This window comes from Pinus tabuliformis, chromosome 9 (genome assembly GCF_031772625.1).
Source record: "Pinus tabuliformis cultivar Carrire ecotype Pingquan chromosome 9, CPIR1, whole genome shotgun sequence".
Lineage (NCBI taxonomy): Eukaryota > Viridiplantae > Streptophyta > Pinopsida > Pinales > Pinaceae > Pinus > Pinus tabuliformis.
Genome location: NC_142307.1, coordinates 836298161 through 836442339, shown reverse-complemented (window position 1 = coordinate 836442339; position 144179 = coordinate 836298161). Strand labels below are relative to the sequence as shown.

At 39.1% G+C, this 144179-nt stretch overlaps 1 protein-coding gene across 1 annotated transcript; it reads left to right on the top strand.

Annotated features, from left to right (window-relative positions):
- The first annotated feature begins 32158 nt into the window (after positions 1-32158).
- SR (serine racemase) lies at positions 32159-118386 on the top strand. Its single transcript, XM_089440330.1, has 7 exons — positions 32159-32397; positions 116045-116241; positions 116545-116631; positions 116836-117066; positions 117412-117485; positions 117571-117757; positions 117844-118386. The coding sequence occupies exons 2-7, from the start codon at positions 116045-116047 to the stop codon at positions 118094-118096; spliced, it is 1029 nt and encodes a 342-aa protein (XP_089296456.1). The 5' UTR covers positions 32159-32397; the 3' UTR covers positions 118097-118386.
- The last annotated feature ends 25793 nt before the right edge of the window (positions 118387-144179 follow it).

Here is a 144179-nt window from a genome sequence, read left to right as displayed (position 1 = left end):
AGAGTTCTGTTGTCTGCTCTGTGTTCTGGTGACTGTGTTGTTGACAGGGTTTCAGTGTTTCAGAGATTCAGAGATTGATGATGCTAGTATTGATTGTTTTGTGCTTCAATGATATTTATGGGTCCAGTATGAAAATTTGATGAAACGTGGCCTTCAGATTATAGTGTTGTGCTTCAGGAGTATCCAGTCTGAAAATGTATGAAATGTGGTCCCTGGAGGGTGAAAGGAGATTGTAGGTCGGCGCCTACGTACTAGTACATCAGCTAGTACAAGAGCTAAGGGGGTTGTATCTCCCATCCAGGAGAGTCTGGAAAACGAGAGAGGGTTGTAGCCCTCTGCAGGTAGAAGCCTGCGTACTGGTAAAGGACTGCACCAGTACAAAATATTGTAAAATGAAGTATCTTATTGAAAGAAGATAGAGATGACTTGCAGCAGGTGGTTTTCACCCACATTAGGTTTCCACCTTATATCATGGTGTTCATATGTGCTTCTTGTGTGTGATGATATGTTCTGTTTTACTGCACCTGCTTACTGTTCATATGGTTAATGAAGTTCTGAATTTAATGGATTAACTGAATCATAAGTATTTTGGATATACGCTAGTTGCTTTAGACACAGTTGCGTATACACGCGGGTTCCTTTGAATGAAGTAGCGTATACATATCTAAGTATGGAAATGAAAAAGTTTTATTGATCTGATAATACTGATTCACCCCCCCCTCTCTTAGTGTTATTCCCAACAATTGGTATCAGAGCAGGTCCTTTGGTAGAAGCTTGATCGCTTGAAGGAGATCCGTGGAACTATGGGAAAGAAGCTTAAGAAGAAAGCACCTAAGAAGAAGAAGACATCTCAGAAGAACTATTACAGTGGGAGAATCGATTGGGGATTAGGTGTAAGAAGCTCTTCAGATTCAAAATCATTTCAGAATGAAGATGAACTATCAGGTATGAATTTGCTATCCTCTGATGTTCCAGCTATCTATCCATTTGGAAAATATGAAAGTGATAGCGAAGCAACTGAATTTGCTCTTATGGGTGAACAAGAAAGATATCAAATAGAGGTAGAATTTAAAGGCTTTCAGATAAAATTAGAGATCAACAAGATCTATTGAACAAAAGGGAATGTGACTTCAAAGAAGAAGTTACCAAACTAAAGGCCCAACTGGAGGAAGGAAACAAGGTAAGGAAGTTATTCAAGGACAAATGTCAAAAGTTGCAGGATGAAGTAACATCACTAAGAGATGAAGTCAATGAAAGAAGCACAACCATCAAGAAACTCAGAGATAGATCTAGTTACTATGAAAGTCTTGAAGCCACGATCCGCTCGCTAAAGGAAGATCTTGAAGAATCAAAGAAGCAGAATAAAGATCTACTCCAAGCTATTGAAAAACAGGTAAACGAAGTTATCAGCTTAAAATCTCAGCTGGAATGTGCCTTCAGAATTCGTCAAATGCAGCAGGATCTGAATGAAGAACAAGAAAAGGAGATTCTCAAACTAAGGCATCAGTTGGAAGAAGGAAGGAAAGCTGAAGAAGACATGAAGAAGCAATGTCTAGAAAAGGAAGAACAACTTCAAGTTGAGGTAAATATCTTGAAAGGTAAATTAGAAGAAAAGGATAAACTGTTACGATTTCAAGATAGTACTAAAGCCTTGGATGATATTCTTAGTAGTCAAAGGTCTCCTGCTATCAAGACTGGTCTTGGTTTTCATGAATCTGTTGAAGGTGAATCTAGTTCACAAGGTGAGGCAAGGAACTCTAAAGAGAAATCTAAAATGATCAACAAGGAGATAAGAGAGATGAGAGGTCAACCCCATCAACAATCAAGGAAAGAGATTCTTCAAAGAAAATCTTTTACTCCTAACTATGGAAGTAATAGTCGGCCATTTACTCAGATGAATAATATTGAATGTTATGAATGTCATAATCTTGGACATGTTGCAGCTAGATGTAGAAGAAGAATGGTTCAAGATCATCACACAGAAAGATCATCACATTCCAGGTACTTTAATGGATATTGCTTTTCTTGCAATATGTTTGGTCACAAAGCTGCTGACTGCTACAGGAGGAATATGAAACATGTAAGATGTTATGCATGTAACAAGCTTGGACATATAGCAAAGGAATGCAGGAACAAACGACGAACATCACACCAAAAGGAGAAAACATCATCACACTTGAAGATATGGAAGAAGAAGGAAGTACAGTCAGAAAGATGTGGCACAACACAATGTACTGAGACACAACACAGCACAGACATAACGAACTCAGGGGGAGATGAAAGTGTAAAACTTCAGTGTCCTGAATCTCATATGCAAGTTTCTTAAAGGGAAGTCGCGTATATACGCGAGTTAGACACTGCAAAGTCGCGTATATGTCAGTCTGAGGAAAAGCAGTGAGGACAGGTTCAGAAAAAGGATCTGATATGATTCAGTCCATTATTCGCTCTATTGGTTAATAGTTACAGTCTGTTGAGGACGTGTGGAAATGTCTTGATACTTGTAAGATGTTTAGAAGTGTTTTGACCCTAACTTAATGATGATGATGTCTTGATGCTTATTGCTTATATATGCATGATCAGATCTAACAGATGGCACAGGTTGAGGGGGAGCATATGCTTTTAATTCATTGTTGGCATTATGGTTAATAGTCCTTGGTAATGATGCTTATCTGGCTAAATGATTCATCTTGCTATGATATGGTTATGAGTTGTTCAGATGATTCTTGGATTTTTAGATAAGATCTGTGGTTGATTCTCTAATGGTGCTTACATGGTGATCTTCATAAGGATAAGGAGAAGTACATAGCTTGAATTCACATCTTCTTTACTTGATGATGAGTCACTCATATGTTGTTGTCGTCATATGCATAAGGATCATATTATTCTTGGCACATATATGGATGAGGATTGTTGGCTGGATACATGGATGATTATTCAAAGTTGCATTGTTGGAGACATGATGAGGATGAGTTCTTACCTATATGTTGATAGGTTGATACTTACATATGTTGATTGATGCAGATGATACATGGATGATCGTGTTGATAAGATGGCTAGGGTGTTTTACACATATGATATAATGTGAATGATTTTATGGTGATGGGTTGATATCTCTATGCAGACATACCTTGTCATAGGACATTTACAGGTTGCTGATCTGGAAATGGTTGTACGCGAGTTTCGTAAGGAGTATCCGCGTATATACGCTTGTTTCTGTGGATACAGTCGCGTATATGTTAATTTGAAGGAAATTAGTGGGCCAAATTCAGAATGAGAAGAGTCTGACAGAGACCATCTGGCACAGATGGAACAAGTGCAGAAGGAAATCTTGGTTGCTGATTTGAATGGTGATTGACAGATGCTGCTGCTATCAATTATTGGTGACTTTCATAAGTCTTGCTCTAGATATTTCGTCTCTATGTCATGCATCTCTTTTATGGTGTCAAGGTCATGTAACGACCTATCTTGGTTTCCCCACTATGCTTGGGATGAAGATGTAATGTTCTTGTTTTATCATATGATGTATCCCCACTTCGTTGGGTGGATGAGTCAATTCTAGTATATCCCCACTTGGTTGGGAAATGGATGTACGTATGAGTCCTTGGTGATAGGAAGGTCATTGATGATAGAGTCATGTTCTTTCTTGTAGAACATCTTTTGCAAACCTTGCTTATAGTCAGGGAGAGCATGAACAGCAAGAGTAGAGCTTTAGCATGTACTCAGAGGGAGCATGGTCAGATTGATACACCTTGGCATATACAAAGGGGGAGCTCATTCGATTTCAGCAGGCACTCAGGGGGAGTATGGTCAGCGGGATGTCTATCACAGAAAGTGAATATCTTGGTCCGCCCTTTGCCCTTGATGTCAAAGGGGGAGAGTGATTTGGTGTTGTTGCCATCAAGTCCAAAGGGGGAGATTGTTGGCATTATGATGCATGAGTTGTACTTGATGGCAACCCACTCATAGAAGAACATCTCACTTAGTTATAACTAGATGAATCTTCAGGAGAGATATCAGATGTGACTGAATGCATGGGATGCAGGACAACTCAAAGGAATCAGATGATAGTTCTAAGTGTGACAAGTTAGCTTTGCCATCAAGTCCAAAGGGGGAGATTGTTGGCATTATGAGACAAGTGTTGTCCTTGATGGCAAATCAAGGAGATGACAGATCATAGTGCAGCAGGTCAGCAGCAAGGATTTGATGATCAGACTACAAGAATGAAGAGAAAATATATATACGCAGGTTCAGTGAAGCGAAGCCGCGTATACATATACGTTTCAAAGGTGCGTTATACGTTTCAAAGGAAAAGCGCGTATATGTTGGAGAACTTACCTTTGGTCTGTGGTAGTTAGTCCTTGGTATTTGAACCTATGGTTTTGGACCATGGTACCTCGTCAGACGTGTTGATCCCAAGTATTGGGTCCGTGGTATTGGTTTGTTATGGTTTTGGACCATGGTATTGAGCAAGGCCTAAGACTATAAAAGGAGAAGAAGATCATTAGGCAAGTGCATCCGAAAAGTCTTGAATATCTGAGGAAGTATGAGATCCAGTATGCAGGTTATGGGTTGATGATGCATTGCTTGATCTGAGCTAAGGAGGGATCTCACCGGTGGATGGAGAACAAGATCTAAGGATAGATCAGGATCAAATGGTTTGAAATGAACTATCTCTATATGATTGATTATGTTTATTCTAGATCTGTATACTGACGCATGTAATGATCTGAACTGGGTATAACTTAAGTTTGAAATCGCTGCAAGTCATGATTGAATATTTATAGATCTGTACGCGGGTTGGCTTTGGTGTAAGCACGTATGTACGCAGGTTGAGTTCATTGTAGTAGCGTATACCTTTTGAGCTATGATATTTGAAGTTACAGGTGGTTCTGGTTGTTGAAGGGTTCTGATGACAGTTTAAAGGTGTCAGTATTCTGCATATCTTGTTTGGTTGATTGTGTTTAGCTTCAGTATTGATGGATGAGAACTAATATTGGATCAGGATCATAATGACTCATATTTATGAGATCTGATGGACTAGATTTGGGTGCTAACACATATATTATCCTTGTATATGTAATGATCTGGTTATGTCTGAAGTCAGGAAGTGCAGCGAAGTTATGAAGAAGTAATTAATGACATATACGCTGGTTCACCTTGATGAAGTTGTGTATACACGCAGGTTCAACACTTCTAAGTAGCGTATGCACTCTAATGCATAATTTTGATGGTACAGTTGGTTATGATTGTTGTTGCAGAGTTTTGTTGTATGCTCTGTGTTCTAGTCACTGTGTTGTTGATAGGGTTTCAGTGTTTTAGAGATTCAGAGATTGATGATGCTAGCATTGATTGTTTTGTGCTTCAATGATATTTATGGGTCCAGTATGAAAATTTGATGAAACGTGGCCTTCAGATTATAGTGTTGTGCTTCAGGAGTATCCAGTCTGAAAATGTATGAAATGTGGTCCCTGGAGGGTGAAAGGAGATTGTAGGTCGGCGCCTACGTACTAGTACATCAACTAGTACAAGAGCTAAGGGGGTTGTAGCTCCCATCCAGGAGAGTCTGGAAAAAGAGAGAGGGTTGTAGTCCTCTGCAGGTAGAAGCCTGCGTACTGGTAAAGGACTGCACCAGTACAAAATATTGTAAAATGAAGTATCTTATTGAAAGAAGATAGAGATGACTTGCAGCAGGTGGTTTTCACCCACATTGGGTTTCCACCTTATATCATGGTGTTCATGTGTGCTTCTTGTGTGTGATGATCTATTCTGTTTTACTGCACCTGCTTACTGTTCATATGGTTAATGAAGTTCTAAATTTAATTGATTAATTGAATCATAAGTATTTTGGATATACGCTAGTTTCTTTAGACACAGTTGAGTATACACGCGGGTTCCTTTGAATGAAGTAGCGTATACATATCTAAGTATGGAAATGAAAAAGTTTTATTGATCTGATAATACTGATTCACCCCCCCCCCCCTCTCAGTATTATTCCCAACAAATACATTGAGGAGTTTGAGGGCGGAGACCAGAAGTTGTAAAACAGACAATGGTAGGTTGGTTGAGGCTTGGGAAAGACTTGTAAGAGCTCAGTGAAGGTAGGTAGAAGTTAATGCAGTGACTCTTCAGAGCTTGTAAATTTTGTAGAAACCGGGAAAATTGAGGATCAGTCAAGAGAAGGAGGAGAAAACTAATGGAGCCTATGGTAGCATGTCTCAGTCCATATGCAGGTTGGATAGAGGGGATATAGTTAGAGGCGACAGATCACTAGATACACCTGACGAGCGGACTGGTATGTATGGGCATCATTCTAGTTCCTCATCTAGGAGACATTATCACCATCGTCACTGTCATCATCGTTATAAGAGGAGTGAGTACTTGCCTGAGGAGTTTAAGAAAGGAGAAAGTCAAGCCTCCTACATTCGATGGAGAGTTGAAGAAGTTAGAAGATGCAGAGGCATGGTTGCTTGGGATGAAGAAATTGTTCAAATTGCATAACTATTCAAAGAAAATGAAAGCCAAAATAGGCACCTTCAGTCTTAAAGGGAAAGTAGATATCTGGTGGGAAGATGTGAAGAATGTCAAGGGAATTTGAGAAGAAGAGTTGATTTGGGATGAATTCGAGATACTCTTCAAGAAGAAGTACCTATCAGAGATGTACTATTATGATAGAGCTAAGGAATTTTATGAGTTGTAAATGGCTTCTATGATAGATGATGAGTATACTAGCAGGTTCTTGGAGCTGTTGGGGTATGTGCCTTACCTCAATGATGAGAAGGCTAAGATTTTGAGATTCATTAGTGGGTTTCCAGTAGCATATAGAGACTGGATTGAGTTGAGTTTGATGAGCCTATATCATTGGAAGAGTCCATCTAGAAGTTGAAGGATTCTTATGAGCAGTCAAAGCGCAAAGCTGAGCCTAAGCGTGATTTGAAGGGAAATGGGAAAGCTAAAGGGAAATGGCCACCGAAGCAGGGAAGACCTTAGGATGCAGGTGAGAAAGAAAATGTTGCACCCTAAAAGAAGTTCAATGCATTTGAGAAGGGATATGGGTCACATTTTGGAGAGCAACAAAACAAAGGTAATGGTGGGGGACCATTGTAGTGTTGGATATGTGCAAAGATCATCGAAGAAGGATTGTCCATTGTACCAAAGTGGTAACCCTCAGATATATAATGCTCAGGAGGCACACATAGTTGGGGATGTTGGTCATAACATTCCTCAAATTTATGTAGTTGTGGACAACAAGCAGGCATATCACCGTGTATCCATTATTGAGATGGAAGGTAAGCTCTTTGGTCGAGTTGTTTCTATTTTGATTGATCTTGTATCTAATTATAATTATGTTAATCCTGACTTGGTGGATAAGTGTGGCTTGAGCAAATAAGTGCATGCAAAGTCTTAATTGGTGCAGTTGGCTACAGGTACTAAGAAGAGAGTTCATCACTGGATAAGATCTTGTGCATTTGAGTTGAATGGTATGCCTATAACAACACATCTGAATGTATAGCCATTGGGATCATATAGTATGATTTTGGGTATGGATTGGTTGTATCTTCACAGAACCAAGGTAGATTTTTATGACAAGGCTATTGACTATCTGGATGATAATGGAGAAAAGAGAATCTTGTAGAGAAAGAAGAAGCCTACATCAGTTAGGATGGTCACAACCATGCAGGCTAAGCGCAATTGTAGGAAAGGATGTGTGATGTTTGTAGTTCATATTTCCAGTGACAAGGGCAAGGATTTTGAGGATGCAGAAATCTTCAATAGGTACCATGTATTACAACAGTTTCAGGATATGTTTCCAGTAGAGATTCCATATTTGTATCCCCATAAGGAAGTGGACTTCTCTATTGAGTTAGTACTAGGAGCAACATCAGCATCAAAGGCACCTTACAGGATGAGCACGCCAAAGTTAGTAGAGTTGAAATTGTAGTGGAAATGCTTGATAAGGGATATATTAGGCCAAGTGTATCACCTTGGGGTGCACCAGTGTTGTTCGTGAAGAATAAGGATGGTACTCTTAGATTGTGCATTGATTATAGGTAGCTGAACAAGGTGACGATTAAGAGCTGGCACCCATTGCTAAGGATTGATGACTTGTTTGATCAGTGGGAGGGAGAAATAATGTTGTCGGAGATTGATCTGAGATTAGGATACCATCAAGTACGCATCAAAGATTAGGATATCTACAAGAGTGCTTTCAGGACCAAGTATGGGCATTATGAGTTTGTTATGGTTCCTTTTGGTTTGACTAATTCCCCAACTAATTTTATGTGCTTGATGAATAGTGTATAGTGTCCTTATCTGGACAGGTTTGATATTGTATTAATTGATGATATATTGATATATTCTAAGAATGAGCAAGAGTATGCCGAAAATTTAGCAACAATGTTGAGATTTCTAAGAGAGCATTAGTTGTATGCCAAGCTTACTAGTGCAGTTTCTTTCAGATAGAGGTACATTACTCAGGACATGTTGTTTCCAAGGAAGGCATAGCACTGGATCCAAAAAATACAAGGGCTATCATGGAGTGGGCAACTCCTAAGAATGTGGATGAGGTCAGATCATTCATGGGGTTAGCAACTTACTATGGGAGGTTCATTAGGAAATTCTCACGCATTACCTATCCCATCACGTGATTGTAAAGAAAAGGTAAGAAATTTGAATGGACAAAGGAATGTGCAACCATTTTTGAGCAATTGAAGCAGTTGTTTACAAGTGCTCTAGTTCTTAAGATTACAGGTCTGGATTAAGAGTTCGTGGTGTGTACAAATGCTTGCAAAAGAGGACTTGGTGGAGTCTTTATGCAGGAGGGATAGGTGGTGTGTTATGAGTCCAGGAAACTAAATGAGCATGAGCATAACTATATGACTCGTGATCTTGAGTTGGCGTCTATAGTTCGTGTCTTGAAGATGTGGAGGCATTATCTTCTTGGCAAGAGGTTTGTATTGATGAGCAATCACAGTGGGTTGAGATATTATTTTGACCAACCTAATCTGAATTTCAGTCTAGCTAGGTGTCTGGCCACAATTAGTGAGTTTGACTTCGAAATATGATACATTAAAGGGAAGGAGAACAAGGTTGCAGGTGATCTTAATAGGATAGTATAGATGAACCACATTGCAGTTGTGAGCTCGTATGGGATAGATTTACAAGATCAAATCTTACATGCAAGATAATAGGATGACAAGTATAAGGAACTTAGGCACAGGTTACAACATGGTACAGGTGATCAGGATGTGGACTATCATCTCACGACAAATTGTTTGGTGAGATTTAGGGACAATATATGTGCCAGATGACAGTGGGCTCAAGAAGCTCATCTTAAGGGAGTTTCATGTCAAGCCATATTCTGGTCACCCAGGATATCAGAAGACATTAAAAGCAATGAAGAAGTTCTACTATTGGCCGAATATGAAAAAGGAAGTGACAGAGTTTGTGGCTAGACGTTTAGACTGTCAGTAGGTGAAAGTAGAGTATAAGCATCCAAGTGGGTTGCTTCAACCTATTCAGATTCTAGAATGGAAATGGGAGGTAATTTCTATGGATTTCATTACAGGTCTTCCAAGGACTTCGAGGCAACATGATTTTATCATGGTTGTAGTCGATAGGTTAATCAAGGTAGCTCACTTCATTAAAGTGAAGACTACTTATTCAACCAATGAGGTGGCACAAGTCTTCATTAGGGAGATAGTGAGGTTGAATGGTGTTCCAAAGAAGATTGCGTCGGACAGGGATGCTAGGTTCACTTTTAAGTTTTAGAAGGAGTTGTTTGCAGGTTTGGGGACATAGTTAGCCTTCAATACAACTTATCATCCACAAACAAATGGACAAACAGAGAGGGCCAACAAGATTTTGGAGGATATGCTGAGGATGTATGTCATGCACTAGCAGAGGAGATGGGAGGAGTACCTTCCATTGGTCGAGTTTGTTTACAACAATGGTTACCAAGCATCACTAAGGATGAGTTCGTTTGAGGCACTGTATGGGCGGAGTTGTAATACTCCCATCAGCTGGAGTGATCTAGTGAACAGGGTACTTATTGGACCTAATATGTTGGCAGACTTGGAACAAGAAATGTAGGCTATAAAGAAGAATCTAAAGGCAACACAGGATAGACATAAGAGTTATGCGGACCAACACGTGGCATTTAAGGAGTTTCAGGTTGGGGAGCATGTGTATTTGCGCATCAAGCCCAAGAAGAGCTCCTGGAGGATTAAATCATGTGCCAAGTTGGCACCACGATATTGTAGGCCTTTCGAGATCCTTGAGAGGATTGGACTAGTGTCCTAACAACTTGCACTGCCTATGACAGTGAAATTCCATGATGTTTTCCATGTTTCATTACTTAAGAGATATGTAAAGGATGTTGATCATGTTATTGATTGGTCTATATTGTAGGTGGAACCAGAAGGAAAATTCCAACTAGAACCTTAGTGCATATTGCAGCGGAAACAACTCATGCTTTGGAACAGAGCAATCGAGCAGGTTAAAGTGCAGTGGAAGCACTTTGGGCCCGATGAAGCTACATGGGAGATGGCTGATCAGATGCGGGCTATGTATCCTTCATTGTTTGTTGGTGGAGGCAAATGAGTTTTTGGTATTTGTACATATTTATGTATGGTTGTTATTGTAAATACTGCAATGAGTTGTGTTATAAAGCTCTAATAAGTGGTATGGTTGTCATGTTTGTCATGATGGTTTTGCTTTTGAGCAGCTTGTGCATTGTCAATACTGTAACGACTTGGGTTATAAAGCTCCATGGTCAATATGTTTTGGTTTTCAGCGGTTTTGTTGGTTGTAGGTGTCATAGAACACCAAGGATGGTGTTCCCCTAAGGGGGGGGGGTCTGTAACAACCCCAAGTTAAAATTTCATGTAATAAAGTTAATAAAGGAAAAATAAAGCCAAGGTCATGGGACACTTATTCCAAGTTGAATATTGGGTGAAATATCCTAGTGGGCATCACTTAAATTGACAAAAGAAATGGCAAAGGCTTTGAAAGGGCAAAAAGGCATTATTGGTATTTTATTTACGAAAATGATGGAAAATAGGAGAAAAGGGAGGTGAAAGATCACGGGTTGCATGTGAGGAGGAAATTGAAGGAAAATGAAGAAATTAGAGGCATCAATAATAAAAAGACATCATAACATCAATTCTGAGCCTTTTGTCAGTTCAGTATTAGAATTAGTCTTAGAGAGGAGAAGAGCACCAAGAGGAGAAGGAAAGAAAACACGCAAAATGAAGGACAAGGAAAGTAAAGGAAGGACAAGAAAAGAAAAGGAAAGTAAGGATCAAGCAAGGAAAGGTTGGATCAAGTAGCTTCAACAAGAATACTTGCAAGTAACAAGTTACATGTATGATTTTCTAGCTGATTTTGGCATGCATGGTATATGCATGTGTGTATTTGGTTTCTTTGTTGTAATTGGCATGGATTGTGTCGAGTTTCGCCAGTGGTTTTAGCCTTGCCTTGCCATTTCTGGATAGCCATGGTGTGATGGGATTCTTTCTTGGTTGAGCCTTGGATTTTCAAAAGGTTTTGGATCAAGGTGAGGTGGTCTCAGGAAAAATTCCCGAGGGCCTAAGAATCCCTTGATCAGTAATGGCAAGGTACATGGTAAAGCCTAAGGGTGGAGATGAGAAAATTCCTGAAGGTATTGGTGAATAAATACTGACGCATCCAAGATCGGTTTGGTTTTGTGATCTCGAGACTGGTTTAGGTGAAATCACGATATGGTGACGGTGGAGGTGGCTTAACCTATGGATTCCCTTGGTTGTTTATGGATTGGCTAATCCCATGAGATCCCACATTCATGCTTGGAATATGGCACGAGGGTGATTAGATGAAAGAAATATTTGGTTCAACCCAATCTATGGTCGAGTGGTACGTGGAAGTTCCTCTTGTCTTTAATGAGTAATGATACTTGTTATTATGTGGCTTTAATGGTTGTTCAATCTGATTATATGCTAGTTATATGCATGGTTATATGACAGATCTAAGTATGGATCTTATTACATTTTATTTAATGAATGTATGGTTAATGAATGCATGACCTAATTGGTGTTATGACAACTATTGTGAGAAGGCATTGGTCCTTCTTGTTAAACCTCATATAAGTTTCAGATCCCTATGTTCATATATGCATTCATGACCTGTAGGTTGCATGTTTACCATGTGTTTGATGAAATGCCTATCCTGGTTGGGAGGGGTCAGGTCAAGCCCTTGTACAAGTTTTTGGTTTATCATTTTTGGAAGTTTTACTGAGTTCTGGGCAAAGGCCTGAGTCCTATCGCTGAAAAAGTGGCCGAGAATTCAGAGTCACTGGCACATAACTAACTGGAAAAGTCCATAGTCATTGGGAAGTAGGCTTATGGAAACAACTAGAGGCTTACAATCACTTAGAGGCCTTGTCAAGGGAGTGAATGAGGCTCTAGGTCAGTGAAAAAGAAAGTTAGCTCTGGGGTTGGACACCTGGAGGGGTTGGGTAGCTCCTGGAGGTATTGTAACACCTGAGGGAAGTTAGTAAGGTATTAAGTTGTCGACTCCATTTCCTTAAGGCCATATAGGAGGTTGAGTCTTATCATAGTTACCCTTAGTTCATATTTACCTCGGGAAACCGCTGGAAGTGGGTAAATGTGGGAGGAGGCGGTTACATTTTTCACTATGGATTATGGAATTTCATCATGGGATGCTATGTAAAAACCACATGAAGAGGAATTACTTGAGGAAGAAAACCATAGCCCACAATTGCAACTATTGATTAAGGAGGCAATAAGACTTCCAAGATAACACTCCAAGATGCCACAAAATCTCGTTTACAGAGAATTTCCACTCACTCGAGACTTCTTCCCTACACCAATACGATTTGTTGGGTGGTTGAGAATGTGGATATTACATAGAGGCAATTTGTCACCTCCCGCGATATGATAATTGGCCCTTTCAATGTAGAATATATTCAGGGTATGTATAAACTGTCTAAGCCACGACTTGTGTACAAAACTCAATTTATTAAAGGTTTTGTATAAGAAGAATGCAATAATACTAAAAAAGAGCTTCCAAGTTTAATTAAAGAGTGGAGGAGATACCCCAACAAACACAAAGAAGAATCATTACGTAAAGACTCCATACAATCCTTGTCTTTCCCTTTTTGCTACTTTGCCTCCATGTTATGTAGACTCTTTTCTTATCAAAATGTCTTGCAATTTCCATTTGACCGGGTCCCTCTCATCCATAGGGCTTCTGATGGGTATCCTTTCAATTGGGCCGAAATGTTGTCTAGCAATATTGCCAAACATATTCTCTCTTTTCGTATCGAACGAATGAAGACCCGTAATCCTCCCTTTTATATGTCATTTTTCATAATGGATATGATCTGTTACACTTTGGAATTTCTAGCAATGGGTTTGAAATGGACACTTGTCGATCCTCTGCCCATCCACAATTATCACAGTAAACTATGGGAAGATAATTACTTGGACCATTTTTACCAAATCTTCCATCTTTTTATGATCCCTATTTATCAAGTCATTTTCTAAACATCTATGAATGGCTTTAGCTGCTATGGATTGTTTATCAAGAATCAGTGATTGGTTCTCTAAAGAAAATTTTACTTATATCAGGGTTTTGGGCTGCTATGGTAGTCCACATGCCTTGCCTCTACTTATCCCGAATAAATTCATGTGCAGAGAGGTTGCTCATCAAACAATAGGAATAGGGGCAACCCTTGAATTAAAGAAAGCTTCGAAGAAAATTTGGCCCGAGTTCCTGATCTGAATGGGAAAATGTGTTTTTGCTGTGCTAGATTTCTCTTCAGAATATGTCAAAGTGCTTAAGGATTCATGAGGTTAATTGCAAGTTTTAACATGAATTTTTGAGTGTTTTTATGTAAATTTCATGTATAAATTAAAATAAAAAAATGTCTGAACAAAAACATATAACAGACATGAACATCACCAAAACAGTATCATAACAACACATGATGAAGGAGTTCACCTCGCCTGGGCTACATCTCCTTGGTCCAGCTTCCATTGGCTTAACCCTCTCTATTATGCTCAAAAGTGTGAGTACATCAGTTTACAATACTCAGGTAGCTTTGAAACCTATTCTAATGGTTGTAGAGTGCCTAAAAATGCCTGTCTAGCCTCTTTCTGCTCCTACTTTGGTTAAAAAATCATCAAGTTATGATTTTCTCAAGTTTCGCTGCTATTCGCACTACAAACTCGCCAAATTTTGGCACCTAACCCATAATTTTGCCCGGATTTCCACTAACCAAGCGCCATTTCCGTTGATTTCAAGGAAAATTTGTCGAATGCCTTAAATGGCCTATAAGGCCTAAAGTATGAAAATTATGGACATGTGGGGGGCCACATGCCCGGGGCTAAGGCCAACGGCCCACCCCTACCGACCAAGCCCCCACTTCGCTTTGATGGTGGTCCAAGGGTTGGCCCTCATGGTTGGCTCTTTCCCTAGAGTGCACATGATGTCAATACATGCCACAACCATAGTTTGTTAAGAACTATTTGTGTGGCACTTGGACTTGTGCTTGGAGGTCACGGGTTCGACCCTTGTTACTGCTGCTTGGGCCTTAAGCGAATTTTTGGTGGCCCCCGGGTTGCCACGTGGTGGCTTCTGGCTGGGCCACGTGTCAGCCTGTGGTTGGCCACCTTCGAACGAATTAAAAACGCCCAAATCTAAACCAATAACATCGTTCCACTTAGCACCACACCATTCGCCAGAGTTGCGCAGTCACCCTATCACATAGGCATGCTCAGTCAACGCCACGTTAGCAGTACAGACTGCTGACTGGGTTGTCTGCATTTTTTTTTAATTCACCTATTTACGAAAATGAACAGAACATGTTTCTGGGAGCATATGGTGCTTGTTTCACGCCAAATAAGTTGCGCCAAATTCCGGATGACGAGTGCTATGTGGTTGTTCAGGTTCCACACTTATCCAAAAACTTTGAATTTTGAACTATTTTTTTGAGCACCTAATCATTCCTCCCCACTGGAAGCCTTTTGGACCCCAAAAGATCACTTTCATTTGTCCAGCAGATGAGGATATAGTTCCCTCACCTTTCCAATCTCAATCCATTTGGACTTGGAAGGATTTGTTCCTTTGAGCCCCACACGAAGGTAATCCACATTCCCTCATTTTGAAGATCTTGTTCTTCTGTTAAGAATGGTGTCTTGTTGTAGTTCATTAAGGTATTCAGGAGAAAAATACTCAATGGAAGGAATTTGGACATTTTCTCCTTGATCTTAAATCAAAGGAGGCTCATACAACCTTAAGTTCTCAACATTAACAACAACATAAATTTTCATATATGAAGGCAAATCCAACCTGAAGACATTGTCACCAATCTTTTCTAGAATTCTGAATGGACCATATCTAATTGGTTTCAACTTTTTACCTTCTCCTTGGAGCCTCATTTTTCTAATGTGAAGCCAAACTTCATCACCGACTTTGAACTTGCGATCTACTTGATGCTTGTCGTGCCTTACTTTGTACTTGCCTTGGCTCTTTTCCAGCTGTTCTTTAACTCTTTGGTGTACCAGTTGGATTTGTTCAATGAACCTTTTTTCTTTGTCTATGTCACTATGACCATCAATAGCAACATCCTTTCCAAAAATGAAATCCAAAGGAGACTTCGGCAAGTATCCAAAACATGCTTCAAATGGCGATGTTTGAGTTGAAGAGTTCTTGGCTTGGTTGTAAGCATGTTGAATGTAGTGTAAATGTTCATCCCACAACTTAGGATGCTTGCTGCAATACCCACGAAGAAGATGTATCATTGTCCTGTTCACCACCTCGGTTTGACCATTTGTTTGCGGATGAAATGTTCTACTCTTTTTCAATTTGGTGTCCATGAATCCCCACAAGCTTGACCAAAAAATGCCAACAAAGCGAGAATCTTGATCACTAAAAGTGGATGTGGGCAATCCAAAATGCACCCATACATTCTGAAAGAATAATTGAGCAGTTTATTAGCTGTAATTTTCTTTTTACATGGCATCAAAATACACATTTTGTTGAACCTATCCATAACTACATACAAATAATCATGACCTCTTTTTGACAATGGAATACCTCCTACAAAATCCATAGAAACACTCTCCCATGGTCGTGAAGGTAACATAAGTGGTGTGTACAATCCTAACTTCCTATTGCTAAGCTTACTGACTCCACATAATGAATATCCTTTAATAAAGCGTGACACACTTTCAAGTATATGAGGCCAATAACAATACCTCTGTAGATGTGCCACCGTCTTACTTACACCGAAATGACCAAATATAGGAGAAGTATGTGCCTCTCTTATTGATCTGAAATGAGGGTTTAACATCTTGTTATACTTACAAGAACCTCCCACTCCAAATCTTAACAATTATATGATCTAGCTTATGTTGACAATTGCAGAATTAAGTACTTGAAACAGGTGTATGTCTTTGTTTGTTTTTAACTGTTTAAGTGCTTTAAGTTGATTTGTTTCTGCTGATATTAAACACACATAATAGCCATATAATGCAGCAAATAAACATCAACACATAACCACAAATTTAATCTAGGAGTTCACCCGAATATCGTGGGCTACGTCTCCTTAAGCTTTTGTCATCTTGACTTGGCTCTTTGGGATTATGGAAAAGTTTCTTTTACAAGTTCCACACTCAACTCCAATGTTACTGAACTGAACCAATGGGCTTAGAAAACCATCTATATCCCTATCATGGTTGTCGTCATTATGCAAACAAATCTAAGATCCCTTAGACTTGATTCCTTCAATCGGTGCATTGAGCTTCCCTGGGCTTCTTGATGGCACTAACTCCTTCAGAATTCTTCAAATGTCTCTGAAACCTCTTCTACTGTCTCCTAAACATATAAGACATCAACAATAGACTATTCATTTGCTCAAAATGAACACTACATCCCCAATCTAGGCCTTCCTCCACGGTTGGCACTGGGTTGCTTGAAACTTCCCTGTAGCATCTCTACCTTTAAAAGTCTTCAGATAATTTTGTAAACACTTTCAATGGATTCAAAAGGCTCATTACAGTCAGGAATGACTATTGGTTCGCTGAAAACGAATACTGGTAGCTCCTGCAACTACCTCCAACCCCTGGTGGCCCTTAGCTCCAAAATCTCCCTGGATGAAAATCTCCTTGAAGATGGCTTCTTTAGATTCTCTGGACTATTCCATTAGCTTCAGAAGGCTTCAATTAGCCTAGCTAGCCTCTTGTTTCACTCTCTTAGGTCGAAAACTGCTCCTGGAGTGCCTTTAGGCAATTTCCCCTAGAGATCCTCCTCCAAATTTGGAAGAACTCTAGTTAGGCCCGACAAATATGGCAATAGGCCCGAAAATAGTAGAATCCGCCAATTTTACCGCCAACTGCTAACCGTTGGAACTAACCGTAACTATCGGCATTGGGCGCAGACGTGATAGGTTACTCCTGGCGGTTAGGGATAAGGCCGTTAAGGCTGGCGGTTTTGTTGGCAATGGTTAACTTTGCGGTAATGTGACCGGGTTTTATGGGACCGCTGGCGATCCTAACCCCCAAACCACAACCCGTTACACTTCAAATAAAACATTTAACCGTTATGTGTTAAGAAACACGGTAGTGGAGTTGGTAGCGTGTGATCTTGTCTTGCCGAAGGTCATGGGTTCGATTCCATCGGACCCCCAACAAATTTTACCATACCATTACAGGGCCATGTGGCGGCCTCTGGGCTTGCCACATGTCAGCTCCTGATTGGTCAGCCAAAATGAATATTCTAGAGAATATTCCAAGGCATATTCCTTGGAATATATATATTTTTTAATATTTCCCAAAAGTCAAATTTTTCTTGGAAATTGCAGTTTACTGGACTTTTTCAAATTGCGATAACTCTTTCATACGGTGTCAGTTTTTCGAACTGTTCATGGTGCCGAAATTAGGAAGATGAGATCTATCCGGTCGTTCAGGTTCGACACTCTTTTGAACACTTTGAATTTTGAGCTATCATTAAAGTCTTGGATCAAAATCTAATCACTCCTCCCCATTGGGAATCTCTTGGACCCCAAAAGGCTGATATACTGATCTGAATAGTAGATGAGAGTACAACCCCTCTTCTTTCAGCCTCCATACACTTGCCTGCATGGCTAGTGCCTTTGAACCAAAACTTGAAGGTAGTCGACACTTTCCTTCCTGGATGCGCTTGTCCTCTGGTTAAGAACTGTCTTCCTTGATCATCGATCCAAGGTGGCTCAACAAACATGATGTAATCTCATGTTTTCAACAAAAATTTTTCCTGCAGCAACAAATCTTCTTCAGCAGACGATGTCAAAAGAAGAAAATAACTTGATGACATAAATTCTTTCTCCATCAAAAGAACAAATTTCACATCATGTGAATCATCATCATGTCTTTACATCTTGTGTACAAATGTTTGACTAAATCCCAAGCTGACAAAAACATCCTCTTTCAACAATTGACCCTTCAAGTCAAGCATGTACAAAAAGAATTTTAATGATTCTTTTACAAAGATAAAACACTTCATCAGTATCTCCCTTTGACAATCATGGAGACCAAATCAACTTTTCCAAGTCGACATGACATTACATGCATGTTTAAACAAAACAATATAATGGTCGATAGCTTTCCATCAAGTCAATTACATACATGTTCAAATACAAGGAAATCATCAACATCCCTGTGTTCATACATATCATTTTTATGCATGTATTCAATTATTCAACTTTCTCTTAAGCACAATCATAAGTACAAGATCCTTGACCACATGTACATGCACTTTGAAAGCTGAAATGAATATAATTTTGCTGCAATAAAGTGAGTCTACATACTCAACTTTTCCATCCTGCAACTTGCATTCCATTAGCAAAGAAATGCAAATAGATGTGACACATTTCTTTTCACATCAAAAGACATGTAACTTTAATTGGATAAGAACTCTAACCATTTCTTACCAATCCACACGAAAGGTGCTTCCTTTAACTTCACATCGATGTCGACATGTGGATCATCCTAAAACACATCAATTATGGAAACTTCCTTTCCATTCTTGCCATACTCTTTCTCCACTTTCTTCAAATTTCGTGGAAGCATTGTTGGATTCAAAGTCCAACACCTTTCAGCAATATGTCCTTGCTTATGGCAATAAGTACAACACATGTTCATCTTCTTGACAACATAATTTGCCTTGTCCAATGGACCTTTGGCTTCTTGCCTTATTTCCTTCAAAAATTTCCTGTATGTGGCCATTATCTTCCAACATCTAGAAACACTATGGTTAATGAAACCACAAAAGGAACATGCAATTTTTTTCCAATGCTTATGTGGAAATTTACCATGCTTAACATAATCAAAAGAAGTGTGACAGAAATCAGATTTATACCTTTCTCTTTCACCTTCATTACCTTCATGAGGAGGTGAATCAAATGAAGAAGTAGCTCCCTTTGGAATACCATCAATCTCTTCAATGCTTTTAGAGCTTTCACAACTTTCTGGTTCAAGCGTATGCTTATGTACACCTTCTTCCTGCAAATGATGTTTCAAAAAATTGCATTCCCCAAGAATACAATTTTTACAAACTTGAGGTAGGGAACCTGAAATGAAACTCCTTCTAGGAACTGTTTCAATTGCCTTCATGACTGTTTTGGAACTTTCTCCATAAGATTGTCCATAGCCAAGACCCAAATACTTAGGCCTTTCTTCAACCATTATTGGCTCAACAATGCCCTGTGCATGTTTTCCCAATCCTTTTCCTTCATTGCCCATTTTGGACATTAACTTGGACCCTATGCCTCTGGTATGTTTTCAAAAGAACCAACATAAACATTCTTAGAGGAAATTGAAGACAAACTAGAATTGTTTACCTCTTCTTCAAGCTGATACTTGACTAAGGCTTCTTTGGCAACAAGGAGCTGTGTCTCCAACTCATGCATCCTTTCCAGATCCATATTTGCAATATGAAGTTGTCTCTCCATTTCCTGCAATTTGTCAGAAAGCAACTGCTTCTCTTCCTTCATGGAATTCAACTACTCTTGAAGTTCGGTGCTCATTTCTCTCACCATATCCATCATGATGAACAAATCTCACTTCAAGTCTTCATCAAAGAATCTTGTGAAAGAGGAGGATTTGGAAAACTCACTTGTAGAAGTTGTCATTATCAAAATGAACAAAATCACTTCAACAAAATTCACAAAGCTTTCAAAGAACTAATGACAAATTTCTAAACTAAATGGCAGTAGAATCAAATTCTTATTCAAGAAGTCTTTTGTAAACAAACCCTCTTGTGCTTTAAGGATTGTCTTGAGGTCCATGGGGTAAGGAGAATGCCTTCAGATCTTCTTCCTTCTTGTCCTCTCCTAGACTTAGCTTATCAATAGCTTTCCCTTCACCTTTGCAAACTCAAACAATAGTGAGTTGACAAACAATCAAACAGTAGAATTTGACCATTTGAACACCTTTCAAACAAGCAATCTTTTTCTCTGTCAATCAAGCATCCTGCTCTGATACCACCTGATCTGAAAGGAGGGTTTAACATCTTGTTATGCTTACAAGAACCTCCCACTCCAAAGCTTAACAATTATATGATCTAGCTTATGTTGACAATTGCAGAATTAAGTACTTGAAACAAGTGTATGTCTTTGTTTGTTTTTAACTGTTTAAGTGCTTTAAGTTGATTTGCTTCTGCTAATATTAAACACACATAACAGCCATATAATGCAACTAATAAACATCAACACATAACAACAAATTTAATTTAGGAGTTCACCCGAATGTCGTGGGCTACGTCTCCTTGAGCTTTTGTCATCTTGACTTGGCTCTTTGGGATTATGGCAAAGTTTCTTTTACAAGTTCCACACTCAACTCCAAAGGGTACTGAACTGAACCAATGGGCTTAGAAAACCATCTATATCCATGTCATGGCTATCTTCATTATGCAAACAGATCTAAGATCCCTTAGCCTTGATTCCTTCAATCAATGCATTGAGCTTCCTTGAGCTTCTTAACGGCACTAACTCCTTCAAAATTCTTCAATTGTCTCTAAAACCTCTTCTACTATCTCTAACACATATCAAACATCAACAATAGACTGTTCATTTGCTCAAAATGAGCACTGCATCCCCAATCTAGGCCTTCCTCCACAGTTGGAATTAGGCTGCCTGAAACTTCCCTGTAACATCTCGGCCTTTGTAAGTCTTCATATTCTTCTGTAAACCCTTGAAATGGATTTAGAAGGTTCATTACAGTCAGGAACGACTGTTGGTTCGCTGAAAACGAATACTAGTAGCTCCTGCAACTGCCTCCAACCCCTAGTGGCCCTGAGCTCCAAAATCTCCTTGGATGAAAATCTCCATGAAGATGGCTTCTTTAGTTTCTCTGGACTGTTCCATTAGCTTTAGAAGGCTTCTATTAACCACCTAGCCTCTTGTTTCACTCTCTTAGGTCGAAAACTACTCCTGGAGTGCCTTTAGGAAATTTCCCCTAGAGATCCTCCTCCAAATCTGGCAGAACTCCAGTTAGGGCTGCCAAATCTGGAAGCAGGCCCGAAAATAATGGAATCCGCCAATTTTACCACCAACTGCTAACCGTTGGAAGTAACCGTAACTGTCGGCATCGGGCGCACATGTGATAGGTTACTCCTGGCCGTTAGGGATAAGGTCGTTAAGGCTGGTGGTTTTGTTCGAAACGGTCAACTTTGCGGTAATGTGACCGGGTTTTATGGGACCGCTGGCGGGTAAGAACTCTTGTTGCAACTGTATCTCATGTTGGATTCCTCTCTTGGGAGGCAATCCTTTTGGTTCTTGAAACATCTCATCATATTGGCTAACAACATCAACCAATTCAGATTTCAATCTTGAGTCACAACCTTGAGAAACTTCATTATCAATACCATTCTTGGGTTTGATAATTAGAAATACAAAATTATTGCTAGAATTTACTAGTCTTTTCATCTGCCCCGCATTTACGAGTGAAAGATTTAGTTTCTTGCTATGGGCTCTTACAATGTATTCTACTCCATCTTTGAACATTTGGTATTTGTTTTCATGTCTATAGAAGATATCTTTTATGTCATAGAGATACGGGTTGCCCAAAACTATACCACATATGTCTAATGGCACAACATCAAGTTCCACTTCATTTACAAAATTTGCAGTAATGGAAAATTTCAGTCTACACTTCCTAGTCACTTGCAATTGTGCATTGTCCCACACCCATCCTAATGGATATGCTTTATGATGTGGAATGGTTTCCAAGTTTAAACTTTTGACAATGTTTTTAGATATGAGATTGACTTTGAGAGCCACTATCAAAAAGAGTATCAATTTTGCTATGTTTTGAGATTACCCTTATGTGAAAAAGTTCTATCCTCTTCTTTTCATTTGGAGTTTCATTGTGTAAATGTGAAGTACTAGTGCTAGCAATGGATTCTTTTCCTTTCATACCCATGGCTGTAATTTTAGTTTCATCATATGAATTGGATCCCAAATCCCGTTGAGTGGTTGCAGTTGTCTTTTGTTTTCCCTTGTTGTTGAATTTCTTTGGTTTCATTTCGGGATGAAGCCTCCAATAATGAGCTTCAACGTGACCCTCTTTGGAACAATGTTTGCATGTTAATTTCTCTCCTTCCTTCTTAATGGATGCATTTTTCTTTCCTTTTCCTCTGAAACCCTTTTATTTTCCTTTACCCTTAAATGACTTTTTATTACCCTCTTCTGGAGTATTTTTCCCTCTCTCCTCAAGATCAATGGCTTGCACACACACCTCATCTAGATTATTGGGATTAAACATAAGGATAGTATGTCTATGGTAACTGTGTAAACCCCCTATATACTTCATCAACGTGTCTTGTGATTGCAAGTCTACACCTAACATTAGAGACCTTATTCTAAATTCTTGGGTGTAATCTTGCACATTTTGACCTTTAAGTTGTCTAAAGTTATGCCAATTCATGATGGATTTTTGCATATATGCTAGAGGGTAAAACTATCTTTTAATTGCAGCAATGAAATCATACCAAGAAATTGAGATCTTACCATGTTTTTTTTATTATCTCTCCTTATGTATTGGATTTCCTCCATACTAGTGTTGCACCCTCCAGCCTCAAGGAAGCTAGCTGAATATTTATGTCATCATCTTGAAGGTTTTGAATTCTGCAATAGACCTCCAACTGATGAACCCAATTGTCAAGCTTCTCTACATTCACTTCACCATTATACATGGGCAGTTCAAATTTAACATCAAGTTTTAACAGAGGTTTTTTACCAATTCCTTTTGAGGTATGTTGATGAGTATGAGTAAGGGTTGTATTAGTGGAAGAGGGTGAATACGCCCGTGAAGATGAAGATGAAGATGATGGTGGAGAGGGTGGAGGTTTACCTCCATTTCCATTACCTCCTCCTCCTGAGGAACCTTCTCCTTTTGGAGGCTTGGATATTTCACCATGCAGTCTAGTATTCCTCTCTTCGTAGAGGACTTTCACCATCTTTGTCATGTCAAAGAAATCCTTCCTAAAAACCTTCTTATCCTCTATCATATTTGTAGGCTCTCCTTCATGTGACATGCTCACTGAAGCTTTAACTGTGATTTGAGGAAGAATTGGTGGCGGAGATTGTGGCAACCTTGCACTCCTTCTCCTTGACCCAACTTCATGACTTTCAACCAGCTTCCCTTCTCCTCTCTTGAGCTTCAACCTTGCAAGCATCACATTCACTTGCAAACAGTTAAATCCTTTTTGCACAAAGAAAACCAAGGGCTCTGATACCAAACTTGATATGAATGGGAAAATTAGTTTTTGTTGTGCTAAATTCCTCTTCAGAATATGTAAAAGTGCTTAAGGATTCATGAGATTAATTTCAAGTTTTAACATGAATTTTTGAGTGTTTTTATGTAAATTGCATGTACAAATTAACATAAACAAATGACTGAACAACAACATATAACAAACATGAACATCACCAAAACAATATCACAACAACACATGATGAAGGAATTCACCCCTCCTGGGCTACGTCTCCTTGGTCCAGCTTCCAATGGGTTGGCCCTCTCTATTATGCTCAAAAGTGCAAATACATCAGTTTACAATGCTCAGATAGCTATGAAACTTGTTCCAATGGCTCAAGAATGCCCAAAAATGCCTGTCTAGCCTCTTTCTGCTCCTGATTTGGTAAAAAATCCATCAAGTTATGATTTTCCCAAGTTTGGTTGTTATTCGCTCTACAAACTCCCCAAATTTCAGTACCTAACCCACGATTTCGCCCGGATTTCCGCTAACCAGGCGCCATTTTCGTTGATTTAAGGGCGAATTTATCAAACGCCTTAAATGGCCTATAAGGCCTAAAGTCCAAAAATTATGGACATGTGGGGGTCCACGTGCCCAAGGCTAAGGCCAACGGCCCGCCTCTGTCGGCCGGGCCCCCACTTCGCTTCGATGGTGGTCCCATGGGGTGGTGCATCCAAGGGTTGGCTCTTGTGGCTAACCCTTTCCCTGGAGTCTGCACGACATCAATGTTAAATACATGTCGCAACCATAGTTTGTTAAGAAATATTCATGTGGCGCATTGGTAGGAGACTTGGACTTGTGCTTGGAGGTCGCGGGTTTGACCCCCGGTGCTGCTACTCGGAACTTAAACGAATTTTTGGTGGCCCTTGGGCCGCCACATGGCAAACTCTGGCTAGGCCATGTGTCAGCCTGTGGTTGGCCACCTTCCAACCAATTAAAAACACCTTAATATGAACCAATAACATCGTGCCACTTGGCACCAGACCATTCGCCGGAGTTGCACAATCACCCTGCCACATAGGCATGCCTAGTTAGCGCCACGTCAGCAGTACAAACTGTTGACTGGGTTGTTTGCATTTTTTTTAAATTCACATGTTTAGGAAAATGAACAGAACATGTTTCTGGGAGCATACAGAGTGCGTTTCGTGCCAAATGAGTTGTGCTAGATTCAGGATGACAAGCACTACGCGGTCATTCAAGTTCAACATCGATCCAACAACTTGAATTTTGAACTATTTTTTTGAGCACCTGATCGGTTCCTCTTTGCAAATTGGTATTTATACTCTCTAGAATTATAAAAATGCTGAAAAGGAGTTATAGACCCTTTATGATTTAAAATCGACATAAATTCCTATGAAATTGCATGATCCTACCAAGTTAATTGAGGGAATAACTATTGTTGTGAATATTAGGAAATATGTCCATGAGACTAATCATTCTAACGAAATGTTATGTGGAGCCATTTCTTATGAATATGTTTGTAGAAAAGCTAAATAATTGCCTTCGGGTAGTTATCAACATTTCTAGTTTACAAAAACATAAGAAGGGCTCCATTGCAACTAAATCCGTTGCAATTTCTAGAAGAAGGAATGTCACCAAAGGCTGGAAGTTCTTCAACATAGGAAGCCACTTCGCAAACAACTATTTATGTACAACTGACTCCTATTGAGTCCCATGAACAAACAACCTCATAAAATCCAGAGATTGGAAACATTGTTAAGGATCGGAAATTGTTTGAAAAAATTAGTTCAAATCATGTTAAACAAGTAAAAGAGAAAACCATGCCTGAAATAAGTGCTAAGGCTACAATTCGATGACAATCAACTTCTTTTTCTCCTAATACTCCTAAAGCTTCTCTTGCAAAACCTAAGGTTATTGCTAAAACAACTATTAGTGTTCGACCTAGTACAAAAACAATTCCAGTGTCTCCTAATCCTATTATTCAGTTGGATATAGAAGAAATACCACATATCGAAGTATTTTATATCCCAAATCACAAGGACATTCTCAAAAAGAGTAGAAATAAGAGGAAAGTAGTTGAAACACAGGTCTTGTCAACAATCAATGCCTTACCGGAAACTTCCTTGGAGGTAATTTTGGAAGGTTCATCAGTGACACCTGACAAAGAATATGAAGAATTGGCCCAATATGCAATAGCTTATGCTTTTGTTAGCACAGATAAAGCAACAAAAGTCAGACAATTCATCAAACATAAAAACGAGAAGATCCACCAGCTGGAGCAAGATTGTGTACATATTAAAGCCTATGTGCAGATTGGGATTGCTTCGATTAAAAGTAAGCTTGAATCCAAGACCAAACAAAAGGATGAATTGCAAGAAAAGGTAAAGTTGGCTGAGGCAAATTTGATAGACCTTACGAAGTTTAAGCATGAAACTATTAGAATCAATTAGCAACTTCAACATGGGCAAGGATTGTTTTTTCATAATACAAGTTTGAGAAAATCTCATTCATTCATTTCTTAAAAATATTATTGAGATGGAAGCAAGCTATGATGAAACACAACAAAAGTTGACTCAACTCCTTTCATGGCAAGATGATCAAAAAATACATATTCGCAAATTGCCATGGGTTATAGAGTTTCAGAAAGACACAATTCTCTATGATTGGAAGGCCAATATTCACTTAGCCAAGGAAATAGTCACAAAAACATAGAGGTTTTGTGATCCCCTACTTGAATCTATTTCATAGTCTCTCAAGGAGACAAAATTATTATGGGTAAGCTCAAAAGAAATTCTTCCCCATGTCAAGGCTTTAAAGACACAAGTACATGGGACAAGGTACAAACTCTCAATAAAATTGAATAGTTAAATTTGGTAAATTTTGGAGCAAATTAGAAATTCATGATTAAACCACTTGGTTATCTGGAGGTTACTATGGCAGTAAAAAATCTAGTCAATCAAATGCTCCTAGCACTAGAAGCTTAGGTATACAATTGTCGAATTAACATTAGACCCAATTCATTTCCTGAATTGGAAGAACTTCTAGAAATTCATAAAAAGTGGCAATCAACCACGAGCTCTCTCACAACAGATGTCCCTAAAGGATAAAAACTCACATTAGTTTGAGCATAGTAACAACTCTCTATTTTAGAATTTTTGTAACTATTTTAATTGAGAAAATTGAGATAAAATAACTCGCCTCTAATGATTGTAATATATTTAAACAACACTTGGGTCCAAAACAAGGGGTTTTGAATTTTTTTCTAAGAAAAGGTCAAGTTCGAATTTTGTACTAGTTTATTTACTAATACAAGTTGAACCACTTTTGATTCCATGTCTCGATGAAGCATATCAGAATTGGTAATGTTATTGGTTTTGTCTTGCTTAATTGTTTATTGGAATCATTTAAATATATTCATGTTTATAATTAAAAGATTTAATAATTCACTATTGTCTTATTGTATCTGTCATTTGTAAGCATCACAATATATTTATCCATATGTGAATGTTGTTTAAATGTTTAATTCAATTAACTATTTAATCAAATTAAACATTTCCTTTTGATGAACGAGATATCTTGAGATCTAAATTTCTAGTTGTTGAAGTTATTCTCCACTTTCACATAAGCATTGATACTCAGGTTGCATATAGATCATACGATACAAATAGATTAGAATATCTTTTCCTTACTGTAAGAACTTAGAAACTTATCTCCACCATTCTTATTTTCATTTAGACATTTTATCCCAAAGTCTCCATTCGTTGGAGCAATCTTTATAAGGGAAACTAGGCCAAATTTAAAACCAGTTGGAACCACCTGCCCAAACGGAAAAGAGTCTAATTTGGGGCTCTGAATGGGTTGTTTCCTAAATGTTGATGAAGTCATTATTTCCATCAATAGAAACCTTAATAGTCATTGCATTGCATTCAACACATTCATTTTGTCTATTTTCTTGGTTTCACTCATTACTTTTCTCTTAGAGTCTAAGCATTAGATTCATATTTCCCAAGTGATAAAGCCTTGCTTTACTTAGCTCTTCTTCTTTCTAGTTTAATATTTCAAAGTGTGTAGCTACAAAAGAAGGGGCTAGTCTGATTAGTTTTGGATTTTCTCCGTGATTAACTTTACACTCAAGGGTGTTTTGCCTCCAAGCTATCATTTCCAAAATTTTCATTAATCTCAATATATGTCTTGGGTACTGATTCCTTTTAGCCATGAATTGTTACTAAATAACAATAAGTAATCTATCAATCTAGTCTCAAGATGGAAGTGGCAATGGCAAAAACAATAGAACATGAAACAAGTCTCCTAGTCATGTTTCTAGTAACACAGACTTCAGATTTTTGCACATTAGTGATGTGGGTGAATTCTCATAGTTACAAGTATCATGAAAATTAAGTGAGTTTATCTTCTATTCTTGATGATCCAATTATTACTTCCATGTTGTTTTTTTTTGTTTGGTGGGTTTGTGCGTTGTTTCTATCATTTTAGGGCATATCAGAATTATTTATAAAACTTAGGTTTGTATAACTTTTCCACCAGTTGGGCAACCTAAAACTTGATTCTTATGCTCAAATAGTTAAAAACCAATTTTATTATGGTCAATAGAGTTCTTCGTTATTCAAATTTATATAAGTACAATTTTCATTAAATATGGTTAACTAGGAAAAAATAATGCAATCAAATGTAGTTTTCATTGCTAAAGGCTTCACTAAAATGTTTGCTACTCAAAATACATTTTCTTGAGTCATGTTTGTTAGTGTGGGTGGCACTATTACATATTTATTGACATGACAACATCCATATGTTGTCTATGCAAAAAATTTAGTGTCTAGTCTTATGGTTGCCATAATAGTTAAACAATCTTATTCTCTTTTTGAGAGATGAAAATTAAGATTCTTTTGAAAAAAATCGAAGCTAGAGAGAAACTTAGTTCATGCTTTCTGTAGTGATTGCTCTTATGTCAAATAACTTGTGATAGCTGAAGTACCACCAATGGTCAATTGTTAACACTTGACCCGAAATCTATATAGTATATTTAGAAGATTAAAGAGAGCTTTAAAGAGATTCAAGTCCCCATTTTGCATAGACTCAGCCTTCAAATTGCTAGATTTGAAAGTGTGGAATTTTACCATATTACAAAAATTCTCAACTAAGTGGCAGATTGTTTAGCAAATAAAGGTGCCACCTTCGAACAGGGAGTGTTGATCTTGGATGACGAAAATCCGTCTCATAAACCGATACCATGACAAGAACTATATTATCTCATAATTTGGAGATTGCAGTCAGAATTAAAATCCAAATTAAGAGATGGGACATATGTTGTCCCACTTTTAGATTATTTCAAAAGGTTTTGCTTTATTCCCTTTCGTCTTAACAACTTTTTCCACATGCAAAGGCTTGGATCCATATAATCAAATGGAAAGCTCACATCTCCCAAGATTTGTTAGTGGACAAATGTTTGTTGGGTTAATCCGTTAATAAATCACAATGACAACTAAAGCTTAGAAACTCTACATTTGTTCTTTAGGATACACGCTTGTGTTCCGAGACATTTATGGAGCATATCACAAATTGCAATATGAGCATTATGGTTCTAGATTTTTATGTTCGATGATGTCATGAGCATTGATAGCGCAATGTTCGATGATGTCATGAGCATTGATAGCGCAAAGAGGAGCTTTGATTTGGAGAAGAATGAATTGAGTAGCTATAAAAAGAGGAAGCAAGATCCTGCCATCACAAGATTGTCCATCTGATTCACATATTCTTTGGGAGAATGGAAGGTTTGTGACTTGATTGCTCAAATGGAAAACTAGAATAGGTATAAAAATGAGGGAAGTAATCTCTACTTAGCTCAATTGTCAACATCTATGGAATTTATCATAAGCATGGTTTCCGATCAAGGAGAAATCATCCTATCTGAGTCACAAGCCTAGTTTGATATGCTTAACTAGAAGATTGATTTGGTAGATGCTAAATTGGAAAGGTTACAAGGGGCTCACTATCTGCTAAATTTTAATACGGACAATTTGCATCCTTTGTCTGAATTAGAAGCATCCAGGGAGCATAATGAAGATGTCAAAGATTTTGAGGTGCAACAGGAGGTGACTTCAAAACTGCAAAGGGTGGCGACTAGTGAGGCATCCTCCTCTCCTCAGCATGATTGAAAACTAATAAATTGAAGACACCCCTTTCCCTATTTAGTTTCATTTATGCTCTACAAATATAGAGTAGTTCTAGGTGTGTTTTGGAGGTTATATAAGAGTAGCTTGTTAAGAACAATATCATGTTGTAGAGGAATATAAGATTTAATCTTTTTTGGATCCTTTTGAATGTAGAGAAGAAGACTGTGTTAAAATTGTAAAGGGTTCGGGTCTTCAAACCAAAGTGCGTTAATATCAAACCCTATAACCCTTTCTTAAAAAAAAAGAAGCTATGGTCATCAAACCATGAATTAAGTGCTGAAATGTTTATTTTTGCTGTTTGATAAAGCTAGTGAGATTTTTGTTTCTACAATAAATTCATGTTTATTTTGTCTTAATTGCTTGACTAGTATCATATCATTCATATTATTAGTAGTGATTTTTCATTTTTCTTGAACGAGCCAACATCTTGAGCCTTGTTTTCAACTAATTAATATCCAACCTTCAGTAAAGACCAAGGTTTTTGATTCTTTTTGTTTTCTTTATTTTGTTCATGGAGGTATTTGCACATCAATGCAAATGCTCTAATTTCAAGAATTATTACTAGTCTTTTGATCCCTTAAATCTATGGCTTATTCATTTAGATATTTTATGATGCATATCATTTTAATTGTGTTTTTAATTGTCTATTGGATCTAGCTGGACTAGTGGGAGCAATGTTTTCCATTTAACCTATGATCAATTCTAAGGAGTGACATGTTGACTCTTAAATGAATATATTATTGTATTGGTTCTAAGTTAACTAGTTTTTGTAATCTTAAATTTTTATTTTTTATTTTAGTGCGGCAATAATGAAATGATATTTTAACATCCACGAGACTAAAAATAGTCTATGAGACCATCATTTCCCTGCTTTTCACCTTTTGCAATTCAATCATTTTCTTATTCAAATTGATGATGAGCTGGCCCAACCTTCCAACAATCCCCTTGCTGAAAAGACAATGCCAAGAAATCGATGCTAACCTATTCTCATAACTTTCTCTGATGTCTTTGAACGCATCAAATTCCAAAATGAAATGTTTTTCCAATTCCACTGCCTAAGACATGCAAAATGTATACACTTGTTCTTCCCAAGCTTCTTTAGGCCTTTCCACTGTCCTATTTCACACCGAAGTTGATGCGAGTTGGTTTTTAATTGAGCAATAAAAACCTTTGCCCTCCACGGAATGCTAGCTCCAATGAACTCTTTTTGTTGTAGATCACACATAGAGTTGAATTCCTCAATTTAATACTTCTTCTTTCTACCCCCGTCTTTTCCCCATACCCGTTTATGAAACTTCTCCATAACAAAATTCTTTAGCTCCTTGTTATTTGCGGGACAAGCATTGAGGCAGATATTCCATTTTTGCATCCATGTGTGGTTTTGTCTCATCCATGTTTTCTTTCTTTCACTCATGCCTTCATTGAAGATAACATTAGGTCGTCTACCTACTCCCATTTGCTCAATTCTTTTTAGATATCTTATGAGCCACACCATAGCAATTGCTTCAATGAGAGTTGCTTCTGTTCACTTTAACATTATTTCATAAGATACCGAACTTTGATCATAATCAAACGTTTTTGGATTTTCTCAATTTGTTTCCATTTTGAAACGGGGTGCTGCTAACTCACAATTCACATCCATATAACATTAGTGGACAAACTGAGAGTCCAAAAAGTACTTTAATGGTTTTCCAATCCCATAACTCAGCCTCTCTACCTCTATTTTGAAGAGCATATAATGCTTTCCACCTTCCTAAAATTCTCTTCTTTATGCAGTCCTCCCAATTAAGTTTGTTGTTGAAATCAATCCCAAGGTACTTGTACTCATTTAATTTGGTGTCTCGCTTTAAAATTGGATAATAATAATGATAATTTACTTCTTCAAGAATATTGTCTTAAAAAAGAAAGCTACCACTCTTGTTTAATAATTTAATTTCTTGAAGATAAAAAAAAATAAAAAATATCAATTTATATATAATTTAAGTTCTGAAAAATATTAAATTTTTTTTTTATCGATTTATATATAATTTAATTCTTGAAAATATAAAAAAGTAAAAATTTATCGATTTATATATCCTAGAGGCATATGCCACTTTGTAAGATAGTCACCTCTTTTGTCCTTTTTTCTTTAAGAGAGGGCTGACACCCAATCACATATTTTTAAACGTTTGTCCTATCTGAAGGAAACTCCTATTTCATAGACCATAGAAAAATAAATGCTCCCTGACATGGCAGGCAAATAGCTTTAGCCCTCTAGTCCCTATGTGAAAGGCACATAATCCAATCACTCAAATTTTGCAAAAATTAAAAAATTATCGACGTGGCCTTGATCTCTGAAAAGCATGGAGCATGCGTTTGGTGTTCACTGTTCTCTGGTTTCTTTGAGATTAATCCGATCATTCATACTTGTTTCAGTCAACAGTTGAGATTGCAGGAACAACGCAGGTCGACGTGAAAAGTATTTTTCCAAACCCATCTATGTTCTATTTTTCTTTTGTTATTCTGTATTTCATGCTGCCAAACCCTGCTTTTGGGCGTGTGCCAGTTGGGCAATCTTTGTAACGAGACGATCTCAATTACACAAGGCGCATGAGGAAGCATTGTGAACACAATTTGTTTATCGTAGCGGATATGTAACTCATAATATAACCAATGAATTGAATGAAGGAATCAAGGGATGAACTGGTTCGGTCGGTTCTGATTACACGATTTTACACCTATTTGGGAGCTTTGAACTTGGGTTACCGCGTTAACACAACCTTGATGACCTCGCTGCTTTGGGAAGGAAAAAAAACACTTTTTCTTGAAAATCCTGCTCATTATGAAAACGTTTTCCACAATAATAACACTTGGCTTTGTTGCCTCGGTTGAAGTTATCTTTCTTTGCAAATTTTCTTGCTTGAAGTTGCCTTGTCTTTGTCTTCCTTTCTTATCGTTTTGTTGGGCAAAACTTTAACTTCCTTTGCCTTTATTCGTTGTTGCAAAGGCATACTTAGAAGTTAGAACTGCCCTTTATTCCTTTGTTCCTCCTACAAGAGTAGCCCTCCTAGCCCATCAAATTTCAAGGGACAAGATAACTATGTTCTATCTTTTCATTGATAAAAAAAGTTGATGTCTTATATTCTTCAGTTCCCTGAGATAATTTGCTTTTAAATTACTTTATACCATCCTTAATCTATATAATTGGTTTTTCAACTAGAAAGCCTTCGTTTCATCAGACGTTATTCAAAGTTTTCCAATGTATCTCAAGCTGTTTGAGAGCAATTTGCATTTTCTTTGTGCATTGTTTTTTTAGGAAAATCTTACTGGGAAAGGATGCTTTTCCACATTCGTCGATGGCATCCCTAATAAACTCATAGGCTTAGACTATATGCCCACCGAGGAGGACTTGAATTGGGTATTTACTAGCATGGAAACACCCAAATGCGCGAGAACATTGGCAATAACAAGATGAACTAACCCTTTGGGCTACTTGTGCATGTAGTTAATGTCATCTAAGATTGCCATACCAATAATTGCAAGAGCTTCCTTATCTCTGTCATCATAAGCTTCTTTTTCATCCACATTATTTGGCCTTGGTCTTTTTCCCATCTACAACGCTCTAAAGTTTTCTCACCACAAAAACATTTCTAATTGTGGGTTTCCATATTACTCAGTTCTTGCCTTCAATCTCGTGCGAGTCTAGTAGTATAGTACCTTAAACAATTCCTACCATATTTTTAACTTGTCTTCGTTGATCTTTTCACACTTATTAGATGAGATCAAACCTCTAGGAACATGCATTGATCTCCTTAATGTGAAACCTGGCTATTCTTTGTTCGTTAATGGCTTTCTACAACTTGTTTAAAAGTAGTTCTGAAGATCCCCCAAAATTTAAAGATTCTTTCAAGAGTTTCTTCAATTCTATGGTCCAATTCTTCTCTCAACAGAACTTGCAATGTTTAACGTTCAATGAATGACCACAATGTTTCTCTATGCTGTTACCCTAGATTTAGGAGCTGCCACACTACGCCCACTTTTATTACACACACGGATGGTACTTTTTTCTATTCAGGTATTTCATGGTTTATAATGTCATCTATTTTTATTTTTTTGGTAGAAATATTACATAACTAGGAAAAACCAATCTAACCACCCCACCTATATGTGTAGTTGGAATGCAGAGAAACATAAGGGCTATTTTAAAAACAATCCTCATCAGGATTTGTTTCTCTATGCTTTTGGTAGTTACTTCGTTACTATGTCTTCTCAGAGATGTTCTTTGAGATCTTCTAATTTCCCTTCATTGATGTGAAGTTGGCTTTTGATGTCCGAAGGAAATTTCTGAAAATTACGCCTTAAAAATTCTACTGGAGTTGAATTCTTCAGATTAGCCTCTCCTTCAGCAGTATAAAAATGTTGCCTTCTTTTGAGAATCTTTCTCTGATTCTTCTAAACCAGATTTATAAAACTCGTCAAGGGGAATTATCCCTTTTGTGACAATCTCCTTTTCTATTATGCTCTAGTTTTTTAGCCCATTAGTCCTTTTATTTTTCATTTTGATTTTCTGAAAACTTTCTTGATCCACATTCTGAGGATTGAAAGTAATTTCCGTTTCAATTTCTGTCTAGGGAATCCTTTTGGAGCAATTTGCCCCTTAATGGCTCAAGTCATGGCAGATCCTGCAATTAGAGGTAATAATAATATCATTGTAATCTAGTAGCTGTCTCTGTGGAGAGACATTAAAATCCATTATAATTTATAACTATGTCTGAAAACCCCTTGTTTAAATATAGTTCAATGCACATTCCGGCAGAGGCGATCGAACTTCCAAACGATTAAATCTGCCTAAAGAATTTGTTTCTTTTCCAGAACCTCCTTCAACTAGAGGTGGATCGGCAGATTTAGAAATCTCATCCCAAAAGGAGTAAAGGAGATAGGGATAGCAGTTGGGTTAAATTCAGGGAACCAAGGTTTCATGAAGATATAGAGTCTTCCTAAAAGCTAGGATCTTCTCTCTAGAACTTGTTTCATATCTTCAAACTTATCGAAATACACTATGAAAAAATGCTAGCACAAAAACTTTGAAAATTTCAATTTGACGGTTTTTCAATATCTCGGGAAAGAGCACTGAATTTGTAGTATGAAAGTTAGAGTGAGGTTCCACAATACCACAAGGAGGAAGGCCCAAGCTTGAGTGCTTGGAAGGGAAGTAGAGTTGCCACCCATTTTTCGGGAAAAACCAAGAAAACTAGGGTGGGGATGTTAGTATTTTCTATTTCTCCCTACCTATTCTCCATTATTCATTAGTCTTTGCCATTTCCTATTTTAAGGGATTTTCTTTTTTAGCAGTTCTATCTTTAGACTAGAGATGATTGGTTGACTAGTGATTAGTCACCGGTGAGTTGTTTGCATTTAAATAATGAGAGTGCTTGGCATGTAGCCGCCACATGGAGTGTGCTTGACATGTAAACACATGTATCTACCTATTCCTGGCACATATGTGACTCATTATTTTAAGAGTTACATAGAATAGTGTGTTTGGCATGTGGACTGTGGCCACCACATGGAGAAGTGTGCTTGGTGTGTGCTGACATGTGTTCTACCTATTCTTGGTACATGTGGGGTGTGTTATTTGAGGAGTTCACTCATCTTTTTCAGACTTTTCGCATGCACGGACTCCTCTCTTATTTTATAAAAAATGATAGAGGGTGCATTAGGAAATAAATATTCTTTTGGTGTTAATGAGAAGCTGTGTGATTGCTGAGGGCGATTGCTAGCTCTCTGGTTTTGATTTGCAAATTCAGTAATTCTCACTTCTATTCTCCATTACTTGCTGGATTGATCTGAAATTATGATGTGCATTGTTGATACTCTTGATCTATACTCTATGCTTTTTGTCTTAAAAAGTATGAAGTTTTTGTTTGGAGTTATTATATATATATATATATATACTTGGAATGAAAGCACGGAAAACCCCGTAGTACTTCCCCACATTTTATGGATTGTAAACTGGGTAAATTGTTGGTCCTGATCATATATATATATATATATATATGATCAGCATGGGAAACCCCAGAGTACTTCCCCACATTTCATGGATGGTAAACCGGGTAAATTGTCAGTCCTGATTACAGGGCCTCGCCCCAAGGGATTCAAAGAGAGTTGAACCCGTGATCAGCAACAACTAGCAATAATATCAAAGAACTTCATGTCTGGATCTAGACCAATTGAGCTCACCCTTTTGGCTATGTTCTTTAACATTTTCAGTTTCAGCTGTAGGGTATAATCTTCGAGTGCAGATCTGCTGTCATGAATTAGAAAATTAACATTGTATCAGCACTGCATTGCTGTAATTCTTCTGCCCAATGAATGGGGCAGGAAACTACCTATGATAGGGAGTTGAAAATGGCGGATTTCAGTTCGTTTAATGGCCAACAAGCTCTAGTGATTGGAGCAATCCATGCTTGTGAAGGACACAAGAACATGTGAAAGGTTGGATTACTTTTTATCATTGTGAAGGGCGAAAGAACTTGTGAAAGGTTGTTGATTCTCACTAAACTGTTTTTTGTTTGAGTTGTGATCTAGAGGATTGCAGGATTGATAAAATTTGGAATGCCATGTCTTTAGAGAGTTTGACCAATTAGAAGGAGTCTCCAGTTTCACCCCTTGGAATTGCATCTTGCAAATGCATATGGACGAGATTATTTTTTGGGGCATAGTCCAGGGTAAAGTTACAGTTCCCACCAATCCTCAACAATTATCTATGTATGAGAAGAGGATTGCTAAGGCAAAGATGAGCAAAGATGATGCTTTTGTAGTCCGTGAAGGACCATCTGATTCCTCACATCACAGGGAAATCATTAAAAGAAATGTCCAATGCATTGAGCAATCTGTATCAGTGTCAATATTTATAGGAAGATGCCCTTAAAGAACAATTTCATGATTCATCCAAACACACATGAGTAATTCAGACACCACGGTGAGTTATCTTATGTGGATCATCTCACACAAAGATCAACTCTTTGCTATTTGGATGGAGATCAAAGATGAGGCATTAGAGCCTATTGCACTAATTCTCTCTTGTTTTAGAAACCTTTGTTCAGGGTGTAGTTGCTCAAGAAACCTTCCAACCAATGAGAAAATTTGGGACATCTTTCTCCGAGAAGAAACAAGACAGGAAACAATGTCAGCCCAAAGAGAAGAGGACCAAGACCTTGTAGATATCAAGAAGGTGAGGACAGGTGGAAAGAAAAAAGGACCTTTGAAGGTAAGGAGGAGGAGACACCTTCTTCAGATCATGGTACTAAGGATTGGAGTCATGTGATGTGTTACAAATGTCACATGAAAGGAACCTTTGCTTATCAACATTCCGAGAAGAGAAAAGGGGTACGCAGCAACAAAAGCGATTTGCAAGGAGTGGAGATACCTCAGTTAGAGTGAATGAGTCGGCATTCAATCTTGAAACTAGTTTCTCCATGGTTTCATGAATTTCTAGGAATACCATTTTTGGTGTTGGTTGGTATGTTGATAGTGGATTGTCATGAAATATGACATTCACAAAATTTTTCTCAGCATGTTTCAAGAATAAGATATGTGAATAAAAGTGGAGTGGGTGATGATGCTACATATCTAGTGACAAGAATTGGCACCATCTCCTTTAGTATGCCTTAGGTGATGTTCTCGATTTGCATGAAGTTCATTTTGTACCTGGATTAACTAAGAATCCCATTTCATTCGAGACTATAATAGATATGAAATGTATAGTTGAATTAATTATCAATAATGATCCATAAAAGATTGCAGTTGAGAACCTCCTTAGGTTTTCATAGAAAGGAGAGTGTGATGGAGGCCTTTATAGGCTCCTTGTTGATACTACAAAACATGAGGCCTTAGTGCATGATAGCGTTTGTGCGAGCTATGGCTGATCCGTAAACTGCTGTGGATATTCCACTGGACAGTTCGTCATGATAATATTATATTAAAAATATGAGATTCTACACTATTACAGTTTTATTTGATTTTTAGATCTGAAAATTAACTGTAATTAGTGCATGCATATAAAAGTAAATCAAGTAGAAAAGTAGAGAACGACAAAATAAGCTCACTCACACACACACAATACACAAGATATGCTCTCTGGGAAACCCTTTCGAGAGAAAACCCAGCTGGAAGATGAGGCCACTTCGCTCTCTTTCTCTGTCTGGAAATATGGCTGCAGATACAAAGAAGTAATGTCTGTGGCCCGTGGGCTGCTACAGTGCACAAATCCTCTCTGTGTGCTCTATCTCATATCTCTCCTGGCTATCTTTGCTCAACTATGGAACAAAATGCTCTCGAAAGAATGGAATGCCTCTTCCTTCTAGTGGCCCAGTTATAACACAGCCCGATAGCCTACTAGTGGTTAAGTTTGACTACATCAACTCTTAACTAGAGTTACAAATAGACTCTTCTAGAGTCTTTTGCATCACAAACTGTTAAAATTAGCAACTAGGGCCAAATTCCATGTGGGTCATCTTATTAATGGAAGCTGATATATTTCTTGGATCTCTGTCATCGAGAGGTGTAGGATTGATCTAAAGATCATCTGATTCCGATAAGTATTCACGGAGATATGAATTTATTTGTGTTGTGGGACAATTCGTCAAAGTCGGCCAACAACCAAATAAACCCCACTTGTGCTCAATGTTTTAGTATAAATAGAGGTGGTTTTCAAGTCATCTCAACACACTTGGGATCTCTTCCTCTCTCTACTTGTCTTTGGTGTTTTAGCAGGAGGAAAGATCATAAGGAATAACATTGCCCTGATCTAGAGGGCAGAAAACAGGAACTGCCGGAAAAGCCGGAAAAGCTAGAAAAGACGGAAAAGCCGGAAAAGACGAAGAAATTGCCGGAAAAGACGGAACTGCCAGAAAAGACGGAACTGCCGAAATTGTCGGGAACTGCCAGAAAAGTCGGAACTGCCAGAACTGCTGGAACTGTCGGAAAATCCGGGACTGCCGGGAACAGCTGGAATTGCCGGAACTGTCGGAGAACAGTCGGAATTGCCAGAATTGTCGGGAACTGCCGAAACAGCCGGAGCATTTGTCTCCGAAGGAGAGCAGCATGCAAGGGACAACTAACTAACATTGAGACAATTGTATGGTACTTAGCAGCAAATACACCAAGCATGCAATGTTACAGCTAGCATGAAAGGGACAACTAACATGCAACAACAAGCATGCTAAGAACAACAAGCATGCTAGGGACAACAAGCAAGCAAGGGACAATAAGCAAGCAAGGTGCAGCCAACACATAGGTCAGGATGGCAACATGGTGCAGCAATGGCACATAATGCAGTACAGTGATGTGTACAGTCATGATTAATGAAGTGTGATGAGATGCAGCATAGTGATGATGGGTGCAGCATGGTGCAGCGCAGTGAGGTGCAGCATGATGACGAAATGCAGCACAACGATAGGTGAAGGAGTCACCTTGGAGAATTAGTTGAAGCAGCATGTCTTCAACTGATCTCATGTATCATCTTCTTAGAGATGATCTATGCTTTTATCTAGATAAGTCAAAGTGTTGACTTCTGTTGTAAACGTACTATCTCTCTCTCTCTCTGTGCTGAACTATTGAAGAACTTATAAGAAAATTGATCAAGGGTTTTCCCACATTGGGGTTTGTCCCTGGCTAGCGCCACATCTTGTGTCCTCTTGTCTTGGCTTGTCTTCTGCGATTTAAGTTTATGTTCTATCTGCAGTTTACTTTAATGTTGATGTGATTGCTAATCCGGAAAAAATATGGAGCTAACTGTGAAAATTGAAATAAATTGCTCTAAGCATAGAACATACCTAAAATTAACATGGGATTAGCGCTGAGGTGAAGACAATGCCTAAGCAAGAGTGAAAGAGCAATCATCGAAGACAGTTGGGAAACGACAAAAGGATCAGTGGATTCCTGATCCCTCTTCAAATTCACCAAGGGTGAAGTCGAAACAGAGAATATTATCAGAATGGCGCAACTGAATATATTCTACCTAAAGATCATTTCATTGGAAGATCGGATCTCAGGGTGGAAGGAAAGGCAGATAACTAGTTCGGCCATTATGCGAAGGAGTGTCCGAATGGCAGGGACACATCACTTGATGATGATAACAATCATTCCAGGGACATGACAGGTAATGCAGGTCATCAAGGAAATGGCCGACTCTTCATAGAAAGCAAGGAACCCCAGGTATGAAGAATCAAATGTTGTTTTTGATAAGATAAAGAAGCATTATCTTGTATTGGCCCTCTCCTTCAGATTCTTTGGGAATCTGGCTTATAGATTGTAGTGCTTCAAGGCACTTCATCAGATAGATGGGTGCACTCTCTAATTTGGTAGAGATGGAAACAATCGTGGGATTATACTTGGAGCCGATGCCACCTATCCCGGAAAGGGTGTAGGGAATGTTAACTCTCAATTGAATAAGGGTAACTCGATTCATTTACAAAATCTCTTTTATGTACCTGATCGCAAGAAGAACCTCGTGTCCATCTCGGAAATGGAAGTCAAAGGTTACAGGGTGACGCTCATCGATGGAAAGGTACGTGTTTGAAAATAGAATTTTCAAAGATGTTTTTGAGTTTAGGGTTGTATCAAGTTGCAGGAAGTCCACTGGGGACCATGTCCATTGACACATAACAACGGAGGTCTGTGAGTCAGATGGTGATAGGGATGCCTGAATTCAAAAAGAGCATGAAAGTACATGTCTGAGATGTACCGAAGGAAAATATTATAAGGGGACCATTCCCCTCATGCAAGCAAGTCCACAGGTTTGGAACAACCCGAGGAGTTTGAGATTCATGATCGGGAATCTCATGTATAAAGGTGGAAGAAAGCCCTCTATGGCTTGAAGCAAAACACCCGGGCATAGTATGAGAGGATTGATCGCTGTTTGATGAAGCTGAGATTCACTAGGAGTGAAACTGATCCAAACCATTACTCGAAGGTTGTGGATGATAGACCTCTCATACCAGCACCTTATGAGGACGACCTATTTCTGAGAGGTGCAGACCCTCTCATTTGCAGAAGTAAGAGGGAGTTGGATTTCAGATGTGGAATGATAAGCTGCAAGCCTGTGACTACCTCGAGGATCTTAACTTTCAGAAGTTATATGGTAGTGATGTCAGACCAGATTTGGGAGATGCCTCTGAGTTTCATAAACTCATTTTTGATGTTCTTGGTGAACTTCCGCCCGGACATATGTTTTGCAGTTAGCATGGTGAGCTCATATTTGGTTGAGCCTCACTGGATTGGTGCCAAGAATCTTCTGAGATATCTTTGGGGCACAATCTCTCATGGATTGAGATACACTGCCGGAAATATGAAACTGCATGATTATTCGAATGTTCACTGGGCAGGCAGTGTGGAGGATCACTAAAGCACTTCTCAGTGCTGGTTCTCTTCAGATTCTGCTTCAATATCATTGATGAGCAGGAAGCAAAAGTCGGTTGCTATAAGCACCGCCGAGACTGAATACATAGCTACGAGTATGATCTCGTGTGAAGCTGCATGGCTGCAGAAGCTCTTAAGTGAGTTGTTTGTACACATGATGAATACCACTGTGATTCTCTGTGACAACGAAAGGGGGGATTCGATTATTGAGGAATCCCGTATTCGATGATTGCTCCAGCAGATAGACATCAGATACTGCCTTATCTGCGATATGGTAAGTCAATGAGCGAGGAGGCTCCATCGCATTGAGACTGATGTACAGGTTACAAACATTTTGTCAAAGCCCCAGGGAAAGGTCAAATCTGTGACTTTCCCGAACGACTTGGAGTCGTTGGGAGACCTTCTTATAAGGGTCCTGCATGTTGCATGCATTGAGCTCTGGGAGCTCTGGGGGGCTTGGGGTACTTACTGGAGCAACATATGACCACAGGGCGACTCACCCTCCCCTGGTGGTGCGCTATGAACAGGATGATTAGTTCTCCCATGGCAACTGTGGAACAGGATGATTAGTTCTCATGTGGGCCAGGATGATTAGTTCTCCCGTGGCAACTGTGGAACAGGATGATTAGTTCTCCTGTGGGCCAGGATGATTTGTTCTCCGTGGCGATTGTGGAACAGGATGATTAGTTCTCCTGTGGGCCAGGATGATTAGTTCTCTGTGGCATCCATTGACAGGATGATTCATTCTCCTGTGGACAAGATGATTAGTTCTCCTGTTGAGGCATCCTACCCATGCAGTCTGGAATCATGGGAAGTACCTCTCATTTGATCAATGAGCAGGGAAATGAGGATAGGGACCATAGTAGTACTATCGATGGACGCATCGCTGTATCTACCATACTCCCTATGCTAGGATGACCTCCATTGATCTGGGATCAGTATGAGTGGTTTGAGACACTCTCTTGTGACATTGATCTGGGATCAATGAAACTGATCTGGGATCAGTATGAGTGGTTTGAGACACTCTCTTGTAACATTGATCTGGGATCAATGAAACTGATATGGGCTCAGTATGAGTGGTGTGAGACACTCTCTTTTGATATTGATCTGGGATCAATAAAACTAACTTCGGGTTAGTAAGAGTGATGTGACACACTCTCTTTAGATGAAACTGACTTCGAGTCAATAGAGAATGGTATGAGACATTCTCGATCAATTCTTCTTCTTCATGGTTCAACAGAGCAGAGCAAAGTAGAGCAGAGTAGTGCAGGGCACTGATGACTGAGATAGTACAGTCGGACATATGGATGAGCGGATGGAGTTCTCCCTAGTTGAGAGGGAGTGTTAAAATTGGCAACTAGGGCCAAACTCCATGTGGGTCATCTTATTAATGGAAGCTGATATTTTTCTTGGATCCCTCTTATCGAGAGGTGTAGGATTGATCTAAAGATCATCTGATTTCGATAAGCATTCATGGAGATATGAATTTATTTGTGTTATGGGACAATTCGTCAAGGTCGGCCAGCAACCAAATAAACCCCACTTGTGCTCAACGTTTTAGTATAAATAGAGGTGGTCTTCAAGTCATTTCAACACACTTGGGATCTCTTCCTCTCTCTACTTGTCTTTGGGTTTTAGGAGGAGGAGAGATCCTAAGGAATAACGTTGCCCTGATCTAGAGGGCAGAAAGCCGGAACTGCCGGAAAAGCCGGAAAAGCCGGAAATGCCGGAACTACCAGAAAAGCCGGAAAAGCCAGAAAAACTGAACTGCCGGATAAGACGGAACTGCCAGAAATGCTGGAAAAGCCGAAAAAGCCGGAACTGCCAGGAATTGTCGGGAACTGCCGGAACTGTCGGGAACTGCCGGAATTGTCGGAAAAGCCGGAAATGCCGGAACTGTTGGGACTGCCGGAACTGCCGGGAACAACCGGAAACAACCGGAAATGCTGGAACTGCAGGGAACAGAGGGAATTGCCAGAATTGCCGGGAACTGCCGAAACAGCCAGAGCATCTGTCTTCGAAGGAGAGCAGCATGCAAGGGACAACTAACTAACATTGGGACAGTTGTATGGTACTTAGCAACAAATACACCAAGCATGCAATGTTACAGCTAGCATGCAAGGGGCAACTAACATGCAACAACAAGCATGCTAAGGACAACAAGCAAGTAAGGGACAACAAGCAAGCAAAGTGCAGCCAACACATAGGTCAGGATGGCAACATGGTGCAGCAATGGCACATAATGCAATACAGTGATGTGTACAGTGATGATTAATGAAGCTTGATGAGATGCAACATAGGGATGATGGGTGCAGCATGGTGCAGCGCGGTGAGGTGCAACATGATGACGAAATGCAGCACAACGATAGGTGAAGGAGTCACCTTGGAGAATTAGTTGAAGCAGCATGTCTTCAACTGATCTCATGTATCATCTTCTTAGAGATGATCTATGCTCTTATCTAGATAAGTCAAAGTGTTGACTTCTGTTGTAAACGTATTATCTCTCTCTCTCTCTGTGTTGAACTATTGAAGAACATATAAGAAGAATTGATCAAGGGTTTCCCCACATTGGGGTTTGTCCCTGGCTAGCGCCACATCTTGTGTCCTCTTGTCTTGGCTTGTCTTCTGCGATTTATGTTTATGTTCTATTTGCAGTTTACTTTAATGCTGATGTGATTGCTAATCCGGAAAAAATATGGAGCTAACTGTGAAAATTGAAATAAATTGCTCTAAGCATAGAACATACCTAAAATTAACACAAACATGTGGCTAGCGCCTTTTCCATGAATAATGGGGGATCCGGCTGACGCGACATCCTCCCAAACTATAGGTGTGAAAACAAGAAGGCCAAATTATGAGTGGCATAACTTTTGCATACGAACTCCGATTGATGCGATTCTTGGGCCATTGGAAAGCTCTATGTGTGTAGAATAACATAAAAAGGTGCTGCGCTTAGGCGGCAAAGTTTTGCCCCCAAAAAACCTTGTTTGAGGCCTCAAAACGCTCCCGAAAGGTTTCAGATCCCGTTTTGCCAAACTGGGTCCCGCCAGTAAGAATTGTCCCATGAGTTGATTGCTCCATTTTTTCCACTCCAAATGCATCGAGATGGATGACAAACAATATAATGATCCAATTCGGATCACACCCCCCCATTTTGGGAGGCTTTTGGTCCCCAAAATCTTTTACTGAATGAGGTAAGGAAATTTTTCCTCCACCTCTCTGGTGTACCATTTAGCTTTGCCTAGAAGTTGCCCCTTCAACCCAATCTGCCAAAGGTCTTGTTGCCTTTGTCTTGTAGTTCTAGACCTATTTTGCAACACTGTATCTTTTGTCAACTTTTCCTGAGCATCTGGTGCCATATCCTCCACAGAAGGTAGGACCTGTTCCTGTTCCTGATCTAGCATGGAAGGCTCATAGAGTTTCAAATTCTCTACATTTACAACTGAGTAAATGCGCATATATGGTGGTAAACTGAGTTGATAGGCATTATCACCCACCTTTTCCAGTATCTCAAAGGGACCACACCTTAGAGCCTTGATTTTCTTACTAGGCCCCTGCATCCTCTCCTTGGTCAACTGTAGCCATACTCTGTTTCCCATCTTGAATGATTTCTCTATTTTGTGCTGATCATGCCTGGCCTTATACTTGACCTGCGACTGCTGCAGTGTTTCTTGTACCTGTAGATGGATCTGCCTGATCTTCTCTATAAAATTTTCAGCCCTCAAAGCATCTCCTGTAAGGTCTTCCTTCACTCCTCCTTGCTGCCCATATGCAATATCCAAAAGTGAAGATGGCAAATATCCAAAACAGGTTTCAAATGGGGACTTTCCTATAGGAGTGTGGACTGCTTTGTTATAAGAATACTGTATATCACTGTATATAATATCGCCGATTTTCGCAAATATCGCGATATATTTGGGGAGACGAAATATCGCGATATTTTCTTTCACTGAAAATATCGGTGATATTTCGGCAAATATCGTGTGACTACCCAAAATATCGCCAGGCGGGTAAAAAAGCGCAGTGTCGTAGCTAAAAAAGGCAAAAGTCATTTTTTTCCTCATTTTTGTTTTTTGATTGTTGAAGGAAGGGGAGAGCATTGTGCTTGCTGTCAAGGAGGAATCAAGGGTTGAATAGCCATTATCGCCACCAACAATGAATTTTTTGTTGATCAAAGATTGAAGAATAGTGAGACAATCTTCATTTCTTCCATTAATAGGTATGTTCCAAAAAGCCCCTATGTTAATGATTTTTTTGATAGATTTAGGGTTATTCTTGCTTGCCTCTTTGCCTACAAACATTTTGCTTGTTTTGTTTGTTTTTTTTTTACCATTTGCTATGATTTTCATGCCCATGAGCCAATGCAAGGGTTTTCTCCATATTTGGACAACAAACTCCATTTTTTTTAACTTTCAAATGCACCCTCTTATTGTCATTTTTCATTGAATTCACATTGCAAATAATGTAGCAAAAAAATTATTTTGTAAAATGAGGTGGTTATTACTTATTATTTCCTTTTTTCTTTGTGCCATAAGTTTGAGTTAGCTCACTACAAAATTCAAATATGCCAAAAGCCTTGGACCCATTTTGGGAGTATAAGGAGCCTAATGGTGGGACAAATCGAACATATCTATCATGAAAATTGTGTGGGACCAAGATGATAGGAGGGGTTATGTGATTGAAATACCATCTAGCTAAACTCACTAGACATGATGTTGGGATTTGTACAGTTTCTAGTCCGGAGCTTAAACAAAAAGCTCTTGAAGCAATTGATGAAAAATACAGAAAGAAGGAAGAGGCAGAAAGAAACAAGGCTGAACGTGTACGTAGATCTTTCGGGATATCTTCTTCTGATTTTGAGGCTGAGGGTAGTGGGAGGGTCTCCACAACATCACCTGCTACTGCTAGTGCGAAGTCATCATTTTTTGTTCCACGAACAAGACATGGAGCACAACCTTCCATAAAATCAATTGTTAAAAAAAAGGAGAAGCAAGAAGCAGATAGAGTCATGGGGAGGTGTCTTTTTGGGAGCCACTTACCTCTCAGCATCACCAAAACCAATCCATTTTGGCAGCCAATGTGTGATGCTATTGCTGTTGTGGGCCTAGGGTACAAAAGTGCTACATATGAGGAGTTGCTTGGGGCCAATTCTTCAAGCAGAAAAGTAGGGCATCAACTCTAGATTGGCGGAGTTGAAAAAACATGGGAAGTTTCTGGATGCACTATGATGTCTGATGGTTGGACAGATAGGAAGGATAAGACCCTTGTAAATTTCTTGGTACATTGTCCTAAAGGTACCATGTTTATTGAATCAGTGGATGCATCAACACATACCAAAGATGCAACATCGATATGTGAGTTGTTAGATGGGTTCATTCGGGAGATTGGTGTGCAGAATGTGGTGCAAGTCATAACAAACAATGCAACTAATTATGTGTCTGTCGGCAAGATGCTTATGGAGAGGCATCACACATTGTTTTGGACTCGTGTGCAGCACATTGTATCGATTTGCTGCTTGAGGATATGGGGAAACTCTCCTTCATTAAGGAGGTCGTTGATATGGCTAGGAGCTTCCCCAAGTTTATTTATAACCATGCTTTTGTTCTTAGCCTCATGAGGAGGTTCACTAGAAACAAGGAGTTGCGGTGTCCTGCAATCACACGTTTTGCCACAAACTTTATTACTCTTCAGTCTTTGCTTCGATGCTAGTTCGAGTTGAAGCAAATGTTTGTTTCTGATAAGTGGCGTGATTGTAGATACAACAGTAGATAGGATAGGAGAGCCATTGCAAAAATGATGTACTCTGACACGTTTTGGTAGGGAGTAGAAGAAGTATGCTCAGTTAGTGAACCTATAGTAAAGGTTCTGAGATTGGTAGATGGAGAAAAGCCTGCAATGGCTTATTTGTATGAGGCCATGGATAGGTCCAAGGAGGCCATTCGTTCTTATTATGCAGATAAGGGTTCTGTTGGGCTTGATAGGCATATGATGTTATGGGATGTGATTGATAGTCGGTGGACAAGGATGCTTCATCGACCCATTCATGCGGCAACACTCTTCTTCAACCTCGCATTTTCATACAAACGCAGCTTTGATTTTGATGGCAAGGTGATGGAAGGGCTCCATTCCTGTATTCATTGGATGGTACCCGATCCTGAGCTTCGTAGCAAAATCAATCGCGAGATACAGTTTTATCAGGATTGTGTTGGCCTATTTGGCTTTGATGATGCTATTAGGGAAAGGACCCTCTTCAGGCCACGTAAGTGACAAGTCATCACTCATTAGAAATTAGAATTTTCAATTTAGAATTTCCTTATAATTCTAGATTTTTAAAATTCAATTATGTAACTTTTATTTGAAAGTTTAATTATGTTTTAAGTTTTTGAATTTTTTATTTCTTTATTTTTTTGTAGATATTTGGTGGTAAAGCTATGGTGCAAGGGCACCAAATTTGCAAAAATTGGCCATAAAAATCTTGAGTCAAACATGTAGCTTTTCACGGTGTGAGCGCAATTGGAGTGTATTTAAGAAAATACACGCAAAAAAGCGCAACAGGTATAACTTTGAGCTCCAACCTTTAGTTGAGCAATTACACTTATTGTAATTTTTAATTTTTAATTTATGACCTTCAAGTGTCAAGAGTCAAGACTCATTAGTTTCTTTGACACTCTTACAGGTTGTAGTTCGCACGCCTCAATGATTTAGTGTATGTGCATTACAATATCCGACTTTGAGTGAAACAAATAGAAGCATCAATGGATGCAAATGCCATTTCCTTAGACAATATTGATGTATTGTCTCAGTGGAGGGTGGAGTCTGAGGAGCCCATCTTGGAGGAGTCACCTTCATGGTTAGAGTCAGATGATCCATTAGAATAGGGGCAGCAAGAGGAGGAGGACTCGGAGGAGGAGCAGGAGGCAGAGGAGGAGGAGGAGGAGACTGTGGGAGCATCAGCATCAACACCATCTGCTATAGATATAGGAGAGCACAACTCCATACCTAGCACTCATTATTTGACATTAGGTGCAGGGGCAAGGCCAGGGCCTTCTACTACTAGGGGCAGGCCTGGCAAACAACCCATCATGTTTTCCCGTAAAAGGGGGAGAGGGCACTGATTTCAGATAGATAGCTGCTAGTTTTATTTGTTTTGCTACATATAACTCATGATGATGAGATACTTTTATATGTGATGTTATTTTGTATTGGTTCTCCACATTTGAGTCCTTGATTGGACAATTATCAGGGATCAACAGGATTTGGTATCGCCTTTGATGTATCATTTCTATTTGACATCATATATATCAATGCTTTCTTCATATTTATGTGCCAATGTGTTTATTTCATGTTGTTATTGCTTTATATGTTTAAAAATCTGACAAAAATGAATATATTACACATTTTTTATGCTTTTCGATATTTGCCAATATTTTCACCGATATTGTTGATAAGAAGTTTTCTAGACCCTTGTCGATATTTTGCTCTGTTTGACTAGATCTGATGCAATGAGATTTGCTTGCGATCCTGAGTCAAACAGAGCATCAATCTTCATCTTCTTGACTTGTATCTTTACATGGAAGAGTTTGGTCATTTCTTTCTCTTCCTGTTGCTGAAGGCTACTTAGATTCACCTCCTTCTGCACTGATGTACAAACGATCTTCTCATCCACGTCTGAGTTGCTTTCAACTTGGTTTCTTGAATCAGTGGCCATGAGATTCTTCTTCTTATTATCTTTCTTCTTGTTCTTCGGGTTTAGCTCTGGATGCAACTTTCAACACTTCTCCTCCGTATGACCATCAATGTTGCAATGGTTGCTAGGATTTTTGCATTGGTGTGTTGTGGTTGTCGTCTTTTTATATTTTCCCCCTTTTTGCTCCTTCTTCCCATCCTTAGAAGTGTCTTGTTGCTCCTTTTGCTTCGATCCACTTGAATTTGCTCTTTTCAGGTCTATGTTTTCCAATTACTGTGGCTGTACACAAGCCTCGTCCACCGTTTTGGGCTTGAACAACATCACTTGCTCAAGCAGATGGTGGTGTAGACTCCCCAAATACTTGAGGAGTATATCTGGGTTCTTTGGAGAGATACCCAACATTATAGCCATCTTTCTGAATTCTGTGGTGTACTCCTATACGCTTTGGCCTGACTTTTGCCTGAAGTAATGCCATCGGTTCCACTGGTCTTCCACGTATCCAATGGGATAAAACTGTGACTTAATGAGGGTTTTGAAATCCTCCCACTTAGTCACTAGAGGTTCTTCCTCCAACCTCAGGGTTTCCATGTGGCTATCCCACCAAGTCAGTGCACGACTCTCCAATTTCAGCTGCGCAAATGAGATCTTCTGCCCTTCCTCGATCTGATGGACATTGAAATAAACTTCCAGTTGTTGCAACTAGTGGTTTAGCTTTAGAGCGTCAATCTCATCGTGGTACGGCTTGATATTGAATTTTGCTTCCACTTTAAATAGGGATTGGTTCACGACACTCGAACTGGGTTGATCTTTTTTGGGTTCTTTCTTTGACTGGTTATTTGCGTCTTCCCAATTCCCGATCCCCCTTCTCATTTGTCTTCTACATTCGAACCCCCTTCTTCTCCAAATATCCCCAATTTATTGCTTAGGGCCACCATGAGGAGGTTGACATTGCGGTTTATATCCGCGACTTGTTCTTCGAGCCACGAAAACCTCACCTCTGTAGGATCACGAGGTTCGTTTACAGATTCGTCACCCATGATTAGGGTTTTACGATTTTCGGCCTCGCCAATCTAGATCCCTGCAATCTCCACAAAATACCCAAAGAAACCTGCTCTGATACCAAATGATCTGTAAACTACCGTGGATATTCCACTGGACAGTTTGTCACAACAGATCTGATAATATTATATTAAAAATATGAGATTTTACACTGTTACAGTTTTATTTAATTTCTAGATCTATAAAATTAATTGTAATTAGTGCATGCATATAAAAGTAAATCAAGTAGAAAAGTAGAGAACGACAAAATAAGCTCACGCACACACACACACAATACACAAGATATGCTCTCTGGGAAACCCTTTCGGGAGAAAACCCAGATGGAAGGTGAGGCTGCTTCGCTCTTTTTCTCTGTCTGGAAATATGGCTGCAGATACAAAGAAGAAATTTTTGTGGCCCGTGGGCTGCTATAGTGCACAAATCCTCTCTGTGTGCTCTACCTCATATCTCTCTTGGCTATCTTTGCTCAACTATGGAACAAAATGCTCTCGAAAGAATGTAATGCCTCTTCCTCCTAGTGGCCCGGTTATAACATAGCCGATAGCCTACTAGTGGTTAAGTTTGACTATATCAACTCTTAACTAGAGTTACAAATAGACTCTTCTAGAGTCTTTTACATCACAAACACGTGGCTAGCCCCTTTTCCATGAATAATGCGGGTTGATGCGACATCTTCTTGAACTATAGGTGTGAAAACAGGAAGGTCAAATTATGAGTGGCATAACTTTTGCATACTGACTCTGATTGACGAGATTCTTGTGCCGTTGGAAAGCTCATTGTGTGTAGAATAACATGAAAAGGTGCTACACTTAAGCGACAAAGTTTTACCCCCAAAAAATGTCATTTGATGCTTCAAAACGCTCCCGGAAGGTTTCGAACCCCGTTTTGCCAAATTGGGTTTTGTCGGTAAGAATGATCTGGTGAGCTGATTCCTCCATTTTTCCACTCCAAATGCATCGAGATGGATGACAAACAATATAATGATCCAATTTAGATCAATGGCACAATTGCCTAGGTCACTTGTAAAATGGTGCTCTTCCTCTTTTCAAAGACATGGTGTAGGGATTGCTAGATTTCAAGATAGGGAAGATTGGTGTGTGAAAAGGATGTGCGTTGTGTAAGCATTATGAGATTGCGTTTTCATCCATTGAGTAGAGATTAAGAAGGATTTTCAAGTTGATACATTGTGATGTATGTGGACCAATGTCTTCCTCTTTGTTGAGAGGTAAATTGTATCATGTTTCCTGCATTGATGATTCCTCTCCGCAATTCTGGATTTATTTTATGTAAACAAAATATGAAGTTTACAGTAAATTTAATGGATTCAAAGCTTGGGATGAAAATCAAAGAAGGAAGAGGATCAAGGTGCTTTGGTTTGATAATAAAGAAGAGTACACCTCCAAAGACTTTGATGTTTTTTTGTAGGGAAGTAGGGATGACGAGGGAGCTTTCAATACCATACAACCCACAATAAAAGGGGGTGGTAGAATGTAAGAATAGATCCATCATTGGGATGACATAGTACACATTTCATGACATGGAGTTCCTCATGTGTATTTGGGTAGAAGCATGCAATGTTGTTCTTCACATCTTGAACTATTGTCCACATAGGATTTTGAACGACAAAACATCAGAGGATGCTTTTATTGGTGAGAAGTCACATTTATCTCATTTTTCTATATTAGTTTATCTAGTTTGTATTCATGTTCTAGATGAGAAATAAACTAAGTTTGAGCCCCTGAGTGTAAAGGGGATTGTTGTTGGATATAGCGAGACTTTCAAAGGCTATTGGATCTACATTCTAGATCTACATTCCACGTTCTACATTCTAGAGATTGGTAAGCAAGGATGTGAAATTTGATGAGGGTGGTGTTGGAAAATGCAAAGTGGCAGCTTATTAATACAGATTTTTCTTAACCTTAATATTTGCTTGTGAACTTAGTTAATCTTCTTTGTGTTCTTTAGTTAGATCTTTTCATCAAACAAATATCAAGAATGAAACAACAACAACAGAGGACACATAAATTAGGCTCTCAGCCAAGGCAAAACAACTCCAAGGGGAAAATATGGAAAACTCTTCTCTTCTTATAGAATCTGCTTCAAATGAGACGCAAAGACCCAAACCTTAGACCAAGTCCTTATCCAAGTACCAAGTAAGCCCTTCCAACAAGTACTTTGTTGATCTAGCACCAACCAGCTTCAATGCTGCAACTTTGACCTGCTAGCTTGAATACTGCTTCTTTGGCCTGCAACTTCAACCTTGTAGCAACTGCAGAAACCCTATTCCAACGTCCTCTTGAGACCTTTGAGCAAGACAACTCCTCCCGAGGTCAACAAGGCCAAGACAGAGTATTCTTCCCTCCAACAACCAGAGACTACACTTCGTCCTAAGTGCAACTCGGATATGTAATTTCGGCTCTTCTAGGAAACTGCAACAACCCTAATCCTTCACACATGTGAGAGATGGAGCCCCAAAACAAGATTTCGTCCTTCCTTTTTTCTTTGAGACCTTCACTCTCTTCTTCTTCTGCTTCCTAGCTACAAATTGAACTTGTGAGTGAGTGGATTCCAAATGAGGTCGAACTACTCCTTTATATAGCCTTTGCAAGGGGTCGAATTCCCTCCTTTAGGCCGGCTTGAAACTACCAGGGCTAACTTGTGCATTTGGAGTTTCGAGGACTTTCTAAACTCATTTTTTTTTTTCCAATTACATTTTGCTCGAAATGGTCTTATAAACATGATGTTGATTTTTTTGACTCACGACAATAACTCCTAAGACCTTACAAACCCTACAAGCATGAAGAACATGCTTTTACGTAGAAGACCATCGATAATGAGCATGAAACCCATGCTTTGTAATAATATGTTTTTGTTTGTCTGTTTGTTTGTTACATAAGATACATATTGAAATGAGTACAACAACAATTATGAAGACGGAAACTAGTTACATTTTCAACACTCCTCTTAACTAGAGAGGTATTCATAATTGTACAACCAGTACAACATCATTCTCAAACTGAAGAGTCGGATTGATAAGTCAATTGTAAGCATCATCATTATAACTAAGACTGTCACTGAGGCTTGTTGTTGCTCAAAATGTATAGGCACCGCGACAACGACTCGGGTCGGAGGCTGTCACCCTGATCCCCAACCTCTCCGTTTAAGCTGTCTCCCAACATTAGACTATAGGGGGTAGACCCTATGGAAATGAGATGAAAAAGGACTAGTTGGGAACCAACTAATCAGGGAGACACAGTTGAGTGACAAAGTACTTGTTTAGATTTAGCAAGATGTTAAGGATTCGATTAGATTTATAAGATTTGAAACCAGTGCCTTATGGAGTAAATACTCTTGTTTTTCAAATTTTGAGACCAAGTACATGATGGACAACTGCTGCTTTGATGAGTACTATCCTATATGAAAATGAATTCCTATGACTTAAGTGAAATGCATAAACCTTGGTTGATTTTACTTCAATGCTTATTCTAAGTATGTCCTTTGATTTTTCTCTGTATTGACCCTAAACTTTATAGCGAATAGAAGAGAGAAGTCAAGGTGAAGCACACGAGGGTGTGATTAACGATCCCTCTACTTGAAACCTAATGTACTCGGTGCCTCCGGCATTGTAGAGGCTGTGGCTTTGATGACTGCAAGGTCACCATTTTAGACACTACAAAGACTAGACTTCTCAAGAGAAGACGCAAAGGTGTTCCTATCTTTCTTTCAACCAAGCTTATGCTTGGAGATTGATTATTAAATGCAAGATTAACTTAGAATGCGGATACAAAGCGATGAAAGAGGTTGATTATTTAGGAGGATGTTAACGCTTTAGAGTACTTAGATTATGATATATCTTGAGTTATTTCGCCAAGTACTTATTTAATAAATTCGATAAATAATCCCAATCTTCTTCCTTTAAATGGACAAATTCAATTTTTGGCCTTGCAAACAAAATTTGAGACAAGATCTTTCCCTCCAGGGCTTAGATCTGTCTTAAAAGCCCCAAAAATCTCTTTGGCAAACTTCAGATCTATACCCACACAATGAAAATGAAATCCCAGATCCCACATATATACAAAAATTAAAACAAAACCCAAAACCTAGTTGTCAGAAATTTAAAATAATATTACAAAACTTTAGATTTATACAAATAAATTACAAATCTATCAGATTTGAGGAGTATGAGTCCAACTTTGCTTCCAGATCTGAAGATTAAAGCTTTCTCTAGCTAGATCTATCTATTTAACACAAATTATAAAAGATGATTAATTTAAAAAATTATGTACTAGCCCCAAAGACCCTGCAAAGGAAAATCGTAAGATAAGTCTAGGAATTTAGATCAGGAAGACTCTTCAAATCTTATGTCTTGGAAATCAGTTGGTCCAGCCGAGGACTTTCCCAAACGCTCAATTTTTTAAATTCAAATGATTTCTGTACACTTCATATTAAACTGTCAGATTAATAGAGACATAAAATAACAATGTAATTTCTAGAATTAGAGATACCTATTAACTCTATTAAATTAAAATGCTATTTTAAACCCAATAAGCTATGCAAGATACATGTGCAATAAATTATTTCTCAAAGGCTATTAACCAACAATTTATAAAAAATAATATTTAGTAGAACATTAAAAACAATATTACCATAAGATGCAGGAGAGGAACACCACCATCAATGTAAACCCCAAAGACGTTGCATTATTATAATTCTAGAAAAGATTACAATAGAACTTCAAGAGCAAGTACACGATCCAAAGATTAGATGATTTGATGTGACAAATGACCTCTAATTTATAGATAAATTCTCCAAGCGGCTAGTTGGTTTGATCCGCGTCGAAGTAATCTCGACTGTTGATAAAGATTTAATTATTTTTTAACCATCACAGTGGAAATTATTTATTTTTTGAAAAAAATCGAATTTTTCATTTAATTGATTTTTAATTAACTCAAAATTAATTATTTTGAGTTTATTTCATCAAAAAATTGACTTTGATTTAACCACCAAAGCCCAAGGGTCTAAAATTTCTTGATATTTTCAATATTCCCTTGGTGTGGACTTCCAAAAATTAATTTCTCTAGAACCCACAAATTTTTTAATTTGAAGAATTTATTTTTCATAAGACTTAACTTTCACTGTAATTAATTAAATTTCTGGCTTATGATTTTTAATTTATTTTTACCAAAAAATTTAATTAATTGACACGTGAGGGGATTAATTTTTTTTCAAACCCTTTAATATTTTAGCATCATGGCTATAATATTATTTACATAAGATAATTACATTTAACCCATGAAGGGGGAACACCCGTTCGTTATAGACCTTCAATTATTTACTGAATTCTGCGACTTAAATATGACCTTGTAGACCAAGTAATTTGTAATAAAATAATTTAGCCAATTAGCTAAAATTATTCCCAAATCACTTTACAAAAGACTCGACTAGAACACTAGGACTTACCTAAGATCTTGACGACAAAATCCACCCTAACTTTGGGGTGAGGCTAGAGGGAAAAACTCTGCCGATCATTTGTGTTTAGAAACACAGATGAATTAGTGAGATGAAAAACCTCTTAGGATGAAAATCGCCATCAAAATAATAGCTTTACCTAGGTTGTTACATACATTATGGTCTTACTAAAATCATTTACATTACAAACATGCATAATGGGTTTACAAATTTGATAAACTGTCAACTGATGATGAATCCTGGATGATCTGAACACTAGAACATGATGAAATCCATTTTGCGAAAAAATGGGTGTACTGCTATAGGGTAGTTGACATGGAGTGGTTAACATTTGGCTCTACTTGGGGACACGTTGGTTCACTGAAGGAATGTGAGAATCCAAAATCTGCAACCAAGCAACACACGAATTCATATAAGTAGCGTCCATCCAAAAAATCATCCAAAGATTGTCATATAACATTAGGCACATGAAATAGAAGCTCTACTCAAAACAAAATTTAATCTATGAAATAAAATGCTGAAATAGAAACTACTTTAACAACAGAAATAAATAACAAGGAGTATGGTTAGAAATATAATACAAAGGATGCCCCATGGCATTAGATGTGTTCAATGAAATCCTTCTTAAGCATTTTCTTGCTCTTTGGCAGATCCATAGGTTGTTTCTCTGATGTGCCATGTGCAATCCTAATCATTTTAGGATTCTGACTTATCCCAGTATTGTGTTGCTCTCGGCCATCCAACGCATCAAATCGCTTCCTTCTTCTTTTTTTCTTTTTGATCTTCTTCTGGGTGGGCTGTGATGTCAACAATGAGATCACTACAGATTTCTTATCCTGATCTTGAAGATGTTCGGACGAAATATTTGAAGAATCTAAAGTATGCCCAATCTTATTTTGAATATACTCTGTCAATGGTGACACATAAGCTTGGTCTTCCTTTGTAACCATAGTCAATTTGTCCTTAATGGGAAAAGTGACCTCCTTGTGATGAGATGGGAATTGCTTCGATGGACTGGGAGGCTTATGATCTGTTGATGGCTCTTTATTATCTGACTTGGGTTGGAACTTTTGTATATGTGATCTTTCCATTTTGTCCGACTTATTTTGAATAACAATCATTTGATCAGAATGTTTGACTTCTATGGCACTGATTTCCTTTGCATGACTTGATTCCATAGTTTTTATTAATTGTACTTGTTTTTCCTCCATGGCCAACAACTTGTTCTGAAGAGACATCTGACTAGTTGCCATGTCCTTTATCATTGTGTTATGATTTACTTGAATAACACTCATTTATTTCTCATGGTTTGTTTCCATGGTAATCAAATGATTCTGCATGGTGGTTATCTGACTAGAGTGATTAACTTCCATGATCTTCATTTCCTCAACATGTTTTTCTTCTATAGCCAACAACCTGTTTTGAAGAATGATCTGATTAGCTTCTATGGAACTCATTTCTTTGGCGTGATCGGCTATTAATTTTTCTTGGTTAAGTTCGATGTTCTTAATGAGTTGAGCTTGATTCAATTGCATATCCTTAACCATTTGAGTTAATTCCTTGATAAGATCATTTTCAACTTCTTTAGTTTCCTTTACTTCAACCTTCGCTTTGACCTTTCTCTTATCTCCATATTTATCTTCAAAAGCATCAATGGTTGATTGTAAATAATCAAAAGTGTTATCAGGAAGCTCAGTAAACCATTCTAAGGCATCTCCATATAAAGTGAGAACGAAAATCTTCATCTTAACATCTTCATGGTCAAAATATGGGCGACACTTATACAAAGGCTAAATCTCTGAATGTGAGTCTCGACAGTAAAAGCATTGCCACATTGGAAAGGAGGGAATTCATCGATGGTTTCACCAATTTTACAAGGATAATCATGCATAGCTCCCTGAATGTTAGTAAAATCATAAGGAGCAAGCAAGTCATCCATGATGACTTGCTTAAAGGGAAAATGAGGGGCCAAATGGATGCTAGAGAGAGATCCTTGTTCAAGAAAAAGAAGAAATCCACAAGATGGATGCTAGAGAGAGTTCCTTGTGCAAGAAAAAGAAGAAATCCACAAGAAGCAAGCTTCTAGTAGAAATTCTTGTAAGAAATGAAAGGAGTGGAGTCGCCACTTGAACATGAATCTAGCTCCAAGATCCAAAAGGAAAAAATCGAAAGGCTAGTTAGGGAGAAATAGATGGATATCAAAGAGGGCTTATTGTCTGAGAAATAATGGATGAATAAGTGGAGTCGCCACCCAAATAAGAAACCAACCGAAATGTCCAAGTGCTAAAAGTACAGATAGAGAAGATGAAAGGATTAGTGAGAGGAAAAAGATAAGGTGATGAAAAGATAAAGAAATACAACGGCGACAGAAAATGTGGCGTAGATGGGATAAGAAATGATGAAAAATTGAGAAGATTAAGACGAATATCGTAGAGCCAAGGTCCAATAAATTGGTCTTTGACAACGACGCCAAAAAATGTTGTGCCGCTTGATGGGCTAATGAAAGGCAGAAAATATTAGATGATTAGAAAAATGTCGTGAGGACCAAGGACATAAAAAATCTATCCCTGACAACGGGGCCAAAAAATGTTGTTGCTCAAAATATATAGGCACCGCAACAACGACTCAGGTCCGGGGTTGACACCCCGATCCCCAACCTCTCTGTTTAAGCTATCTCCCAAGAATAGATTATGGGGGGTAGAACCTATGGAAATGAGATGAGAAGGACTAGTTGGGAACCAATTAATCAGGGAGACACAATTGAGTGACCAAGTACTTGTTTAGATTTAGCAAGATGTTAAGGATTCGATTAGATTTATAAGATTTGAAACCAGTGCCTTATGGAGTTCAATATTCTTGCTTTACAAATTTTGAGACCAAGTACATGATGGACAACTGCTGCCTTGATGAGTACTATCCTATATGAAAATGCAATTCCTGTGAATTAAGTGAAATGCATAAACCTTGGTTGATTTTACTTAAATGCTTATTCTAAGTATGTCTTTTGATCTTTGTCTGTATTGAGCCTAAATTTTATAACAAATAGCAAATAGAAGTCAAAGTGAAGCATACGAGGGTGTGATTAACGATCCCTCTCTTTGAAATCTAACGTACTCGGTGCCTCCGGTTTTGTAGAGGCTTGTGGCTCTGACGACTGCAAGGTCACCATTTTAGACACTAAAAAGACTATACTTCTTAAGAGAAGACACAAAGATGTTCCTATCTTTCTTTCAACCAAGCTTATGCTAGGAGGTCGATTATTAAATGCAAGACTAACTTAGAATGCAGATGCAAAGTAAGGAAAGAGGATGATTATTTAGAAGGAGGATGTTAACGTTTTAGAAAATTCGATTTTTGGTCCTGCAAACAAAATTTGAGATAAGATCTTTTCCTCCAGGGCCTAGGTCTGTGTCAAAACCCCAAAAAATCTCCTTGGCAAACTTCAGATCTATACTTGCACAAAAGGAAATTGAAACCCAAGATCCCACATATATACAAAAACTAAACTAAAACCCAAAACCTAGTTGTCAAAAATTTAAAATAATATTACAAAATTTCAGATATCTACAAATAAACTACAGATCTATCAAATCTGAGGAGTATGAGTTCAATTCTACTCTCAGATCTTAAGATTAAGCTCTTTCTAGCTAGATCTATCTCTTTTGCACAAATTATGAAAGATGATTAAGATAAAAAATGAGGTATTAGCCCTAAAGACCCTGCAAAGGAAAATCGTATGATAACTCTAGGAATTTAAATTAGGAAGACTTCAGATCTTATGCCTTGGGAGTCAGCTGGTTCAGCCGAGGACTTTTCCAAACGCCCAATTTTTTAAATTCAAATGATTTCTACACACTTCAGATTAAATTGTCAGATTAATAAAGACGTAAAATAACAATGTAATTTTTCTAGAATTAGAGATACTTGCTAATTCTATTAAATTAAAATGCTATTTTAAACCCAATAAACTATGAAAGATACCTGTGCAATAGATTATTCCTCAAGGCTATTTACCAACAATTTATAAAAAATAAGATTCAATAGAACATTAAAAACAATATTACCATAAGATGTACGAGAGGAAGACCATCATCAATGTAAACCCCAAAGACTTTGCATTATTATTATTATTCTAGAAAAGATTACAAGAGAACTTCAAGAGCAAGTACACGATCCAAAGATCAAATGATTTGAAGTGACAAATGACTTCTAATTTTTAGATAAATTCTCCAAACGACTAATTGGCTTGATTCATGTGAAAGTAATCTCGACCATTGATGAAGATTTAATTATCTTTTAATCATCACAATTGAAATTATTTATTTTTTGAGGAAAATTTGAATTTTTCATTTAATTGATTTTTAATTAATTCAAAAGAGTTAATTTTCTCAAAAAATTGACTTTGACTTGACCATCAAAGCCCGAGGGTCCAAAATTTATTGATATTTTCAATATTCCCTTGGTGGTGGATCTCAAAAAATTACTTTCTTTAGAACCCACAAATTATTTAATTTGGAGAATTTCTTTTTCCTAAGATTTAACTTTGACCCTAATTAATTATATTTCTAGCTTATGATTTTTAATTAATTTTTGCTAGATTTTTTTTTTGTTAGCCCAGAGGACCTAACAGACCTGTTAGTAAACCTACCAGACCTGCTAGTAAACCTCTGCGGAGTCTACGATCTGTTCAACTCCTCGTAGGCACCTGCCTTTCTCCTGGGGGATTACACAAGATTTTAACCCAAGACTTCCGGTTCAGTGAGACTTCATTTTCTGGCCATTGCCAATTGCACTACCCTCAACGGACGCCAGAAAATTTAATTAATTGACACGTGAGGGGATTAATTATTTTTTCTAACCCTCTAATATTTTATCATCATGACTAAAATATTATTTACATAAGATAATTACATTTATCCTATGAAGGGGGAACACCCGTTCATTATAGAACCTCAATTATTTACCCAATTCTATGACTCAAATATGATTTAGTAGACCAATTGATCTGTAATAAAATAATTTATCCAATTAGGCAAAATTATTCTCAAATCACTTTACAAAAACCTCGATTAGAACACTAGGACTTACTGAAGATTTTGACGACAAAATCCACTTTAGCTTTAGGGTGAGGCTGGAGGGAAAAACCTCTTAGAATGAAAATTGCCATCAAAATAATAGTTTTACCTAGGTTGTTACATACATTATGGTCTTATTAAAATCATTTACATTACAAAGATGCAAAATGGATTTACAAATTCGACAAACTGTTGACTGATGATGAATCCTGGATGATCTGAACACTTGAACGTGATGAAATCCCTTTTGCGAAAAAAGGGGTTTACTGCTATAGGGTAGCTGAGATGGAGTGGTCAACATTTGGCTCTATTTGGGGACATATTACATCATCGAAAGAATGTGAAAATCCAGAATTTGCAACCAAGCAACACACAAATTCATATAAGTAGCGTCCATCCAAAAAGTCATCCAAAGATCATCATATAATGTTAAGCACATGAAATAGAAGCTCTACTCAAAACAAAATTTAAACTATGAAATAAAATGCTGATATAAAAACTATTTTAACAACAGAAATAAATAACAAGGAGTAGGGTTAGAAATACAATACAAAGGATGCCTCATGGCATCAGATGTGTTCAATGAAATCCTTCTTGAGCATTTGCTTTCTCTTTTGCAGATCCATAGGTTGTTTCTCTGATGTGCCGTGTGTAATCCTAATCTTTTTAGGATTCTAACTTATACCAGTATTGTTGTTGCTCTCGGCCATCCAACCGATCAAATCGCTTCCTTCTTCTTTTCTTCTTTTTGCTCTTCTTCTGGGTGGGCTGTGATGTAAAAAATGAGATCACTACAAATTTCCTATCCTAATCTTGAAGGTGTTCAGGGGAAAGATCTGAAGAATCTGAAGTATGCCCAATCTTATTCTGAATATACTCTGTCAATGGTGACACATAAGCTTGATCTTCCTTTGTAACCATAGTCAATTTGTCCTTCTGGGACAAGTGACCTCCTTGTCATGAGATGGGAATTGCTTCGACGCACTGGGAGGCTTATGATTTGTTGATGGCTCTTTATTATCTAACTTGGGTTGGAACTTTTGTATATGTGATCTTTCCATTTTGTCCAACTTGTTCTGAATAACAGTCATTTGATCATAATGCTTGACTTCTATGACACTGATTTCCATTGCATGACTTGATTCCATAACTTTTATTAATTGTACTTGTTTTTCCTCCATGGCCAACAACTTGTTTTGAAGAGATATCTGACTAGTTTCCATGTCCTTTATCATTGTGTTATGATTTACTTGAATAACACTCATTTCTTTCTCATGATTTGTTTCCATGGTAATCGAATGATTCTACATGGTGGCTATCTGACTAGAGTGATTAACTTTCGTGATCTTCATTTCCTCAACATGTTTTTCTTCTATAGCCAACAAACTGTTCTGAAGAATGATCTGATTAGCTTTTATGGAACTCATTTCTTTGGCGTGATCGAATTTTAATTTTGCTTGGTTAAGTTCGATGTTCTTAATGAGTTGAGCTTGATTCAGTTGCATATCCTTAACCATTTGTGTTCATTCCTTGATAAACTCATTTTCAACGTCTTTAGTTTCTTTTACTGTAGCCTTCGCTTTGACCTTTCTCTTATCTCCAAATTTATCTTCAAAAGCATCAATGATTGTTTGTAAATAATCAAAAGTGTTATCAGGAAGCTCAGTAAACCATTCTAAGGCATCTCCATATAAAGTGAGAATGAAAATCTTCATCTTCACATCTTCATGGTCGGAATATGGGTGACACTTGCTTATATGAAGGCTAGAATTTTGAAGGTGAGTCTCAACATTAAAAGCATTGTCACCTTGGAAAGGAGGGAATTCATTGATGGTTTCACCAACTTTGTAAGGATAATCATGCAGAGCTCCCTGAATGTTAGTAAAATCATAAGAAGCAAACAAGTCATCCATAATGACTTGTTTAAAGGGAAAAGGAGGGCCCAAATGGATGTTAGAGAGAGAGATCCTTGTTCAAGAAAAATAAGATATCCACAAGAAGCAAGCTTCTAGCAGAAATTCTTGTAAGAAATGAAAGAAGTGGAGTCGCCACTTGAACATGAATCTAGCTCCAAGATCCAAAAGGAAAAAATCGAAAGGTTAGTTAGGGAGAAGCAGATGGATATCAAAGAGGGCTTATTGTTTGAGAAATAATCGATGAATAAGTAGAGTCGCCACCCAAATAAGAAACCAACCAAAATGTTCAGGTGTTGAAAGTATAGATAGAGAAGATGAAAGGATTAGTGAGAGGAAAAAAATAAGGTGATGAAAAGATGAAGAAATACAATGGCGCCAAAAAATGTGCGTTGATGGGATAAGAAATGATGAAAGATTGAGAAGATTAAGATGAATGTCGTAAAGCCAAGGTCCAATAAATTGGTCCCTGACAACGGTGCCAAAAAATGTTGTGCCGCTTGACAGACTAATGAATGGCGGAAGAGATTAGATGATTAGAAAAATGTCGTGAGGACCAAGGACAAAAAAACTCTATCCCCGACAACGGGGCCAAAAAATGTTGTCGCTCAAAATGTATAGGCACCGCGACAACAACTCAGGTCGGGGGTTGCCACCCTAATCCCCAACCTCTCTGTTTAAGCTATCTCGCAACAACAGACTATGGGGGGTAGACCCTATGGAAATGAGATGAACAAGGACTAGTTGGGAACCAACTAATCAGCGAGACAGTTGAGTGACCAAGTACTTGTTTAGATTTAGCAAGATGTTAAGGATTCGATTAGATTTATAAGATTTGAAACCAGTGCCTTATGGAGTTCAATACTCTTGCTTTACAAATTCTGAGACCTAGTACAGGATGGACAACTGCTGCTTTGATGAGTTGTAGGAATTTACAGAGTAAGTTCCTCAGATAGAACACCAAAGGACATTGCTCACAAACAGATCATAGATCAATACACCAGTGTTCTTGACGTGGTTAAAACCCTCAAAGAGGAAAACAATTCACGGCCTGAGCCAACGCGACCACTTTAGGCAATTTATTAATGAAAGAAAGAAAATTTATATAAGCTTCTCTCATGAACGGTCACCTTACAAATGACCCTCCATGCTCTTTAAATAGAGATCATGGACCAATCGGGTGCTAAGCCACGGATCAAGTGTTGGTAATACCAAGGAGAGAATGAACCATCAGATCACTTCATGTCTAGAACATATCGTGACCATCGGATTGCAAATTACAAAAGTACATAGTAAAGACACACACTTTACCTAACTCTACATTAGACCAAGTTATACTTAACTATTTCCTGTGTCGGAATATCCTAACATGCCCCCTTAAGAGCAACTTGGGATAGGATTGAAGGATGTACAAATATGACACAATAGGAGAAGGAAGGAGGCATTAGAGCTTATCCCCCCTTAGTGACAACTTCCTGAACTCCAACCATAAATCGAAGTTTAGTAAACTTCACCTCTGTGAGAGCCTTTGTAAAGATATTTGCAACTTCATCATCGGTTGAACAATATTGCACTTCAAGAACATGGTCATGAATGAGCTTTCTGATGAAGTGCATGTGTAGTTCAATGTGTTTGCTGCGTTGATGTTGCACTGGATCTTTGCATAGTTGAATGGCACTTTGATTATCACACCAAAGTGTAGTCGAATGCTGTTGCTGAAAGCTAAACTCTGACAGGCTTTGACGAAGCCACAGGGCTTCCTTACTAGCTTCTACGGTGCCACGATACTCTGCTTCTGCTGAAGAAAGAGAAATGGCCCTTTGTTTCTTGCAAGTCCATGTAATAGGTCCAAAACCAAGAGTGAAGACATAACCTGCAGTAGAATTCCGATCATCAGGGTCACCAACCCAATCAAAATTTGTGAAACCAACCAATAAAGGAGATGCTTCTGCACTGTAATGAATCCTAATCTGAACTGTACCTCGAACATAACGAAGTATTCTTTTAGCTGCTTTCCAATGACTTTCATGTGGGTTTTGCATAAACTGAGCAATAAGGCCAACAACAAAGGAAAGGTCAGGACGAGTATGGGTCAGATACAAAAGTTTTCCTACAAGCTGACGGTATAAAGTAGCATCAACTTCGGGGGAAGTACAAATGATTGAAAGTTTGGCTCTAGATTGAAAGGGAGAAGGGGCTGGCTTACAGTCTTCCATGTGAAAGTGGCGTAGAAGATCACAGGCATACTTGGACTGGGAAAGGGAAATACCTTCCTTGGATTGCAAGACTTGAAGACCAAGAAAATAATTCAAGTGCCCTAAGTCTGTCATTTCAAACTGCTTTTTAAGGTTGGACTTCACATGGTTTATAAGGTTGGGATCACTACCAGTAAGGATAAGATCATCAACATAAAGAACAAGAATGATAAGAGAATTACCCACTTTCTTGGTGTAGACAGTATTGTCAGAATGACACCTAGAAAATCCAGTATCTAAAAGAAAGCTATCCATTTTGGCATACCAAGCCCAAGTGGCTTGCTTGAGACCATACAGGGATTTCTTAAGCCGACATACAAGGCTGGAGTTTGTTTGTATAAAGCCAAGAGGTTGTTCCATATATATTTCTTCATGCAAGTCCCCATGCAAGAAGGCAGATTTAACATCCATTTGATGGAATTCCCATTTGAAAGAGGCAGCAAGGGAAAGAACAAGGCGGATAGAGTTCATTTTGACAACAGAGGAGAAGGTCTCAGTATAGTCAATGCCTTCAACTTGTGAAAATCCTTTAGCAACAACACGAGCTTTATGTTTATCAACTTTTCCATCTAATCCAAACTTGGTTCTGTAAACCCATTTACATTTAACGAGTTTTCTTCCCTTTGGAAGAGGAACAAGATCCCATGTATCATTTGCCAATAATGAACGACATTCTTCATTCATAGCTGCGTCCCAATCTGGATGGCCTGAAGCTTGTGCAAAGATGTCAGGATCATAATTCGCTGAAGCTTGAGCTAGTGAAGAAGAGGCTCTATCGAACTGAGAACATGTACATCGCTGATCTGTAGGATCACCTGCAAGAGAACCTGCTGCATCCTGAGTAGCACGGACCCATTTTGGAAGTTGAGGAGCTGAAGGAGGATCCTGAGAAGGTGGGGGAGGATTGTCATCCTCGCTATCATCATCTGAAGAAGAAATATTTTTAGATGTAGAAGGGATAGAGAGAGGTGGCACATCCGCCGAACTAGGCTTGTAGGTCGGTATATTTTTAGCAAATTTTACATCTCTTCTAATGATAATATTTTTGGATTTAGGTGAAAGAAGTCTATATCCTTTGATATCTTCAGAATATCGAACAAAAATACATTTTTCACTCTTAGGTTCTAAGGCTTTATGTTTCTCATCGGGAATATGGGCCTATGCTTCACTTCCAAAAACATGAAAGTGACTTACATCTAGTTTAATTGAGCTCCATGCTTATTCTGGAGTGATATTCTTTAAAACCTTAGTAGGAGTGCGATTTACTATGTGATTTGCACAGTTAATTGCTTCTGCCCAAAAATTAAGACTAAGTCCTTTAGGTTGAAGCATACAATTAGCCATTTCCTTTAAGGCGCGATTCTTCCTTTCAACTACACCATTTTGTTGTGGAGTATATGGAACAATATGTTGTATTTGAATTCCATGCTCAGTGCAAAAGTTGATGAATTTGTTGTTAACATATTCTCCGCCATTATCAGATCTTAGCTTAAGAATTTGATGTCCAAATTGTTTCTCAATAAAGGCCTTAAAGGTCAAGAACATGTTAAATACTTCACTTTTGAGTTTTAAAAAGTATACCCAAGTGCGTCTAGAGAAATCATCAATGAAAATTAAGAAATACTTGTAGCCAAAGAATGAAACAACTGGAAGTGGACCACATAAATCACTATGCACACGCTGTAAAGGAGCTGAGGCGTGTTAAGATGCACATTTTTCAAAACTATCTCGATAATGTTTTTCGAGTACACATCCGGAACAAACACCATCTCTACAAGATACCATAGGAAGACCTGTCACCATATTTTCTATACATAGATTTTGAAAGGAGCGATAGTTTAAGTGACCAAATTGCTCATGCCAAAGTTTGCTCACTTCATCATTATGAGCAACAAATATCGAGGGAAGAGTTGATGACCCAAAGTTGTTAAACTTATACAACTTTGTAGCACCATCAACAATTCCAGTAGCTAAAATCTGTTTAGGATCTCTGAGGTCCTTAATTACAACATCATGAGGTGAAAATTCAACGGTTTTACCTTCACCTGAATGAGTTATCTGATATACAGATAGAAGGTTGCAGGATAAGGTAGGAACACATAAGACATCATTAAATTGACCATTGTCTAGATGAACAGTTCTAGTCCCTACAACATTAAGAGATCTATCATCACCAACATATATATTTTTGGTGTTACAATCATTTAAAGAAGAAAACATGGATTTGTTTTCGGCCATGTGATAAGAACCTCCAGAATCAATGAGCCACTCATGAGAATGAGAAGAAGAAGATACAGTTTGTGCATAACTAGACCGAGATGCTTGACAACCACATGCAGAAAGTGCTATTCCTGAAGATGAAGTTGAAGTTGAAGAGTGCTCCAAATGGATGTTTTGCTTCTTCATTGCTGCTTCCAAGGCATCCATCTTCTTAAGGCATTTGGATTCTAAGTGGCTATCTGGATTACAAAAGTTGCAATGTCTATCAGTTTCTTCCCTTTGTTTTTATTTGCTTTATCATTTTGTTGAATTGATTTTTCATTTTGAAACTGAAAGTGCATAGGACTCTTGGTTTGTTTAGGACCATTCTTTTTAGAATGCTGCTTCTTAGGATTCTTTGAACTTGGTTGCTGCTGGGTGGCTAAAGCTTTCTTAGAAGAGTTTCCAAGATTAAGAAGACCAAGATGTAAGAGTTTTTCTTGTTCTCTTATTAAATAATCACAAAAGGCATCAAAAGAGGGGGACTTATAGGCTTGTCCTTGAGAAATAAAGGCTTCTTTAGTAGAATGGAAGGTGGAAACAAACACAGAGTAGGCTGGTCTTAACTTTGTAAGAATGGAATAGATAAGGCTACCATCTTATTTCTTAACTTTAACACCTTCCAAGAGAAGTCTAAGGGTCTTGAACTTGGACAAAAAATCTTCATTGGAAGAAAAATTATTGGGGTCCAACGTAACCAACTCATTTTCCAGTTGATGAGCTCTATTTTCATTTTTAATTCCAAAAACTTTATTGAGTTGTTTCATTGCTTCATCAGGGGTATCAAGTTCTGTGATATGGAATCTAAGGTCTGGAGAAATAGACATCCCTGTCAACCCACGTGCTTAATCTTGTCTATTTTCCCATTTGGCTGCCTTATCTTCATCTTTAGGTTTAGATTCTTGGCCAGAGGCTATTCTATAAAGACCTTTATTTCTAAGTAAATCCACAATATAGGATAACCATTGGAAGTAGATGGTGCTGTCAAGAATAACTTGGCGTGGACTTTCCATTTTAACAAAAACTGAAGCTGTAAATGCTGAAACTAAGTGTTCTAATGGAAAGATCTCGAAAAATTAGGCCGATAAAAAAAAAACGACTCTGAAAACAACTTTCGGATAAAGAAGTTATGGCTTTTTGAAGAAAAGTTGTTGAAGATGCCGACGAAGTACGTGAATGTGCGGAAGTGAATGATAATGTTATATTTAAAAAAAAATCTCCCCATTTTCAAACTTAATCTAATTAACTCACTTTTAAAAAAAATATGTGACCCACTTTTTTAAATAAGCGAAAGTCACTTTTAGAATGGTACTTTATGAGCTACCCACTAAATTGTAACTTAAATAAAAGATAAAGAGATTATAAAATTATAAGTGACTCACTTTTTATAATGGGTGAGAACTTTTTTACATAAAGTAACTTTAAAACATAAGTTACATGTGCTTTTTGAAAAAGTAACTCAACAAAAAAAAGGCTTGAACCCAAGACCTCTATTTTCATAAAGCAACTTTGGACCAAGTGATATAGTTTAAAAGGTTAGTAATTTTTGGAAAAAAAGAAGGTTTTTTTTTTTTTGGTAGTCATTGAAGCTTTGGAGTGCGTGCTTACTTGAAAAAGCCCTTTTTGCCTACAATACAAAAAAACACACAACCCAACACGGACATGCAAAAAAAAAAAGAAACTTTATGGCTTGAAGCTAGCTTTCGCCGGAAACTAAATATTTTCCTCAATGATTCTGATTTTCTGAGATCACACTAAGGCGCGACAGAAAAGAACATACACATGAGAAAAATCTTTCCTTTTTGTTTCTAATTTGCCCAGATTGCACAGAGTCGCGGGGCAAAGAGCATACGCAGAAATGAAAGGTATAGTTCCGGTAATAAAAAACAGAGAGTTAAATAAATCGAAATAAACAGAGAGATGAATAATTAAAACTGCAAATAAAGACTGTATACCTCCAAATCTTAAAAATGACGTACCTAGGGCTACTGGAAACTTTTTCGTGTGAAACCAAAGGGGTTTCGCACTGAAACAGATGCTCCTAACACAATAGAGCAGTCCTCTCGGCCTGAAAGTAGTCAGAAACAATGGATCTAGGAAACGACAGTTGGATGCAGTTGTACCAACGTTGGATTTGGATCACCAACGGATGCGTCCCTCAAATAGCTCTAATACCATGTAGGAATTTACAGGGTAAGTTCTTCAGATAGAACACCAAAGGACACCGCTCACAAACAGATCACAGATCAATACACTAGTATTCTTGACGTGGTTAAAACCCTCAGAGGGAAACAGTCCACGGCTTGAACCAACGCGACCACTTTAGGCAATTTATTAATAAAAGAAAAAAATTTACATGAGCTTTTCTCATTAATGGTCACCTTACAAATGACCCTCCATGCTCTTTAAATAGAGATCATGGACCAATCGGGTGTTAAGCCACGAATCAAGTGTCGGTAATACTAATGAGAGAATGAAGTGTCGGATCACTTCATGTCTAAAACATATCATGACCGTCAGATTGCAAGTTACAAAAGTACATAGTAAAGAAACACACTTTACCCAACTCTACACGAGACCAAGTTATACTTAACTATTTCCTATGTGTCGGAATATCTTAACATGAATATTATCCTATATGAAAGTGCAATTCCTATGACTTAAGTGAAATGCATAAACCTTGGTTGATTTTACTTAAATGCTTATTCTAAGTATGTCTTTTGTTTTTTCTCTGTATTGAGTTTAAACATTATAGCGAATAGCAAAGAAAAGTCACGGTGAAGCACACGAGGGTGATTAGTGATCCCTCTCTTTGAAATCTAACGTACCCGGTGTCTCCAGCGCTGTAGAGGCTGGGGCTCTGATACGCTGCAAGGTCATCATTTTAGACACTAAAAAGATTAGATTTCCCAAGAGAAGACACAAAGGTGTCCCTATCTTTCTTTCAACCAGGTTTATGCTTGGAGGTCGATTATTAAATGCAAGACTAACTTAGAATGCAAATGCAAAGTGAGGAAATAGGATGATTATTTAGAAGGAAGATGTTAACGCTTTAGAGTACTTAGATTATGATTTATTTTGAGTTATTTCACCAATTACTTATTTAAGAAATTCGATAAGTAATCCAAATCTTCTTCCTTTAAATGGACAAAATTCGATTTTTGACCTTGCAAACAAAATTTGAGACAAGATCTTTCCCTTCAAGGCCTAGGTTTGTCTCAAACCCTCAAAAAATGTCATTTGGTAAACTTCAGATCTATACTTGCACAAAATGAAAATGAAACCCCAAATCCCACATATATACAAAAATTAAACTAAAACCCAAAAGCCAGTGGTCAGAAATTTAAATAATATTACAAAACTTTAGATCTATACAAATAAACTACAGATCTATCAGATCTGAGGAGTATGAGTCCAACTTTGTTCCCAGATCTGAAGATTAAAGCTCTCTCTAGCTAGATCTATCTATTTAGCACAAATGATAAAAGATGATAAAAAAAATGAGGTACTAGCCCCAAAGACCCTACAAAGGAAAATGGTAAGATAAGTCTAGGAATTTAGATTAGGAAGACTTTAGATTTTATGCCTTGGGAGTCAGTTGGTCCAACCGAGGTCTTCCTCAAACGCCAATTTATTTAATTCAAATGATTTCTGCACACTTCATATTAAATTGTCAGATTAATAGAGACGTAAAATAACAATGCAATTTTTCTAGAATTAGAGATACCCGCTAACTCTATTAAATTAAAATGCTATTTTAAACCCAATAAACTATGCAAGACACCTGTGCAATAGATTATTCCTTAAGACTATTTATCAGCAATTTATAAAAATTAAGATTTAATAGAACATTAAAAACAATATTACCATAAGATGCAGGAGAGGAACACCATCATCAATATAAACCCCAAAGACTTTGCGTTATTATTATTCCATAAAAGATTATAAGAGAGCTTTAAGAGCAAGTACACGATCCAAAGATAAGATGATTTGATGTAACAAATGATCTCTAATGTATAGATAAATTTTCCAAACTGCTAGAGTCAAAGTAAATCTTGATTGTTGATGAATATTTAATTATCTTTTAATCATCATTGTCGAAATTATTTATTTTTTGAGGAAAATTCGATTTTTTCATTTAATTGATTTTTAATTTACTTAAAATTAATTATTTTGAGTTAATTTTCTCAAAAATTTGACTTTGACTTAACCACCAAAGCCTAAGGGTCGAAAATTTCTTGATATTTTCAATATTCCTTTGGTGGTGGACCTCCAAAAATTAGTTTCTCTAGAACCCACAAATTTTTTAATTTGGAGAATTTATTTTTCCTAAGATGTAACTTCGACTCTAATTAATTAAATTTCCGGCTTATGATTTTTAATTTGTTTTTGCTAGAAAATTTAATTAATTGACACATGAGGGGATTAATTATTTTTTCTAACTCTCTAATATTTTGGGATTATGGCTAAAATATTATTTATATAAGATAATTACATTTAACTCATGAAGAGAGAACACCCGTTCGTTATAGACCCTCAATTATTTACCCAATTCTGCGACTCAAATATGATCTTGTAGACCAAGTGATCTGTAATAAAATAATTTAACCAATTAGCTAAAATTATTCCCAAATCACTTTACAGAAGGCTCGACTAGAACACTATGACTTACCTGTGATTTTGATGACAAAATCCACCTTAGCTTTGGGTGTTAATCATTTGTGTTTAGAAACACAAATGAATCGGTGAGACGAAAAACCTACTAGGATGAAAAACGCCATCAAAATAATAGTTTTAACTAGGTTGTTACATACATTATGGTCTTATTGATAATGAATCTTGGATGATAGGAACACTGGAACACAATGAAATCCATTTTGCAAAAAAATGAGTGTACTGCTATAGGGTAGTTGACATGTTATAGGGTAGTTGATAATGCTGGGCCTCTAAGGATGAATTTCGAGTAGTCAAACGCCTCAAACATCTTTTAAGGCCACTTATTTACATCATTACATAGAAATTAATTAAAGAATAATGTTTTGTGAGAAAATTTTAATTATTAAAAAATCCTACTTAGACCTAGTCAAATTCCTCAAAATTTTGGAGATGACTTAGCATGATAATATACATTGATTTTAGACACTAAGATGCTTTAGAGGCTCAACCTTCAAGCCGTCACCTCGGCTTTGGGGCATGCGGTGAGTGAAAAAATCTAGAAAATTATTTGCCGTTAAAAAGAATGAATAATTAACCATGTAAAAAAAAACACTCCAAGGTGTACTTCACTTACTGATCGAGTCCCAACACAGTAGGCCTGTTACATGGCTTTATTCCTCATGATAGTGACATTTATACAATATCCCCGTAGGGCTATGGAATCTAAGGACTGAAAAAGAAAATGGGAAGAAGAAGTAGAGTTAAAAAACTCTGATGATATAATGAACTGTGATGCTACATGAATCTTCTGACACTTCCTCGGGCATGGAGTGTTCAAAAAATCTTTTAAGTACACTTAGTGGTCAACAGGTCCGTCTGGTCAAACCTCTCAATAAGTTTCCTCGAGAACTCTATGTAGAAAGTGATGGTGGCGTGTCCCAGCGTGACCAATTGGTGGTACCAGCGATAGTTTGAAAAATCGGTTGGTTCAGAGTGACAATCGGCTGTTTGGATAGCCCTGGCATCAAATCGGGCTAAAAAATCCAATCCGTTGGTTGATTAGGACTGATTAGGTGCCAAATCGCCAATTTTTTACCAAACCGGCGGGTTTGGCACTTAGCTAGCCCTAACCAACCGATTTCGACACTAACCGACTGGGTCGACGCACATGGATTTGGGCGGATTTGTGGGGCCCGCAGATGGTTTCTAAAGGTGCTTTTGCCTAAACTATGGGCAAATTTCCCTCCAAATTTTCTCACTTACAATTATAAAAGCAAGCCCAAGCTCTCATTTGTTTCACACAATTGATTTGAAGTGTTTGTGAGAGTTTGAGAGCTTGGGTAGTGCTGCAACAACCTTGAGTTTTGGAGCAACAACAAGAAGTTTGGAGGTTCTTTGTCATCTTGGAGGAGCTTTCAAGTGTCGCTGGCATCTTTGGGAGGAGACTTTATTAAATTAGTTTTCAATTCCAACCTTCTAGTTGTTAGGTCCTTATAATACTAGTGATTCCCCCATTATTATTGTCGTTGTATCCCTTATTGTTATTGTTGTGCCCCTATTGTCCCCATATTGTCATTATTGTGCTCCATAGAATCCCACTAATGCTATTTTTGTGCCTTTATATTATTATTGTTAGGTCGGCTTTGGTTATATCGTGACCCCTTAGACTCCTATATATAGAAATGAGGTTTTGTCATTTGAATCATCTAAGAATTGTTCATTTGTGTAATGTAAAGGAGGTTGCCTCCTCGAAGAGGTTTATTTCTAAGGCGTTGATCTATTTTTTCTATCTTTTTGTGAGCTGGTTTCATAACATTTGGTATCAGAGCTTTGGATTCTAGGGTTTCATTGCTCCAAACAGATCATCATGGCATTTTCGCTACAAAGTTTCAGAAGCTAAAAAAAAAACCCCATTTGAGACGGAATCGGTCTTAACTCTTGGGCCTGAATTTCAGATCTTGTTTCGCTATATTTTCAGAGATATAATCTGAGGAAGTGAGGGTTTTTACAGACCCCTGAATTACATTCCAAACATGTGACCTTGAGAAAATCGTCATAACTTTCGCTCTGAGCATCAGATTGAATTTTCATAAGAAGTTACAAAAAGAGGACGGACTGTAGTTTTTTGGGTATCATTTTCAGAACCTAAGGTTGAAACAGTGCCCGTGGCACGTCGTATAAGTTCACTCTACTGAACCAGTCTATAGTCAGGTCATCGTGGGAGATTTGACATAACTCTTCATTGGAGAATCCAATCTTGATCAGACTTGCGGGGTTAAAAATATTACTCAGTGGGTTACTGTAAGAAGAAATTGCAGACTTGGAGATCCAAAATTACAGAGATACATCAGATTCAATATCGAGCTCCTACAAAGTGAAAAAATGTGTGTAATTTTTTTTAAATTTTTGCATAAGCTTGGTTTGAAAAATTAGTTTGAAGCAATTTAAAGGGTATAGTGAAGCATTATTATCGGTAATTGATGCCCCGAAAAAAGAAAATGGAAACACCTAGTAAACAACCTGAAAGTTCTAGCATGACTCATGAAGAAGAGGAAGAAATGCAACATGATATATCAAAATTATGAGACCAAATGCAACAAATTTCACTCGCACAAAAAGTAATAGAAGCTAAGATGGATGGTTTAAAACTTTAAAGAAAGACGTAAAAGCTAAGATGTATGGCATGGAAGCTAACATGGATGGTTTAAAGAAAGACGTAGAAGCTAAGATGGATGATTTAAAGAAAGGCATGGAAGATTTGAAGACATATTTGACAAAGTTTCTACAAGAAATGCTTACTAATGGTGAAAGGGTAGTAAAGGAAACTTATGATGAGAACAAAATAAATTTAATCATGATTTCATAGACTCTAACATTGGATCGAAGAACCACCATGTTCCAAAGATCGATATGAAGAAGTTTGATGGCAAGGATCCCGGAACATGGATACTACAGATTGAACAATTTTTCGATCTCCATAATGTGCAAAACACACAAAAGGTACGCATTGCAACTTTATAGTTGGAACCAAATCAGTTTGTATAGTATCGATGGCTTTGCTCTCGTAAACAAATTGTCACTTGGACTATTTTTACGGATGAAATGATAGCACATTATGAGGATACAAAAAACAACACTTTTTTTAGCCAATTGATAAATCTCAAACAAAAGGGTTCAATGATGGAGCACATTGAGGACTTCCAAAAATTGAATATAAGGGTAAAAGATATTCCAGAGGAGCATAGGATTGATGTGTTCATAGGGACTTTAAAAGATAACATCCAACATGAGGTTCACCTTTGGAAACCAGATTCATTGGAGAAGGCATTCAGGTTGGCAAGAAAAATGGAAAGCAAAATTATGGCAACAAGGAAGCCTACCACTCACAATCATAAAGATGGAAGTGTTGTTGCCCCTAGTCATCCACAACCTACAAGGTTGACACCACAACAATTGTAAGAAAAAAGAGCAAAAGGGCTTTGTTATATTTGTGATAGCAAATACACTAAAGGTCATAAGTGTGCTGAGAAGAAATTATTTTACATAGATTGTGAAGAGGAGGAATAAAAGGAACAATAAACGTCAAAAGAAGAGGATATACACCAGGAACAAACCTTAGAAAAAGAAGAAATAAATCCGACCATATCTTGTAATGCATTGGCTAGAATTACCACTCAAACTATCAAGATAGAAGGGCATATCAAGAAGAAAAAGGTAATAGTGTTGATTGATTCGGGAAGTACCCATAATGTTATTAATTGTAAGATAGCCAAGGAATTGAATTGCTTCCTATATCCAGCACCAGAGTGTCAAGTGATGGTTGCAAGTGGAGGAACCATAAATTGCTTAGGAAAGTGCCATAATATCAAGATATCCATGGGAGAATATGTATTGAATAGCCTAATGCTTTCCATTTCAATGGGTGGTGCTGATGTTGTACTAGGAGTCCAATGGTTACAATCCTTGGTACAATAGCTTTTAATTTTCAAGAACTTTTCGTGAAATTCTTTTCAGAAGGAAAGGAAGTTGAATTAAGAGGTATCGTAGGGAAACTGGGATAGATAATCAGCTCTAACGGAATGACAATGCTTCTAAAGAAAGAACAACGAGGCATAATTGCACAATTATGTTCACTAGAGGTTCCCACATCGAAATCATCCATTTTTCTAGATCTCCAAAAAGTCATGGACAATCATTCCAAGGTATTTGAGACTCCCAAAGGCCTCCCACCTATTCGTGATCATGATCATGCTATTAATTTGATTCTAGGAAGTGTTCCTCCAAACATCAATGCTTACAGATATCCCTATGTCCAAAAGAGTGAAAGTGAATGTATGGTTGAGAAATGTTAGAGGCTAGTATAATTCAACCTAGTGAAAGTTCTTTCTCTGCTCTAGTAGTATTGGTTCATAAGAAGGATGGATCATGGCGCATGTGTCCAGATTATAGGGAGCTCAACAAGCTCACTATTAAAGATAAATTTCCCATTCTGTCATTGATGAATTATTGGATGAATTGCATGGATCAATTTACTTCACCAAGTTGGATCTTCGTTCAGGATATCATCAAATCAGAATGAAGATTGAAGACATTCCAAAAAGAACATTTATAACTCATGAGGGTCATTATGAATTTTTGGTCATGCCTTTTGGCCTTACTAATGCACCTTCTACATTTCAAGGTTTGATGAATTCCATTTTCAAACCCTTCCTTAGAAAATTTGTGTTAGTATTTTTTGATGATATACTAATCTACAACAAGTCTTGGAAGGATCATGTCCAACATGTTGACATGGTGCTCAAACTATTGGAGGAGAAACAATTATATGCAAAAATCTCCAAATGTTTCTTTGGAGTACAAGAGGTGGAATATCTGAGTCATATTGTATCTCATGAAGGTGTTAAGGTAGACCCTAGCAAAATTAAAACCATTAAGGAATGGAAAATCCCCACATCCATAAAGCATCTACGAGGATTTCTCGGGTTGACAAGGTATTATCGCAAGTTTGTTAAGAATTATGGGAGAATAGCAGCACCTTTAACAACATTATTGAAGAAAGTTGCATTTTCATGGACTCCAGAAGCAACAAAGGCCTTTGAACATCTTAAAGAGGCACTGTGCCAAGAACCAGTCTTAGCTACACCGAACTTCACAAAAACCTTTATTGTGGAATGTGATGCCTCAGGAAATGGAATTGGTGTTGTTTTAATGCAAGAAGAAAGACCCATTGCTTTCGAAAGTCGTCCAATCAAAGGAAAGTATTTACACAAAGCTATTTATGAGAAGGAAATGTTGGCAATACTACATGCAGTTAAGAAATGGCGACCCTACCTAATGGGAAGACACTTCAAGGTAAAAACGGATCATGATACTCTTAAATATTTTTTAGAACAAAGATTATCTTCAGAAGAGCAGCAAAAATGGGTCACAAAGATGTTGGGTTATGACTTTGAAATCATCTACAAAGAAGGGAAGCAAAATGTTGTGGCAGATGCACTCTCAAGAAAGGATGAGGATGTGGAAGCATTTTTTTCCGCCATTTCTATTATCTGACGATATTGGATAAATGAAGCAAGGGATGAATGGAAGAATGACGAGGAAGTGTGGGCACTCATTCAAAAGATACAACACGATCCCAGTACATCTGATACATTTAGCTGGAAAAATGATTCGTTATGGTACAAGGATCGGTTATACCTATGTAAGAATTCCCAACTCAAACAAAAAATTCTTAGGGAATTGCACACCTCTCCCTCAGGAGGGCACTCAGGATTTCTAAAAACCTACCACAGGTTAAGAAGGATTTTTTTTGGGATGGCCTTATATCAGATATTCAAAAGTTTGTGGCAGCATGTTTGGTTTGCCAACAAAATAAAGTTGAAACAATTAAGACCCCAGGACTATTACAACTTTTATCCATTCCAAGCCAACGTTGGGAGGAGGTTTCAATGGATTTTATCATAGGTTTACCCAAGTCCGAAGGAAATAGTGTTATCATGGTGGTAGTTGTCAGACTTACCAAATATGCACACTTTTGTGCATTATCTCATCCATTTAAAGCAAGTACAGTTTCTACTGCATTTATGGAAACAATTCAAAAGCTACATGGAAACCCAAAGATTATTGTAAGCGACAAAATTCCATTTTCACTGGAAATTTTTGGACAAATTATTTTATTGCCTTAGTACTCAGTTAGCTCATAGCTCATTTTATCATCCTCAATCTGATGGGCAAACTGAGATAGTAAACATTTGTTTGGAAGGATATCTTCATTGCTTTGTATCTGATAAACAGATACAATGGGTCAAATGGTTGCCTCTGGCTGAATGGTGGTATAACACTTCCTTCCATACTGCAATAAAAATGACCCCATTTATGGCACTTTATGGATATCATCTTGTTAAAATTGGCAACTAGGGAAAAACTTCATGTGGGTCATCTTATTCACGGCTGATAATATTTTTATTAGATTCCTCTCGTCGAGAGGTGTAGGATTGATATAAAGATCATCCGATTCCGATAAGTATTCATGGAGATATGAATTTATTTTGATTATGGAATTATTTTAGATTTTAAGCTTTTGTGGTAGTTTTTTGCAGTGGTATGATCTAGATTATCCACAGTTTCGTGTTCATTTTGTCGACGTTTCAAACCCCAAAGGGGGTCCATCATCAGGACTAAATTAGAAAGAATATGGAATTATTATCAAGCCGACCTACAACTCATGTAGGCTCAGAAGCCTAACAGTCGCATCTATTCAAACACCAACATTGTGTATAAATACAGGAGGACTTTTCCTCATTTGTACTCACTCATCTCATCACATCTCTCTCTCTCTACTGCGCAGAAAAGAGTCTCTTCTCTACTGCGCAGAAAAGGGTCTCTCCTTCACACATGTGAAGCCGGAAGCTGCTGAAACTGAAGCTGCAACTGCAGAAGTAAAGATTGACCTGCGTGGACTAGAAGATCTCCTCATCTGAACTGTGCTGTAGGTTCATCTGAACCTCCTCTGAACCTCCTCTGAAAGCTGCAACTTTTGGTGGTGGAATCAAGTCAATCCGACAAACGGTTTGCAAGATATCGACTGCCCTAGTTTGAAGCCGGAAGTTGCAGAAATTGAACCTGCAACTGCAGAAGTAAAGTTTGACCTGCGTGGACTAGAAGATCTCCTCATCTGAACTGCGCTGTAGGTTCATCTAAACCTCCTCTGGAAGCCACAACTTTTGGTGGTGGAATCAAGCCGATCCGACGGTCGGTTTGTGAGATATCGTTTGCCCTAGTTTGATGATGAAGCTGCTAATGCTGATGCTGCTGATCTAGGGTTTGATACTGCTGATATGAATCAGATTTATTGTACTATTTCTCTCTGCTGAATTATTGAAGATAAAAGAAGATTTGATCAAAGGGTTTCTCCACACATTGTGGGGTTTGTCCCTGGCTAGCCGCCACATCTTGTGTCTCTTGTCTTGGCTTATTTTCTGTCGATCGTTTAATGTTCTATCTGTGCTTTACTTTATGTACATGAGATTGCTAATCTGTGGAATATAATAAGGAAAAGAAGTAAACTGTTATAAGCATAGAACATACCATAACTTAACATGGTATCAGAGCTGAGGTGAAGACAAAGCCCGAGCAAGAGCAAGAACAATCACCGAGGAGAAGATTGGCAAGGCTATCCTAAAAGAACGATGGGGTCCTCAACACTCTTTCCTGTCGAAGAGAAGCTCCGTGAGAAAGCTGACTATCACGGATGGAAGATGTCTATCGATCTAACCCTTGAGGATCAAGGAGTGTTGAAACATGTGAGAGGCAATATTGTTGAGCTTCCATCAAATGCACCTCCTGCTGCCAGGAACAAATGGAAGAACGAAGAAATTAAAGCGAAGATCATCTGGGACAATATCGACAAGTGCTTGGTGGCCTACATCTCTGAACTAGACACCTCCAAGGAAATCTACGATAGATTGGTGAGTTTATTTAAAGTCAATGATGCAAATCAAGTTTTGTTTCTTAGAAATAAGCTGAGGAAAATCAAGAAGGGTAAAGATGAGAGTATGCAAGCATATTTCTTAAGAATCACCGAGATCAAGAACAATCTCCTATCTATTGGGGAGACTATTACTGACAGAGAAATGGCACTCACAACTCTTGGAGGATTACCATCCGAATGGTACATGTTCAGGACTACTCTTCTGAACAATAATGTAATTCTTGGTTTCGAGGAATTAATGGCTAGATGCATTCAAGAAGAAACAAGGGTAGAAGAGTAAGAAATGCCCTTGCCTAAAGGTCCTCCTGCTGCTTTTTCTTCTCATGCTAAGAAAAGAAATAATTCTGGGTCTAAATCGAAAAGAAAGGCTGGACCTAAGGGTGGAAGAAAAGGACGATGTTTCATTTGCAATAAAGCAGGTCACTATGCAAGGGAATGTCCTGATAGAAAGGACTCTCACCGTGACGATGATAAAAATCCCTCTCATGGTAATCAAAGGAATGGAAAATTCAACAACAAAGGTAAAAGGAATGCTGGAAATCAAGGAAGAGGGCAACCATTCAAGAAGGCTAGAAATTCCAGGTATGAATCTAACACTGTTGACAATAAGTAGGCTGAATATTATCTACCAGCTGCTCTATCTACCTCCGCTCCTTCGGACTTAATGGGAATTTGGCTCATTGATAGTGGTGCCTCAAGACACTTCACTGGTTACAATGAAGTACTCCATAATCTGGTACAGAAAGAAACTAACCTGGAAATTGTCCTTGGAGATGACATGAAATACCCCGTGAAAGGTGTAGGCAATGTTTCTCTCAAATTGAATCAAGGTAATACAATTCACTTACAAGATGTATTATATGTACCTGATCTCAAAAAGAACCTGGTATCCATCTCGGCAATGGAAGACAAAGGCTACAAGGTAACCTTCAGTGATGGCGAGGTACGTATATGGAAAAATAATGTTAAAGATGCTTTCACTCTTGGGTTTCGAGTTGATTCTTTATATCAGGTCGGTGGAAGCCCACTAGGTGTCATGTCTTGTAACACAACTCTTCAGTCCGAACTTTGGCATCAGAGGTTTGCCCATCGTCATTACAAAGCTCTACCCGATGTAAGACAGATGGTAACAGGGATGCCCGAATTCCAAGTAGAGAAAGAAGGTGTATGTCCGGGATGTGCCGAAGGAAAGCTCAAAAGGGGACCATTCCCTTCAAGTCAAAGCAAGACCTCCGATATATTACAACTAGTTCACTCAGACATATCTGGTATGATGCCTGTGAACTCCTTGGGAGGATATTCATATTATCTTACTTTTACAGACGACTATTCTTGAAAGACTTGGATATACTTCTTGAAAAAGAAGGATGAAGTGTTCTCTTGGTTTTGACACTTCAAAGCCCTGATCGAGAATCAAACCGAAAAGAAGATCAAGATCTTAAGAACTGATAATGGGATTGAATATGAATCTAATGAGTTCCATGATTTTTGTAAAGAGGCTGGCATCAAGAGGGAGACTACTACACCATATACTCCTGAACAAAATGGTGTGGCGGAAAGGAAGAACTGCACGATTATGGAAGCTGTCCGGGCCATGCTACATGATCAAAGACTTCCGAAGTTTTTATGGGCTGAAGCTGCAAACACTGCCGTATATGTACAAAATCGATGCCCTCATCAACCATTGGGTTCCAAGACTCCTGAAGAAAAGTTCACGGTAAGAAACCTGATGTTTCTCATTTTAGAATTTTTGGAAGCCCTGTATATTTTCATGTGCCAAAAGAGAAAAGAAATAAATTGGGTGCATCTGGAAAGAAGGGAATTTTCGTGGGCTATGGTGAAAATACTAAAGGCTATAGAATCTATGTAGCTGGTCAAAGGGAAGTCGTAATTAGTCATGATGTCACCTTTGACGAAGATATGGCTCTCAGCAAGGTGAAAAATCTTTCGGCTTTGAGGAGCTCTCAAGAAGCCGACACCAGGGAACCAAAAGAAAAGGATGATGAATCAATGCCTGATGTAGAAGAACCCATGGATCTGATTGATCCTCCTCCACATGAGCCTTCCTCTTCTGGGAAGAGGCCTTCATGGCTTAGGGGGGTACTTGATGATGCTGAAGGACATGCTGCACCCCGAGGAACCTTTCGTGAAAGTACCTGACCATCATGAGCACGATCATACAAAATGAGCCTTCATCATTCTCAGATGCCGTTAAGCATCAAGTATGGAAGGATGCTATGACCGAATAATATGAGTCTATCATGAAGAATTACGTCTGGGAACTAGTTCCCAGACCCCAGGACAAGACAGTTGTTACTTCCAAATGGCTTTACAAGATAAAGCATGCAGCAGATGGAAGTACGGAAAAGTATAAGGCTTGTTTTGTTGTTCGTGGTTTCTCCCAGAAGGAAGGTATAGACTATGATGAGATATTTGCACCTGTTGCCAGATATACGACCATCCACTTGATCATAGCCCTTGCCGCTTCACAAGGATGGAACCTACATCAGATGGATGTCAAGACCGCGTTCTTGCACGGCTCGATCAAAGAAGAGGTCTACGTGGAGCAACCCGAAGGATTTGAGATTTATGATCGAAAATCTCATGTATGTAGGTTGAAGAAGGCTTTCTATGGGCTGAAGCAAGCACCCCGAGCATGGTATGAGAGGATCGACAGCTACTTGATGAAGCTGGGATTCACTAGGAGTGAAGCCGATCCTAACCTTTACTTTAAAGTTGAAGATGATAAACCTCTCATACTAGTGTTGTATGTGGATGACCTCTTTCTAATAGGTGCAGACCCTCTCATTCTCAAATGTAAGAGGGAGTTGGCTTCTGAATTTGAAATGAAGGACCTAGGACTGATGCACTATTTCCTAGGACTTGAAGTGTGGCAGAAGCCAGGAGAAACTTTCCTATCTCAAGGAAAATATGTGGTGAAGATATTGGAAAGATTCGGTATGGTGGACTGCAAGCCTGTAACTACCTCGATGGAGCTTGACTTCAAGAAGTTAAGCGGTAGTGCTGCTGGACCTATTTTACGAAATGCTACCGAGTATCGGCAACTCGTCGGAGCATTAATGTTCTTAGTGAACTCCCGTCCAGATATATGCTTCGCAGTCAACACGTTGAGTCAACATATGGTTGAACCCCACCACATACATTGGATTGGTGCCAAGAATCTGTTGAGATATCTTCGTGGCACTATCACTTATGGGTTAAGATACACTGCCGGAGATGTGAGACTATTTGGATACACAGATGCTGATTGGGCAGGCAATGTGGAGGACCGTAAGAGCACTTCTGGGTGTTGTTTCTCCTTGGGATCTGCTTCGATATCCTGGATGAGCAAGAAGCAGAAGTCGGTGGCCTTGAGCACCACCGAAGTAGAGTATATTGCTGCCAGCATGGCCTCCTGTGAGGCAGTTTGGTTGCGAAAGCTCTTCAGTGAGCTGTTTGGATTTACATTGGATACCACCGTGATCCTTTGTGACAACCAGAGTGGGATTCGTTTGTCAGAGAATCCCGTATTTCATGATCGCTCCAAGCATATTGATATCAGATACCACTATATTCGAGATATGGTGCAGCGGGGAGCTATAAGGCTCCAACATATTGGTACAGATGAACAGGTCGCCGACATTCTGACAAAACCCCTTGGGAAAGTAAAATTTCTGACTTTTCGAGAACAACTTGGAGTTGTTCAAAGACCCTTCAATGAGGGTCATGTATGATGCATTGAGCTCTGGGAGCTCCAGGGGGGTGCGGGGTGCTTCTTGGAGCAGCATATGACCACAGGATGATTCACTATCCCCTGGTGGTATACATGTACACCCCGTGGCGACATTGTAGCAGGATTGATGTGTTCTCCTGTGAGGCTTGGATTGATGTGTTCTCCATGGCGATTGTAGCAGGATTGATGTGTTCTCCTGTGAGGCCTGGATTGATGTGTTCTCCATGGCGGCTTGGATTGATGTGTTCTCCATGGCGATTGTAGCAGGATTGATGTGTTCTCCTGTGAGGACAGGATTGATTAGTTCTTGTCGAGGCATCCTACCCATGCACTCAGGGACTCATGGGAAATACCTCTCATCTGATCAATGAGCAGGGAAATGAAGTTAGGGACCATAGTAGTACCGATGGACGCATCGATGTATCTACCGTACTCCCTCCGCTAGGATGACCTCTATTGATTTGGGATCAATGATACTGGTCTGGGACTAGTGGTAAGAGTTGTACCATACTATGACACTGACTTCGGGTCGGTTGAGACTGGTCTGGGACCAGTGGTACATACTCTGAGACTGACTTCGTGTCAATGCAGTACTGGTCTGGGACCAGTGAGAGTGGTACATACTATGACGCTGACTTCGGGTCGGTTGACACTGGTCTGGGATCGGTGGTACACTCTCTGAAACTGCGATACTGGTCTGGGACTAGTGGTAGGAGGGGTACTTACTATGAAGCTATCTTCGGGTCGGTTGAGACTGGTCTGGGACCAGTGGTACGCACTCTGAGACTGACTTTGAGTCAGTGGAGGATGATACTGGTTTGGGACCAGTGGAGTTGTACTCACTATGACGCTGACTTCGGGTTGGTTGAGACTGGTCTGGGACCAGTGGTACATACTCTAAGACTGACTTTGAGTCAGTATGATACATCCTTGATCATTTCTTCTTCTTCATAATTCAGACAAAAGCAGAGCAGAACAATGCAAGAGCAGAGTAGAATAGAGCAGAACAATACAGATCAGTACAGGGAAGAACAAGACAAAGCAGAACAAGCAGAATAGAGCAGAGCAGGGCAAGGGACAGGCTGTATAGGGCAGTGCATTTGATGGATGAATAATAACGACCGATAGACATATTGCAGATGAAGTTCTCCCTAGTTGAGAGTGAGTGTTAAAATTGGCAACTAGGGCAAAACTTCATGTGGGTTATCTTATTCATGGCTGATAATATTTTTATTAGATTCCTCTCGTCGAGAGGTGTAGGATTGATATAAAGATCATCCGATTCCGATAAGTATTCATGGAGATATGAATTTATTTTTATTATGGAATTATTATCAAGCCAACCTACAACTCATTAGGCTCAGAGGCCCAACAGTCACATCTATTCAAACACCAACATTGTGTATAAATACAGGAGGACTTTTCCTCATTTGGACTCACTCATCTCATCACATCTCTCTCTCTCTACTGCGCAGAAAAGAGTCTCTTCTCTACTGCGCAGAAAAGGGTCTCTCCCTCACACATGTGAAGCCAGAAGCTGCTGAAATTGAAGCTGCAACTGCAGAAGTAAAGATTGACTTGCATGGACTAGAAGATCTCCTCATCTGAACTGCGCTGTAGGTTCATATGAACCTCCTCTGAAAGCCGCAACTTTTGGTGGTGGAATCAAGTCAATCGGACGGACGATTTGCAAGATATCGACTGCCCTAGTTTCAAGTCGGAAGCTGCCGAAACTGAAGCTACAACTGCAGAAGTAAGTTTGACCTGCGTGGACTAGAAGATCTCCTCATCTGAACTGCGCTGTAGGTTCATCTAAACCTCCTCTGGAAGCCGCAACTTTTGGTGGTGGAATCAAGCTGATCCAATGGTCGGTTTGTGAGATATCGTCTGCCCTAGTTTGATGATGAAGTTGCTAATGCTGATGCTGCTGATCTAGGGTTTGCTACTACTGATATGAATTAGATTTATTGTACTATTTCTCTTTGTTGAATTATTGAAGATAAAAGAAGATTTGATCAAAGGTTGTGGGGTTTGTCCTTGGCTAGCCGCCACATCTTGTGTCCCTTGTCTTGGCTTGTTTTCTGTCGATCGTTTAATGTTCTATCTGCACTTTACTTTATGTACATGTGATTGCTAATTTGTGGAATATAATAAGGAAAAGAAGTAAACTTTTATAAGCATAGAACATACCATAACTTAACACATCCACCATCCATCACATCTTATTTAAGAGAAAATTCTAAGGTTCAAGCAGTAGAAGATCACATTGAGCATTAGCAACAAGTTCTCCAACTCTTAAAGGATAACCTCACCTTGGCACAGAATAGAATGAAACTGCAGGCAGATCAACATCACAGCGAAAAAAGTTTTGATGTAGGTGATTGGGTATTCCTACGGCTACAACCATATAAACAAATGTCCCTCAAGCAAGCTAAGAAGGATAATAAATTATCACCAAAGTATTATGGTCTGTACAAGTGTTGCAAAAGATAGGTACTGTGGCATACAAATTGGAGCTTCTTGCAGCTTTTCGTTCAAACAATATTGCCAGAACTTGATGAGGAAGGAAAAATCATATTGGACGTTGAAGTAATCAAAGAAACAAGAACTCGACAGCTACGAAATCGATCAATTTCAGACTATCTCATCAAGTGGAAGAACTTCTCCGTTGAAGATTCCACATGGGAGGATGAGAATTTTAAACAGAAGCATCCAGAACTACTTAAGCATTGAGGACAACATTTTTTTGAAGGAGAGGGGCATGTTAGGTCCCTATAATACTAGTGATTCCCCCATTACTATTGTCGTTGTATCCCTTATTGTTATTGTTGTGCCCCTATTGTCCCCATATTGTTATTATTGTGCCCCATAGAATCCCACTATTGATATTTTTGTGCCTTTATATTTTTATTGTTAGGTAAGCTTTGGTTATATTGTGACCCCTTAGACTCCTATATATAGAAAGGAGGTTTTGTCATTTGAATCATCTAAGAATTGTTCATTTGTGTAATGTAAAGGAGGTTGTCCCCTCGAAGAGGCTTATTTCTAAGGCGTTGATCTATCTTTTCTATCTTTTTGTGAGCTGGTTTCATAACACCAGGTATGATTTTTCCCTAAAAAATTTCCAGATTTATTGGTCTCTATTTTTAATTTTTTCCCCTCTTTCAAGTTTCAACATTCAAGTTAAAATGCATTAAAGAAGAACTATAAGGATAGTAGTTGATCATAGGTTTTGCATTTTCCTATTTTATTTGTAGATCTCTTTCATTCAAAATTTGAAATTTCACCATCCATTATGGCCCCAACAGCCAAAGATGTTGCATGGGTTCACTATGATGTTGTTGATGGCAAAATGTTGTGCAAATATTGCAAGCACCCAATGGGAGGAGGGGGTATTTATAGGTTGAAACAACACTTGGCTAGTATAAGAGGCCAAGTAACCCCTTGTGATGCACCAAATGAAGTCATAGGGCCTATTAGGAAAGAATACCTTGAAAAGTTTGAGAAGTATTAGGAGGCAAAGGCTAGGGAAAAGGCTATTCAAGATGAAATTGCAAGGAAGAAGGAACTTGAGGAAGCTATGGCTAGGAGAGAGAGAGAAGCAAGTGGGTATGATGATTTTGACTTTGAAGACTCCTCCAATCCCCAAGACCCCTTCCATTATGTTCCTCCCTCCCTTGGGTCTCAACCTCAAGGCCAAGCCAAAGGTAAAAAAAGGATGAACATTAAGAGCTATTTCACACCTTCCTCCACCTCAGCCTCTGCTAGTGCCACTACTTCCCAACCAAGTCTAAGTCAACCCACCTTGGATGCTCATTGGAAAAAGCAATGCAAAGATGTTGAATACATTGCCAAATGTTGGTATGATGTAGATATCCCCTTTAATGCTGCTTGCTCACCTTACTACCAAGATATGTGGGATGCTGCTTTTGCTGCAGGAAAGGGCTTTAGAGGCCCTACTATGCATGACTTGAGGGGAAGACTTCTGCAAAAAAAGATTGCATCCCTTGGAGAATATTTTAATGAATATAAAGAGTCGTGGACCAAAGCAGGTTGTTCCATTAGATGGATGGACTGATGGAAAAAACTGCACTATCATAAATTTCCTTGTCTCTTGCCCTCAAGGAACAATGTTTTTGAGATCGGTTGATGCATCTGATAAGGTGAAAGATGGCAACCTATTATTTGAGCTTTTCGATGAGATCGTTACATTAGTGGGGGTACATAATGTTGTGCAAGTCATCACTAATAATGCCTCAAACTATGTTCTTGCTGGAAAGATGTTAGAGGCCAAATACAAGACCATATTTTGGACCCCATGTGCTACACATTTCATAGACCTCATGCTTGAAGACATAGGAAAAGTGGAGTAGGTGAAGAACATTGTAGAGCATGCCCAGAGTATCACAACATACATCTACAACCACTCATGGGTGTTGAGCCTAATGAGGAAAAACACTAGGGGCAAGGAGCTTGTTAAGCCCACCGTCACAAGATTTGCAACTCACTTCCTGGCATTGCAATCTCTCACTTCCCAACAACAAAACTTGCAGAAAATGTTTTCCAGTGATGAATGGAATTCATCTCGTTGGGCTCGTAGAGCAGATTGAAAAAACACCAAAAAGAAAGTTTTTGAAAACACTTTTTGGAAAAAAGCAGCAGAGGTTGTGAAAATTGGTGAGCCCCTTGTTAAGGTGTTATGGTTGGTAGATGGGGAAAAATTGGCCATGGGCTACATCTATGAGGCTATGGATCAGGTAAAGGAGTAGATACGGGCAACCTACAAAGATAGAGTAGGTAAATATGGGCCTATTTGGGAGATCATTGATAACAGATGGAAAAATCAACTCCATCGTCCTATACATGCAGCTGGATATTTCTTGAACTCAAAGCATCATTATAAAGCTAAGCTAGGAGAAGATCATACTGGGGAGGTTAGAGATAGGTTGTATGAGTGCTTGGAGCGCATGGTACCTGACGAGTTGCAACAATTGGAAATACATCAACAACTCACTGCTTTCTCTAGGGCCACATGCACATTTGGCAAATATTGCAAGAGAAGTGGATCAACCAGGTAAGAAATTCCAATTTATTTGTTTTTTTTTTGTGAAGTTCAATTGTTTAAAATTGAAGCTGAAATTTGTATTTTGTAAATTGGTCAAATTTCAAATTTACCATCTAAATTGTTGAAAAATGAACTAACTCTAGTCTTTGTCTTTGTAGCACATTGGTGGGAGTCGTTTGGAAGCCAATTCCCTAAACTGTAAGAGTTTGCAGTTAGAATTCTCAGCCAAACTTGCAGTGCTTCTGGGTATGAGCACAATTGGTCTATTTTTGAGCGGATTCACACAAAGACGAGAAATCATTTGGAACAAAAACGATTAAATGATCTTATCTTCGTGCAGTACAACCTTCGACTAAGGCGCAACTAGTTGCTGAACAAAAGACCTGATACAAATCCCATTGTGTTGGATGATATTGATCCATCTTCAAAATGGGTGGAGGAGTCTCATCCAACCGAGTTTGATGCTGATTTTGATATTGATGCCATGGAGTTGCGGGGTGTTGAACGGTGAACCCAATGTAGATCTGGTAGTTGAACCGGTAGCTGGAGGAAGCGAACCACTAGGACCAAGCATGGCACATGGTATTGGTGAGGGGAGTAGTAGTCGTGCAACTCAGCCAACTCGTGCTTCTAGTTCTGCTAGGCCTAGTATTGCTATTGAGGCTGGAGAGGAGTGTGAGGAGTCCTCAGACTCTGACCCAGATGATGTTTATGTAGCTCCTGTTGATGATCCCATCTCTAGTAGTGGTGATGAGTTTAATGAGTGATCATGTTGATAAATGATTTGTACTTTGAGTTTGAGTTTGTAATTTGTACTTATAGTAGGCTAGTCGCCTAATATCTTGACTTTTAGCATTGTTTTTGGACCCTAGAGGCCATTTAGAGCCTCATTGGTTATACATTTTGTGGATGATATCATTGATATGTATTGCACTTGGTGCCATTTTGATATATGCACCCTTACATGGTATATAGATGAGAAGAATTTCCATATTTTGTCTCTAATGGTTTGGAATCATGGTTTGTAATCTTAAAAATAAGTTTTTTCATTAAAAAATAAATATTTTATGTATTTTTTTCAATTCCCGGTTGATTGAATCCGGTTTGATCCAGTTCTGGTTCGAATCACGGTTAGATAGGCGACCGGTTTGATAACCGGTTCCAGTTTTTAAAACTATGGTACCACCACTCCTGTGCATCCCCATCCAGGTGCAAGGTGGCAAACCTGATTGCATCTGTCTCTCGCATGGGGTTCAACTGCAGGTTGGTGTCCAACTTCTATATCCATGCCCTAGCAGAACTCTTGGTTGACCCATAAAAATTTGGAAGCGTGATCTTCCCTACCAACTTCTCGGTATCTTGGTTCTGGTTCTGCTAGCCCCCTTTATATGACGTTCCAACTCATGATCTATACTTCTCCTTCAAGTGGCAAAACTCCCCAAATGATAGAGCCCTCCTGATCCTAAGGTCCAATGCATCCTTGATTGCATCTGTCTCTCGCATGGGGTTCAACTGCAGGTTAGTGTCCAACTTCTATATCTATGCCCTAGCAGAACTCTTCGTTGACCCATAAAAAATTGGAACCGTGATCTTCCCTACCAACTTCTCGGTATCTTGGTTCTGGTTCTGCTAGCCCCCTTTATATGACGATCTACCTCATGATCTATACTTCTCCTTCAAATGGCAAAACTCCCCAAACGATAGAGCCCTCCTGATCCTAAGGTCCAGTGCATCATACTCATCAATCCCATCCGCTAAATACCTCATCAAATATGCAAAGGTTTTCGACTCCCTCTCCCTCTCAGGTTCATCTAGAAAGTGAGGCATGGTAGGACGACTAGACTAGCCATACGTATGGGTGTTGTTCTGCTGAGTTGTGTGTGCATGTGCGTGGCTTCCTTCTCTAGTTCGAGAAACACCTTCTCCATTGTTGGCTTGATCCTACTGGTTCTATAGTTGCATTCCCACCAACTGTGCCAACATGTCTATCATGGACCTGCTCTGTCTTATCAACTCCTCTAGAGCCTGTCCTTGACCACCATGTCTAGGATGCTCATTGTTTTCTTGGTTCTCCATGTGCTCTCTGTCCCAAACTTCACGCTCCCTAGCATGCTCAAGCTCCGTGTCTGAGAAAGGGTCGGGGTCTTCTCCCCTACCTCGACCTCTTCCTTTGCCTCTGCCTTCGTGAAACACTACTCCAATATATCGGGTGGCATCACCTGCTCTTGTGCCCACAAATGGCCATGAACATGCTCTGATACCACTATAGTATTCCAACTACGAAAATAACAACAAATATCAAAACATGAACTAAGCTATATCAATAAAATTTTCAAACATGTATGCACAATTAGTAAACTAGATAAACTAGGCAAGAAAGCTGAGCCATTTTATTAATATTGGAAGCTAAGTACATCAAGTGACAGGAAATATAGAACCTGGGCTTGCTACTGCAAGCTATGCAAAACCCAGGTGAAGAGATGATGACCGAAGTGCTGGAAATGACTCCCATTAGATTTGCGCACTGGCCAAAAAAATCTGCAAACTGCTGCTGGAATGAAACTAGAGTTTTTGCCCTCAAACTGCTCAATTTTTTTTGCAAAAATAGTTATGATCTCCTCTCACCAAACCCACAAAAACCTAGAAAGGGTTTGGGTTGATTCCCGCTGACTCGGAAGCCCCCAAAAAGTGTGAGTTGCCCTCTCTGGCTAATTGTACGCACTACAGGAGATAATCTGCTGAATTGGGCTCAAATCCTCCGTTGAATTGCCACAAAAATTCCACCCAAAATTCTCTTCGGAAACTACCTTTCTCTTTTGCCCAAACTCCTCCGGAAACAAGCTTCCCTCTACCCCTGCACAAGCTTTTTCTAGCTAGTTTTGCGCACTACCAGAAACAAGAAATTCAACCCTCCAATTTGCCACAGCTCCAACCTTGCAAAATGATGCTAAAATCCATGATAAATCTTCCTGCAATTTCCTGGATCCTCAAACCAACTCCAACTATTGCAATTGTGCTCCACAATTTGCCTTTTGTGCCTAGGAACTTGCAGAGCTGGGTTATACTCCTGTAATAAGCCCAAGAGAAACCTCAAATTGGACCTAAAGGGGGTTCCTAAGAGGGCAATTGCTAGGTCAAGGGCAATGGTGGAGGCTTAACCCATTGTCACCATAGCTAAGTCTCCCTACTCTTTACGGGCTTTCACCAATGGGAGGAGTCCAGGTAGTGTAGGGATCACTTTTTAAAGTAGATGTCAACGGATAGGTGAGAAGTGACCCTAAAAGTAAAAACCCTTTCCCAAGGATGGAATGAAAAGTGGCTCTTTAAGCAAGGGACTTGGTCCACCAGGGGTAAGGGGTGAGGATTGGAGGGTTGAAGGAGAAAGAATATTCTTATAAAGGAGTTTCTCAATCCCTATAATCCTTGGAAACTTGGACTCCCAAATGGTCTTTGACAAATAATCTTTATTGAGAAGTGGGACCACACAGGGCCAAGTGGACCCAGCCTAGGTTCGGGGATGGAATGTAACAACCAATGATGTTCCTATCCTGGACAAGGTGAGGGGAAAGGACCAAACAAGAATATTCACTTTAAAGGGTTGAATTGATCCTATTAGTGTCTAGCCTTGGGGATGCCTAGGCAAGATTCGGTCCTAGAGCTAGGGCTTGGGATTCTCAGAGATTCCACTGTCAAAATGGCCTTAAATTTGAAAGAGAGGGAGGGTACTCACCAATGCAATTGCCTAGAGGAGATGAAATTTTTTCCTTGGGCCAATTGCCGGGAAATTGATGTCTTAGGTGACCCAATGGAGCTAGACTTGGGAAAAAGGGGAAAAATGGTAAAAATAAGGTTAATATGATCACCCTTTATATGGAACTAGTGCCTAATTCACTTGGGGATATGGAGCCAAGGATGGTTATGAGTAAGAACTTGGATTCTTGATCAAGGAGGCCTAGAAAGTCAACTTCATCCAATGTAGATAGTAAGAAAAGAAAAGTCACTTTCATGCATTTATACTTTAAAGCAAATGATGCAAGCTTCTCAAGATAAATAATCTCTAGGACATTTCATTCTTATAACATTGGGCCATACGTTTAATAACTAAAACATTGCCCAATTACACATTACAACAATGCAACTAGCCCTAATTTTAGCAGTATGCAGCAACAAGAATAACAATGATAAAAATCACTTACAACGTTATAGAATATATCCAACTAGCAATTCGTTTGCATAACAAAGCTCCAAGATAAGAGAAATAGCCCAAATCCATACATCAAAATTCATCCATCTCCAAAATATCCTCCAAGGAAAAAGTGCGAAAATTCTCTATGAGAAGAGAGATCCCAAGTCAAGTGATAATACAAACGAATGCATCTACCATCAATAAATAGCTTCCTAAGGAGTTTGAATTAGCCTATGGGCCCCTAAAGATAAAATAATGTGCAAATAATAACTCCTAATGGTGACAAGCCCACCATATTAGCTCATAATGTAAAAACAAGCCTCACAAGGGGCCAAATAATGATGTATGCATGTCCTAGGGCCCTCTAAAGGCTCGATAACATCTTGAACTATTGAAGAACATATAAGAAGAATTGATCAAGGGTTTCCCCCCATTGGGGTTTGTCCCTGGCTAGCGCCACATCTTGTGTCCTCTTGTCTTGGCTTGTCTTCTGCAATTTATGTTTATGTTCTATTTGCATTTTACTATCATGCTAAATGTGATTGCTAATCTGGAATTGATATTGAGCTAATATGGAAAATTGAAGTAAATTTGCTATTAGCATAGAACATACCTAAAATCAACAGAAATGAACCAAGTTACTAATTAATGTCTTTTTCTTTGCAGCGCATTGGTGGGAGTCATTTGGCGGCCAATGTCCTCAATTGCAAAAGTTTGCAATTAGAGTCCTCAGCCAACATATCGAGGAATAAATTCCATGGAATATGATGGACAAGGGGGTGGCCCCTTGTCCTCCAAGTAGTAGACCTGTGGTGCTCTCAATGGGTCTGAGGGCACATCAATGACCCCATGGGTCTCCATATGAATCATAGATGGCTGTAGATCCTTTGCAATGGTCCATGTGGTGGAATGAATGATGCCATGTCATCATACATGTGTTGGGACACCTGCCAAGAGTGTGGGGCTCCTGTGGGGGTCTACTGGGCATAGTGTACCAATCATTTCACCATCGTCCCAAAAGTGGATCGCTAGTAGTCTCTGAACATCCATGAAGATCTGTGTAGTGCTGCCTGCTGCTGTGTCGGCCAATGGCTCTCTATGCACGCCCTACATGTGCCAATGTGGACCTTTGGGGGTCAGGATCCCATATAGGGAAGCCAAACCCAAATGGAAACCACCTGCAATCCTGCATAAGATCCAATGCATCCCCTAGGATTCCAGTACAATCAGTCATTAGAATAATCAGGTAAAGGAGCTTATGAACCATGGATAACAAAGTGGGCACTTCATAATGGCATGCCTTTCTGTAGTGGGTTTTGGCATGTGCTAGTGTCTCCAAACTCCAAAGGGGGTTAGCCAAGTACCTCATTAGGTGGTTTTAGCCCTTAGAGGGGATAGTATGTCCAAGATACATCATTCTAATGGGGGTGGCAAGTGACAAATAGGTGAGATGGAATAGGGAATGAGGGGGGAGCCCTGGGCCACATAATGGGGCATAGGGGTAGCTAGATAAGGGGAAGCCCATACCTGGGTATATAATGTATAGGAGGGAGCAGTCGTGGTACATGAGGTGCCTTGACCTTGATTTTTCCACCGTTCTTTATATGCCTTTTTCCTCTTATGAATTTTCTTTAATTAACTGCACGAGGCTCAAAAGACAAGAGCATGATGTGTATAATATAGCAATGATTACCCCTTTTGAGGTAGGGTGGTTCATTGCCCTCCAGGGGTTGGGACAATCATGGGTTCCTGAATGATAGAGGAGGCTCATCTAGGGCCTATGGAACCAGGGTGATGGCCATGGATGGGGTAGAGCTCATGTGTCAGCTTTTGCCCACATGCTAATTATTTTTGTCCCAACCATCTTTTGCATTTTGTGGTACAATTTCTTGTTAAATGTGGCCACTTATGCTTTTCACTTTTTCTTTTAATTGCTTCAACCTTCGGGGCATCATTCTAGGCCTGACCCAAGGTGGGGGCAAGGGGATAGGGAGGCTAGCCCTATGTGGACCCAGAATGGGAATGTGGACCCAGGTGGGAGAAAAGATGAATGGGGGTATAGTGAGTGGAAAGGAGTGATATGTGCGGATAAAGGAGCGGGACCACGCGCCCAAAATCGGGGTTTCCCAAGTAGTACCACCCTAGAACCAAACGGTCAATAAAGGAGATCCCACAGGACTAAGATCCATGGGTAACAACCTAAAGAGATCAAGGGGACATGAGCACAAACTAAGCCCACTCTTTCCACCAAATCCCCCCATCAAGCCATATCCAGAAGTATCCATGATAAGTAAACCTAATACTCAATTACCAAATGACAAGACATAACTTTAGATTCAAGAGGCCCACCTTCAAACATATGATCAATACAGGTGGGTGAGGGACCACATGGCTGGCTCAGGTGGTAGACAAAAGGCACAATGAGCTAGTAGGAGGCATCAAGGGACTACTGGCTAAGGCTCATCATGGAGAAAAATTTATCTTGAGGATATCACCCACAAGGTTGTGGGTAACATTTGGCTCCAACTAGGATGTGATCTCTCAAGTGGCCAAGGCTGCTCGAACAGGAGATCGCGAGAACTCCAGCAATCTCTTGGTCACCATAGACCTGTTATCATGTCAAAGATCAAAGCCACAAGTTAGCATGTTTTTCACGGTGTCTGATGATCACCCATGCTTAATGTCAACCCATAAACTAATAAAATATGCAAATTATATATATATATGCAATTTGATCTATCATGAGAAACATCATATGCAGTTAGTTCTAATACAAAAATCATCATGCAATGCATCCTACTCTAACATTTGGGATGGTGGATTGTAAGTCCGTTACTACTCCGATGGAACTTAACTTCAAGAAGTTATGCGGAAGTGCTGTTGGGCCAGATTTGGGAAACCCTTTTAAGTATTGTCAACTCGTGGGGGTCGTGATGTTTTTAGTGAACTCTCGTTCGGACATATGCTTTGCAGTGAATACATTGAGTCAATTTATGGTCGAGCCTCATCACAAACATTGGATTGCTGTCAAGAATCTCTTGAGATATCTCCGGGGCACAATCACCTATGGACTGGGATACACTGCCGGGAATTTGAGGCTCCATGGTTATTTTGACGCTCACTGGGCTGACAGTGTGGTGGATTGTAAGAGTATGTCTGGATGTTGCTTCTCACTAGGTTCTGCTTCGATATCCTGGATGAGCAGGAAGCAGAAATTGGTTGCTTTGAGCACCATCGAGGCTGAATATATTGCTGCTAGTATGGCCTTTTGTGAAGCAGTTTGGTTGAGGAAGCTCTTTAGTGAGCTGTTTGGGCATGTGTTGGATACCACCGTGATCTATTGCGACAACCAAATTGGGATTCGTCTTTTTGAGAATCCTGTGTTTCATGACTGCTCCAAGTATATTGCTATCAGGTACCACTTTATCCGAGGTATGGTACAACGGGGTGCAATAAGGCTCCATCACGTTGGGATTGATGAACAGGTCGCAGATATTCTTACAAAGCCCCTGGGAAAGGTAAAATTCTTAACCTTCCGTGAACGACTTGGAGTCGTGGAGAGACCCTCTTATGAGGGTCTCGTTTGAGTTGGATATTGAGCTCTGGGAGCTCTGGGGGGCTTGGGGTACTTCTTGGAGCTATGAGTGACCATAGGGTGAGTGGTTCACCTTCCCCTAGTGGTGCGCTGTGTATAGGGTGAGTGGTTCACCTTCCCTTGTGATACCCCATGATGGTTGATATATGCATAAGATGAGTGGTTCACCTTCTCCTATGGCATATGAGCAGGATGAGTGGTTCACCTTCTCTTGCCGATACATCCTATCCATGCAATCCTACACTCATGGGAAGTACCTCTCATCTTCCCAATGAATTGGGAAATGAGGATAGGGACCATAGTACTATCGATGGACGCATCGTGTACTACCGTACTCCCTATGCTAGGATGTTTGATATTGATATGGGATCAATGGAGACTGACTTCGGGTCAATGGAGAGTGGTATGATACACTCTCGATCATTTCTTCTTCATTATTTATTCATGGTTCAGCAGAGTAGAGCAGCGCAGGGATGACAGAGATGGTATAGATTGTCAGATGGTTTAGCAGGTGGATTTCTCCCTAGTTGAGAGGGAGTGTTAAAATTGGCAACTAGGGCCAAATTCCACCTTGGACAACTCATATGATGGAGATGATATTTTTATTGGATTCCTCTTTCCGAAAGGTGTGGGATTGATCTAAATATGATCTCATTCTGACAAGTAGAAATGGAATTATGAATTTATTTCTTCTATGGACAAATTGTCAAGGCTGGTTAGAAGTCTAATGTAGGCTCATGAAGCCCAATAGATGTGTCTTTTCAACCTCAACATTGTGTATAAATAGAAGAGACATTTTCCTCATTGGGACACACATCATTCTCTCTCTTTATCTAATGGGTTGTACAAATCACAGGCAACCTATTCTTCTCCACACGTGCGAAGGTTTGGCTGGGCATTTTTGTTCTCTGCATTGACCGAGTTGCAGCCAACTTTGACCAACGGTGACTGGGCATTGTTTGACTTCATTTGACTGTGATTTTTGTGGGAGAATCTTTGTTTGGGCAGGTCACATATTTTGGCATAGATACTGAGATTTTCTAGGCAGGTTGACCAACTTTGACTGCAGCAACTTTGACCGCAACATTGACCTGCGTTGACCAACTTTCGCTGAGAATTTCAGGATTGTTTTGGGTTGATTTGGACTGTCTTTGGAGGCTGAGTTGACTGGGTTTGACCGAGCTGATTTGGAGGAGACTTTCTGTTGGTTTGACCAGCATTGACTTTCTGGTTAGGGCATCCTGTTGACTATAGTTTGACTAGATTGTTTTACAGTGATTGGGCAAGTAAATTTTGCATGATGTACTCTCTCTCTCTGCTGAACTTTTCAAGAATAATAAGAAGATTTGATCAAAGGGTTTTCTCCACATTGGGGTTTTCTCCCTGGCATCCACCAAATATTGTGTCCTCTTGTCTTGGCTTGTCTTTTGCTTATTGTTTATGTTTTATCTACATTTACTATCAATGTTAATGTGATTGCTAATCTGATATTGGTATTGGGTTAATAAGAAAAATTGAAGTAAATTGCTCTAAAGCATAGAACATACCATTGTTATCTAAAATCAACACATATTAACTCAAGTGGTTGTGTTGGTTAGGGTTGTTGAGTGTTTCTTTATTTGAGGGTTTTAACCACAGAATGCATTGGTGTACTGATCTTTGATCTGTTTGTGTGAGAAATCGCCTTAAGGTGTTTGACCTATGTGGATATACCCTATTTATCAAACAAGAAATGGAGTCTAGAATCTGAATACAAGGAATACGCATTTGATCTAGGGCATATGGAGTTGCTCCTTGAAAAGATCCTAGCATGTCCCTCATCATGCTTAAAATATTTTGATCTTAGAAGTGTTGAGGTAGCCTTGGTAGTCGAGTTCAAGTAAGGAGCTTGTCCTTCATGGCCCTTGTTCAGTCAAAAGACTCATATAAGGTCTCTAGAACAAGTTTTGCAGACCCAAAATAACTTCCTTCTCCACCCAATTTTCAATCAAATAAGTAAAAGGCTCCACTGTAATGTGTACCTTTACACTAGCTATTCTCATGAAGTGTCTCACAAAAGTGAAGTTTCCCAAACTTTGATCTATGTTAGGAGTTCTAGAAGTTGTCATTAAGGAGGGATAGGCTCTGATTAGGAGTTAGTTAAGATTAACTTGGTCTAATGTGTCTCTAGTTAAGGTGTGTTTCTTTAGGATGCATTGTAATAATCTAATTAGATGGTCATGATTATGTTTTAGACATAAAGTGATATGTTGGTTCATTTTCTCTTTTATACTAACCACTATATTGATTAGTGGCTTAACACTTATTGGTCCATGGTCGTATTTAAAGAGCATGGCGGGTCATTTGCGAATCATTAATTGTGAGAAACTCATATGTAAATTATCTTCCTTTTGCATTGACATATTATTTCAAGTGGTTGTGTTGGTTGGGATCGTGGAGTGTTTCTTTCTTTGAGGGTTTTGTTGAAAATTGGCAGCGATGGGATGAATTTCCTTGAATAAAATTTCGTTTCTGACCTTTCTAAAGTGACTTTCTAAAAATAGAAAGTCATGTCTATCTTTGCAACCATGACGTTCCAAAAATAGTAAATCACCTTCCATCAATTCATAATCATATATATATATATATATATATATATGATGGAGAATCACTTAACTTGTCCTTAATCAATCTCAATTGTTTAATTTTTAACTTAATCATCAATATTATTCTTATTTTTTTTTTTTGTAAGCTAGGGTGTTACTCTTTCTATTACTCGATCAAAAGAACATTACATCATATCAGAATCAGTCTTTGCCCGCCCTCTAGGGGAAACCGGGTCATAACTCCATCTATAATTTTTAAAAGCAGCCCAAAAATAGAAGGCCCGCAGTCTGGTTGTCTGAGCTAGATAAACTATACAATCTTGAGCCTTACTAAAACTATGCCTAAAGCTACTGCTCTGTACTGCATGCTTTTTACTATCTATAACAGGTACAAAGCTAAAACCAAAAAAATTGCTACAGTTACTAAACATATCTCATATCATTCTTTGCCGCCATCAGGTTGCTGAGTTGCTGCTTCCGCTGGCGCTGGGTGAACTCGATTCAGCATCTGCTGGATAGCCTCCAGCTTCTCGTCTTGTTTGACCATTGCTACTCGGAGGAAGGCCAATTCGCAGCGAATGTCTGGACCCCCCTTAGCCAGAGTGACCATTTCTTTTGCCACCTGCTCCATCGCTTTGGCCATGAGCCCCTTCATGACCCAGTAGATGTGGAGCGACTGTTTAAATAAAGACATGCGCCCTCTAGTATGACCCGGGTCGGGGATAAGAAATTCCCATTCCTCCATCTCCTCGTCAGATTGCTCCTGAATCGATTCCTCTTCCAGATGTTGCATGAGTCTGCGGACTGCAGGTTTGGAATTGCGGATGAAGGCCTTTTCGGCCCTGCGAATTCTATGGGTGACAGTCTCTTTTTGCTTTCTTCTATTCCCCTGGTCACGCCTGGAAGTCTCCCCTTCCACCTTGCCTGTACCTTTTTGGCTTCTGGTTCGTTTTCCGTCCCGGTCTTGTTCCTTGTCAGTTGACGAGCTACGCTTCCTCATGCCGTAGCAACGGACCTTCGAGTCCTGTAAATCAGTCAAATCTGCCTTCGTCTGCTCCTTTCCTTCCTCCGCCGGGTTTTTGTGGTGGTACCTGCGTTCATTTCCTGCGTCCAGGGCTGTGTCTTCTTCCGAATCATCCTCAATTTCCCAAACTGAAAAAGGTGGGTCCTGCTGCATAATAACTTTGCCTTTACGGCTTCTGCTATCCTCCCCGACACTCTGTTTCTCTTCCATCTGCCTTAGCTTCTGTCTGGTTTCCATAATATTCGACGGTCGGACGCACCTCGTTCTCTGGTTACTTGGTGTGTTCACTGCTCTCTGGTGATGCTCGATGGAAACCTCCGCACTTTCCCAAATTGGAAACACGCACAATGCTTTGGCATTCATCCAGCTTTGGGTATATATCAAATTCTTTTCCTTGGGGAGACCGCTTATTCCGGTTGTCAAATGCCGCCGGTAGCACGCCGGTGAACCACTACACTCTGCCATCATATCCTTATTAATCCCTTCTGCTGTGAGGTCCGGCGTACCGCAGCCTTCACCTCTCATAGTTCGAACATTAATTACCTTACCTTGTGTGTACTGTTGCCCAACCGCTCCATCCGCCGTCGCTGTACTGCCACCGAGGTCTTGATCCCTCACTCTGCAATCTGCAATGATGATTTTTGCAAATCCTACTTGAACCCTTTCCTTGAAACGAGGCCTCCACCTCCCCTTATTTGTCCAGCTCACTGATCCGCTCATTGACATTTGTGGCATGATCATGATCGGCCTTAATTAAATCTGCCAGCTCTTTCCATTCCTGATTACCCTCCACAGCTCTCCATTGGCTATCCATGGTGTTGCCACGTCCTCGGCAGCCCCAATTGGCTAGCCAGTCCGCAGGCTGGTTCCCTTTTCGACGAACATGGCTAATGAGTCTATAATCGATGCGCTTAATGAAGCCTGCAATTTCTTGAATAATGCCCGCAGTGCGCCAGCTTTTGGTGACTTTCTCCCATGCCTGCCCATTACTGAGCCTCCTCAACATGTCCACAGCAATCTTCGAATCCCCTGTAATTTCCAGGTTGGTATAGCCGTTCCTAATGGCAATACGTAAACCTTGATGCAGGGCCCAGAACTCGGCCTCATTATTGGTCATCTGCCCTCCCCAGTCCGCAAAAATCCATCTTACTTGGTGGTTGCTGTCTCTGAAGATTCCCCCGAAGCCAGCTTCGCCCGGGTTCCCCTTCGAGGCCCCGTCGAAGTTGAGCTTGATAAAATGATCTCGCGGATACCTGAACTTGTCTGGACTTTGAGTTCGCATGTCCTGGCTGGTCGAACATTTAAAGTGAACCATCTCCATTTTAAGATTTAACTTGTTTAAAATTTCCTGTTCTTCCGAGTTAGTTTTCCAATCATCATTCTCCCACTTCTCGACCAGGATAGTCTCTCGCATACTCTCGATCACCCGATCCCAAATAACCTCTGGACCTTTCGCAGAATTCTGAAATACCCTCCTATTTCGTTCCTTCCAGACCATCCAGAGTATGAAGGGAGAGATAAGGTTCCATGCCCTCTGGACAACCTTGCACTGAAAGGTTTCCTTGCTCCACTGGAAAACCAATTCAGTAAATTCTCTGGTATTAAATCCTGATTTGTTGAACAGTCGTTTAGTCGTCCTCCAAAGTTGCTCTGTGTAGGAACATTTGACCAACAGATGATCTCTAGTCTCGGTATCGTTGTTGCATAGATAGCATCGGGAGGGGCCAATGAATCCCTTCTTCTGAATTCGATCCCAGGTCAGAATTTTGTTTTTTGAAGCTAGCCAAACAAAGATGGACACCTTAGGCCACCAGTTGCTTTCCCAGATTGTTTTCCATTCCACATTCCTGTCACCTCTGTCTTGAGAATCCATTAAGTAATAGGCCTCTTTCGTTGTAAATATTCCCTTCATAGAGTATCCCCATCGGAGGATGTCTTTCCCATGTCGTTCTCTGATTTTCCTTGATCCCATTTCTTTTCTGTAATGTTCCTGGAGCTCTGGGGTAAGTTCACGATCCCACTCTGTCGGGTCCTCCCAGACTCTCCATCCCTCCGACAGTTCATTTGTTTTCCAATAATCCTTAACACTGGATCTGTTTCCTTCAATTCTACCTCGGATCTGCAGGAGGTCCTGACTGTTATTTAGCCTTTCTCGTTGTTGCCACCTATCTTCCCAGAAGTTGGCTTCACTGCCTCCTCTAATTTCCCAGAAAGTATGTTTGCTAATTAGATCTCTGTTTTGGGAGGCAAGTTCCCAGATAGAGGAGCCTTTGGGGATTTCCTGCTGTCTTAGGATATCGGCCGGAGAATTTGGCATTCTGTATTTAGTCCTCCATATGTTTTTCCAGAGATCATTTCCACCACTGAGCCACCTCCACCACAGTTTAGCTCCCAAAACCCTATTAAGAATTTCCGGGTCCCTTAGACCTAAACCTCCTTTTTCTTTTCGCTCTATTAGCTGACTCCACGAGACCAGGGCCCATTTTTTCTTCTGATCAGAACCACTCCAAATAAATTTCCTTATGATTTCCCTGATTTTAGCACAAACCCCTGCTGGGGCAGCCATAATCGCTAATGGGTATATAGGAATAGCCTGAAGGACCGACTTGGCAAGAACGACTCTGCCAGCAATATTCAGAACTCTGAAAGCCCAATTTGAGACCTTGTTATTTAGTTTGTCAAGAACCCCTTGCCAGTTTCTCACCTTTTTTGAGGTGAGGTCCAGAATATTACCTAAATATTTAGTAGGTAATTCTCCCCTCTTGAATCCAAGAATTCTAATTAGATGGGATTTGATCTGATCCATTGTATTGAAGATGAAGATGCATGACTTGTCTCTATTAATTTCTAATCCAGAAGCCTTGGCAAATAATTCTAGGATTCTCTTAAGATGTCGAACTTCTCTTACCGTTGGTTCCCCGAACAACATAATGTCATCAACAAATTGTTGATGTGTTAGAGGCAGGTTGTTTCCCCAAAGTTGCAACCCTTTGATTCTGTTTGCTGCTCTTTCCTGTTTAATAAATCGTCCTAGTCCTTCAGCAGCTAGAATGAATAGAAAAGGAGACAATGGGTCACCCTGTCGAATGCCTCTGGAGGCATTGAAAGTTTTTGAGGGACTTCCGTTAACCAGAATAGAAAAGTGGGGAGAGGAGATCAGGTTATGAATCCAAGCAATCCATCTTTGGTGAAAACCAAATCTCTCCAGGACAGTTTCCAGATACTTCCAGTTAAGCCTATCATATGCTTTGGATAAATCCAATTTGATCAGCATTCCTTTTTGTTTTTTAACCTTTAGAGAGTGAATCACCTCCTGTGTTACCACCAGCCCATCAAGTATCTGCCTTCCTTCCACAAAACCAGTTTGTTCAGCCGAGATTAGATTGTCCAAGAGAGGTTTTAGTCTCTTGGCAATCAGGGATGTTATCATTTTGTAAATGACATTACAAAGAGCTATAGGTCTGAAGCCACTAGCCTCTTCTAAGTTGTCTCCCTTAGGTATGAGGGCAAAAAAGGTAGAGTTAAGAGCAGGCCATACCTTTTGATTTATTCTTGATTCTTCTACTAGATCCAGTATCTCTCTTCCCAAGAAGTGCCAGCCTGCCTGGTAGAAGTCCACTGTGAAGCCATCCGGCCCAGGAGCAGTCCCTTTTTTCATAGTCTTCACAACTTCCTCCAACTCTTCTAAGGTCACGGCCCTCATAAGCGCTTTGTTTTGATCCTCAGTGACCAGACTGGGGATGGCTGAGCAGATCTCTTGAATGGCTCCCGATCTATCCACTTGGGGTTCTGTTAGCATCTCTTTGTGGTAATCCATCAGAACCTGTTCTATCTCATTCTGCTCTACCACCCTTTTCTCATTCTTGTCTTTAATCGAAAGGATTCTGTTTCCCTGCCTGTGTTTGATCATTGTCTGGTGGAAGAATTTTGTGTTTTTCTCCCCCTCTCTTAACCATTTTATCCTAGATTTCTGGCGCCATAGGATCTCCTCTTGCTTTCGTCTCTCTTCCAATCTGCCAAGGATTACCCCCTCCCTGTTGATGCTTTCCTCTGTTCTGCCTTCCAAAATTATCTTCTGCTGCAGATCTGCCATTTCCCCTTCCAGCTTTTGTTTATCTTCCAGAATATTGCCAAATTCCTCTTTGTTCCATTTTTTTATTTTATTTTTCAGCTCTTTCAGTTTAAGCTGGAATGTATGCATTCTACATCTGCCTTGACTAGTACATTGATTCCACCACTCCTCTACTTTCTTGATGAAATCAGGGTCCCTCAACCAAAAGGCTTCAAATCTGAAAGGTCTTTTCCCCTGAATCTTCTTGATATCCACCTCTAATCTAATCGGCCAATGGTCTGATCCCAGAGATGGAATAATTTTGGCCTCCACGAAAACATCTTTGTTCATGATGTCTTCAGATACCAGAAATCTATCTAATCTGGAAGCAATTTGATTCTTACCTCCCCTTCTATTGTTCCACGTGTAGACCCCATTGATGGTCTGGACGTCAACAAGCCTAAGTTCTGCTATCATATCATTGAAATTATCCATGAAGTGATCCCTCTTCCTAGTCCCTCCTTTCTTCTCTTCCAAGGATCTGATCAGGTTAAAGTCTCCCCCAGTGATCCAAGCAGCTTCAGGGTAAAGTCTGCGGACCGATTTGAAACTGTTTATGAACTGCTCTTTTTTCCCAGGGGTCGGAGGGCCGTAGACTCCTGAGATGACCACCTGATGATTGGTTCCGACTATCCTGCCTAGCCCAGTGAGGATGCCGCTCATACTGGACCAGTTTTCTATGATGATTTCATTGGGGTTCCACAGGACTGCAATACCTCCTGCAGAACCGATTGCATCTTGTCCAATCACTTGATACTGTAACCTACTTTTTTCTATTATTTCTTCGAGCTGCTGGATCAAAATCTTTGTTTCCTGTAAGATCATAACACTAGGTTTCTCCTTTTTCAACTTATCCTTCAGATACCTCTGTTTGCCTTTACTATGCAAACCCCTAATATTCCAACTGATCACTATCATTTAAAACTTTTTGTAAGAGGGGAAGAATACCTCCGACAGAGGTATCACCTTTCCTGAGTTTATCAAAATTTCCCCCACCGTCTGGATGGTCTCACTCATTGGTTTTCGGCCTCTTTTCCTGCTGTTTTTGCCAGAGTTGGCCATTCCTTTATCCTCATTCCCCTGTTCGCTTTCTGTCATGGTTGGGTTATCCGGAGGCTCTCCTTTTTTCTCTTTATATTTCTTGAAAACTTCCTTATACAGCTGTTTTTGTTTTTCAGGTATGAACCTGCTATCCAGATACTTCCATTCCTGGAGTAACCTTCTCATAATTTTCTCCTCTTCTGCTTCGTTTTCAGGCGGGTTTTCCACTTCCATCTTAGATTCCTGTTCTGTTTCTGTTGCCATCTCCTCTGGTTTTTCTCTGTTTGCTTTGTTTATATTTGTTTCGTTTTCCTTTCCTTTCTCCTCTCCCGCTATTTCCATGGGGGTATTTTCCGGGTCCTCATCATCTTCTAGGTTTACTTCATAATCTTCATCTTCACTCTGCAGTACCTGAAATTTGTTTTGATTATTTATTTTGCTCGGTTTTTCCTGGGGTTGGGTCTTTGATGTCTCTCTGTTCTGTCGTTTCTTCCTTACTACCTGTTGGAAACCTTTCTCAGCATTTCTCTGTTGATCCTCCTGTCTTTTCTTGGATTCTTCCTCTTTGTTCAGAGGACATTGCCTGTATAAATGGCCATATTCATGGCAGATGCGGCATCGAAAGGGGATATGTTCGTAATCAACTGGCTGCTTCCAGATTTCATCATGATACTCTACTTCGACATTTTCTGGGAGGGGCTCTGCCAGATTTATATAAACACAGATTCTCGCATAAGCATTGTACTTACCTCGTTTCGTAGCCTCGGCAATTTTGACAAAGCTCCCAATCGTATTGCCTATTCCCTCCAGAATTTCAGGGTCCCAGAACTCATCAGGAAGCCCAAACAATCTGACCCAGACTGGTGCATCAAGCATTTTTTCCTTTTCCGGATTGTATCTCTCTTCCCAATATTTCATGAACAGGCCTGCATTGTTCAAGAAATATGGTCCCTCCTCAAAGATCCGGTCTTTATCTTCCAGATTGGAGAAGATTGCTGTGAAAAAACCTTGGGCTCCAAGTTTGAGATCTACCTGTCCCCTAGGTCGCCATCGCTGGTCAATCCATCTGTAGAGTTCCCGCTCAGAAGGCCAATACCCAACAAAGCGACATATTATGGCATGGTCTTTCATGTAGCTATTATACTCTTCCAGCTTGTTGTGGGGAACCACATACCTTGGTTGTTTTTGAGCCCTAGGTAGGCATTTACCTCTCATTCTTTTCTGCCACAGATTACCCATTACTGGGGCATAACCTTCCTTCTCCGTTTGCTGTTCTCCTCCTTTGCTGGTCTCACCCATTACCACGTTTTTGAAGGAGGGGATCTCTCCCCCCCCCCTTGGCTCCCCCATTCCGCTCAGGGCGTTTTCTGGGGTTCAGAATCCCGTTTGCTGTTGAGATCCCCGAGACCAACCCGTGTCTGCAGGCTGGGGTACGCTGTCCCCGCAGAGCTGAGAGGCCTAGCCTTCGTCTGAATCTTCCTGCAACCTCTGTCAGCGTTGTCCGTTCACACTAACCCTAGCACGCATCGCTCCGTTCCGCCTCCGAAGAAGATCAATATTATTCTTATTATTACTATTATCCTCTTTATGATATTATTATATTATTATTAAAAAGAAATTCAAGTCTCTCAATCATGTCATATGTAACTCCCCTCAATTAATGCATATGTTACTCTCTCTCTCTTAATGTATTCATTCCTCTCTCTCTCTTTAATGCTCTTACGCACCTCTTACACTCTCTTACACACCTTAATGACTTGTCATAAAAAGATTCGCCTTACACCTTTTTAATGCATACGTTACACTTCTCTCCTAAATGCATAAGTTACACTCCTATTTTGGCATATGTAACTCCTCTTCAAGGCATAGGAGTTACTTCCTCATGAATTCGACCTCCTTGCTCTTCGTATATATTTGTGCCTCTCATCCTCACTTGATACACTTGTGCTTGTGAAAGAAGAATTCGAACTTGAGAAAGAGAGAGTTGGAGAGTCTAGAGGAAGATTGTGAGAGAGAGAGAGAGAGAGAGAGAGAGTCTTGAAGAGCAATAGCAGATCTTGGAGAGCCAAAATGATTCAACGTTTGCATCAATCACTGCTATTAGAGATCTTCAGATTTGGGTCAACTTCTTCATTCTCTCACTGTACTTTGTATCTCTACTGAACAATTGATTTCTAATAGAAGAAGAATCTGGTTGGGTTTTCCCCTTGTGGGTTTTTCCCTAGTCATTGATTTAACTTCTCTGTGTCTCATAGAATTCTTGGTTGTCTTCCATTATGCATATGGTTTATATGGTTTATGTTCTATCTACAATTACCTAACTTATTTTGTAGCATAAAGAAGTTTGAGATTTAAGTGATTGTAACAACATAGAACATCAAAATTTTAACATGGTATCATAGCGTTGGTGAAGACAAGCTCCATTTCCAACTCTCTTTCCACTGGAATATCTCTTGCTGTCAACACTATTTTCAACTCTCTTTTTGTTGGAATATATCTTGCTGTCTACTCCATTTGCAGCGCTCTTTTTGCTGAAATATATCTTGTTGTCCGCTCCATTTGCAGCTCTCTTTTTGCTGAAATATATCTTGTTGTCCGCTCCATTTGCAACTCTCTTTCTGCTGAAATATCTCTTATTGTTCCATCTACTTGTTGCTCATTTTTTGCTGAAGTTTCTCTTCTCTTTTCCTGTTGAAATATCTCATTTACAACTGAAATATCTCTTGCTGTCCCTTTCTATTTGCTGCTGAAATTTTGAGCAGATCAAGATGTCTTCCTCCTACTTTAAGAATGAAGAGAAACTGGTTGATGCTTCAAACTTCTTCCCTTGGAAGGCCAGATTGGATATTACCGTTGAGGAACATGATGTTCTAGAGCATGTAGTAGAACCAACTGAAAATTCCAATGTTGTTATCAAAGCCAGATACAAGAAAGGAAAAGTCAAGGCTAAAAAGATTATCCTTGACTCTCTTGGAGACCACCTCATCACTCATGTCTCCAATTTGAAGAAAGACAAAGAAATGTATGACAAGTTGATTGGAATGTATCAAGTGAACAACTTGAGTCAATTTCTTGCTTTGAAGAATCAGCTCAAGGATGTTAAGATGAACAAAGGAGAATCCATTCAAGCATACTTCATGAGGATATTAAAAATCAAAGATCCGCTGTCAACTTCTGGTGAAGTTGTTCCAATAAAGAACTGGCACTGATTATGCTTGGAGGTCTTCCTTCTTTTTGGGAAAATTTTAGTACTACCATTAGTAATAATGGCAAGTTTCTTATATTTAATGAGCCCCTGGGAAAGTGCAATCAAGAAGCAAAAATGATTTCTAGAGGAAGAATTCCCAAGCATGAGGAGGGAGAACCTACTGCTTTTGATGTACAAGGAAAAAAGAGGAATGCATTATTTGAGAAAGTATGCTCCCAACAACTCCTCTCAATGGAGCGAAGACTTATCAAAAGTCCAATGCTACAATTGTCGCAAGCATGGCCATTATGTTTGTCACTGTGCAAAAAACAAAAGAGCATCAAAATTCCACTTCAACAATCATTCCAACAAATCTGATTACAGAAGAGGAAGAGAAGCTCCTTCTGCTCGTAGAGGAAACTATCGTTCGTCAAGGAACCAAAGGTATGATAATAATGAAGTTGAGACTCAATCATAGTACTTTCTTGATTCTGCTCTTTCTTGTTCATCTCCTACAGATTCTTGTGATCGCTGGTTGTTGATAGTGGTGCTTCAAGGCACTTTACTGGTTACAAAGAAGTACTCTCTAATCTGGTTGAGAGGGAAACAAATTTGAAGATCATTCTTGGAGATAACTCTACATATCCCATAAAGGGATCGATTATGTTTCTTTCCATCTGGATCAAGGTAAAACTTTGACTCTTCAAGAAGTTTTATATGTACTTGGTTTAAAGAAAAATCTTATATCCATATTAGCTTTAGAAGATAAAGGAATGAAAGTTGCTTTGATAAATGGTAAAGTTCTCACTTGGCCATCGAGATCCAACATGAGAGATGCCCTCACTCTGGGATCTAGATGTGAAGGTCTATACAAAATCAATGGAAGACCTATTCATGCACTAATCCATGACATCAATCATCAAAGTGAACTTTGGCACCAAAGGTTCGCTCACTTACACTACAAAGCATTATCTCATGTGAGAAAGGTGGTTTTCGGAATGCTGGAAATTAGATATGATCATGATGGTGTTTGCCAAGGATGCACAAGTGAAGGGACCATTCCCTTCAAGAAAAAGTAGAACCAATCAGGTATTGCATCTTGTACATTTCGATTTATGTGGACCAATTCCTGTAACTTCTCTTAGTGGTTATTTGTATTATATTATCTTTGTGGATGAATTTTCTTGCAAAACATGCATTTATTTTCTGAAAAATAAAAGTCAAGCTTTTAACATGTTTAAAGATTACAAAGCTCTAGTAAAAAAACAAATTGGAAAGCAAACAAAAATTTTCAGATCTGACAATGGAGGAGAGTTCACTTTCAGTGATTTCATTGAATTTTGCAAAGAAGCTGGAATCAGAAAAGTGATCAGTGTACCATATAACCTAGAACAAAATGGTGTGGTTGAGAGAAAGAATAGAACTATCATGGAAGCAGTCAAAGCTATGTTGCATGATTAGAAATTACCAAAGTTTCTATGGGGGACAAGCTGTGAACACAATTGTCTGCGTCTAAAATAGATCTCCTCACCGTGCCCTAAACAACAAGACTCCTGAAGAAATATTCACTGGCGAGAAGCTCGAAGTTGGGCACCTGAGGATCTTTCACTGTCTTGTTTATTTCCATGTCCCAAAAGAGAAAGGGAACAAGTCGGAAACTTCAAGTAAGAAAGCTACGTTTGTTGGTTATTGTGAGAATTCTAAAGCTTACAGAATATATGTACCTGGTCAAAGAAATATAGAATTTAGCAGGGATGTAACATTTGATGAAGATGCAGCTCTTGGAAAAGCAAGAGACACTCCTCTTCCTCCTGCTAATGTTGATAGTCAAGATGATGTATTTGAAATACAAGAAGATCCTGAAGCTAAAACTAATCTTGCTGATGAACCCATGGAGCCCATGGATCCTTTGGATCCTCCTCCATGTGATCCTCCTTCTAAAAGGAGACCTTTATGGCTTCGTGACACTCTTCAAGATGTTGATAAACATGTTGCCCCCAGAGGAACTTTCAGAGAAAGCAAGAAACCTTGCCGGTTCCAAGGATATGTTGTAGCCATGAGCAACATTATTCAAGCTGAACTGTGCACTTTTGAAGAAGCTGTAAAGGCCCAAGTGTGGAAAGATGTAATGGCTAAAGAATATGAATCCATCATTCATAATGATGTATGGGAAGTGGTTCCAAGACCCCAAGGTAAATTTGTTGTATCTTCTAAATGGTTGTATAAAATTAAACATGGTGTAGATGACAATATTGATTAATATAAAGCTAGATTTGTGGCTAGAGGTTTCTCTCAAAAAAAGGGAATAGACTGATGAAATTTTTTGCACCTGTTGCCTTTTACACCACTATCCGATCTATTGTAGCTCTAGCTGCTAGCCAAGGATGGTCTCTTCACCAAATGGATGTGAAGACTGCTTTTTGTATGGCTTCCTTAAAGAAGAAGTATTTGTGGAGCAACCACAAGGCTTTGAAGTACATGATCCAAAAACTCATGTGTGTAGGCTGAAGAAAGCCCGCTATGGTTTGAAGCAAGCTCCAAGAGCTTGGTAGGCTCGCATAGATAACTTCTTGATGAAGCTTCATTTTACCAGAAGCAATGCAGATCCAAATCTTTACTTTAAGACAGTCCAAGGTATGCCTTTGATTTAGGTATTGTATGTTGATGATTTATTTCTAGTGTAAGAGGGAGTTAGCCTCTGAATTTGAAATGTAAGATCTTGGTTTGATGCACTACTTTCTAGGCTTGGAGGTATGACAAAAGTCTGGTGAGATTTTCCTTTCTCAAGGGAAATATGTTGTCAAACTATTAGAAGGTTTGTCATGACTGAGTGTAAGTCCTTGAATACTCCAATGTAAATGAATTTCAAGAAGCTTTGTGGTAAAGCTGCAAGGCCTGATTTGGCTAATCCTTTTGAGTACTGTCAACTGATTGGGGCACTGATGTTCTTAGTGAACGCTAGACCAGATATATGCTTTGTAGTCAATATTTTGAGTCGATACATGATTAAGCCTGCTCATGCACACTGGGTTGCTGCAAAACATGTGTTGAGGTACCTGCATGGGACAATCAATCTTGGATTGAGATATACTGCTGAAGATGTAAGGCTACATGGATACTCTGATGCTGATTGGGCTGGTAACTCTACTGACAAAAAGAGCACATTAGGGTGCTACTTCAGCTTAGGGTCTGCCATGATATCTCAGATGAGTAGAAAGCAAAAGTCTGTTGCCCTTAGCACAGCTGAAGCATAATTCATCGCTGCTAGCATGGCTAGCTGTGAGGCAATATGGCTAAGGAAGCTCTTTGGAGAGTTGTTTGAGCAAGTATTGGATACTACAATTATTTACTGTGGCAATAAGAGTGCGATTCGACTTGCTGAAATCTCATGTTCCATGACAAGTCCAAAGACATCGAGATTAAATATCACTATATCTGGGATATGGTGCAAAGAGGAGCAATAAGACTTCATCATATAACGACTGATGACCAGATAACATTCTTACCAAGCCTTTGCTGAAAGGAAAGTTCTTGGTTTTCAGAGAGCAACTTGGACTGACAAATGTGACCCTTCCTAGAGAGGGTGGTCATGGATGATAAGCCTTGGATGTGCGAGATCCTTGTCATGTGTTGACAAGTGGATCCCCCCAAGTTGTGATGAGCCTTGGATGAGCGAGATCCTTGTCATGTGTTGACAAGTGGATCCCCCCCAATAGTGATAAGCCTTGGATGTGCGAGATCCTTGTCATGTGTTGACAAGTGGATCACCCCAAGTTGTGATGAGCCTTGGATGTGCGAGATCCTTGTCATGTGTTGACAAGTGAACCCCCCAAGTTGTGATGAGCCTTGGATGTGCGAGATCCTTGTCAAGTGGATCCCCCCAAGTAGTGATGAGCCTTGGATGTGCGAGATCCTTGTCATGTGTTGACAAGTGGATCCCCCCAAGTGTGTATAGGGTGATGGATGTATCTCCTCTATGATGATTCTTCTTCATTAGATTGTAACATCATTGTTCCAAAGCAAAGATAGCAGAGATCCTTGTATCAGAAAAAAATTCCTCCCTAGTTGAGAGGGAGTGTTGAAAATTGGCAACTATGGGATGATTTCCTTGAATAAAATTTCATTTCTGACCTCTCTAAAGTGACTTTCTAATTCTAGAAAGTCATGTCTATCTTTGCAACCATGGCTTTCCAAAGATAGTAAATCACCTTCCATCAATTCGTAGTCATATCTATATGATGGAAAATCACTTAACTTGTCCTTAATCAATCTCAATTGTTTAATTTTTAACTTAATCATCAATGTTATTATTATTATTACTATTATCCTCTTTATGATAATATTATATTAACATTAAAAAGAAATTCAAGTCTCTCAACCACGAGATTCAATCATGTCATATGTAACTCCCCTTAATTAATGCATATGCTACTGTCTCTCTCATAATGGATTAATTCCTCTCTCTCTTTAATGCTCTTACGCACCTTTTACACTCTCTTACACACTTTAATGACCCATCATAAAAAGATTCCTCTTACACCTCTTTAATGCATAAGTTACACTTCTCTCCTAAATGCATAAGTTACACTCCTCTCCTTTATGCCACAAGTTACACTCCTATTTTGGCATATGTAACTCCTCAAAGCATAGGAGTTACTTCCTCATGAATCCGACCTCCTTGCTCTTCTTATATATTTGTGCCTCTCATCCTCACTTGATACATTTGTGCTTGTGAAAGGAGAATTCGAACTTGAGAAAGAGAGAGTTGGAGAGTTTGGAGGAAGATTGTGTGTGTGAGAGATAGAGTCTTGAAGAGCAATAGCAGATCTTGGAGAGCCAAAGTGATTCAGTGTTCATCAACTACTGCCATCAGAGATCTTTTTCAGATTTGGGTGAACTTCATTCTCTCATTGTACTTTATATCTCTGTTGAACAATTGTTTTCTAATGGAAGAAGAATCTGGTTGGGTTTTCCCTTTGTGGGTTTTGCTCTGGTCATTGACCTAACTTCTCTGTGTCTCGTAGAATTCTTCACTGTCTTCCATTGTGCATATGGTTTATGTTCTATCTGCAATTACTTAACTTATATTGCGGCATAAATAATTTCTGGATTTAAATGATTGTAACGACATAGAACATCATAATTTCAACAAGTTTTAACCACGAAATGCATTGGTGTACTGATCTTTGATCTGTTTGTGTGAGTGCCTTAATATGTTTGATCTATGTGGATATACCTTATTTATCAAACAAGAAATGGAAGCTAGAATCTAAATATAAGAGGTACCATCTGATCTAGGGCATAAGTAGCTGCTCTTCGAAAAGATCCTAGCATGTCCCTCACCATGCTCAAAATATTTTGAATTAGAAGTGTTGAGGTAACCTTGGTAGCGAGTTCAAGTAAGGAGCTTGTCCTTCACAACCCTTGGTGAGTCAAAATAATCATTTCAGGTCTATAGAACAAGTCTTGCAGACCCAAAATAACTTCCTTCTCCACCTAATTTTCAAACAAATAAGTAAAAAGCTCCACTCTAATGGAGTAAGGTATACCTTTACACTAGCAACTGAGGCCCATGAAGAATTGACCCAATCCACAATTTTTGAAATGTGTGGCTTTGGACCATTGGAGTACCCAGTCAATACTTTCTTCCCCAACTCCTTCATGCCTTCTCCCAATCAATCACCTAGAGCGAGAAGTCTCGCTGATCTAGAGGACTAAATGCACCTCTCTCAGCTTCTGAAAACCCTATCACCTCTCTTGAGACCTCCTCATTTGTCCTCCACTTCCATCACTCTTGTTTAGAATGAATACATACATTTTTTTCTTCTTTTTTTAAATTTCTTTTGTGTGTTGTTTTGTCAATTTTTTTATATTTTCTATTCATTCCTTAAATGAATTCGCCTTGAAGTTGAATCCCCAAAAATTCACCAAGGATCTTGAAGTCTCATCCAACTTTTAGCGTGAGAATTTCATGAACAAGGTCAACAGCAACAAGGCCTCTGGGCCACGTTAATGTAACACACACATGATATAATGAACCAACGAGATCAACGACCACAAGAGTTCCAAGCCACATTAATACATGATATGGAAAATATGTTCTGAAAATTAATGCGACAACAACAACAATTCATACCGTAACACGTCCAATGAATGTCTCAGCAACAACATGAATATTGTCAAATAGCTTTGGCTTAGCAATAACTTCCACCACAATGCCTTCACCAGAATTACTATTACAGCCTCAAATACAACAACAGCCACCTCAAAATTACACAACCCCCACTACCAACTTAGAGCTTCCCTGCTTCAGTGCAACCTTTTCCACCTCACCTTCGTTGGGTCAAGGATTTAGTCAACTCTTTTCTGCTAGGTACATTGGCTAACAAGTAGGTCAATTTGCAGCATACAAAATACACTCTTTCTACAGTTGCATAGTCCACTGGACAAGTTCTGCCTCAAACAATGATCAAGGAAGCTATTTGTTCCACACAAGTACTTACCTTTTTGGATATACAACAAAGTACTTAGGTTTCATTCTTCAGCAGGAAGGACATCCAGTCGTTTCCCATTTCTAACATCATAAGTAGGACAAGGACTTCCACCTCTGGTTCATGCACTCCATTCTTGGAAGTTGGAATGTTTTATGACCCATTATCAAGAAAGGCATTGCTGCACACCAATACTTGAACTACACAAAACCAAATACTGTTGGAGAAGGCATACCCTTTAACAATAAAAATTAGGATGGTTGCCCCTAAATAGGGAGGAAATGATGAGACAGTCACTTTTAAAATTGAGATGATTTTCCTCTAAATAGGAAGAAAATGATGAGTCAGTCACTTTTAAAATTGGGACGATTTCCTCTAAATTGGAATGAAATGATGAGACAGTCACTTTTAGGTTGTTTAACCTAAGATTATCTTATAATTATTTTGTTATTATTAAGCAATTTGTGAACATGGCCCTTATGTATTTTTAGTACCCTCGTGAGGAATTTATATTAGGAAACTAAGTTTATTTAGGGAGATGGAGGTGAGCTTCATCTTCAAAGCTTATCTTCAAGATTATTTTTACACTTAATGATAATTTTTATCCTCAGTGTCCAATTATGGCACAACATGGTACTGTAAATATGTACTCTTGTAAGATACAAAGAAAGTGTACAGTGCATGTACCATCCAAAATACTTGCTCTCTTGTTCTTCTCTTATATTTATCCTTGCTTTTGCTGTTCACTCACATCACATCTTCCCTTCATTAGGGGTTGCCTATCATATATGTACGATTGCATATAATTGCATGCATCTGCCACAAAATTTGGATATTTGGATCAACGTAGACTATTTAAAAGAAAGATGCTCAAGAGTTCTCTAGATGCATCAATTAAAATTTTAGTTTTCTACGGTACATAGCTATTTGCTAGACTTAGAGGTAGAACTAGTTTATTGAATCAAAAGATGAGAACTAATTTCATGCTTCAGGAACATTCAGAACCAAGTTAGATATGTCAGAACAAAGTTAGATATGAGTTACGTGTACATTTTTAGTGCTGCATGGTGATCCATTTGATATAACATGGTAGATGCCCTGTATGCGTGGATTTGAGTTTTCTAAGTTTCCATCAGCACTAAAATTGTTTACTAACATAATATTTGTATGTATGAATCCTATTATTTCCATCTATTCCTCTTGCTGCTTTTGGGATTTTCTATTAAAAAGTTATAGTAATCATGCATGGGATTCTTTTTAAATTGTGAGCTCTTATATTATTTTGTTTATGGAGTAATTGTGACCTTGTTTTGTTTGAGTGTAGATGGAAGCAGCAGAGTTTGCCACAGAATTGGAAAGTTCCAAACAGCAGACAAATTATGCTGCAGATATTTCATCAATACAAGAAGCTAGAGATCGTATTGGACCATATATAGATAAAACACCAGTTCTTTCTTCATCATCTTTGAACATTATTGCTGGAAGGACTCTTTTCTTCAAGTGTGAAATCTTCCAAAAGGGGTACGAGGATGAGTGAATTACAAATATTATTAACACAAGCATGTTCTTGATGTCTTGCTTTACCTGTAGACAACAAGGAGCTGCTACTTCTGAGAATTTACAAAGATATTAATAATTTAGCTTACACTCTCTGTCGATCTCTTCGTCCTAATTTTTCATGCTTTCCAATTTTTTACTTTAAATTAAAGAATCTATATTAGTGTCTAATTCATTGCCTCTTCAGCTCTATATCAGCCATGATATTTTTTATATGGCTACAGTGTAGGTTCAAACTCATGACAATATAATTTTGGTTGCCTACAGTGGAGCCTTTAAATTTAGAGGTGCTTGCAATTCTGTGTTTTCTCTTCCAGTGGATTTGGCAGACAAGGGGGTTGTGACTCACAGCAGGTACCTTTTTATGTCATCATGGGAACTTGTGTGTGCAGATAAATACTCAGAAGAAAACAAGGCTTCTGAGTTTATTTTTATTTTCTCGTCCTCGTAAACAAAGAAAAATGTAAGAATTGAAAAACTTAAAAAATATCTATTTGGTCTGAGCAATTGTTTTCAAGGTATTTGGAGATCTCACTTTGTTGTTATTGTTGTAACAAGTGGTAATCATGCAGCAGCATTGGCTTTGGCTGCAAAACTGCGTGGCATTCCAGCATATATTGTAATCCCCCAAAATGCTCCAATTTGTAAAGTAGAAAATGTTAAACGATATGGTGGACAGGTCATTTGGTGTGAACCGACAATGCAGTCAAGAGAGAGTGTATCTGCTAAAGTACAGGAAGAAACTGGTGCAGTATTGATTCACCCATTTAATGATGGCCGTACCATAAGGTAAATAGCCAACTATTGATATTTTATTGGGCTGAATTTTTGACACATTTTCTCTCCTTTTTTTCCCTGTTTATTCTTAGATGGAGCCATCTTGAGAAGATATCCGTCTTGGCCTCAAATGTGGGGTTTAATAATCAATTGCTTCTAGAGTTTGCTTTTAAATTGAATCCAAACCATTTTACTATAGTTCGAAGATATTTGACAAAGGATACATCAGTAGTCAATGTAACTTAGGTGCAGGAACTATTAAGCAAGGCTTAACCCATGTGATACTTATTGATGTGTTAATAAATCTCAAGTTTTATGAAAATTATCTGAGTAATCAATGCAATTTTATCTCTGCAGTGGGCAAGGTACAATTTCTCTGGAGCTCTTGGAGCAAGTACCGCAGCTTGATGCAATTGTTGTTCCAATAAGTGGTTAGTCCCTATTGCAATTTATGAAAGATAACTTCTATTTTCATAACCAGTGAAACAGAGGTCAAATTTAGTTCTTCCATTGCAGGGGGTGGATTGATCTCAGGTGTAGCACTTGCAGCAAAAGCACTAAAGCATAATATTCTCATATTTGCGGCTGAACCAAAAGGTGCAGATGATGCTGCACGGTCAAAAGCAGCAGGACATATTGTGACTCTCACTGAAACTAAGACTATTGCAGATGGACTAAAGGCTCATCTTGGAGACCTGACATGGTAAATATAAATTTTCAAGTTGATTGGTCTAGAATATTCAGTTGATTATCATATGTATATATTGTGAAGAAGATGTGTTGTTGTAGGCCCATTGTACGAGATTTGGTAGATGAAATTATTGTTGTTGAGGAGGAAGAGATTATAGAAGCCATGAAGATGTGCTATGAAATTCTAAAGCTGGCGGTAGAGCCCAGTGGAGCCATTGGATTAGCTGCTATACTCTCTCATCAGTTCCAAGATAATTTGAGATGGTCACATTGTCAAAATATAGGAATTGTGCTTTCTGGGGGTAATGTTGATCTTTCCGTCCTGTGGGAATCATTTCAAAAAGCACATTAAAGTTCATTATCTCTAGTTTGTTTTGCAGTTTAAAAATGCAGAACAAGAGAATATTATACCTTGCAAACGTTTGTGCATGAATCACAACCTATTTATTGGTATTTTAAGCCAATATTACAGATAGAAGACAGGATACAAATGTCCAGGAAGGATTCTCACAGACGCTTTCATGAATTTTAGTCTCCTTAACTAGATGAAGTGTTAGATCCAGCATACAATAGCACCAGTCTAAGTCCACTGAATTGAATTTACAAAAATAAATAAAATCATTATTACTGTTTTTCGATGAATTGGCAGCTCTGAGATAGCTTTCCCTTACGAACATCTTAGCTGTATAACTTGTTCCAATAACTTGCGATCATCCATTTAGTAATACAACAAATGTCATGTCATCGGGACCTAAATCTATGGTTTGTGGTTCCTTTTGACTCATTTTTCCTTTTGAAAACTAGATGAACTGGTCATACTCTTTGAATTTCAAACAGATCTGTATAGGTCAAGTCACGCTAGGATGCCAGTACCCGTAACAACAAAAAGGACAGCCAAAGGGTAATGCGAATGACTAAAGGCCATTTGCTTCCTCGTGAAAACAAGTTCAAGCACCTTTGGTCCATTATTTTTGAGGTTTCCATTGTTTTCTATTAACAAAGTTTGTGATCAAATTAGTTAAACTAAAATTGACTAATGGCTACTTTACTCTTATTGGAAGTCAACTAAGGGCCATTTCTACAACTCCATTTTGCTATTTGTTGCTTTGACTTCTACTTTTTCTAGCAATTCTATCTAGATGAATCAAATTAAACGAGTGATATCTACGCTTTTTATATTTGCTATAAATGTTTCATAGATTACTATACTAGTTCCCTCAAATCGAAAATATCTGATAGCCATTGCCGGGAGATTGCAAAAGTGGCCCTAATTTTTGTTCTGATAAAGAAATATCTCTAATAATTTCTTTAAATTCCTTTGAGGTGTACTCTTTAAGAAAGATAAAACAAATGTAATTGATGACAACTCCTTGATGCTAAAAAATAGAAGTAAATGCAGTTAGGAAATGAACGCAGTTTATCATGTGTCTGTTCTTGGTTTATGCAATTTGGAGCTTGCCTTAGTTTGCCACAACTGGACTTGTACACACTATGGCAAGTGCATACCTCCCATGTTATGAAGTGGTCATCGTTGCGTGAAGTGAGGAGTTACATTTGAGCCTTTAGATCCACCATCTCAAGTCTATCAAAAGAATTAGAAATTTAACCATTTGCATTGGTCTTTATACGCCATATTGTTTTCGCAAAGGGTGAAGTCTAAATAGATGGGAGTAAAATTCAATCTTCTTTTGTAACGTATACTATGAGATGCTTTAAACAATTGTCTGTTTAGTTAAAAAAAGAAAAGAAAAGAAAAGAAATGTAAAGAGTATTGGTAGATTTGAATACATTCTAGTCAGCATTGGTGAGCTTTTAATCAGTGCTATTGTATATGATGGGCTCTTCAAACCAATGTATTATTATTTTTTTCCAATGTATTATTATTTTTTTCTAATGGGATTTTGAGAGATTCTAAGTTGTTGCATAGCAATTTTTATTTAAAAAAATTATATAATGATTATGAAATATCTAAATACAAGATAAAGATTTGGATTTTTTTCTTGAATTTTTACACCTCCATAAGCTAAGTAGTTGAATTGCTGTGTAGAGGCAGTGACTTGCCCCACAAACAAAAGGGTCTTATAAATTAGCATTGTAACTTACTATATATTGATTTAGCATTTGACTAAATTACAATCTTAAATTATATATTAGTTATTATTTTTCAAATATCCCAAAGAATTGCTTTTCATTAATGTTTAGAATATAGTGCATGTTTTACTAGACCTGCTAAAAAGGGGTAATTATATTAGTTATTATTTTTCATATATCCCAAAGTATTGCATTTCATTAATGTTTTGAATATAGTGCATGTTTTACTAGACCTGCTAAAAGGGCTAATATTATATCAAGTTAACATAGATTTGTTTATAGTTATTATCTTGGCATAAATAATAAACATGAGATTCCATATAAAGTAGTCTCATTCCTCATTTCTATGGTTTTTCTATATAATGTATGGTTATGTTAGATAGGTTACAAGTGCAAGATTATTTTATGATATATTTTTACTTTGTTGGTATCTTATGAATTATAATTTGCACAATTTAAGTGTATTAGCACAATTCATTTAAAGTCAAGTTGTTTTTGAATTATTTGCAAAACATCAAGTTTGATACTTGAAACACTATTGCCTCAAAATCTAGTAGGCCTAGTGCAAAGCCACATTAGGCAAAACTAGTCCTTAGGGCAGCAAGGGAATTAGTTGCCACTGTCACCTCAAAAACCTTTCTCCTACTCTTTAGTTATATCTGACCTAAAATATATTCAATAATGGCTCAAGGTCAATGATATGAGGTCTACTATGTTGAGCTATGGTAGCCCAGGAGGTATTCTTCACTAGCTTGGTGCCTTAGCTCGTGGATAACATTAATTAGCCTTATGGATGCTTGTTTAAGTGGAACAAGTGATTATCAAATTTCTTCCTATGTTTTAACTTTGGAAAAGTACATTTTATGTGTTATATTCTTTTGTTGACTTATTAGTCTAAAGTCTAACGTTATGGAGATAAATAATTTAAGTAACCAAGATATAATCTAAGCCATTGATCTCAAGAGGTGAGATGAGGGATGATCTCAACCCTCCATCTCTTTGGAGCGCTAGGGTTTGATTACGAGGTTGAATGGAGTTTGATATAAGTCATATCCATAAGGTGAAGGAACACTTTTGAGATAGACCGAATTAGGCAGATGGATTTATTGAGAGAATGACTTGTTGGTGGAAGACGAAGGAATTTTTTGGGAAAATTATTAGTAGCCAAGCCAAGTGAAACAGGGATGCGTTGGCATGGTGACGTAGGCTGCACGAACAATGATGCAAGTTGCACGAATTGAGTGACGCAGGTCACATGCACAAGGTGATTCAGGCACTATGTAGGGTTCTATTTTTGTTGGGTTTGGTGAGGCTGTATGACTCTGTATTTGCTATGGGAATTTGTCTTGTGTTCTTGTAAGAAATTCCATATCTTCTTAAGCTAATAAGAACAAACTTGTTGTTGGCTTTCCCCTTGGTGGGTTTTCAGGGTAAAATTGTGTGATTGTTGTTCCTATTGTTTTTGATGTGCATTTTATTTGTTAAAGAGCCCAATAGTGATTAGTTTACAAATACGAATTTATTGGTTGCTGCAATTTATTTCTAGTTATAAAAATTTGTCAGGAACTAATTGTTATGCTAGTTTAAGGGAAGTTCACATGGTATTAGAACGTCCTTGAAGAGAAGGGAACATATTTAACACAATGTTCAAACATCATCTTGTTGTTGTGTAGTGCAGTGACCTAGGGTTAGTGCAAAGGTTGAGTGAAGCAAAGATTTTTCAGTCATGGTCACAAGGTTGTGCTTTAAGGACAAGCTGAAGGGTGCATCAAACTTCACAACTTGGAGAGAGTGCATTACTCTCGTGTTGGAGGAGAACAAGATCTGGAATCTTGTTGACCAAGTGCAACATCCCCCGGTTGATCCAAAATAGCTTGTCATGTACAAGAAGCAAGATGTGAAGGTTAGGCGCATCTTGGATGGGGTGAAGGACCTCATAATCCCTCACCTTTTTGGGAAGTCGTGTGCTAGAGAAATGTGGGAGTCTCTCACAGCTCTATCAAAGCGATAACTAGAACAAAAAGACAATACTCCAAGAGAAATTGAGGATCACCAAGATGGCCAAGGCAAAGGAGTGGCTTCATACCTCACTCACATTACTCAGATAAGGGATGAGATTACAGCTGTGGGGAAGACCATAAAAGACCCAAAACATATGCGCATAACACTGAATGGATTCATGAAGCTATGGGATGTTTTTGTGAAGGGGATTATGGCTAGGGAGTGTCTCCCTAACTGGGAGCAGTTGTGGGATGACTTCATCCAAGAGGAAACAAGAGTGGGACCTCGATAGTGTTGAATTTTGTAGTTATGGCCAGTCTTCATCATTAATATTTTAGCCCTTGAAATATATAATGAAAATGTAAAACATGTTCTCCATGTCATTATTATTGATTAGCCCTTGAAAAGATTAATGTAAAACATGTTCTTCATGTCGGTTTCAAAAGATAAATTTTGAATTTTGAAATTTGAATTTTTGGCTCCAAAACTTGTCAAGTAAACCCTCCTTCAAGTCAAGTCGGCCTTAGTGAAGAGACACCTATTTGGATAGGTAGAACATTATATATAGAGCACTCGATCTCCTCCACAAGGCACCATTCGATCTCTCACACAAGAGACATATTATGGGCATCCAAGCCAAGAAGAAGAAGGATGAAGAAGGAAAAGAAAGATGAATTCATGATGCCAGCCTAAGCTGCATATACCCACAGTGTGCATGTAATATGCATCTCATATACATGTCCCAAGATTAATCACCTGATCCATGGTGAAAACCATCTATGTCTAAGGTTTAATGTTCTTAGTTAAACTCTATGCGGAAACGTTTAATTAACTATCCAAAGTCTTAAACTTTAATTAACCTTTGGGCGGAAACTATACGACCCTTCAACATCTTTGGTTAATTCTTAATCCTTATAACTTAACTCTTCAGTAATCACCTGCGCATATTAACCATACCACGGTCTTTAGACTTTGGTTAACTCGAACTTAACCCCTAATACATTAAACCCGCTCATTTCTATTATAATTCTCGTATAATAGAAATATACCATAAACCACTTAAACCTTACCTTTTCGTTGATTCACAAACCTTTGCACATTTATCGATGCTTCCTCTAGCGCGTTAAATCCCCGCCGTCGATCTCATTCCTTAATCTGACGGTGATCGTGTCACCCGATCGTCAGCTTGCTTGGCCGATCTCCATTGTTTACTCCTACCTCAATCCAACGGTGATCGCGTAATCTCACACAGATTACATGCACGATCGATATTAGACTGAGAGCACGTGAGAAAAGTGGTTTTCTCTTTCCTCCAGGTGCTACATGTCAACCTATAAGGTTAATCACGTGAACTCATAGAAATACCATTTTCCGCTTTGAGGGCGCGTGAGAAACTACTTACCGCCTATGAAGACCGCTCCATCCTTCTGCTAACACGTGGCTTAATCTGATCCCTTTGCTTCTTCACTTTAGTTTGTGCTATAAGATCTCCACTACTCACTTTCCATTCGTTCTATTCGTTGATTTGACTGATCCAACGGTTCCTTTGCACGGTTACTTCATTTCTTCGTGCCTTTCCTTTCCTTCGTCTTTATGTGATTTCTCAGTGTTCTAGTCTAATCACCTGACTCGCCTATATTTTCCTTTGTGCGTTTATTCCTTCTGAACTTGTTCAATCACTTCCGATTGCTGTACTCCTCCTTTGTGCATTGTCCTCTCTCTGTTCTTCTGTGTATTAGGTGTTCTCCAGGGTTTCTGGTTTTTAGTTGTTCTGCAACACAATTTCCTCTTGAATTTACTTCCACGTACTCTTAAACTCTATCACTCTTGAGCTTCAACTTCGATCCTTCAAACGGATTTAAATGATTAGATCACGATCCTTCATCCTCCACTTCTTCTCTACGTTTTGCTTCAATTCCACCCGCATACATATATTATGCAGAACAACTCTAATTCACACACAACTATAATTTCATTAATTATCACACATCACACAACTCATGAATTGAATTCTCCGTCTTTATAAACAATCATTTACATAATGAGTTTATCTCTTTGGCCCGATTTTCTAATCAGTGGCCTTTTCCCTTTCCTATCTGTCCGTAGGCTTACAATAAAATCCTATCTAAATCTCGAACTAACTCCTAGCTAGCTAACCCTCTTCTATGCCTTTTAGCTTACATTTATACAAAAGGTTCTGTCACCCATTTCCTGGTTCAGATTCTTAACCTGCTCATCAAATCCTAAAATCTCTCAATGATCCCTTGAGGATCTCAACAACTTAACTAAATCCTAAGGATTCTCTTTAATCCCCAAAATCATGAAACCAATTCCTAATTTAGGATTTACAATATTTCAAAATATCTCAATCGTCACTAAGCACTCATCATCACTCATGTTCTCCTACATTCAGAAAACATTTACAAATATGCCTCACAATACTTAATTAATCCCTTTTCTAGTTTCTCTCATTAAAATCACTCAAAACCTTAATAATTACATTAATTTAATACTCAGGAAACCAACTTCCTTGAAAACATAAGACCCCCTACGTCTACTAAAATACAATGATATTTCTGAGCCAAATGCTCCTGCATCAGACTCTCAAGGTTGAAAACATTCATGATCTCCTGATCATGTGTTCCCATATGTTGATAGAAAACCTCCAGGGTCCCAAATTTTAATTTGTAACTGTCCAAACGCTCTGCACCTTTGCTGCTACTGTATGTCTGCTATCTTTTGTTTCATCTTCCTCTCCTTGTCAATCAGTTTCAAATTCTGACTGATCATTCTTCCTGTTGCTGCCAATCTCCTCCATTTGGACCGCTTCATCATTAACTGCCATAATTCTTCAATCGCTATCTTCAACACATCCTTGGTCTGGTACATACTCTACCATTTGTTGTTGTACTCTGTCCCTCCATCTTCAATCTGTTGTTCATTATCTTCCCTTTGAAGTTGTCAGATTCTTACTACTGCCCTTTCATCCTTACCCTCTTTCATGATTATCTCTTTCTGCATCAAATCCTGATTCTCTAGCATTCTTTCCAGCAACATAATATCTCTGTTCCATGGATTAAATACTTCCACATAATCTTCCTCTTCCATCTTTACTTGGCTGCTCATCTGTGCCAAATTCCCTCTAGCATTTGCAACAAAACCTGCACTCACAAAACAATTATTAAAATTAAAAACATAAGGCCTCCATGCCTCTTCTTCCTTTGGCAACATTTCAGTTTGTTGCTCTGATTTTTCTTCTTTTATTAGCACATTAGTATGCTGATTCAACCTCTTTAAAGAATTCTCTAAAGCACTCTCAACACTGTCAGCAAGTCTTTCTTCCACTCCATCTGTTTCAATGATGTCTTTCTACTCTTGTCCACTATAATGAACCCCTTCTTCTGCGATCACACTGTCATACTCTGAGTTTTCCAGCAAATATTCCAGTAATTCAATTTCTCTGTGACACTTCATTAGTGCTTCATCATCACTTATAATTTCTGCATTTATACACAAATTATCAGTTTGAGAATTACAAGGTTCAACAATCTCAACTGTTGCTTCACATATCAGTTCTTCACATTGAATCTCATCTCTTTCTTTCACAAGACATTGTTCCTGTGTTGTAACAACTTCAAACACCAATGTATTACTAAATTCTTTCTACTGCAATAATTCATTGCTTTTCTCATTCAAGAGACATTCTCCATCATTCTTTACTTCAGAGTAATTATCTTCTGAAAGATACTCTTCCATACTTTTGACAACTTCAAAAGATTGCTCATCCTCTGCAAAACTTGTAATCACATCAAAATTATTAGATTCAAATATACAAAGTTTTACATCCTCCTGCTGATCTGAATTTGTCCAACAGTTTAGAAAATCATCAATAATTTCTTCTTCAGCAAAGTAAACTTCTTGTTGTCTTGAACTATCACAATAGTTCATGAGATCTTTAACTAATCTCCATTCTTCATCTTCACCCAGAACTTCACCCTATTCTGCTTCACAAATAGAAACTTCCATTTCCAACTCATCTTCTCTAAGTTTTTCCACTAGCCACTTCACTTACCTCTGCTGTAGTCTTCTCTGTAACTTATGCCACTTCACTGCCTTTTTCTTCAAGACCCAACCTTGTCTTTGGTTTTCCTCTAGTAGCATCCTTAATACATCGAGTTGTTCTTTTAACTCTGCAATCTCTTTGCCATGCTCCTCTTGACTTATTCTCTTTCCATTTACCTTGGCATCCTCCTTCTTCACTTTTCTTCCGTTGTGGTCTTCCTCAGAACCTATGTTACTTCTATTATTACTATTAGTAGTCATCTCTTTTTCTATCTTCATGAGTTCCTCACTCACTTATTATGAGCTACACTAAAGCCTCTGCAATAACGAGTCCTCCCTGCTGCCACTTACCTCACCAAGCTCTCTTCTGTGCCTGGTCTTTTGGCAAGCGCTTGGTTCTCTATTCTCTGGAACCTCTTTGAGCACTTCTCTCTGCTCCTTCTAGGCTTCAACTCATCTGCACATTTTAAGAACACAACTGTCCTCTTTATCCAACCCCTGGTAGAATTCTTCAAGGTTCTGCCACATTCTGCTTTCATTCAGAAACTCTTACTAGCTTTTTCATCCCTTAGCAATTCTACCCACATCCTCTGTGGAATTGTCTTTATGATCTTTCAGTGAGCTGCAACAATACCTTTGCAGTAACAAGTCTCCTTCTTGCTACACATGCCTCACTAAGCTTCTCTCCTCTGAGCTTAGTCTTTTGGCATCTCTTTGGTTCTCTCCTCTGGAACCAATTGAGCACTTCTTGCTCTAGGTTGCTGCAATCTTCTCACTTGCTATCTTCAAGACCTATGCATGATCTCGTTCTACCATTCACCTGCACTTTGAATGGATTGTTCTCTATTTCCTTTACATCTGCAAATTCTCCCAATATTCTGCTACACTTTATCTCTATGTGCCTACTGTTTGTCAGATTCAAAATCTGATCTCCTCTTGCCTGCTTTCATCACCATTCACCTGTATACACCTTCAAAACATAACTCTGTTCTAAGTTTCTCAAAGAATTTATTTTTACACACATAATTCCCTTGTTCAACTCTGATACCAAATGATGCCAGCCTAAGCTACATATATCCACAGTATGCATGTAATATGCATTTCATATACATGTCCCAAGATTAATCACCTAATTCATGGTGAAAACCCTCTATGTCCAAGGTTTAATGTTCTTAATTAAACTCTATGTGGAAACGTTTAATTAACTATCCAAAGTCTTAAACTTTAATTAACCTTTGGGCGGAAACTATATGACCCTTCAATATCTTTGGTTAATTCTTAATCCTTATAACTTAACTCTTCGGTAATCACCCGCGCATATTAACCATACCACGATCTTTAGACTTTGGTTAACTCAAACTTAACCCCTAATACATTAAACCCACTCATTTCTATTATAATTCCCATATAATAGAAATATACCATAAACCACTTAAAGCTTACCTTTCTGTTGATTCACAAACCTTTGCACATTTACCGATGCTTCCTCTAGCGCGTTAAATCCTCGCCGTCGATCTCATTCCTTAATTTGACGGTCATCGTGTCACCTGATCGCCAACTTGCTTGGCCGATCTCCACCGTTTACTCCTCCTACCTCAATCCAATGGTGATCGCGTAATCTTGCGCAGATTACATGCATGATCGATATTACACTGAGAGCACGCGAGAAAAGTGGTTTTCTCTTTCCTCCAGGTGCTACGTGTCAACCCATAAGGTTAATCGCGTGAACTCGTAGAAATGTTGTTTTCCGTCCTTCTGCTAACACGTGGCTTAATCTGATCCCTTTGCTTCTTCACTTTAGTTGGCGCTATAAGATCTCCGCCGCTCACCTTCCATTCTTTCTGTCTGTTGATCTGACTGATCCAACAGTTCCTGTGCACAGTTACTTCATTTCTTCGCGCCTTTCCTTTCCTTTGTCTTTATTGGATTTCTTAGTGTTCTGGTATATTCACCCGACTCGCCTATATTTTCCTTTGTGCGTTTATCCCTTCTGAACTTGTTCAATCACTTCCGATTGCTGTACTCCTCCTCTGTGCATTTTCCTCTCTCTGTTCTTCTGTGTATTAGGTGTTCTCCAGGGTTTCTGGTCTTTAGTTGTTCTGCAACACAATTTCCTCTTGAAATTACTTCCGCATACTCTTAAACTCTGTCACTCCTGAGCTTCAACTTTGATCCTTCAAACGGATTTAAACGATCAGATCACGATCCTTCATCCTCCACTTCTTCTCTGCATTCTGCTTCAATTCCATGTACATACATATACTATGCAGAACAACTCTAATTCACACACAACTATAATTTCATTAATTATCACACATCACACAACTCAGGAATTGAATTCTCTATCTTTATAAACAATCATTTACATATTGAGTTTCTCTCTCTGGCCTAATTTTCTAATCAGTGGCCTTTTCCCTTTCCTATCTGCCCGTAGGCTTACAATAAAATCCTATCTAAACTCTCAAACTAACTCCTAGCTAGCTAACCCTCTTCTATGCATTTTAGGCTTAGATTTATACAAAAGGTTTTGTCACCCATTCCCTGGTTCAGATCCTTAATCTGCTCATCAAATCCTAAAATCTCTCAATGATCCCTTGAGGATCTCAACAACTTAACTAAATCCTAAGGATTCTCTTTAATCCCCAAAATCATGAAACCAATTCCTAATCTAGGATTTACAGTATTTCAAAATATCTCAATCCTCACTAATCACTCATCATCGCTCATGTTCTCCTACATTCGAGAACATTTACAAATATGCTTCACAATACTTAATTAATCCCTATTCTAGTTTCTCTCATTAAAATCATTCAAAACCTTAATAATTACATTAATTTAATACTCAGGAAACCAACTTCCTTGAAAACACAAGACCCCCTATGTCTACTAAAATACAATGATATTTCTGAGCCGAATGCTCCTGCATCAATTCATCTCAAGCATATATCTCTATCTCTACTTCACACATGTGACTTTTTGGGCATATTTTGGGCAACATGTCAAACTTTTGGGCAACCATTTTTGGGCAATAGGGCCAAGTTTCTAGGGATATTATGGGAGTTTGAAATTCAACCTAGGGATATCAAAGAAGGCCGAGTTTCTTAGGAAAAATATTGACTTGACAAGAGGGTTGTTTGACCAGGCTTGAACATAACATTTTTGGTTAGTTTGACCATCATAGTTGACTATACTCAGCGTCCTTACAATCTCACAGTCATCACCATAACAACATATCAGTCTCGGCATACTTGTGAATGGAAGGGTCCTAAAGTAACACCCTTTGTCTCAACCTACTCTCTAGGTGTCACTACAGTCTCAACATACTTACTAGTGATCTCATTCCAACATTCTAGACACAGTCAAGATCAAGGTGAAGTAGCAATGATGGTCTTGGTCATGATCACTATCTCGGAGCAGCTCACATGCAAGTATAAAAGACCTCGTTGATATGGTGATGAAACAATGATCTAGGTGGAAGTACAAGCAATGGTGCAACTACAAGAACCTCTGTGGTACTATGATGATGATCTCAGTGAAGCAACAATAATGATGATGATGATCTCTACAGTAAGAAGAGGATTGATGTCTTGGTCTTGGAGTGGCCTAGGAGGTCAAGGGTCAAGGTCTTGGTATTCGTCAATTGGAATCTCTATAAGAAGAATTGTGTGCGGGTTTTCCTCTCCAAGAGGGAGAGGTTTTGGCCTTGGCAGAAAGCCAACATCTTGTGTTCTTGTCTCTTTGTTTTGGTAGCAATTTGATGAAGCAAACACACACACTAATAATAAGAAGAAGATCAAGCTAAGATAAATTGTAAAAGCACTTCACAAATTGTTATCATGCTAGGAAGAATCACTCTAACTCTAACTGCCCTAGATTCTTCAACATGGTATCAAAGGTAAGGTTCAAAAGTCAAAGGAAGGGCATCAAAGAGACATACAAGGATCGGTCTTCAAAGGCATCAAAGTAAGGTTAAGGGTTTTTTCAATAATAAAGGATCAAGTATACAACAAGCAGTCTACATCAACAAAGATTGTCATCTTGGAGAAGGTCGAAAATTGCATCAAAGAGACATACAAGGATCGGTCTTCAAAGTCATCAAAGTAAGGTTAAGGGTTTTGTCAATAATAAAGGATCAAGTATACAACAAGAAGTCTACATCAACAAAGATTTTCATCTTGGAGAAGGTCGAAAATTCGAGGAGCAATCCTAATCTACACTACAACAAAAAGAAAACAAAGCACCTTTCATAGTCTTGGTGCTAGCCTCAAACTTTGGGTGTCATTACAACCCATGTCATACCACAACAATCTTAATGACTTAAGCAGTTTCAATGATTGGTATTGAACAATGCTGGAAGGCCACAAAGATCTTTGCTCATGCTAGTCAACTCAAGCAAGGAGCATTGTAGAAAGGTTACAAAGATGTACAGTCACAACATACATTACAACAATATCACTTCAGAAGGAGAACACAATGCCACATCTCGGGTGGACATCATGACAATGCTCTCAAAATTCTTGATTTCGATTCCATACCCTCATAGTGAAGGAATCAAATAATCTCAGCATATCATAAAATGCAGTAGTTGCTTGGTGTTGAACAATGCAAGGAAGTTGTGTTGAAAGGATACTAATGATAGGTAGCTCAAGCAAAAGAAGCATCAATGTGAAGATCTCCTCTTCACACACCAAGTAAGTATCTTTCAATTTTATAATAAGATTTGGTTAAATGATTTCATGATTGCAAGGGGATTTATAAACCGGCTAGATAATCGAAAGTCCTTGCAGATAATAAGGAGGATTGTCATAATCCTCATAGAAAAGAGAAATAATTGATATCTAAAGGTCTATGAAGGTCAAAGCATTGTTTGAATGCATCATGAGATTCATATGGCATCACTCAAAAGTACTCTCATACCTAAATAGCAAGAGAAGAGACATAAAGAGAGATATATGAAATGCTAGATATTCTCTCGGAAATTAAAGTAAAGAAGGTCACATCACTTAGACCAACACAATAGTAAAGGTATCAAAGAATGAAGGAATGACTTCATGAAGATCTAGGAAAGATGACAAGAAGGGAGTCATCTTTGATGAGTGAGGTAACAAATATCAATGAACAAAGAAGGTTACCTCACTCGACAATTTGTGGTCTCTATGCTAGATAGAGAAAGACAAGTTGCAGTCTACAGTATTAAAGGATGAAAGAATTCAACCATGTGTAGAAAAGATAGGCAAGGTTGGTCCTCAAGCATAAACAAAAAATAAGTAGAGTTAAGATTCAATGCTACAGAATTTTTTTTGGAAGTTCATATCACTGAAAGATGGAGGAAGCTAAAGAAAGGGGCCAAGGAAAGAGGGAGTAACAAATCTCTTCTATGAGTAAGATAGTATCCCTCACAAAAGGGTCTTATCATAAGCTCCTAAATCTTGTGTTAAAAGATATGACACTGATAATAAGATGCATCATGGCATCATGAAAACATTAGAAACAAAAGCTCATAACATCTTCATAAGGATCATGAAGGAAAAAAATCCATGGAAGACAACATGTAGGATATATAGCTCTTGGGAACCTTAGTGGACATTGAAGGAAAGAAAGGAGTCATCTAAGGCTCATCATACATCAAGTCAAAAATGAAGCATCTGCCAGTTGGGGATATACAAGATCCTCAAAATTCTTTGATGGAATCTTCATCATAGGGTTCACTAATCTAGAGAGGAAGCAAGTGTCTTAACAAGAACTCCAATTTATGGAATCCATGAGATGATGATATGACATGAAACAGATCAAGGGATTGAAGATCTTTTCAATCAAGGAAGCTGTTGGAAGAAGCCTCGATGACCTGAAGGTAAAATAAGGTATGTATGATTGTGTTTAATATTATAATGTCATGTCATATGGTTACAAGTAACATGGATCATTACTTCTATCTTAAGAATCATGATCAAGAGAAAAAGGATCTCCTCCTCTGAAAGGATGCAGGAAGGCATAAAGTCACACTAAGATGAAATCAACATAATATGTCCTCATATGAAGTATGAGGTGGTTGACTACAGTTAAGAAACTCTAATTGAAAGCTTGTCTAATGGAATGAGTAAGGAATGAAGAGATTGTGAGATATGCAACCATGATGAAGGAAATAAACATCCAATAGACCAAGAAGATTTGACTAGGAAATCTCCCAGAAGGATATGAAGACTCTGATGAAAGTTTGAAAAAGATGGAGGCCCTTGACAATGGATATCTTTGTGATATGTGTCAACATGAATGCAGGATGCTGATACCTACAGGAAGATCTCATGATGAAGAGCCATCTAGTAAGGTACGATTTGATTTAATGTTATGTTTTGATTTCTTGAATAATATTTGGATGAGTGCATGCAGGGCTACTGGAACAAGAGTTGTAAGTACAAGTACAACTGACATTCATGTGGTGGATGGAAATTCCTGAAAGAAGCATGATGGGAAAGAAGTAGTTATATGCCGAAGTTTCCATATATGTATTAAGAAGGCCACTTTCCATAAAGAAAGGAATAACATGATGAACCAAGAACGAAAGTGATCGATGGCTGATGCCCTACAAGAAAGAAGCTCAATCGAATTTTTATGACATCAAGGAGAGAAGTTGATCAAGTAGATAAAGGACCCACAAAGAAAAATTTGTTGATATATAGAAGAGTCCCTAGCTAAGAGGGAGCTTTGACAGGTCCCTGATCAAGAGGGAGTTTGAATTAAGATCACCCCTGATTACAAAGGAGTGACAATTGTGTTTTTCCATGTCATGTGTCATGCACTAGACCAGGACTAACAACCGTAAGTCTAGATGAAGGCCATGAATGGAAATGTAGACACATGGTAGACACAACATTCTTGTCTTCACTTGGGAAGAAAGAATGGGAGGATTGGGTAATCGTCTGGCATCTGATACTCTTTGATGATGTGTAGGGCATCCAAGGCAAGAGGGCCAATATTCTTTGAGGGTTGGGAACCCAAGATAATAATAGTCCTAGAAGGTCATACTCAGTGAACACCCAGGTGGGTATGTACCTTGAGAGACAATGATGAAGGTGTCTATAAATCATTGGTCTAGCCAACATTGTAGCTCATGGTCTCGTGGAGAGATGGAGCTGTTAGTCAAGACCTTGCACTATGACAACATTGATTGATATGATGCTATATAGATGGGATTACCAATCCGATTCTTCTTATGAGAAATTCTTCAGATTGAGAATAACCAAGTACCATTGTAAATACCTCCCTAGTTAAGAGGGAGTGTTGAAGAAAAGGGTAACTAGGTTCGGTATTTTCCAATGTAATTTTGATCTTTGTACTTGTCAAGAAAAATAATTATTGGTTTGCAGATTTCTGTGGTGTTGTTTTTGAGAAACTGAATTTGGATATTCCACAGTCTTCATCTTTAATTTGTCGACGTTTCGAGTCTAGACCAGGATTTATCATCAGGACTAATTTACAAAGAAGAGGAGTGGGAGCCATAAATATGGTTAGGTGAGTTTTCAAGTTGGGAAGCCGATGATCTAAATAATTTTAATTTTAATTTATTATTATTATTTTTATTGTTAATACATTTACTTCTAATATTTAATTGTTTTAATAATTTGTTAAATTGCTTTCGAATTTTTCTTTTTATATTCTTAGTCTTAATAATAACGATTCTTTAACTTTTTATTCTAATTAAATACAATTATTTATGTTTATAACTTGTTTTTCTTAATTTGAGTTGTTGCTTAATTTAAGTTTATGTAATTAGTTTGTTTATTCACTAATGTACTAGGTTTATTTACTATAATCAATTGCCTTTTTATTTTAAATTTTTGTTTCTCATTAAGTTTTAATTTATCTATGTTTTAAGGGAGAGGGGTTTAGTAAATTGTTTTTTAATACTTTGATTATTAATTAATTTCAGTTTATGCAATTAGCTTGTTACTAGGTTTTCTTTAAAATTATTATGTTTTTACGTTTTTTATTTTATTTTAATAAGTTTTTTATTTTTCGAAATTTTTATTTGATTAATTTAAATAGTTTAATTTGTAGTTTGGATTTGTTTATTCAACTATTGTAATAGGTTTATGTACTTTAATAAGTTGCTTATATATTTTAACTCTTGTTTATTTTTAATTAAGTTTTTATTTATCTATGTTTTAAGGGGGAGGTGTTTGAGTAAATTGCTTCCTTTTAATACTTTAGAGTTTAGTTAAACATGTGTGATTGGTAATTTGTAACAATCAAGGTCAATTATCTCAAGTTGTTTTAAGCTAAACTAGTTCCAATTGTTGGAAGAACTAGTGGAAGGTCAATTGTGGAGTGGGACTTCAGTCAAACTCAGTCATCATCCAGTTAACCAATCAATTAGCCCAAATTAGCTAGTGCACACAAACAATTCAAGATCCCTAGTTGTGGTGGAGATTCCAAGGCAGTGTAACATCAGTTGTAGACTAGTATTGAGTGTACAGGTGTTGCATGCAATTAGATGATCAACCTTAGGAATTGTGTAATCCATTTTGGAGAAATTCCTAAATAATAACAACCAAATTTATCAATGAATTGCACAAGGAAATAGGGGCTCAAGCAGACGCAAAGATTGACGAAGTTTGGGTCAAAGCTTCTTAGTGAGTAGAGAGATAGGTTATTGACTTGTAGGTTGTGCTCAATTGAACAAAACAATTGTAATACATCTCTCTTCATCAGATTATTGCAAACAGACATTGGGGTTTTTAGCAAATTTCTTTTCCTAGGAAAAATAATGTGTGCATGTGTGTTATTTCTTATTGCAGGTCTGAAATTTTTGTTCTAAATTGTAAATTGAATTCCGCAGAGCAGTATAATAGTTTTGTGTCTTGTGATTTTCATTAAAACTTCAAAAGCAGTTGCAAATCTACACCATAATTTCTACATGAAAACATTGTGGATCTCATGTACTCAAGAAGAATCTAGATTGACATCAAAAGGAAGGATTGAAAGATTTGAAGAAGGTGACTCTCAAGCCTTTGCAACACATTCCATGAAGGCTAGAGAAGGGAAGAAGTTTGGTTTCCAAAGAAGAAATGAAAATAAATAACCTGAAGGTAGAAGACCTAATCCTTAAGGAAAGAAAGATATGTCGAAGGTTCAATGCTGTTGTTGTCACAAATATGGTCATTTCAAAAATCAATGCCCTAAATGGTCGAATGATAGAAAGAGAAAGGGAAAGCAACATGCTACCACAAAAGAAACCCAAGAATGAGGATTCAGGGGACGAAGGTTTCTTCCATTGTTCTGCTCTTATAGGTTTTGTTGTAGGTAACGATGATCTGTGGCTGAAAGATAAACATAGTTTCCAATCAAATGAGAGCTATTTTCTCAAAACAAGAACTCTAACGAAAAAACCCCCAAAAAACAACCCGAAAACGAAAAGTGTTGATGCTGCATCAACACTTTTTTTTTTGGTTCAGGGTATCCAACGCCCTCTATCTGCCTTCAGCCACCCATTTATATCTTACGCTGGACATCTCAAGCTCAGCCTCCCCCAGCTCCCTCTTCAGCAACTCTCCTTTCTATATGCACATGATTCTATCTTCCTGGGAGCCGACTCCGCTCTATGCAAAACCGCCTCTCCAACCCACACAGCTATGTTGTTTGATAAGTCCAGAGTCTTTCAGGGATGACGATACTATGGCTTATGTGCAGCTCACTCAGCCAACTATGGTCACCCACTCAGCTCTCTTTTGCAAACTACAGGATAAAACATTATACAACCAACCCGCAGCTCTGTTACCACCATCTCTCACATGTCTGGCAACCTTCATCAGCCACTCAACTCTCACGGCGGGTTTCAACTTAGCAAAAACGTTGATCACAGGGTTTTTAGTCTCCACAGGAGCAGTAGCAATGGTCCAGCACCACCATCCAGCGCAGACACCATCTTTCTAGCAGTTGCAGCGAAAACCCCCGCCATACACTCAGCAGTTTGGACATGCCTTACAGCAGTCTTTACCCTCCCTGGTGCCATTCCTAAACTAAACCGCCTCTTTTGGCTACAGCACATCCTGTATGTTCCAGATACAGCATATTACATATAAGAGTCGCCCAACAATAGGTTATCTAGAGATAGCAGTCCACTTATTTCCGTAATCCGTGCTTGTTCTCTGTGTCTACCATCGAGAAAGAGGAGGGGTCGGAACTCGCGGCCCACAACAACCAGAAATGGCCTCGCTCACACCGATTCCCGTACTCATCTTTCTCTGCAAGGTTCCGGATAGCTGGATTGGGAAAGCAGGATAGTGTTCTCTCGGCTTGCAGCACACTTTTCCCAAACCAAATGATCCAGAAGTAAATATTGATCGGATCCCGAGTTGGCTTGTATCTGGTCAGTCCTCGGATTGTGAGTTCCTCGGCTTTCACGATTCCCTCGTTCCCGTATCGGTCAATCTTCCTTCGTTCATCGAAAGATTAGGGTTGGTTCGCCGACGAAGGGATGGGAAAGAGATAAGCTCGCGGGCCGTGAACCGTGCATACTAGCTTGCATTGATCGGATCGAGGAGCGAAAAGCCACTCGATCAACCAAAGAGAGATCGAGGAGCGAAAAGCCACTCGATCAACCAAAGAGAGATCGAGGAGCGTCCATCGTATGGCGGTATGTTTAATAACGGATCATCGTGTGGGAGAGCATTCTATGTACTTAGCTATCCAGCCATCCCAGCCACTCCATCCAGCAAGCAAGCGATCCCATCTGCCCAAGCCATACCAGACATCCCAAGACATCCATCCCAGCCATCGAACGAACCAAGGCTAGCAAACCATACTCTTTTGGCCCTGTACAGTTGGTCAAGTAAAGCAAGTAATGAACTAACCCAAGCAACCTTACCGGCCTACATAGAATGATTGATTGAACGAACCTGGGTTAGAGAAAGGGATGATTTACCTTCCCTGATTACAGGAAAGCGCCCTCCGGGTCCTTGTCAACCGTGACTCGTGCTAGTTGAGTTTATCTATACCTCGTGCTGCTATTTGGCCATCATCCCGGACCTCGTGCTGCTCATGGGCTGGATCCTCCTACTGCTATACTCCCTGGGGCTGCTAAACACTTGGACTTAGACTAGCACTGGGGCTAAACCAAAGCAATAGATCACCGAATATAGGGTTGCAACCCTTACAGCAATTATCGAAAACTAATTGAACCATCCGAGCCATCTAACCAACGCCATAGCCATCGAACCAATCTCCACATCCAAGTCATCATTAGCCTGCCTACCTAGATTGGCTGATGAACCATACAGCCAAGCAATCGAGCCATCGCTAATAGCAGCCATCGCTAACCATCAATGCTACTATAGCCATCGAACCATGCGAACTAACCTGCCAAGCCATAGCCCTCTATCCTTCCACTACTGCTACTTTCACTACCTATCCAACCAACCTATACACTACTAATATTTCCTTTACTTATGAATTCTTCTGGGTCACACATAGCTTTTCATCTTCCGGGTAGCACATATGAACCACTTGGGGATCTTGTTCCCACCGATGAGTAGCCCTGCTTAGACGGGTTTCACATTAGAACCCAACCTTTGACCTTAGAACCCTAGGAGCATGAAGGAATAACTGGTGCCCAACCTCTTATTAAGTTAAGCTAGCCAGGATTTCATACCTATACGAAACAGACCTTTGCCTCTTTCACCCACCTACCTGAACTAGGATTATATCTTCAGCCCTAGAACAGGAATGCATTGCATGTTTTTTTAGTTACCCATTTTGCTAGACCTTTACAGCTGCTTATGGGATTGGCATTGGGATCAGAGCCCTGCCCTAGAACTGGAATCACGTTGCGTAGTGAGCAGGACATGGAAAGCGCCTTAGAAGCCACGGCTGGGAGGGATTGGGGAATTTGATGGGTTCATTAGCCCTTTCCTTAGAACTTGAATCATCACAAACCATATGCCTTAGAGTTCAAGGGGAGGAACCTTTTACCTAGACCATCAGCCTCAGAGCATAAAGCTACCACCCTAGAAGCCTGGAATACCACACGTAGCCATTCTTTACCTACTCTCTTACCTGATAGAACTAGACCTGGAGCCAGATACCTGGAATCACGTTGCGTAGTCAGTCACCAATGTTGAACCTTACAAGCCCCCGGAGGATGGGATGGCATGGATGGATCTTACCCTTACCCTTATCTTGATACTGCCAGACACCTAAGACCATGGATGGGATGGGGGAGTCCCTTTACCCTTTGACCTGGAAGATCAGTACCAGTAGGCAACAGTATTAGAAGACCTTACCTTGCTCATACTACCCCCACCTCCTATACATACCTTTCTCTGGAGGGAGCAGCCCTAGACGACCATGCTTACCAGGGAAGGAAATGCTATCAGACCTGTTTATGTGCCGGATCAGATTGAATGTTCCAGAGGCCGGGATTGGATTATGGGAATAGCGAATCGCTTCATTAGCCCCCTTACCTTGTGAATACTACCCACCCGCCAGATATACCTTACCCTTTACCGGCCCTATACCATTAGGTATTTGGAGGGAATCTAGAAGACCTGTATGCCGGATCAGATGCGATGCGATCATGCGACTGGGAATTGGTTCATTAAGCCCTTACCTTGGAAAGACAATCCGCCCGCCAGAAAGACCTTTCTTTTGACCTGCACGAACTTCTAGACCTGGAGCCAGCCAGATATATGGAATCACGTAGTGGGTATGGAGATCCTTAGAAGCACCGGGTGTACGGGTATAGGACGGACGGATGGAACGAGGGGAAATTACCTTGCCCCCGGAGGGACAAGCGGCTTCGCACCTTAAATGCTATCAGGAATCGACTTGCCTATTGAGAATCGCCTGTTACAGATCGAGGTGGAACATGGGCGCCTCGACCCGTGCCAACAACTGGTTTTATATAGATAGAACCCTTTTTTTGTTACTCTTTACCTGCTAGAACTCACACTTTAGCCCTAGACCTGCAATCCACGTAGTTAGTCACAGACCTTAAAAGCTGCTGATGGGATGGAATGGCAGGACGGAGGGAGCTGGGTTTCATGGATGATGGATTTGTAGCCCACATAGATAGTTGAGGGCGTGGTGCTTTACCTTATGGTTAGATACTTGAACTGCGGGCGGGGATGCCTTGGGGAGATCGCTTTGGGACAACCCACTCACCCACCTACCAGACAGAGCTTCAGGCCCCATTAGGTCTTCCAAAGGAATGCTATCAGACCTTACCTTCCCTTACTGCTATACATCCAGAAACCTGACTACTTACAATTTCAAACTCACTAGAACTTACCTATAGACACCAGTATACTTTTTAGATTCCATAGAACTTAGATGCAGAGGATGGAATCGTTGGATCGTTAGATCGGATTTTTGAATTTGCGTTTTGACATATGCGTTATTACATATATAAGAAACCTTCATTTACCTTCTTTTCACGAACCACGAACTTACACTGAATGGATGGACAGGCTTCCGACTACTAGGAAGGATATATGCCCAGACACAACCATCCAGGAATGCTTTGTAGGTACAGCACTAACCCCCCACCTTTCAATTTCCAACCAATGCAAAGAAAGAAGATACCCTGCTTATACAAGAGCTATCCATGCGCATACAGTGATACACAGTCCAAATATATATAAATCCTCCCTCCGTAACACAAAAGTAATATTATAACAAAAATATTGAAATAGATAAAGAACCAACATATGGCATGTATAATTAAGAAGTAACCTGCATTCACCAGAGCCTTACATTACACTTTAGGAATTCTTCTGGGTAGGTTACCTTTATTACTTGGATTTAAGAGCCTCAGGATACGATTGGACTCATTAGAACCAACCCACTGGCTAGGAAAACCCCTACCTTACCTTTCATTTTAGTGTCTGCTACCAACCAACTCTTATAGTTAACCACCTATAGTTACTGCCTGCCTCACTTAACCCACTTAGGAATGCCCCAAACAGCATTGGATCAGATAGAAGTAGAAGGGCTGGCTTCAGAGCTGTTGGACGGGTCGGCATACGGCACACTGGTTTCACACTTCTTGAGGAATCAATCTTACTACTAGCAGCTGCTCTCTTACTCACCCTGCCTATCTTCCTTTTACTTACGTGCATGCTATACCTGTTCCACCAGACTTTACTCACTATTTTCCTTCACCCAACGGAGGGAACGCTGCCTGCACAAAACAACACTTACTTCAGCCAGGAATAGGAATCGGAGATACAGCAATAGGATATTTACCCTTACTTTACTCTACCTTACCCCTTAGGAATTACTATGAGTGGTACCACTATTAGATTATGGGGTATATGACTTCTTGTTCTCGCCGAGCAGCCTTGCCAATATGATTCATCAATTATAAAAACTCTATCGCTGCTAGGATGCGCAAGCAGGCTCGACCATGAGGTCCGGAGGGGCTCGACCATAAGGTCCGTCAGGGTGCGTAGCACGCTCGACTAATAAGGCCGCCATCGGCTCGACTGTTAAGGATGCGCAAGCAGGCTTGACTGTTAAGGAGAGGACCTTTAGGGTGTGTAAGCACGCTCGACTAATAAGGAGAGGTGCTCGACCAAAAGGGAGAGGAGAGGGAGAGGATGCGGAGGCAGGCTCGACTGTTAAGGAGAGGACCGACAGGGGCTCGACTGTTAAGGCCGCCATCGATTTATCGCTCGACCATAAGGTCCGGAGGCGCTCAACCATAGGGAGAGGATGCGGAGGCAGGCTCGACTGTTAAGGAGAGGACTGGCAACAGGGCTCGACCTTAAGCCCCCCCACCCAATAAGTAAATTGAAACTTTAGTTGCTCGACCATAAGGGAGAGGGAGAGGGCCGCCATCAATATATCTACCTGCCTTTAATGCCTGCTACCCACCAGAATACCTAGACCTGGTAGCCCTATACCACTTTGATGAATGCTTAGGAGGGACTGCTATAGACTTCTACAGATGGGATGGAGTTAACACTTAGAACCTTTACTATTTACCTTTACTCAGCTACCTCCCTTTACCTTTACAATTCACTTTCCACCTGCTTAACCTTACGACTTACCTCCCCGATGCCCCAAACTTACTGTATTGATTGGATGGAAGGAAGGGATTCACATAGAGCCATTGGTCACGGGCGTTCGAAAGATAGCTAATAGCAGGACGGGCATTCAACAACACTTGCTTGAGGCATGGTTAGTGGTAGCAGTAGCAGCACTAGTTCTCTCTTACTCTGCCTATTTCTCTTTACTTACGTGCATGCTATCCTGTGGTTTTTACCATCCTTTACTTACTGCTTCACCCCACTTTGTGAATATGAAATGCTGCCTGCCCTTACTAATAACTTGCTTCAGCCAGATAATGCTAAGTGGGTAGACACTATTGCTATTGTTGGGCAGAGAATACAAGCTTTACCCGGCCAGATACTTGTTCTTAATTAAGACAACATTGTTACGATGCGCAAGCAGGCTCGACTAAAAGGAGAGGACCTTTAGATGTGTACTGGTGGATTTATGTTTTACCACTTATTGCTACCAACCACTTGGGCACCCACCTTTATAGACCGGCTGACCTGAACTTATATATTGCAGGCTTGCTTAGTGGGTGGGGTGCGTGGGCACATCATTGCCTATTTACCTTTATACTACTTTTACATTACTTTTTTGCGTGCTACTGTTGAACTACCCTTTACTTTCACCAGTATTTTTACAAACATTGATGCCAAGCGTCGTAGTACTTCCTTCTGGAACCAAGAAGAACCATTGCTCACATTTCTGGGGGTCGGTGGGAAGAAGGAGGGACAATAAAAAACATATCGTTTAGGGCGGGTCAAAGATTAGGAGTCTTTGTTTGATCATGAGTTCTGGTTTTTACATACCAAAGTAGGCATTCTGGTCCTCCTTCCAAAGTGGGCATTCTTGTTTCCTCCTTGGATACTTAATCTCAACATTTAAAAAAAATGGCAATAAAAACCAAATTCTTTTGCCCAAAAAACATGAAAAAGCACATGCAACTTGATGTTGCATCACCACTTGTTTTTTTCGGGGTAAATATTCAACATTTTAAAAAAAATGGCAATAAAAACCAAATTCTTTTGTGCAAAAAACATGTAAAAACACATGCAACTTGATGCTGCATTACCCACAAGGGGCTCAGAGGGTGTGGGTAGGCCATGCCCTCTCGGCCTCCTCGTTTAGCAGGGCGTCAAGAGGGCACGAGCGCCCTTGCATCCTCTACGCCCCCCACTGGGCAACAACTAAGAGGGCGTGGGCAGCCTTGGGTGAGGGTGCTCACACCCTCTTGACCCTTTGCTGGGCGGGGGGCTGAGAGGACGTGGGTTTCCCTAGGGGAGGGCGCCTGCACCCTTACTCAGGGTGGCTTGCACCCTCTTGGTCCCCTCGCTGGGCGGGGGATGGGGGCGATTCCGAGAGCCACCCCCCTGCTCAATAGGGAGTTGAGAGGGCCCATACCACCCTGGGCACCTTGCTGAGCGGGGGAGGGGGGGGGGAGGGGGGATTCCGAGAGTTGGCCCCTCGCTCAATAGGGGGCCGAGAGGGCCTATACCACCTTGGGCCCCTTGCTGAGTGGGGTGGGGGGGGAGAGGATGCGGGTGCCCTGCCAAGGGCTCTTGGCCCCCTGTTGGGTGGGGGGGTGATTCTCAAAATCAACCCCCTGCCCATGAAGGGGCCGAGAGGATGCATGTGGCCTTGCCCAGGGCGACCTGCAACCTCTTGGTCTATTGGGCAGGGGGACCAAGAGGGCATGGGAACCCTGCCCAGGGCTCTTGCCCCCCTGCTGGGTGGGGAGTCGATTCTCAGAATGAACCCCCTGCCCATCAAGGTGTGGGCCACCCTTGCCCTCTCGGCCCCTACTGGGCTAGAAAGGTGGGGGCGTTGATGCCAAGAATTGACCTACTATCCCCATAGTTCCCAAGGGGCTCCGACCAGGCCCCTTGGACACTGTGGGGTTGGAGGAATTTTTTAGATTTTATTTTTTTTTTTGAGTTTTTTGATTTTTTTTTTTAATGGGGACATTTTTTTTTTTAACTTCTTTATTTTTTTAAATATTTTATTATTTTTTTCCAAAGAGAAAAATCATAATTTTATTAATTAAAACAAAATTACATGTAGTTTTCTACTGATCAAAGTTCTTGAAAAACAAGAAAATAATGTACAAGTGGGGAAAAATCAAGCGTTTCACCCTTTTTTCTTCTCAACCTTTCGCCACTCCCCCTGAGTCAGTAATGTAGATACAAGTGCTAACAAAGTGTCAGCCACAGGTTGGGGGTTGTCTTTATTAGAATCTGAAGTGTCTGATATGTGTTGTCGTTTGGATTCGCTGATATCCATTGTTTCTGGTATCTTTACCGGCTGTGAGTCCATCGGTTCTTGTGGATTTATGTCTTCTGCTTCTGGTTCTTTATTCATCTGATTGTTCTCGTTGGGAATGACATGTTCCACATCCTCTTCCTCCTCCTCATCGGAGAGTGGTGGAGGAAATTGCCATCCCTTGGCTTGTTTCCCTGTTTTCTTCTTCCTACGAATGTCTTTTTTGGCTGTTGGACATGTGTTTTGTAGATGTCCTGTTTGTCGGCAAGTTCTGCATCTGAATGCTGTATTTTCATAATCTAAAACCTATGTCCAGCACCTCTGTCTATGCTTCAATTGAATTTGATCTGGCAAACCTCTATTGAGGTCTACTTCCACAAAAATTTGTGCAAAAGTGTAGATTCTTTCCTCCAGTCTTTGGGTGTCCATTTTGATGTAACACCCAATAATATTACCGATTCCTGCAAGGATTTGTTGATTCCAGAGGTGTATTGGAAGGTTGTGTAGGTGTACCCAAACTGGCATCCTAGAAACAACCATTGTATTTGCATCAAATTCTGGAAACCATGGTGTGATGAAGAGACCCGTGGACCCCCAGAACCAAGGTCCTTCCTATATTATAATATCTCTAGCCTCTACTATAGGGAAATTCACTATGAAGAACCCTTTAGACCAGAGATGTATTTCACATTGTGTAGTCCAGTTTGTGAAAATCCAATGAAATAGTTCAACAGGCTTGGGCCAAAAATAGTTGAAACTACAAATTAAAGATTGTTTTTCAAATATAATATAGTGCTCATTTGTTTCTGGTATATCTATGTTTAATTCTGGGGTATAATTCAGCTGCTCCACAATATATGGCCTCGGTTCCATTCCTGCTTGTTTTGGTGTTGTTGTGGCTGCATTTTTCCCTTGGAGAATGATTTTCAAAGCTATACCTCTGATTTTTTTCCCATGATGTGTTTCTGCGT

Bases quoted from the DNA above. Each gene is read 5' to 3' on its own strand.
- SR (XM_089440330.1), top strand. From the start codon at position 116,045: ATGGAAGCAGCAGAGTTTGCCACAGAATTGGAAAGTTCCAAACAGCAG. The intron at 117,486-117,570 runs GTTAGTCCCTAT...CTTCCATTGCAG, and splicing joins AATTGTTGTTCCAATAAGTG to GGGGTGGATTGATCTCAGGT. The intron at 117,758-117,843 runs GTAAATATAAAT...GTGTTGTTGTAG, and splicing joins CATCTTGGAGACCTGACATG to GCCCATTGTACGAGATTTGG.